Source organism: Aythya marila, assembly GCF_965140915.1.
Source record: "Aythya marila genome assembly, chromosome: 5".
NCBI classification, from domain to species: domain Eukaryota; kingdom Metazoa; phylum Chordata; class Aves; order Anseriformes; family Anatidae; genus Aythya; species Aythya marila.
In genome coordinates this window covers 3,983,286-4,096,360 of record NC_139046.1, presented here as the reverse complement: position 1 = coordinate 4,096,360, position 113,075 = coordinate 3,983,286, and the positions used below count along the sequence as shown (strand labels likewise).

General features: G+C 46.1%; 5 protein-coding genes across 11 annotated transcripts; 3 read left to right on the top strand and 2 right to left on the bottom strand.

Annotated features, from left to right (window-relative positions):
- Positions 1-8,333: 8,333 nt before the first annotated feature.
- Positions 8,334-18,073, top strand: TBPL2 (TATA-box binding protein like 2; the record flags this gene model as incomplete). The annotated part of the gene is made up of 7 exons (XM_082760498.1): positions 8,334-8,384; positions 11,384-11,796; positions 12,894-12,981; positions 13,632-13,723; positions 14,588-14,755; positions 15,842-15,936; positions 17,651-18,073. The coding sequence occupies 7 exons, from the start codon at positions 8,334-8,336 to the stop codon at positions 17,728-17,730; spliced, it is 987 nt and encodes a 328-aa protein (XP_082616624.1). The 3' UTR covers positions 17,731-18,073.
- A 2,109-nt stretch (positions 18,074-20,182) lies between these two features.
- Positions 20,183-38,307, top strand: ATG14 (autophagy related 14). Its single transcript, XM_082762716.1, has 10 exons — positions 20,183-20,541; positions 25,831-25,893; positions 26,020-26,062; positions 26,473-26,554; positions 30,942-31,179; positions 31,585-31,814; positions 32,159-32,276; positions 33,319-33,409; positions 33,523-33,608; positions 35,685-38,307. The coding sequence occupies exons 1-10, from the start codon at positions 20,252-20,254 to the stop codon at positions 35,989-35,991; spliced, it is 1,548 nt and encodes a 515-aa protein (XP_082618842.1). The 5' UTR covers positions 20,183-20,251; the 3' UTR covers positions 35,992-38,307.
- A 2,398-nt stretch (positions 38,308-40,705) lies between these two features.
- FBXO34 (F-box protein 34) lies at positions 40,706-76,921 on the bottom strand. 7 transcript variants are annotated; one of them, XM_082761058.1, is made up of 6 exons: positions 76,802-76,921; positions 64,229-64,307; positions 61,391-61,492; positions 53,735-53,829; positions 51,105-51,304; positions 40,707-43,905 (listed from the first exon to the last, which is right to left on the bottom strand). In XM_082761058.1, the coding sequence occupies exons 5-6, from the start codon at positions 51,179-51,181 to the stop codon at positions 41,805-41,807; spliced, it is 2,178 nt and encodes a 725-aa protein (XP_082617184.1). In that variant the 5' UTR covers positions 51,182-51,304; positions 53,735-53,829; positions 61,391-61,492; positions 64,229-64,307; positions 76,802-76,921; the 3' UTR covers positions 40,707-41,804. The 7 variants fall into 7 exon arrangements, with proteins under 7 accessions (XP_082617183.1, XP_082617184.1, XP_082617186.1 ...); XM_082761057.1 differs by lacking the exons at positions 53,735-53,829; positions 61,391-61,492 and having other exon boundaries at positions 40,706-41,697; positions 41,787-43,905; XM_082761060.1 differs by lacking the exon at positions 53,735-53,829.
- A 9,871-nt stretch (positions 76,922-86,792) lies between these two features.
- Positions 86,793-108,645, top strand: DLGAP5 (DLG associated protein 5). Its single transcript, XM_082760632.1, has 18 exons — positions 86,793-87,040; positions 87,700-87,908; positions 88,367-88,459; positions 90,145-90,232; positions 91,875-91,970; positions 93,079-93,152; positions 94,830-95,095; positions 95,527-95,657; positions 95,741-95,870; positions 96,238-96,323; positions 96,849-97,009; positions 99,061-99,153; positions 100,345-100,564; positions 101,653-101,884; positions 102,235-102,292; positions 104,557-104,728; positions 105,082-105,131; positions 106,196-108,645. Exons 1-18 carry the CDS (start codon positions 86,800-86,802, stop codon positions 106,316-106,318), a joined length of 2,523 nt encoding a protein of 840 aa, XP_082616758.1. The 5' UTR covers positions 86,793-86,799; the 3' UTR covers positions 106,319-108,645.
- A 12-nt stretch (positions 108,646-108,657) lies between these two features.
- LGALS3 (galectin 3) lies at positions 108,658-112,833 on the bottom strand. Its single transcript, XM_082760633.1, has 6 exons — positions 112,742-112,833; positions 110,950-110,971; positions 110,423-110,800; positions 110,091-110,179; positions 109,629-109,797; positions 108,658-108,939 (listed from the first exon to the last, which is right to left on the bottom strand). Exons 2-6 carry the CDS (start codon positions 110,965-110,967, stop codon positions 108,784-108,786), a joined length of 810 nt encoding a protein of 269 aa, XP_082616759.1. The 5' UTR covers positions 110,968-110,971; positions 112,742-112,833; the 3' UTR covers positions 108,658-108,783.
- Positions 112,834-113,075: the final 242 nt, after the last annotated feature.

Below are 113,075 nucleotides of genomic sequence, written 5' to 3'. Positions count from 1 at the left end.
AAACCTGTGGACTCAGGGCAGGCCCAGGAAGACAAGCTGTGTGCTCAGTGGGGCTGGAAGTCAGAGAGGCTGAGTATTGCTAATTTAGCATTTTATAGGAGAGCATGAGAGATCCTTATCGATGCCAGAAATGAGCACCCTGCAAGTCTCAACACCTCGCTGATTCAGCCTCTCTTTCCTGGCTAGGGAAAAACAATGATGACCAAATTTTTCTCTTTGCCTCTGCTAATTTGCATTATTTTCATTGCACTGTTTACAAGCGTGAATTCCCACACTTGGTGGGAAGTGAAAATTAATATATCATACGCACGTGCACCAAAAAGATTTCAACTTCTGCTTAAAGAAAGTCACAGAGCTTGCTACAACTTTGTTCTCAGAGTAGTAAATGAGAAATAACCCCACTGCAGAAATTCGAGCTATGCAGAAAAAGACATTTGATTCAATCCAGCTGTAAGGGAATAAAAACACATCTGTCCTAAGCAGCATTTGTCAGAAGAAACAACTCTGGGAACTCCTCTAATAAGCATAAAAACTCCTAATAAAAAAGAATAGACTCAAACATGGCATTGTACATGACCCAAAATCAATAAGGCTAATACAAATCCACATAATCCACATGTTATCTCAGTGTTTATATATATTTTTTTTTATTATTATTATTTTTTAATGGAGCTGAGATGGCCAAGGACACATTTTGTATTACAGAAAAGCCAGCTAATAAAGTGAATGGTTAGAAGCTGCCTCAGAGCTCACTTAAAAAAAAAAAAAAAAAAAAAAAAAAGGCTAAGACAATGCTGCTCAATTTTTTCACATTTGCAAAAGATAAAAAAGGAAGTCCCAATGGGAAATCCCTTTGGGAAACCCCTTTCCTCCCCTGCCACAGCTGCTGCTCCCATAGGAGACACCTGACCAGCATGCATGTTGGGTCCTGCAGCACAGATCCTACACCCAGTCTGGCAGCAGCAGTTAGTGCCTGCCACAGCCGCCACACCTCGTCCACCCTAAGCCACGCTGGAGCCCATTGGACTCTCCTCTGTGCTAACACGTGTGAGCAAAATAAAACAAGCACCCAAATCCTTGCAAGACCAGGGCCTGCAATCAGCCTTCACCGAATAATCCCCACTCATTTTCAAAAAGAAAAATTAAAAAAAGCAACAGCTTTCACTGGAAGAGCTCGCTGTAAAGGAAACCCTATTTTCTGTGACTCCATGGGTCATCGGGGCTGGGCCACAGAGGTGGAATTTAATTTCTAATCTGGAGTTTTCAAGCCCTCAGTATCAGATATAGCTAAAGGGATCACAGGGAGGCTGGGCAGAAAAGCAGCTTTCCAAGTAACGCAAGATTAACCTCTGAATTAACATCGGGAGTTCTGTTTCAAAGCAGTTTTAAAATATTCCTCTTCTTTCTGCCTCTTTCTTGGTAGCATTGTAGCAGAAGAGGATTTTTTAAGAGCTGGGCATCATTAAGCAAAGCAAATGAAGAAATGACACAGAAAGTACCTAAAGTACCTCTCCTGCTGTAAAACACTTCACTTGGTGTAACCCAGTAACAGTTTACATCCTTTACATCTTTTCTTCCATTCCAAATTCAGGTTTCCAGGTGCTGTTTACACTGTCCCACATTGAACTATAGCTATATATGAAATATATATATATATATCTGTGTGTGTGAACTAAGTTTTTAAATTAATACTCTTCATCAGTGCCTAAGGAATAAAGATATTTTTCTTTGAAAACAAAAATCAAAACAACAACAATAAAAATAAATAATTAAAGAAGAAGACGACCCATTATGGGGTTTGTTAATATTAAAACATCCTTTCTGGAGCTACCCAAGGGATGTGGTCATCTGCCTGGTGCCACGAGTGTCATGCTGCAGGGGGACTTTGCTCTCTGGTCCCCAAATTGCCTTCGCTGGTGGTAACAGGCACCTGCCTCCCAAGGCTGGCTGAATTGTTTGTAAATGCCTGGTCTGAGCAGACAGCCCATGAATGGCAGAAGGATCACCTGTGAGATCGAGCAACAATTCCTAGTGGTGCCAGAGCTCACTGTACTTCCTGCTGTGAAATGCTGTTTTATCTCCTCATGCTTAAAATGAGCGTGGATTCTTCTCTTCGCCTCTATAGCTGATCTTTTAGGTGGTGACAGGTTTCTCCCTAGTGAGCTCCGCATCCTCCCATGCTGTGTCTCGACTCAGACACCCAAATATCACACCGTTTGTAAGTCCTGGGGGAAAGGAAGGGTTAAGAAGCATCTCAGGTGCTCAGGGGAAGATAGAAAGGCACCAGAAAAGAGGCCAATTTTTTGTTTTCACCCAAGGGGCCGAAAGAAGGCCTAGAAGTTCCTTTATAAAAAGTCACAGAGAAAAGCATTACTGTCCTACAGGGAAAAACACAGCCATTAACAAATTGGGTGAGAGCTGGGAGAGGTGTAAAAGGTCTATGCCAGCTGCATTTAGGAATGTGTTTAAGCCATCTGTCTTCGTACACTCCATTTGTTTGGGGTCACAGCACTGCCCACGCCACTCCGAGGGTAAGGGGACTGTGAAAATACCTGGGGATAAATGTGAGCACTTTTTAATGATAATACACAAAGCCCAATGGTTCTGACATGATTTGTGTCTAGAAAGCAGCCAGCTTTGGACCCTCCCCAACACAAGCCCATCTGGGTTCCCAATTTTCCTGAAAACTTTGCTGAGAATACCTTAGCTCTACCTGAGCCCTGCTGAATGTGGTGAGTGCAAACAAATCTCAGCAGAGCTGCTCCTGTATTATTGACTTGGGCAAATACCCACTGAAGGGAGGCCAAAGCAATCAGAGCATTTAATTATTTCTGACAAGCCACAGATAAGTGGGCTGAAGGAAAAAAAAAAAAAGAGGAAAAAATAACACCTTCATCAGGCAGGGCGCTGCGACCAGTCAGCTGCTTCTACAGCATGCAGACACCAAAAACATGTAAAGATATTAAGGCTTTCCGTAATCATATATTGGATTGTAGGGGAAAAAATAACTTGCATTCCTCTTCTATACATTGAGCATAGAAGCTAAGGCGTAGGAAAGCGTGGAGTCAGTAGGCGAGTGCCACAACCCAATCAAACATGCTCTCGTTAACAGAAACTGCAGAAGCAGCAAGTGAGAACGAGGAAAACCCAAACAAAAAAGCCCAAAATGATTTAAGGTTGGGTTTCTGCAATGCTCTGCAGCAGCATGTGCCCGCCGAGCTGTGCCCGTACTGCTTCGTTACCGCTAACGATGTTCATTGGCAGGCTACAGCAGAAGGGGTAGAGAGACAGCAACATCACTGCCTTAACAGTTAATTACATGTTAATGCACAAAAAGGTCAAGGCAGGGGGATTGGAGCGTCTGCTGACATCTGGCAGCGTTTTGGGGAAGTTGGGTTTCTCCCGAGGTCCCTGTTGACTCAAGCACGCTGATTTGCTCGCCGTTAATCGGAGGAAGTGGTAATGAGAACTGACTAATCACTGAGCTGCGCGCCCCGAGGACTCATTCCAGTGTCAGTCATTGCACCGTGCTGAGCAGCCAGACAAAAGTAAGTTTTACTGGGATTTCAGCGACCCGTTAGCACCCTTCCTTGGCTCGTGGTGTTTGAACAATATTCATCCGTCCTCCCCTGCGTGATAAGCCAGGAAAAACTCTTGTGCTGGTATATTTCAGCTGACACAGCAGCGAAGGCATCGCAGGCTGTGCTCTAATTCCTGGAGAGCTTGGACCGGAGGTCCCAGAGCATCCTAGCACCATTGCTCATGTCTTCAGTGTTGCTGCGACCCCTGCAAACTAAATTAATAGAGGTCTGTTAACACCTGCCATCTGCACGCCTCTCTGCTTTTCTGTGCAAACACACTTGAGTGCCATTACTGTGTTGTTGCCCCAGATAAAGCTTAAAGGATCAGTATTTAATTGGAGCAGTAAGTTCAGGGTATGAGACATGGTGTTTGCATTAGGGCAATTTGTCACAAAACGCGGAGGGAAAACATCAGCAGTCAGATGATCCATTGCACACTCACCTCATTTAAATGCAATTCAATCTAGACAGGCCATTTGGCACAAAAATTAGAAAGATGACTTAACAAAAGCACTTCTGAAACCAAGTGTCAGATATATGTGTGTGTGACACTCAGGGGGGGAGCTGTCCAAGGAAGCCTGTAGCCATTAATTGCTAGGTAGCAATTAAGGTGTCAGCCAGTGTTTAAAGCTCTCCCCTGCCTTCCCTGGCCATTTTAAAGGCAACACAATGAAAAAAAAATAAATAAAAATAGAGCAAAGTGCTCTCCCCCACACCACAGACCAAGCGTGAACCCTTAAAAGCACGGCTGGGCCAGGAGTGGATTTCTATGCAAACCACACACCGAATGCCTCTGCTTAATCACTCAGTTGCTCTGGGCAAATAGGAAAATGAAGTGAAGATAACTGCACAGTTCTAAAGTCACCATTCAGCCCCTCAGCTGAGACAGATGGCTTTTACTGATGTTGCTTCCTCTGGCATTCAGAGGAGGTTTTGGCAATGCGTTCTGGGTCTGGTTCTCAGCAACCCTGACGTGGGGGCAGTCAGTGCCTTCATTGCACATTATGCTCCACGGAACTGCAGAAGCCAGGAAAAAAAAAAGCTCTTTTCCAGCCACTTTACCCCTTTTCCTTTTGGCAGAAGTGGCTTTCTTCACTGGTCCAGCAGTCGATGCACACCAAATGTTGGCCTCACCTTGTCTCTACCAGCAAGCATGGGAGATGCTCGCTTTAGCTGATGAACACTGAGAATAAACCGGTGTTTGCAAAGAGTGCCAAATCCCCCATCGCTGTCATTCGCAGGGATTAGGAGAGCCCCAGTTTGGCTGGGACAAAGACGAGGTGTCCTTACCACTGTGCGACCTGGGCGGCATCATCTGGTGCAGGGATGGAGAGAGAGCACAGGGTGATAAAGGAGAGGTTACAGCCCTTCTTCCCATCACCCTGTGAATCTGGAAAATTAAACTGGACTCTGGCCCAATTTCAAATCCTCCTGAGCACAGTCCTGTAAGGGGATCACTCCCAATCGACACAGGGCAAGCCAGGACCAAATGTCAAATCTAATGGGCCTGATTCTGTTCCTATTTACACCGGCATAGCCCAATGATGACACACTTAATTACTCACAATTAAATGTCAAATTGCTCACTATTACTCATTGAATAGTCACGGTGTTTTCTCTCCTTCCCTGGCAATAAGTCTAATATCTACTCTCACTGGCAGGTGTTGGCCAGGCCTAGGATGGAGTGTTATGGGACAGGTAGGTATGAGAACACGATGGTCATACTTGTCAGAGACTGATGTGCTCCCTCTGAGCTCCTTTTTGGGCTCCAGCTGCCTCTGGTGAGCCTTGCCAGCTCCTGCACAGCCCATGGACCTCACTGCAGCTCTCCTGCAGCCCTCCCTGACCCCCTTTGGGGTCCTGTGCAGCACCCCGCTGCACCTACATCCCTGGCACAGGGACCAAAACACAGCAAAATCAGACAGAAGGAATCTGCTCTGCAACCGGACTGATTCTGCCGTTGGCACAAAAGCCTAGAGCAATGGGGTAATTGGAAGATGCTGCATTTAGAGATAACTTGTACTTAATAAACGAGTCTTTTCTTGGAAGGTGATCCCGCTCTCAGCTGCTCTTTTATCTCCTCCAAAGGCATGGCTTTAATTCTGTAGGCAGCAAGGGCACCTGCAGATGCAAGCTATACAAGAGACACCACGCTCTTTGGGGACAATTACAGCTATAAAAGTTTAGCATAAAGCTCAGGTGAGCAATAGCAGAATGCTGCCAGCCACGGGCTTTTAATTCCCAAAGTGGCTCCTGAAAAAGATAAGATAGAGCCCAACCAGATTAAGAAACTTCAAAGCAAGCAGCAAAGCATTTACAGGGTGCTGGAATAGAAGGCGTCTGTCGGGAGCGTTAATGAATAAAACAGGTAGAGCTTCCTCACTGATCTGTTCCTTGGCCCTTCCAGGCTTTTGGAAGCCTCCCGTGATTAGTACTGTCTGCTAACCAGATTGTAGCATCCAGACAATGCAGGAATGTGCGCTACAGAAACAGCTAAGGGACTGATACAGGAAAGTTAGAGAAGCTCTGCGGAATAGCCTTCTCCAATCAGTTATCTGAGGAAGAACAATGCCGAACCGCTCTTCAAGAGGATGCGCAAAGCTCTTATTGTTGTTACAATCACCAACTTGCTCAGGAAAATTAAGCAATTTGCTAACTGAGAACTCGTGACGCCTCATCATTACAGTAACGCTGTGCTTCAGGTGACTCACCCAGCCCGAAGCTGGCTGCGCCGTTTGGGGCCGAGCAGCGGCTGCTCCTGAGTCACCTCGGCCCTGTCTCGGGGCGCCTGCTGCTTCCCAGAGGGGGCAAAAGTAAAATAAATGAGGCTTGAGACAGAAAGAATCTTGTCTATGTTGAGATGGGGAAAAAATAGCTGTGCTTTCTAACGTTGTTTGACCTGGATGATCAGAAACCCAGCAGATGAGTCTCACGAGTGCCAAGTGATGCATCTGAAATTAGCATCCGGCCAAGTCATGGCAGGGGCAGAGTCTCCCGCTGTAGAAGGCAGAGCACCATCTCACAGCAGGCTTTTCCCTTCTCCTCCGCCTACAGGAAGGGTAAATGATCCTCAACCCACTGAACAGAGGGGGCACGAAGCCCTGTGACTTACCCAAAATCGCAGGGGCTCTGCAGCAGGCGTCGCTTCCCGCTGGTGCCCTTGCCATCTACAGGATGCCCCTATCCCAGGCAAGAAGCAACAGCGACATTTAGAGACTCGTATTTGTGTTCACCTCTGACGTAGCCTCTCTCCGTCACTTAAATGCCATGGTTTGACGTCCCTATCTCCACTTCATGTCACGCAGACAGGTCAGACCCCAGTGCTGAAGGATGAACGTATCTCCAGGGGCTTCTGCAGTTGCCTATACACCTGATATTGTGTATAAATGCTGATATTGGCCGTGCATCGAAGGAATAAATAGACTGATTAGAGATTTAGTACTATGGCTGCAGTGCAACCAGGGAACACCACAGCCACCACAGTACTCTGGTTTCCTAATTTAAGCACAGCAATTGTGTTCACGCGCTGGGGGAGTGCCAAACACTGTCCTGCGGAGCTGTCTGCAACCACTTCAACCACCAGTCATCCCCAAAGGGGATGTTTTAGTTCTGACCATCGTGAGCTGGTCTGAGCCAGCTCCACCAGCCTCTGTAACACCCCATGCAGCCTCTTGGAGAGTCCTCTCCTCGCTTGGCTTCCTGGCCGCTGCAGGACGGGCTGCGTAACGTCAAGCAACCTGCCTGAGGCTGAATTGTTCTAGAGCCAGGGGGATTTGGCATCTGCAAAGCATCAGGGCAAGGCGAGTCCCAAAAGCACCATGAAACCAGCCCAGCAGGCTGTGCTGAGGAGGGAGGGATGCTCGTCAGCCACGTACGCTCTGCTTTGTGGATATAGGATCCAAACCCCATCCTCCACACCCCTGGGGTGGCGAGAAGAGCCTGGCAGCACCTCCTGAAGACCCTCTGCACATGCAGACCTTGGTATCTTCTTCTGAAAGGTTTCTTCAGCCCAGACAGATGTTTGCAAGCAAATCTCACACCGGTGAGCAGACCTGTAAGCAGAGCAGCAGTTGTCACCCCCTACACCAGCCCAGACAGGGAAAAGGACCTGTCCCCAGCCTTGCCTCTGCAGAAACCCATCCATCCATCAGCACACAGCAACGGGACGGGACAGGAGGAACAAGTTGGGCAGCAAACATCGTGTCGAGAAGCTCCCAAAAGAAGCTGTGTTGGCAGCCACATTGCACCTAGGCTCTTCCTGAGTTTTTGGGAAGCGTTGGCAGCCCTGGCCCAGCTGAGGATGGGCAACCTCACTGCAACGCCTCCAGACCCAGGTTTGTAATTTGGGGCTGCTCTCACAGTCAGAGGGGAGCCAGCTCTTGCTGCAACACCAGCTGTGGTTTATTGCACTTAATGAGGCAGGTGGGAGAAATTAAGGGCCTGTGGATCACGACAAGCTTTATCTTTACACAGTCTAAGCATTAGACCCCTGTTTTCCTGCAGCCCTGAAGGGGGGAAGCCCAGACTCCAGCTCTGCTCACAGGCTGATGGCAAACACAAAGCAGAGCCCCAATATCTCCAGCACCTCCCCAGGGTGAAGCACACCCCAAAAGGCTGCTTGTGTCCCCTCAGAGGGGATCACAACCCACAGGTTTGGGGCCAGGCCCTGCTCCCAATGAGCTGCACCTGGCCCCTCCTGCCACCCCCTGCCTTAAAGCTGGGGCCGGGAGCCTGTGGTAGGGGCTTGTGCCCATGGATGGCGTTTCGCCGCTGGAGAGGTACCTGGAGAACTGCAGCGGGCAGGTACCGGGCTGGGAGAAGGGGAAAAATAAATAAATAAAGGGATTTAAAACAAAAATAGAGTTGCGTTGGCCGGGAATCGAACCCGGGTCAACTGCTTGGAAGGCAGCTATGCTCACCACTATACCACCAACGCCGCGCTGAAGAAACTTTCCCGCCCATCTCTGAAGTAAAACGTCTCCTCTGGGCCCTCCCCTGTTTCTTTGTGGTACTACAGTGTTTTTTGCCTTTCTCTGAGTTTTTTTTTCATATCCTTAAGCCCCCAAGTGATTTGTTTATACAGATGTGGAGCTGTTGGAGCACATCCAGAGGGTGCTCAGAGGCTGGAGCTTCTCTGCTGTGGGGACAGGCTGAAGGAGCAGTGCTCAGAAGGGGTAGGAGGCTCAGATCTCTTCATGCTGGCTGGCAAATTGTTGCAAAAATCTTTTTTTATCTATTAAAAATGCCCTCTGGTGGAAGGGACTGCTGCAGGTGGTTGTAGAGATAACTGGGAGAGGGCTGGGCTCCTCAGCTGAGCCTTGTGTTTGCCCAAGGGACACAACTTCTTCAGCTGTGTATACTTCTCACTGGCTTGCTGCCTCCTATCTTAAACTCTTTTACAACCCAGAAAGTAAGTGCAATTCAAGCTGCTTAAATCCGGAGATCTACTGGTGGTAGTCAGCAAAGCCCTCTGAACTTGCCCCATGAGGTGTGTAACATGGTGAAGAATAACAGGGTGTTACAAATAGCATGCAGCTGAATTTGCTATTTCAGATTTGTCAGGGTAGCTGATAGTAGAAGATGAACAGGGTGCCATTAAAAAAGGCAAGAGCTGTCGCTAAAACAGCTGGATTTGATTTATATGTATCTGGGTCTCGTGGACTACTGCAGTGGAACCAAAACTGCTGTTTCCTCCCCAAACCTGGTGATCTCAGGCAGGATCTGTGCATAAAATCTCCTTTCTGGAGCTGCTGGGAAGTGTCTGAAGCAATGCAGCTGATGGGGCCTTCAGTGAAGTTAATTAACCTGGAGTCTACAGTAATAACCCTTGGCAGCCAGCCCAAGATAAACATGGTCTTGTGCCCCCCCCTTTGGAAGCCCCTGAGCATCTGTCTAACAAGAGGGCAATCTTCCCCAGCACTTAACCCTATAAGAGCTTTTTCTCACCAGCTTTCCATGCAATTGTTCTGAGAAAGGAAGACTTGCTTTCTGTTTCTATCTACTTTAAGCACTTTACCTGTTTTTTTAATTTTTTTTTTTCAGTGGTCTAAAGGTTCTTGTCTCTTATACCGTTCATCTATTAGCGTTTTTCTTTAAGCAATACCGTAAACTGCTTTGCTATTGTTTTTTGACCATTATTTATAAGATGTCTGATACCTCTTAGTATGATACATTAATAGTCTTGCAAGCTTGCAGTGACAGGGCTTTTTTGTACCATCTTCTGCACATCACGGTTGGCAGAAAACTTTCCTAGCTGAGTCCTGTGTGGATAGGTCTTGGTTTATTGGAGGTCTTAAAGAGACTGTGCTTTCCTTCTCCTAACAAAATAAATAAAACCTTGAATAACTGTCCCATAATATTTTCCTATTGTAAGTAACCATCTACTGTTTTAAAATAATTTGTGTCTGACTCAGGTGGCTTAAGATGTGGATTGGACTTGCCAATTCCTGGGTCCTGCTCTCCGAAGAGCTGAGGTTTCATTCAGTAGCGCTCTGCTCCAGATTTCATATGGGGCTCTGCATCTAGAAGCCAGCTTTACAAACAGTTTTGAACCCCCCAGGTATTCATACTTTACAGCTAGACCTGCTTGTATCCATATTTACATGAAGGGTTCTCTGCAATGATTTGTCACAAGAGTTTTCCAAGCTGCAAGTGCTTTCTCCAGGCAGACATACTGCAGAGTAACTAGGTGCAGAGACCTCCTCGTGTGCAGAGCACGCACGGCTGTGTTAACTGAGCTGATTAGCACAGAGCATAGAGCAGCACTAGCTCAGGGCTGCAGAGCATTGATCTGGAAACCCTGCTCCCTCCGGAGCTCAGGCAGTCGCTGCCAACTTGAGGGCCTCTGTCTTGTGTGCAGTTCTCTGTTCTGATTTGTGCTTCAGTTTAAGTCCTCGGTGCTAAAATGCCTAAATGCACACAAAACCTCTTGTACGGATCATCTACTCCAAGCTGTCACCTGCTGTGGGTAGCAGCAGCAATCTCTTTCTTGGAAGAAGCTTTCCACTAACTAGAGGCTTGTGCCCACATGAATAAGGGAGTAAATTCCTAAACTCTTGCCTTCTCGATACCACAATGCCTTTAAAACACTTTTAATTCCTTTTTAAGTGATGCTGATAAAGGAGGGCATTAGTATGCAAGAACTTGCTTGCAGATATGTTGAATGCCTTAATCGCTTGATCTGGGAAGGATGCTGGCTTTGCTGACTGCGTCTCGCTTGAATTAGTCTGGTAACCTCCTGCAGCTGAATGCTTAATTCGCTCGTGCGTCTGTGAACTGCTGCCCTCTATTGCACAAATCTAACACAACGCTGACACCGTCCCCTGGTAGCAGCGAGGGGAAACAGCAATATCAGTATAGTGGAGTGAAAGCCAGCCAGAAAATGCCAGCTGTCTTCCTTGGAAAAACTCACGAACAGTTATGTTGGTTATGTATGTAACTGAGGCACGCTGAAGGCTGTGAAGGGCAAAGAGCCAGCATTGTTCCTCCAATTACTGCTGGTAGATACCTGACTTCTCAATTTGTGGCATCAAATCTGATGTATTCTAGACTGCCTTTGAAGTGTGGTGGGAAAATGAGCGTATGCACTATAAAAATCATTTGGGGGGAAAAGTTATCTGTTTCTATATGCTGACAGACAAGCCAATGACATCCTTTCAAATCTTAAGACTATTCTTTGCTGTAATACTTATGGGGAAAAATGATTGAAACTTATTGTTTGAATAGAAAATGTACCTTAATGTAGTCTCCCAGCTGAAGTAAATGTTTTGATACAGGATCCTTAGTGACACACTTTTTCTTCATTCAAGGATGACCTCTCAGCTAGTCCTCAGCTGTTTACTGCCATGAGCCCTTATGATGTGGACCTTCCAATTCAAACCGAAGATGGATTGTTTGGTTCTCAATTTAATCAGCCCAAGGAGCTTCCTGCAGACTTCTCCTCAGTGGACCTCAGCTTTCTTCCAGATATTACTCAAGATAAAGAACAAAACCTATCTGAAGATGGCCATGGAATGCAAGAGAAGCTTGATGGGTCAGTATCAAGAGATGAGGACAGTGGTACCTTCGTGAATGAAAGCAGCTTGTCATGCCCAGATGCATCTCAGCCATCCCCTGAAGAGTCTGGTGTGTGTCCCCCTCTGACACCAATGACTCCTATGACCCCAGTGACACCTGCTTCTGCTTCAGAAAGCTCTGGCATAGTTCCTCAGTTACAGTAAGTTTATGCAGCATATATAAGTTACAGGAACAGTATGACCTTCACTGAAGGTCAATCTTGCTGAAAATTAGCTGTCTTTCTCTTGAAGAGTAACATATTGCTCTGACTTCTCACTTACTGGAGAATGTAGCAAGTGTGGTTTGGTCGTAAATAATCCCACCCATAAAACTAGGGAGGGGGGAAAAGGGTGGGCATGGTTATTTTTTTATTTTTTTTTTTTTTTGAGAGGTGGAGCAAATGAACAGACAATATTGGAAGGCAACTAGATACTGTGCTGAACAATGCAAAATAGAAATGGCATGGAACAAAACAGCTTAGCAAAACAGAGGAGAGTGGACTTGATAAACATGCTGGTTGAATAAGCATCTGAACATCTGAAATGCCTCTGGCTTCTGAAGGGGGAAGACTCTCCTGGGAGACGAGAGAAGTCTCTCCATAGGAGAAGCATTTGGTAGAAGGATTTACTATATAGTATGCATTGCTAGTTACTTCGGTCTGCAGGATAAGACAGAAAACACTTTAAAAGGTCTCAGTCCAGCAAGGAGAATGCTAAGGATGACAATAGACTCCAAGGGTTTAAAGATCTGTCTGCTCTCCTGAGAGAAGGAAGAGTCTGAACTGAGCAAGGGAAAGGGACATGAAAAGAAGTGAGAGATCCTGACCTTTAAAAAGATCTGATCCTGTCTGGGCTAGAGCAAATATAGAGAACTTACACCTCTAGAGACTAACATACCCTTACCTACCTTACCAGTGCAGTAATAACTCTGTAATTCTCAGTAATGGTGCAATTCAAAGCAGTTAAAAAAAAAAAAAAAAATCAGTGATGTAGTTATTGGAAGACACACAAATTTAGTATGCGGGGACTAATAATTTTGTACCTTGTTATATTTCCTCCCATGAAAAAATAATTTTGATATTGAATTACTTAAATTCTGCCAGAATCAGCTTAGTACTGGAGTGGGAAAGAGGAAGGCAGGAAACTAGCTGATGGCAACTATTAATTGGGCTGTGACTTTGTGTTAGCTAATAATGTTGGGGTTTTGCTCTGTAATGCCTTGCTTTTGTAATAAGAAAATTCCCTTCTCATTCCTTAGGAATATAGTGTCGACTGTGAACTTGGCTTGCAAACTGGATCTGAAGAACATAGCTCTGCATGCCAGAAATGCAGAGTATAACCCAAAGGTAAATCTTGAGGGCTGGGGTTTATTCCCAGCTCTCAATGCTGCTGGACTCTACCATACAGATTCACCCTGAGCTCTGTACCTTTTCTGTCTTTTCCCATAGGGGAAAGTCCTAACATTCTGCAACTTGGGTCTCTTAAAGAAATACAGGGGACCCCAAGGGGATTTATTATTTTTTTTTAATAAAGCCCTTGCAGTGAGATGTTACCAAACTGTTTAAGAAAGGAGGTGACTCTCAGCTTGAGCCAGCTGAGATGGCTCAAGCAGCCCTGACTGAGGGAGGAAAGATCTGCCCAAAAACTCTCCTCTATAGGAAAGAGCAACATTGGAGCTGGGCTGGTATTGCATGTCTCTAGCAAGTGACTTATACTGCAGAAATTTACTGGGAATAGGTGGGAGTTTCTGTAAATGACTTCAGACTGCTCCACAAAATGTAAGGCAACAAAGAGTGGTCCTGTGATGGCTGTCTCAAGCCCACAGGTTGTAGGGAAGTACTTACCACCCTGAAATATATATAAAACAACACTTCTGCAAAGTAAATCCATGTTGTGCTGAGCTTTGTGGAAGTGATAATTCTCGAGAGAATGAATCGATGTGTGGTACCAGCTGAATATCTCTGCTTGACTGTGAGCTTTTCCTTTGAATTTGTAGAGATTTGCTGCGGTGATCATGAGAATCAGGGACCCACGAACAACAGCCCTTATCTTCAGTTCAGGAAAAATGGTCTGCACAGGAGCAAAAAGGTGGGTCGGTGGGTTTTTGTTTTGCTTTGCTTTGCTTTGCTTTTCTCTCCTCTAAGGTCATACAGCTGACCAAAAGCCTTGTTTAAATTATCTAGCAAAAAGCTTGCTATTAACTACAGGAAAAAAATGAAGCACTAGTCTTGAAAAGTCTATTTTTTTCATGACAGGAGTTCAGTAATTACTGAACTACATGCTTCTGTCCCTGAATATAGATTGAGCTGAGCCAGACATTAGCAAAAAAGCTGCTAAAATGCCCAGGAGTTGTTAAGGGGTTATTTGCATTTCTCACTGACTTTAAAGTGAGTTGGGACATAGCTTGTGTCTGTCAAGTCTCTCTTTTGGTGTCTGGCTTCACTAGTCAACACATCTGCCTCCAGATAAAATGGGAGCTGGAGAAAATCAAAGATTTCTGTACTCTGAAGGTTTTGTCCTCAAGTTCAGCAGCTGCCTTGGTGTATTTATTTTCAATGCATCATCTCATTGATTGGGTCTTAACTTATAGCTTAGAAATCCTCTTCTCTGGCCCTCACCTAGCTAGAAGACTGCACTGATAACTGCAGTCTCCCTCCTGGATCAGCTTTAATCTGAGGGATGAGACACTGCTGTGCAATTCTTGGACAGGGGAAACTGTGTAACATAGCATGCTCCAGCGTGCTCAGTTAAACCACAGGAAAATGAACAACAAAGTGTCATTCCTTTTAGCTCACTGAAGTGGTTTTGGGGATAGAATCTCACTATTTGGAGTATTAGCGTATCTTTTTCTGGAGTACGGATTAGCATGGTGGTGGCTCTAACCTGGATTCCAGCTTCAGAGCAGAAGAAAGCACTCAGCACAGCTGCTTCCCCCTTCTGCTCTTCCCTCAGTGAAGAGCAGTCACGGCTCGCAGCGAGGAAGTATGCACGCGTGGTGCAGAAGCTGGGGTTCCCTGCCAAGTTCCTGGACTTCAAGATCCAGAACATGGTTGGGAGCTGTGATGTGAGGTTCCCCATCCGGCTGGAGGGGTTGGTTCTCACTCACCAGCAGTTCAGCAGGTACGTGGGAGGGACAGGTATGGCACCACGTAGCTTGGAGCATTGTCTTTGCAAGCTGTACAGAAACTCAAATTCTGAAATCGTACAAGCCTGGCAAAATGAATGTAATAATTAACTGGGTACTGAATATCAAGTACATCTTTTGCTCACCAAAACTGGTTCAGTGGACAAGAAGTGGCTGTAGGTAATATGTTAAAAATACAGATAGTAGGGCTTATTATATATTTTTTTTTTTTTTTTGCAATAACTCCTGTTCCGAGTGGGGCACAGGCCAAAATGACCCTCTGCTTAATTGCTACAGTGACGTACTGCAGCTGGCAGTAAAGCTTCCAGAGCCTGAAACTGGTGCAATGCAACAGGGATGGGCTCTGCGGAACTTCCCTCCCTGTGGTGCTCACTGCTTCCTCCTTGCAGGGATGCTGTTAGCAGCAGCTTTGGAAACCTCGTAACAGAGAGCATACCCCATGCGTTTGAGCACTTTGGGGTAAACGGGAGGTACACCAGAGCTGGTTAAGATGAAGGATTTGCAAATAGCAAGAAGCTAACTGCTGCTTTGGTTAACAAAGAATCTATTCTGTAAAAGCTTTCTTTGTCCATGAATATTGTTTGACAGTCCTGTGTTGCAGCATATCAACTACGTAGGGAGAAATGTACAGCAGGAACTTTTGTTTAATCTCAGTAGTACTGGGGATCAGAGTTCTACAGGTCTCCTATCATTGCCAAGCGCAATGTCAAAGCATAGGTAGTGTATTTCTTCACTGCAGACTGTGAATAGGAAAAAAAAAAAAAGATTAAACAATTCAGATTTAATTGAAGCAGCTCTGAAGCTACTTAGATCTATGGAAAATCAGACTCAGAAATGGCTTGTATGCATTTAAAAGTAGGCACAGAGAACTACCAGCTCTAGTTGGGTTTACTAGGTTTCTCTTCGAGACATTTAGACCCTGACCTGCCTTTCTCTGGCTAGCTAGCTAAAATCTGTAAGTTTAATTACTCAGCTGTCAGCATGGCTAAAGAGTACTTCATGCATACGACACTGAATCAGTATTTGCATTTTACTAATCTTACCTGCTTGTTTTGAAACAGCTATGAACCTGAACTATTTCCTGGCCTTATTTATAGGATGGTCAAACCAAGGATAGTGTTGCTTATCTTTGTGTCTGGAAAAGTTGTACTGACTGGTAAGTGGTCTCTTGCTCTATTATCTGTAACCAAGTGCTACCACATCTTCCAAGGAAGTGTTTAAATTGAGCATTACTAAACTGATATCTTGCTGCAGTAAAGCCACTTAGCAATCTTTGTCATGCCTACTGCTGCTTATCTGTGTTTTCTGAGGATAATAACACCGGTATTGTTGCACTAGAACCTTATATTGCTTCATATAGTGTCTCAGCTTTCCATGTCATTAAACTTGAGTATCTTTATTTTATTCAAAGCGTAATGCTTTGTGCCAGCGTACTGAATCCCAACAGGAGGCTGACATGCCAGTAACCACTCACAATTGCTTCAATATGAATATCACAATAAGCAATTTAAAATTGGACAGGAAGCAAACTTCTTAAAACACTTCACTGACAACATGTACTAAGGATTATTAGAGGAAAGGGTGGAGACATAAGAGTCTGTTCCAGACAGTTTGGCAAACTCATGAGAAAAAGCCTTATGAGTAAGTGTGCTCAGCAAATATCTGTACCTTGGATCCCATGGCAAAAAAAAAAAGCTGAAGTGAGTGCATGTTTCTAGCACATTCTGTTGTAAAGCTTATGAAAATGCCTTTACACAGCTGTACAGAAAGGTAAATGGGTACTTGTGGTTCCCAGAGGAACCTAACGTTACATGTATATTCATGACAGAGCTTTGAGGTATGTGAACAGCAAGAGAAGCCTTCGAGTTTCTCAAAATCATAGATCGTGAGCTAATTGAACTGTAGAGCAGTCCGGATGAAGTTTAAATGCTTCCCCCTCTAATGCCCCACCACCTTCCTTCTGGGCCCACTGAAATCATACTGGCTACCTCCAAACAGAACACGTCTGGGGATATACTAACACCCTAGAGTGCAAAGCATGCCCAGAAGGACTAAAGCTAGTCCTTGCCTGTGAACACTGGGCCCTAATTGTAATGACAAAACTAAATCTGTGAAGCTGAATTTCTTCCCTAATCCCAAAATGTTCTTGTGGTAACTCAGATGATTTAGCCATGTCTAACCATATCCTACGTTCATGGAAGGGGAAGAGTTTACACACCTGTTCTGAGTGCAACTTAGTCCAATTGTCAGTCCATCTAAATGCAGTTTGCCTGTCGTTAATGCCTATTACACTCGTGTGGTAGACAAGTATCACGGGCAAGGACTGTTCCTCCCTGCTGCAGTACAGTTGGCATGCAATACTGGTATTAAAGATTTGCTTGCAGTAATGTGGATAAGGATGGCTTAGAAATCACAGGTGACCTAACAAAGCTTAAAGCTTCTTGGAACTGGGAGAGAGGAATTATCAAATTGAATGAATGGGATAAATGCCCTTCATTTCATGTTTCCATCTTTCTACTTATCAAGAGAAAGAGCTGTTATGGTTAAGCAGATAAAAGTCTGATTCCTCTGACTGGCTTTATTTGACAGACAGTGTTTGGCATCTGTCAGGAGGCACTAACTGCTGTTTTGGTGCTACAACACTAAACTAGTCTTAAAGCAAAGCAAGCTATAAATTGTTCTTTGAGGTACGGAAGTAACATGACAAATTCTGCCTTAAACTAACATTTGACAAGAGTTCTTAAATTTGCTTTTAAACTCCTGCATTTCTTCATGGATTCTAATCTCATCATTAGATTCGAGGTGCATTCAGTTATTCTCAATGCTCTAATTCTTAATGTGTTGGTTTTATTTTTTGAATGTCTTTACAGGGGCAAAAGAGCGTTCTGAAATCTATGAGGCATTTGAGAACATCTATCCCATTCTAAAAGGTTTCAAGAAAGCATCGTAGCATGGCCCGTAAAGAAATTAGCAATAATTTACCAGTTTGTAATAAAAGGCATGGAACAGAAGCCAAGGGTATTCCTGGACCCACTTGTACAGTTGTGGATTATTAAGCAAATGACACGTGAATGCTGTAAGTGCTGATGCTTTGCTATAGTTTGTGAAAAGTTTTTTCATGAAGATTTGCTGTCTGTAATCCACTTGAGTTCTGACAACTTCTGTCAAGCTGAGAAATTTGCCAAACAAATGTACTTTTAATATAAAGCATATTAAGGTTGCACTTATTTTGTAACGGAGGCCTTGTGCCTCATCCCTGTTAAACAGATGAATCAACAATGTACTTCAAACTAGCTTCATCAAAATTCTCAGCTTTAAGTACTGAAGGTTAGCTCCTGTAATGAACCACTTTCATGTTCAAACTCAAAATATATTTTTGTCTACAACACAGCTTACAAAATCCAGTATGACTTGATTGCAATGTTTTGAAGACAGACAGTGAATGTAGAGGACATCTACTGACTCCCTCTAATCCCACAGGTTGGATAAACTATTATGTAATGGTGCTGATACTCTTTACAGAGAAGATATTCAAGGACCCTGGCAGTGTTGGAACATACGTGGAAAGGAGAACTGGGGTGGGGGAGAATGAAGCAAATTCTGTAATTTGTCTCACATGGGTTAACAAAGTGGTACCCACTTGCATTACTGAAATCCTCTCAGATGATGGGAGGCTCGCTTAGCCTGAAAAGCAAACCTGTTAATTAGGAACTACCTTTAAAGTGGACTTGAAGAAAATATAAAGTCTTGGATGTTCAAGGCTTAATTATCTAGGTTATTTAATCTGAGCTCAGGCAATGGCACTACATGAAAGCATTTGGTAATTTAATTTTGTCTCTCATCTACAAGGGAACTCAAGGCTTCCTTTGCTGAAGCTGTCATGCTCAGGTGGGTAACGTGACAAGGAAGAGTGTAAAGATGATCCCTTGACTGTTCTGGTACCTCCTATGATTCCCAAGAAGCAAAATTTTTATTCCAGAACAGGGCTGCTGGTGTTTGTGTTGTTTCCTCCCCTTGTTTTCTACCAAAGGTGGGATAGATCTGTCAGGAAGCTCCCTGAGCCACTAGAGGTTGCTATTTGATGACTTAAGCATAACCCATGCTAAAGGCTGCCTGCCCTTCCGATAAATACCCACAATACAGGCAACAGCTTAACACAGGACAGGGCGTCATGGGCTTAGTTTTGCTGTCGCCAGTTCACTTCTGATTTGGTGCGGATGTGACCCCAACTTGTCTGTGATGTCTCACATGCGCTTTCATAACTGTCCCTTTGCTCCCCTGGAAAGAAAGCTTGAAAAACTTCATGCACTTCCTTGTGATAAACCAGTCTTAACTATGTTATCAGCTTCTTTGTCACAATCAAACTGTGTATTTCCAAACTCAAATCTATTCTAAACAGAGGCTTACTTTTCTGTTTGTTTTCTAACCCTGTAGACTTTCCACAGCTATGGGCTGAACTTTTATTTGCACTGTAGCTGTAAAAGCTGATAAGCTTGAGTTACCAGAATCCTTGCAAGTGAAAAGCAGCAACCTGTTCTTATTGGGGTGTTGGGAGAAAGCTTATCTAAGATGAGCCTCCTTCAAGGAACAAATCTGCTTTTTCATTAAGAGCTAGCTGAATAATTTCACCAGAGAAGTCAATGCTCTTTAAAAGTGTGGATAAAGCTTTAAAGATAAGAAATGGTCTCTGTGCTTTTTCAGAGCTACTGATAACTTTGTTTGCTATGGTAACTTGTCTTAAAAACAAGTATCTGGGTTCTTTCCGTGGAGTGCTGCTCATGCTAGTATTTTGTAGTACTTAAATACAAAAAGAAGGGGAAAAAAAGGCTGGCTTTTTTTACTTTTTACAAAGAACTCATGTCCCAGGTTGTGAGAGTAGTGCTTTGAGTCCTCATTTGGGGTTTCTTTACTTTGAATTCCCACTTTTCTCCCTAGCCTCCTGCAGAGCACTGGCTCTCTGATTCTGGCCACCGGCTGATAACACCCATCTCAATCTTGACAAATCTTGACTTGTGGCTCCATACAGGGACTGGGGCAAGGAAATCTGCTAGCCTGTTGTTTTTAAGGATGTGTATTAATCGTTTCGACCCCTTTTACATAAAGGCTGATTCCTGATACTATAAGTACTACTCAAATAATTACCCAAACAATAAGTATTACCTAAATAATTTAATTTTGGGTAGCCATAGCTTCTCTTGGGGTACAGGGCTGTGAGGTACATCTGCCATGAGGGATCTGTGCTGGATGCTGCCCTACACCCTTTACTCCCCCTTTTTCCCTCCGCTTGCCCCATTTTCTTCCCTAACCCTCTGCACCAGCACTGCCTGTATAACCTGAGCCGAGAAAAACACGCACAAAACAGCCTTTAGACACATAATTTTATTTATTTATCGCTTCACACCGCTGAGGGGACCCCCCTCATACACACACACCCCCCTGAGGGGCCAGGCCCTCAGCGCCCTGTTCCCACAATGCCCGGCGCCACAACACGGCCCCACGTGACCGGGGCGCCCAAGATGGCGACTCCCAGCGGCTGCCGGCCGCAGCCCGGCGGGCAGGGGGGAACCGGGGCGGGACCGGGACCGGGACCCGGCCCCGGGGCAGGGCCGGCGGCCTTGAGGGGTCCCGAGGAGGACGCCGAGGGCTTGTACGTGGCGGTGGAGCGCTGCCCGCTCTGCAACACCACCCGCCGCCGCCTCACCTGCGCTAAGTGCGTCCGGGGCGGCGATTTCGTCTTCTTCGACGGCCGCGACTCGGAGAGGTACCGGGGGGGGGACGAGGAGGGGGCCTCGGGCCTGCCCCGCCGCTGGGTCCCGCGGGGGAGGCCGTGGGGATGCTCCTCACACGCCCCCATGGGGTGGGGGAGGCCCCTTGGGTTCGCTGGGGGGTCCCGGGGGTCGCCCCCCCCCCCGGTAATGGGGTCCTGGGGAGCTGCTGGGGTTTGTTTGGGGGGGTCCTCGGCCCCCTGAGCCCGGAGGTGGTGAGAGAGAGCGAGGGGAGGGGGCTGGGGGCAGCCCAGGGGGCTGTGCTGGCTTTGTGAGTGGTACTCGTCTGGTGAGGGGTAAAAATGTGTCAAATAATTATAATTGTGAAGGGTTTGGGTGGTGACACGGCCATATGGGTGCAACCAGCGAACCGGAGATAACTCCAGACAACTAAGGGCAAAAACAGTGGGACACTTGAAATGCGTCTCTGTTCTCAGAAGTATACCAAAACAGTAGTTAAAACAGTAATTTTCCAAAATGGTTTACCGAAATCAGAGAAGTACGCAAGCAAACAGCACCTCTTCTTTTCATTCCTGTTCATATAACTAGTCCTGATCGTGGGCCCTGATCATGGGCCCCCAGAAATATTGCACTTGAGTTGATCACGCCCCTTCCTGCCCCTTTGTGCAAGGAGCTGGCTCGGCAGGAGGGCTGCTGAAGTCGATCAAGAAGCAGGTAGCCCTGTTACATGCTTCAGATGCTCGTTTCCCCTCTGTAGCTCATTTTTGACTGCGAGACAAGCTGTCATTTCCAGCACCTCCATCCTGGATTCTTCAAAAGCCTGCCTAGCACTGTCTGAAGAATAGCCCTAATTTTTGGCTGTGTTTGTGGTCCTCAATTTGTAGCTTCGTTAACAGCTGCTGAGAGTGATTTCTCCAACTATTTCGGGAAGGCAGTGAGCGATGTGTTGTGTGGAAGGGTCCTCGCACCAAACACCCTTTGCCAAACATAAGAATAGGCAGGGAAACAGCGGTGTCTTTCTTCCTACCCTGGTTCTCTGCAACAGCTCCAGGCAGCTTTTGATGGCCGGATGGTGTTTTCCTGCCATAAACTCTTTCTGTGGGTGTTTGCACAACAGGATGCATGACTGGACAATGATGTGCTTGTCTTACATTTAAGCAAATTGACCTTCTCAAGCATAACCCAGATACAGAAAGCCAGCTCGCGCCCAGATCTCTATCTGGGTGAGCGGACCCTTCACCCCTGCCAAGTTTCATTAAAGTTGATGGGAGTGGGCACGAGGTGGCAGCCAGCATGAATCAGCCGGCAAAAATGAGGCCTGAGTCTGCCACTGTGATGGGTTTTCTTCTTTTGCCTCAGAGGCTGTGGTGTGGAACCACAAATTGGATTTTAGCCCGTCTAAAATAGATGAAAAACTCGTCTTTGTGTGAGACGGCTCAGGGTTATCTGCCGTTTCCATGAAAAAAAAAATTGGTTTGGGAATTTGGAATGTAAGCCAAGTATTTTCTCCTGCCCTTTCTGCAGCCTGAAGATTTTGGCTAACCATCAGGCTTCATTACAGAAATCCAACTGCAGCATCCCTTATAGTGGAGCCACTCTCATCCTGTATAACCAAGGCTCAAGAAGTTTCTCTACGCATTGGAAAAACGCAACCATGAAGAAGCAGTCCTAGCCAAAGCACCAGAGGCAACAGCTTGTTTAAAACAATCTCTTCCCTTCCTCATATCAGCGACTGCTGTCACTGCATCCTCACAAGGATGCGTTAAGTGTCCCATTCACCTTTGGACAGAAAACATTGTGATGATTAAGCTGCATTTCTTGACTGTAGGAAAGGTCTCTTTTGTTTTTCTCCTCCCTTTTTTCCCCTTGGTTGGGACCTTGGGCTCGCTGTCTGTGTAATCCTCTCTTCTGTTCTCCAGCCTCCGCCCAGGCAGCCCCCCTGGACGCTGCTTTTCCCTGAGCTTTGCATCTCCTGCTGCTCAAAACTCTCCTACAGCAGCTCCGTGTTCCTGGAGTCATGGACTAACAAAACGAGAACAGCGTCAGCATGATCGATGGCAGCAGGAAAAGTTCAGTGTAGGGACAAAGCTTCATAAAACTCAGGTTTCTGCTTCTTTCAAAGATAACAGAATTACTGACAGCCTGAAAGTGTGCTTGGAGTTTTTTATCTGCGTTGTGTAATTAATCCTTCGAGTGACTAATAGGAAAGTGAGAGAGAAACAGCCCGGCATCTCAGGTCAGTTTTTATTGTTTCCTCTCTGTCAGCAGCGAGGGGTTTCCGTGAATTTCTTGCGACGTGAGCGCGGCGAGGGAGGGAGCAACCTTTAAAATCATGGCGTGGTCGTGCAGGGACAGGTGCAGAGAGCTGGCTGGAGCTCAGGCTGTGTTTACTGTCAGCGGTATTTAGTTGGTTACTTTATGCCTTCTAGTAGCACCTGGGTTAATTTTAGATCGGGCCTGGAGGAGCCCGGCAGGGTCACGACAAGGGCTTTGCTGAGGGAGCGGTGTGAGAAATCCAGCCCTGGGATGCACAGGGCTCCCAGTTGTCTTTTGGAAGTGTTACAGGCTGGAGGAAAACGTTGGTACCTCTCACTTGTGAGAAGTCAAAGGGGGTTACCCGTTGTATCCAGTGATGTTCTACTCTTTTCTTGTTTTTATTTCCTCATAAAACAATAAATACTTTAACATTTCAACATCAAGAATTATTTCAGATTTTCACAGGACTATTTTATGTTCTAGTTGCTGTAAAAGCTACAGGAAGATTGTTCACATCTAACAAAAATCACAGCCTGTACCTGTGAGGGGCACCAACTGAGGAGCTGTCAGGATTAATTAGTGAAACACAGCTACAATTAAAGATGAGTAGTCCGGAAATCCTGCAGTAGAATGATCACCAACATTCTTCTTTTCATTAGTAACGTGTTGTGTGTTCAGAGCATCTTGTTGTTCATTTCAGGACACTCTTCTTCCTCCCAGGAGTTTACCCCAGCCTGTCACAGAGAGAAATTCTCAGTTCATACTCAGTGGCTTTTTGAGACACTGGAGTTTTCTCGTGGTGAACGGGCCCAGCAGTGGATGTTCCTGTTGCTATCCTCAGCTCCTGCAGTGTTAATCGATTCCTATAGATTAGGGAGTCCTTTTTTCTCTTTTTTTTCCTCTCTGATTATGTACACATGGGAATAAGCCAGGGAACCATAGGAAATCTCAGGTTAATCCAGACTGGAGGAAAAAGAAGCATCTGATGGATAATTTTAGATGCAGAGTCCTCCCCTTCTCTCAGTTTACATTTCATGGGAGTTGCTCTAAGAGTCCATTCAGAGCTTTGTTTCTTCACCAGGTTGAAGGGCTGTGGATACACAGAATAAAATGAGTTATGTGATGCAATGCAATTAAAAAAGGGGCTGGATAAGGAGATGGAAACATCTGCTTCAGGGAGAGCTGCTGAAGGAGTTGGTAGGAGCTGGCTGACACAGTTGCTGAAGCGTGTGGCGAGCTGTAATTCTTGCAGGCTCTCCCAAACATTCCTGCCTTCCCTCACCAGAGAGAACTTAATTTAGTCCCAGGCCCTTGACAGATCGACTTCCCACTAGTGTGCCGGACACGATTTGGGAAATCAGCCTCCGTGCCCGTTAATTAACCCAGCTTGGAAATGAAGAATCCCCAGATTTCCGCGGCGCTCCCCGTGTGGCTGCCCAGCCTGGCCGAGTTATTTTGGGATGTGCCCGAGGTCAGAGGTGCAGGAGGTGCGTGGTAGGGCGTCGTAAACAGCACGCTTGTGCAATTTCCACGATGACTGGTGGGTGAAGACACGCGGGACAGACGGACAGACAGACACCGAGCAGCCAGGCTCTGGTTGCACCGCATTCCTCAGGCGCACGCGTGGCCTCTGGCTTTTAGAGCAGCACCTGCGTTGGGGATTGAGCTGCTTTGGAAGGAAAAGAGAGAGTTTTGGTCGTCTGCGAAGGCAGCAGGCAGAAGTTTTGTTGTTGTTTTCACGCTGCTGTCATCTGGAAGGGCGATTACACACTTGGTAAAACCGAAGCCAGTCTCCGAGCTTTCAGATTCCAGCACTACAAGGGAAGAAATTAAGCGTTTTGGTTTTATGGGACATCAAATCCAGAGGGCTGAGCAGAGAGAGGCCCCAGCTGCCATCCTGTCAAGGCTTACTTACTCTGTGATTCTCTCTAAATAAAGCTTAGATAGCCCTGAAATGAAGAACTTGGTGGGTTCTGCATGAAACTGTTAGGATGAAATAGTGAATTCTACAGGTTCTGGAGCAAAATACACTGAATTATTTCTCCTTGCATGGATTTAACCCCAAGACACACGTTTGAGGTGTGGATCAGGATGGTGCTGTGGCATGGCAAGCACGAAGGAAAATTGGGAGGCCATGCACTGGCAGAACACAGCACACACTTGCTGTTTTTAGGTTGTCTACATCCCTTGGCTGTCTCTTTTGTCACTTTGTGCTTCACTGTAATCTCTCAATATACATTGTTCGGACACTGTTTGCTTTAAAAGTATTTCTCAGCGTGGTGAGGAGCATGCAGGTGAGCAGAACGTGGCTATTTGTACTCAGAGGATGGAAATGCAGGATGATGAACCTGAAAAAATTCCCTTCTGATCACTTTTTTTGGCAGTTCCCACACCTCACATCCACTGGGGCAGACCTCAAGCAGGCATTTGGGTCGGGCACTTGTGACACCTACACGTGCCTGGTAGAAACAAGTAGAAGAAAATGCAGCTTATGGCTGCTAATAATAATATAAGAAGGATTTGAATGTCATGTAAAAGCCTTGAGAGAGTACTGTCCTGTCTGGAACCATCGCTGAGTAAAATCTGAGACTCTTCCAGGTGAGAAGTGAGAAAAATGTGAAGTTCAGTGTGTAAAAACCTGCACTTCTTGGTAGCAGAGTGGGTAGTATCACTAATACCACCTAATGCCATCACAGGCTCCCTATGATACTGTTAATTTCTCCGGTGATTAAAAGCTTTTCAAGCAGTGTATGTTTTTCTTTCTACACAAAATATTGATGTTTCTAAGCTGCAAATCCTAGAGAAATAGAAGGTAATTAAGGGTAATGCTTACAAATTTGATAATACAATGTGTGGATGTTTCCTCAGCTTAGAGGGTCTGTTGCTGTTCCTGGGAGACAGGTGCTCTAGAATTCGGCAAGAATTTCATATATTGAGCCATTGCTCACAAAGATTAAGACAGATAGTTGAGGTTTAGAGACTCCCACAGGCTTCAGCCTTTTTATTGTTTCAGACAACTTAGAATACCTGTGTGCAAAATAGCAATAAAAGCGTTTAATCTCTTCCAGGTTCTCAGACAAGAAAGAAAGGCTGATGCATCTTAAAACCAAACAGAGAGAATTCCAAAAACAGTAAGTCGTAGTCATTAAATGAATAAAAATTCTGATTCTTAAAAAAAAATCTCTCTGACACGCTGTTGCTGGAGACAGATGTAGTCGAGATAAGTCAAATAACTTTCATTCATGTTTTTCCTCTAGTGTTTTGAAGGCCATGGAAGGCAAAGAGATAACTGATCAGCTGGTGAGTTATTCAAAGCATCCCATCGTTTTTGAACTCTCTGAATAGCCAGATCATATTGTTTGAAGTTATATTTTACCTTGAGGGCATTGCATTGCTTTCCTAAAAAACCTGTTGTAAGCAAAGGCAAAATGGGCTCTGCAAGCTGAGCACTCCAAACCCTCAATATTTTTGATTTCCTACTAGATATTTGTTCAATAACTTATTGTACCAATTGACTTTATACGAAATATTCTGTTTCTTTGTGGCATTCTTCTGTGCACAAACCGGTGTATGAAATATTTATTTATTGGTCTGATTCAGTTCAGAACATCCTGCTCCTTTTGCACGAAAGCTGCTGGCTTTGTTGTTAATCATTAGTCAGTGTGTTGGAAATGGTTTGTGCCCTACGCTTGCCGAATGTTCTTTTGCAGAGATGGAAAATAATGTCTTGCAAGATGAGGATCGAGCAGCTGAAACAGACCATTTGCAAAGAAAATGATGAAATGACAAGACGTGAGTAATGCCTGTGCCTTTGTAACGTGTCAAACTGTGCCTTAAAGAGGGAAAAGTCAATCGCAGGAGATGTGTTAGTTTTTGAAAATAGTGGATTTCCAAGGCAAATCACTGAATGGACTTTACCCCTTTTACGCTTGCGTTTTAATTAGAAAACAGTAGACATTATTCAGCCGCATGGAGATAATTTTGCAACAGCTTAAAAAGTAAATGCTTAGCAGCCTATGAATTTGGCTTTGTCCCTGGAGATGGCTTTATTCAGTGTAGCATCTCTGATCGCTTCCCCTTGATAAAAAGGAGCAAACAGCTCTGCAGCTGCTACGGATTTCATCTAAGTGCTGAATTTTAACCCACACCTGTCTAGAAATCCTAAAAATCCTGTTGGAGCAAGACCATCACCAAAATATGGCATAGGCTGCTGAGTTGCTAACGTTCAGCAGCTTCGGTTTTGAAACTCATTAAATATTTTACACGCAGGAGATGTGTAGAGTCATTTTTCAGAAAAGAATAAGCAGCACTCCTTACAACCTACGGAGATAGGAAGCATGTGCAGGATTGTGTTGACTGAATTTGAAGCATTTTAATGACTTGAGACTCAAGAGGAGCCATACAAAAAGTGGAAGCACAGGCGTGTAACTGAGAATAGTTATAAAGGAGTAGCACAGGCTTGCAGTGATAACATCAAAAACGCTGAGGTGCAAAATGATTTTCATTTAGTAGGGAGGATGGCTAGCACAGTATGAAATGTATAATAAAAAAAGATGAAGGAGAAGGCAAGCAGGCTAGTTAAGAGGAAAGAGGGGTGAGTAACTGCAGAGAAGTCTAAAATATTCAGTGCCTTCTTTGCTTCATCCTCTAACAAAGAAAATGCGATCAGGTGTTTAGCCAGATTAAATTTGAGATTGAGAGAGGACTTCAGGCCAAGGAAAGAAAGCAGCCAGTTTAATATTATTTTGATTGTGTCTGTAGGGCCTTATCAGATTCACCCCAGGGAGCTTAAGGAGCCGGCAGCGGAGCACCTGAGAACACATGAGGGAGAGAGGATGTCCCAGGGAACAGAGTGGAAGCAGCAGCTGTTTGCAGGAGTCTTACACCGATGACACAGCTTCTGACCACCTTGTAGGTACCTGAGGTACCTAGAAGATAATTAAAAACAGTCATCACTTTTTGTTAAGAGTAGGTCACGTCAGATCAACCCTTCTCTGTGGGTCGAGTGGAGGGAGAGGCAGAAGGTGCAAGATACCTTGCCTTTGGGCTCTATCTACCCCAAGATGTCTCACAAGCAAGCAAATAAATCAGTTTTGGGTGTAATCACTGCAAGGATGCCACAGACTGCTAGCAGGGCTACATTCAGAGAGCAGTGATACTTGCCCAACAGAGGAGGTGAGGCAGGTGGAGCCCAGTTCTGTTTGCTATTTTCCATAATAGCTCGCATGGTAGAACAGAAAGTGGAGTGGAGGAACCGAAGGTGGATGACGATACGAGCTCAGTGGAGAACAGGATCAAATTCAAAACTGTGCAGGTAAATTGTCTGCATCGTCTGAAACGAACAAAGTTCAGTGCACGTTGTTTAGGAAAGAGAACCACGTAAACCTCTGGTGGGGAATGCTGGCAAGATTTGACAGGATGGGACCTGGGGAATTGCAAATTAAATACCAAATAACAAGCTAGTGCTGCTCCAGAAAGGTTCAGACCTCAGTCAGGGTTATACTAACACGGGCGTTGTATTTAAGAAGGAAGCGATTATCCTGCTGTGCTCAGCAGTGGCGTTGCCTCAGTGGGAGTCTGGAGCCCATTTTGAGCAATTTAAGTAAGATACAAATCAACTGGAGAAAGTCCAGAAGGGAACATTAGGAATAAAACATAAGGAGTGGCCAAGAAAATTGCAGTTTGGCTTAGTTTAAAAAAGAAAAAAAAAGATGAAGAAGAAGAGCATTTTTTCAGTAGATAGAAGATTATTATAAAGGGAATAATAACTAATTGTTCTCTTTAGCCTGTAGAGAAAGGAGAAGAGGAAGTCAATGTGACTTTGCATGAGGAATTTAACCACCTTTTCTCAAAGTGCAGCTCTGAAGGTGGCAAAACGTTAGAACCAGCTGGGGCGTGGAGCTCCTCCACTTTCCTGTTATTCTGTGAAATGAATTAATACTTAAATAGTTCTAATCTGCAGCTTTACTACGTAGCCAGTACATCAGGAGCTCAGCCTGGCTCACTTTTAGGGAGGAGACCACGTTACAAAACGTAAATGGCTTCTCTCTCTTCTCTTGGATGTGGCGTAGGTGGGTTTACTGAAATAGGAAACATTTCTAGATCGCTGGGCTCCTGCTCTTTCAGCTGGCTCTCCTGGGTACTTCAAGAATTGGTGTTTCGTAAAATAAGGTTTTAAAACGTGTGTGTTTTGCCTTCTGCCTGCAGAGAGCAATTTGAGGAGGTGATCTTGTGAATGCCTGGCGTGGCTCGCTGCTGGGCAGGCAATGGGAATGTGTGGGGCTTGACGGTGTCCTGAAATACTTCTGGGGACAAATTTTAATTGCCTCGTAAACTGGGTCATAAAGCAGAATTGCTGCGCTGAAAAAAAGGACAGTTGTTTCTGCAGCAGGGCTGCTGAAGAGGAAACGTGTTCGCAGTGTTCTCAGATAATTGCTGTTGGCCCTGCAGATAAGGGAGCTCGCTCGGCGCAAAAAGTAGCCTTGCAAGTAGAACATGAATGAAAATGGAACAAATTAATGTTTTATTCCTTCTTTGTTTCGTATTCTCTGGGCAAAGGGAGGCTTTGGGAATACGAATGCAGGCATTAATTGATTTGCTGTTGATACTACAGGAGTGCTTAAAAGAAACTGAAGTGCAGGCTGGCACGTAGAAATTCTTGGTGCTGTTGAGAGAAAAATTCTCCTGCAGTTCCTCCTACAGGGGGTTCCTTATTTTATGGACCTGAGGATTATTAGTTCCTACCTGCCTGGGGAAGCCAGCCTCACCAGCTTTGATTTGGGTCTTTCCATCTCCCACGGATGAGATCATCCTTCCTACCAAACGCTGCTCAGATAAATGAGTAGAAATAACTTCTGCTAAGTTATTTCTAATGACTTATTAATGATAATAAGCTATTATAATAATACAATGGCTGTTTTAATATATAATTTCAATATATAATAGCTATTTCAGCAGTCCTGAGCTTGCAGTTCCAACTGCACGGGTGACAACCAGGAGGAGCAGGGATGTCCTGTGCTGACCGAGCACGGCTGGGCACGTACCAGGGGATGGGAACCAGTCATGGATCCCATTTTTTTTTATGTAACTTCAATTTTTGTGCTTCCCCTCTGGGAAAGCTGATGTTTTAATAGTCTGTAACGTGGCTTCGTGGAGTAGCAGATGCCACAGAACATTGCTATTGTAGCTCTGGTCTCATCTGCGCCTCGCAATCCAAATCCATCAGACAAATGATGTCAGGCTTACTGCCTGCCTTCTGTGCAAGGGGCAGTTAGCCCATTTCTTGATTACAGGAAAGCGAGTAGGCTGCTGTGCTCTAGGAGAGCATGACTAATGCTGTTCCTCCTCAGCCATAAAAACTGAAATGGAGCGACGAGTATATGGGGGCTCTTATTCAAACTAGGGTACATTACAATTTTTAAATGTGCATTCAGAGACGTTTTCCCGTGCTTTTGAAAGACCGAGGCAGTTAAGTCGCCCTCTGCAGCACCATATGTTTGCAGGAGCGTTCCTGCAGTGAATTATTTTATAGGAGAATCAGCAGATGCTCTTGAAGGATTTTTCTTCCGACTCTTAGCGTGCCTGATGCACGGAGGAAATTCAGGCAGATGCAGCTTTTCCGAAGCGTAACCACATGGGCCATTTTGTGACTGGAAAGGGAGCTTTCCCTCGTGGTAAGGAGAAGCCTGTGCCACTGGGATCCAAGTGCTTCAAGAGGACGTACGTTAGCAAAAGCCCGAATAACACAAGCTAATGGAAGCAGTGGTGCCAGAAATTGTGAATGGAGATGCTATCTGCACTAGATTTTGGCTGCAAGCAATGCGTGCCTTTTTGGCCAGCGTCGTGCGAGCATGTACAGTCAGGCTATTTCTGTCATGGTGATTACCCCAGAAGTTTAATTAAACTGTGAAATCTTGGCTTTTCTGCTCCAGATCCAAAAATAGCTGGGTGAAAGATAGGGAAAGATTAATTCCGATTTCAGTCCCTTTTGCGATGTTCAGAAAAGATTAAGAAATTGTACCACTTAGCAGCTGGAAAGCGTCAGTGGTGAGGCAGGGTTTTCTGTTTTAAGCTGCTGTAGATCTTGTTTTCTATAAATATTAATCAAGCCTTTCTCAGGCTCGCTACAAGTACCTCACAGCTCGTTTTCCAAGGCTAACATCTGCTGCTGCCTTCACAGATGCAGAGGGGCTTCTGAGAATCAAGGAGGAGAACCAGAAGCATTATCGCAGGGCTCAGCGGCATCAGGAGAAGAAGGAGAAGATCCAGAGGCACAACCGCAGGCTGGGAGACCTGGTCGAGAAAAAAACCTACGACTTGAAAACCCAGCACGAGCATCTGGCAAACCTTCGGCGGACGCATATCCTGGAGCTAACATCAGTCATATTTCCCATCGAAGAAGTAAAGACAAGCATGAGGTAGGGGAGGCTTATCCTTTTGGACTCGTTTTTCCAAGCTTTAGACACTCAGAGGTGAGTCATGTAAGTCTAAGCTAGACACTCTGGCTCCCTTGGCATCTGTGGGGAGAAGGAGGTGGTTTCCAAAGGCAAAGCATCTGACCTAGAGGTAGAAGTCCAGAGCAGAAGAATGTGGAGGTGCTAGCATCTCCCCACTGAGAGATCTGAGGTATGTGTCCACTGTTAACCTTAAAAAACATCATTAAAAATCCCAGAACAAAGTAGTTTGGGGAACGAGGAGTTTAGCAGGAGTGTTTCTACAAGCATTTTGCTCTGTGCAATCTGATTAAGTGCCTGCCAGGTACGTTGGTGATTATATTTTTGAACTTCTTTTAAAAACTCTCTGTTCTTCTCTGGCTGCCACAGAGATCCTGCAGATGTGTCTTCTGAGAGCGACAATGCCATGACCTCTAGCACTGTGAGCAAGCTTGCAGAAGCCAGGAGAACCACGTATCTCTCTGGGAGATGGGTGTGTGATGACCACAACGGGGACACCAGCATCAGTATCACAGGGCCTTGGATAACCCTTCCGAATAACGGAGACTACTCAGCTTATTACAACTGGGTGGAAGAGAAGAAGACTACACAAGGACCAGGTAAGGAGCCAGGTCAGAATTAAAGGAACACCACTACAGAGATTAGTCCACTGAAAGCCTCTTCTGCAGGAAATGCTCGTTGGGACCCAGTGCAGAGCAAAAGAGAGATAAAGTTAATTATTCACAGTTTTGACATGGTTCACATGCTGTCGATTTAACAGGAATTCCAAGAATTACTATTTTCTACTGGCTTCTGACAGATTTCACTGTAAATGATTGCTGGATTCAAGCAGTTCTCGGCACTGACAAATGACATTTTCCAGAGTAGACTTCAGTAACACATTAACACACCCACTGAGGCTTCATTTATAATGCGACTTTCACGATGTTTTTATTTCTTTCAGATATGGAACATAACAACCCTGCTTACACCATCAGTGCTGCATTGTGCTATGCAACCCAGCTTGTTAACACTTTGTCTCTCATACTTGATGTAAATCTTCCCAAGAAGCTCTGCAACAGGCAAGTAGACCCAAGCCTCTGAGAAGGTGGATCAGTGACCACTTCTGAATGATCTTAGCTCAGTTTGGTTTTCTGAACAAAGTCATTATTTGGAACAGCTTTTATGACAATAGTCGATGGCTCCCCCCCCTTTTTTTTGGTGCAATTTAATTTCACAGGGAAGTCTAGAATCTAGACCACAGTTAATCCTCCCTCCCATCCTCTCTTTCTGTGTCCTGAGAGCACAGCCCAGCCATCATAGTTCAGAATGACAACTTGCTAAGCAATTTATTCAGCGTCCTCACACTGGAGTGAAATATGACAGTGCATGAATAGCACTTTTCGTTTTATGAGACCCTACTGTGCTTTACAAACTCAGCAGCTCTTAGTCATCCTGAATAGCTCCAGTGCATTAAGAGATGTAGAATGAGGCCTTATAATACGGCATGACAGCAGTGTAATTTTCTCTGGGCTAAAACACTGATGGGGAATGTAGCCAGACGTTTGGGAGCATGTGCTTGTATAAACCCCAGTTGTGATGTACAGAAGTAATTCTGGGAAAGCCGTGGGTTTGGTTCAGCTTCCAGGGGTCTCAGCTATGCTGCTGAGATTCTTTTAAGTGTTTAAAATAGCAATGGCCAAAGTGAGGGCACAAATGTTGTGTAGGGTCTCTGCAGTTTTTTATGCTATTACTTGGTTGCTCAGTCATCGCAGGAAGAAAAGGTTGGGAACAGGAAATGAGGCAGGATTTAAAAGGAGAACCAAAATGGCTTGGCCACAGTGGATCTTTGAGTTTGTGTATGGTTCACACCACCTGTCCTGTTGAAACCAGTGAGACTCGGGCAAGCTGTGCTTGTTGATAAAATTCTAAAGGTCTCCCAAGGTGAAAAAGCAATCTCCTGAGCACTCTGAAGCTGGTTGTACAGCTTCAACAAGTGCTTACAGCGAAGATATTTACTCCAGGGTTTGTTAGGAAGCCAGGGTACAGAATTGTGATGCTCCAGTACGTGTATTGTCACAGCCTTTTGCTTTGTGCACACGTGTGTTTGTGGTCTTCCAACAGCGAGTTCTGCGGCGAGAATCTCAGCAAACACAGGTTCACGCGAGCAGTGAAGAAGCTGAATGCCAACATCCTTCACCTTTGCTTCTCTCAGGTAGGGGGAATGAACGTATGGATTCTTCAAACAGCTTGTAAAACAGCAACTGTGCCTGCAGGTTTCCTCCAGTAACTGATCGTGTCTTTTTTTTCTTACCTTCTCCATGGTAGCATGTAAATTTAGATCTGTTGCACCCACTGCATACGCTCAGGAACCTTATGTACCTGGTGAGCCCAGACACTGAGAACTTGGGCAGGTAAGAAAAGCAGTTTGTGAACACACCTGTAACTGAATCCCTTGTGGGGTTGTGTTTGTGTTGTTATTCGTGAGGGAAATATGTTTTTTCTGCTTTTATTCTGCTGTATCTGTGGATAAGTCCTCAGCACGTCAGGCTGGTTATAAGGATGAGGCAGGAAAAGGCAGAAAAAGAGGAGTCTGAGAAGGAAATTATGTTTCAGAAACATCTGTATGCTGTGGTTCTGCATGTAGCAGGCTCAGCTGGTGGCGTTATGATTGTGTGGGCTTGTTTCTCCTGGGCTGAACTGCAGGAACTCCTTCCCTCCAGAGGACAGCAGCACACATCCCAGGCTTTCCCGAAATATTTTCAGTCAATGAGCACCCTAGGCCAAAGTCCACACTCAAATTATACTAATTTCTGTGTACGTTAAGATTAAAGACAGCTTTCCTGTTAACTTAGCATGTGATGAACATCAGTTTCTGTAGGCTGCACACACCAGGCTCAATATTCTCCCTTTCTTTTTACAACTTCAGTGTAAGAAAGTCAACATTGATTTCCTCTTGGGGTAATCCAGTCACTTGTGCCCGAGACACTCTGCAAATATTTGTTTATTCTGCTGCTTTGTTCCCCCTCAAACACACGAGTGTTCCGACATCTACTTTTCCACTTTGTTCTGGTGTACAGGACTGGTTTTATTTAAAAATCTCACTAAGAGGAGCTGAATTCATGCCTCTACAGACTTACCTTATGTTCAAGTCCATCCCTACTTAGTCAGCCCAAAGCTGTGGGGAGCCAACTTAGCTCAGGTTGGAAAAAATGATGTGCTTGCTGCTGCTTGTCTGGAAACAAGGAGAGGGCAGGAAACACCCAGAGAGTGAAGAACCGTGTCCTGGAAAGCAGCTGCTGTAAAGAAGTGCCACAGTGAACAAAAACCTAAACCTGATGGCTCCTTAGGGTGGGAAGAGCAGAGAGATGGGTCTCACTTCGCATCAGTTGGGTCCACGTGGTAACAGGAGAGGTTAGAGGGAAGTGGGAACATCAATTCCCACTGCCAGAGGCCAGCGCTCTCCTTCCCTCCTGTGTGATGAAAGAGGAGCGTTTACCTTCAATTTCCCAGCTGCCTGCAAAGTTTGCAGCAATTGGCTGGTTTTATTTTCCTTCAGACTTCCAAGCCTACAGTTGCCTGATAGCCTCCTTTATAAACTACTATTTTCACATGCATATAATTTTATCAAGCTTTAATTGTTTGGATTAAAATTTTCCATGCTAAATTGCTGCCTCAGGCTTCTAGATAAGGTTGGAGAACCGCAGTGGAGAAACCCCATTATCCACATCAAATTCCTGCTCCTGTTACACTGAGAATCTGTAAGAGCTTTGTGCTCTGGGCTGAAATTTGTTTGACAGGGACCTGCTGGCCGTGGGGAATCAGCTTTTCACTGCCTCTGTGAGCCCCTCTGGCTGCCCACAGGCCTCTGAAAGTGTCTGGAGATGCTCAGTAAAGATATTTTGGATTTGGTCTCCCTGTTCCCTGGCGCAATGCTGAGCGCCTGGGCAGGATGCAGTTGCCTCTCCAACCAGGCAGTGGCAGCAGGGAACTCGGAGTCAGTGAGGAGGAGATGAGTTTGGGCAGGACCTCTGGAGATCTGGAGACCCCTGGAAAAAAAAAAAAAAGATCTCGAGATCTTGCTGGGGGCGAGGTGCTGCTGGGGGCAGCATGTTAGCGAGCTGTGCTGGCTGCGGGCTGCAACCTACACCCTGCCCTGGCTGGCAGAGCTGGCGTGAAAAATAAAAGCTGTTCCGCATCGAGCCGAGATTCCCACCAGTGGAGCTGTGAGTTATTACCCACAGCTTTTTCTTCTGCGTGTGTGCTTCACCATCCACTGCCCAGGTGAAGGAGCTCTCCCGTTTTCCCTGCTTCGTGGACTGGAAACCAGCTATAAGTCCCTCGTCGAGCTGCTGTCCTTTTATCATGGTCATAGCGTAGTTCTCCCCATAGCCACTGAGTTTTCTCTTAGCCAGCTGATAAAGACAGAGGTGTTTTAATTCTCCTGCACGGTACCCACAGGGCTGACAGCGTTCTGCCCCTGTTCACAGGTCTGGGCCTTTCGAAATCAGCGCTGATCTCGAAGACTCCATGGAGTTCGTGGACCCCAGCGCCGCCGGCGAGACAGACGAGAGTGGGGACGAGCACGTCAGCGACGAAGAGACGGACCTGGGGACAGACTGGGAGAACCTGCCGAGCCCCAGGTTCTGCGACATCCCCTCGCAGCAGGTGGAGATGCTGCAGAGCCAGAGCACGCAGGCGTCTCAGCCCATCGCCAGCAGCAGCGCTGGAGGCATGATCTCCTCCGCTGCTGCCTCGGTGACCTCGTGGTTCAAGGCGTACACTGGACACCGCTAGCGAGGATCCGTGGATCGCAGGATGCGAGGAAGGAATCCCTCCCCAACAATGCTGTAGTAAACCTTACGTATTCAGTTAAGTAGTGCCTGGAACAAAGAAAAGGTCGGACTTCACGTTTTGTAAACCCGAAGAACCTTTTTCTTTACCCGCGATGCCCGTGGGGTCCCCCTGTTTTGTAAATTGGCTCGCTCCATCCTCCCGACGGGTTCTGTCAGGGCACTTGGTGTCTCGGTTCTGTCTGCATTGTTGAGTGGCAAAGAAGAAGGACCCAGCAGGCTCCAGCTCTGCTTCCTAAAGAAGAAACAGATTTTGGAGTGTGTGGATCTGAACGAGCACAGAGGGAAGGCTGCTCGGTGTTCAGGCTGGACAGTGGTGCAGATGCAGTTCACGTTTTCTTAACTCCTTACAGGGTTTATGTTTGCGTGTTTTAAATCTGTCTTGCGTAGCGCAGAAATGCATATTTCTAAATTTTTTTCATTCAGGACATGAAAATTATGCATTTTTAACATGTTTTCTAATCTCCGTTGCCATATTTTTAATACAAAGAATCAGCATGGGCAGGAAGTCACACAACAAATCGCTCTTTTACTTTAGGTTTGGCTGTGGATCTTGGCCCAGTTTCGCCATGGCAAACTGGCTGGTTTCATGCTGGTTCCACTGGTAGGTAGTCGGAAAGTTTCGTGTCGTGCTGCCCGAAGCACACAGGCTCTTTACTCCTAGTATCATACACCAAAGAAACACTGGACATTCTCTTAGCTAGACCCACATTGACGCCGATACAGGATTGCAATAATACCCATCAGCTACACCACGTTGCCACTTTTTAATCGTAGGAAAAACCTCATTTCAGGCTCGTTTGACGAAGTCCCGCGTCCTCCACACTACATGCGTTGTGAACCCTGTCGCGTTTGACGTTTCTGGTGGGGTTCCTGAATTCCCTTGGTTCCTGGATGCCAAGAAGTTGATTTCATTTCACTGCAGAAGCGCTCCGGGCGCGGCTGGCCTGCTTGCAAAGCCACGGGAGGCGTGATGCTGACCAGAGCTCCTCGCGCCCTCTGCCCCGCGGTACGTACGACTTCAAGGTGGCTCTGCTCAGCGAGGCTTCCCATTTACGGTTTACATTTTACAGAGCTGGGACGTTTTGACTTCTCCGCGGGGCAGACTCGTGTAGAAGCATCCTCCCACCCCTCCGAGATGGAAGATTTCAGCCTGGCGTGCTGGCACATCCGAGGCAGCGTCCTCCTGCCTGGTGGAAACCCCAGCTGCAGGCTGCCTTACCTGGCCCTCCCGTTCTCTGTCAAGCATGTGGAGTTTTTTGGGACGTTTTGGGAAGGTTTTGGGACGCTGTGGGTCCTCCCCAGCCCAGCCAGCACTGCCACCTGGCTCCACCGAGTGGGTGGAAGAGCAGCACTAGTGCTAACACCCCGGTGAGCTCTGCACCAGGGACACCAGCTGAGTACTGTGCCTCCCAGCCCTTTCTCTTTGGCAGCGGGGATCCATTTTTGGTATTTTTTTTTGCTGGTGGTGGCTGTTTCTTGGGTTTTTTAAACCAAAGACCCTCAACTCCGCACCCACAGCGTGCGTGTGGCAAGGCGGGGGCCCCCTCGGTGCTGCCAGTTGGTTGTTCTGAGCCCAAGGTAGGTTCGTGTTGGGAAAGAGATGAGAAATCAGCCAAAATGCTGTTGGCTACCGTGGTCTGAGCAGGGACAGGGACAGGGACAGGGAGAGGAGGCTTCGGTCACTGCTCAGCTGCCAGCACTTTAGGAACCCATCGCAGCTCTGAGCAGCCAGCACGTAGCAGTACTGCATGGGGGGCTCTCAGCATTGCACAGCCCGTTTTGGATCCTCATTTATTTTGCACTGGACCCCACCATATCGATATCTTCCCTCCTTTTTTTTTTTTTCCCTTTTTTAAGACACATTTCAGTCGCTCTTTCATCGCTACCTTCGCGCTGCGTAGAACCCTAAAGGCCAGGCCGCGATTCAGCTTTGTGTGCTGTCCTTGACTTATTTAGGGGAAAACACAAACACCACCCCCAGAACCTTTTAAGCCATATCCCTCGTACCCATCATGTTCTCCAAATAATTTATTTACAACCATGTCATGCTCTGGAGGTGCACAGCGGCACTGTGAGGGCGTTCAGATGCATCGAGAGAGCTCCTTTCGAGAGAGGTTTTTTAACAGAACAGATTGTGGGCTTTGTTGTTTGTTTTTTTTTTAAAGTGTTTTGCACATGTGTAGCTAAGGAAGAATTAATTGTGTGTGTCCAAACCTTGAGTGCAATCGACAGGATTAGTTTTCCAGCTTGTTTTGGGGGGGGCGAGGGAGGGAGGGAGGGAGGGAGGCGGTATCTGTAATTAGAGATAGTTGGAGACGGCCAGCTGAGAGTTTACAAAACAATTTGCATGGCACGAGTGCAGGGATCTCATCCCAGGCCGTGGCCCACGCGAGCTGCCAAGGAGGAGCCGGATTTGGGAGCCCAGCCCCGGCCAAAATCGGGCACCTTCGGTGGGTTTGGGACGGGAGGTGCGGGGCTGGCAGAACTCGGGGCCTCTCTCTGCGACTTCCAAACTCGATGTAACTAAACACGATTTTTTTTTTTCTAAATTTTATTGTATTATTGCAATAAATCTTTAACAGGAATTTTTTTTTAAAGTTGTATGTTTGTAATCGTTACTCCTGTGCGGTTTGTTCGTAGACATGCTGGGGAAATACACAACAACTTCCAGCCTTCAAAGCCTCCTGGGCACCAGACCTGTTACAGGGCGATTGTAAAGCACTAAAATATTTGATATGAGTTAAAAAAATAATAATAATATTATGTAAAATAACTGCATCTCCATGGGGGCAGGCAGAGAGGTCCTGCAGAGCACACACCTCTGTACGTGTGAACTGAGACATCGCCACCTCCAGGGCTGGGTGCCAATTTTTAGTACGTTGCCAAATGCAGATGGGGGTCAATTTGATATTTCATTTACTTGTTATTTTGGTTATTTGTTATTTTAGTTACTTGTTATTTCAGGCATTAGGTTATTGGTGCACACGTTTTGGGGACAGTGACCCTCCAGGGAGGACGGATCCCTGGGAGCCCACAGATCACTCAGCTGAGCGGTGATGGGGAGCTGCGGGGTGCCAAAGAGCCCAGCTCCAGGGAACAGAAACACAGCAAGGAAAGGGGAAACGCTGCAGGAGGAGGCAGGATGGAGCGAGAAACCAGCAACAAACCTCAGCTGGGGGCACTTTGCTGGTGCTCAGAGCCCCCTGGAGCTTGACGACCACTTGGGAACGACAGAGGTGTGTTAGGGACGTTTCTTCACAGGCAGAGCTGGAAACCAGCCCCAGCTCCAAGCGCTGCGGGCAGGAGAGTCAAGATCTACTGAGTGAGTCCTCCAAAGCCAACACTGAACATTTTTTAGTATCACCTTTTTTGGTTTTGTTTTTGTTTTTTTGTTTTTGTTTTTGTTTTTTGGAAGTGCTCATCCCACATCAGGGGCTCCCTGAACGGCCTCTGAAGAACCAGAAACCTGCCCTTGACGTTGCTGCTTTTAAATTGTTATTTTTTTAAAGCAAAGCCACCTTCAGCACAGCCCACTGCTGGATGCAGAAGTTTGTTCTGCGGAGCGATTCGATCATGCTGCAACCAGCATCCCCAGCGATTATAACACAGCCCACGCTCCTCAACCAGCCCGGGGGCAGGGCGGGGAAGCCAGCAAAGTGTCCTCTGCCTTGAACTTTGAGGGACTAAAAGCTCCCCGTGCCACTGTTTTATTCTCTGGTTTCCCTTCTGGCAGCCGTGGTCAGCGAAGGTGACCAGAATCTCACAACCCCGGGCCAAAAAAAAAAAAAAAAAATGACCTCATTCGCCCCTTATCTAGTTACAAAATATTTTCCTCGGCTGCTTCTATTGCAGCCCGCCGGGGACTTTCCTCAGCGCCGCGCGGGTTAGCTCAAGTTTTCCAGAGTCTTGGGTGGGGGGCAGGAAAGCTGCCTCTTCCCCTTCTTCCTTCATCGAAACGAAGCTGAAGGGCTTTGGTCCTGCTGGTTTGGGCAATCTGGCTCCTTCCAGTTGTTTTTTTTTTTTTTGTTTTGGTTTGGTTTTTCTGCTCGTCCCGGTGCAGCCTGCGAGGAAACGAAGGCGAGCAGGGGATCTCGCTGTTCCCCTCCCGGCTGATGGCGAGGCGGCCGCGCCCTCCTTCCAGCTTTCTAATTTCATTCCTCCTGCTTCTCAGCACGTCTGCTGCATTGCAGGCAGGGCTGAGCAGCGCGGGGAGGGAGCCGGGCGCTGGGTACAGCAGGGAGGGCAGGCGAAGGAGCAGCCCCCGAGCACACTGCGCTCACCCCAACACCTTTCAGGCAGCAGGGGCTCGGTTTTCTTCCCTATACCCTGCTAACAGCAAGAATAAAAGCACGTTCCTTGAGAAACAAAACAACTCCAGGCCTTAAAACGAGCTGGTTCATCCTGCCAGCACAGGTGAAGCGGGGACACGGGCACCTCTCCAGCCAGCGCTCCTCACCCGTTGCTCCGCATGGGCTTGCACCCGAGGTCAGGGAACCACAGGCTGTGGCAGGAGTTGCTCCAGGCGTGGTGAGCGCTTCCACGAGTCCATCCTTGCTCGGACAGGGCAGAGAAATGGTGAGGGCAGCGCCTGCAGGGAGAGGAGGGACTCGAGGCAAAGGCACCAGCCTCTTCGCTCACCTCTGTAAAGCCTCTGGGAGCTGGGCACGAGGCGGCTGCTGCTGGCAGGAGGAAGGTTTTGGTGGAAATACTCCGAGGTGCCACGCTCGGCTTCCATCAGTCACCGTTCAGCAGCACTTCTGCCCCAAATCTTCCCCTGTCCCTGCTGAAAGCGCTGATGCTGGTACCAGAAGCCAGGGCAAAGCGCTGCAAGGATTCCTTGCACACAGGAAAAAGTCAACTTCCAACAAGCCCCAGGAGTTCACCTGCATCCCTCCTGCCCCAGGCTCCGTCCTCAAGCCGAGGGTGCTGCTGCTTCAGGTGGGTGAGAAATGGGACTGCAGAGGGAGAAACCAACAGGAGGGAGAGGAAAAAGCTGGAAGCTGAAGGTTACAGCAGGGAGATCTCGCCGTAAAGCAGCTGCTCGGTGGTGCAGGAGGAGGATTTTGCTCATGGGTTACAGGATTTTGAGTTTGGGGTAGAAGTTTCACAAGACAAAGGCAGGTAAGGCAGATCTGGAATGCACGTTTTATTTAAGTAAAAAAAAAAAAAAATCAAAAAAAAAAGAAAACAAATCAAAACAAAACAAACAAAAAAAAACAGACAACATGGGTAAGGTAGGCAAGAACTTTTTATATTCTGACTATACAATAATATTCATCTCTTTTTATTCACTGCCAAGGCTACTATAATGGATCTGCTCTAGGCTAATTTGTAAGGTCGTCCAGTTAAATTGTTTGAAGGGTCTTTAAACAAGGTGGCCTTTACCTATTTAGAGTTTCCCCTCGGGAACATTCATATATTATACAGGATATACAGATTTCGAAACGAGACACTTAAAAACACACACAACTATAGCCGCAACACTATCGGAGCTGCATTGTAGTGAGGACGTTGTTCAGCCAGCTGGAGACTCGGTATGTACAATTAGGGTTTTTTTTTATAGCGTTATTTACAGAGATGGACTAAAAGCTCTCTCTCACCTAACAGGTAAAGGCTCTTGTGTTTAAGGATGTGCAGTTTCATAGCCCTGTGAAAAAAAAAAAAATAACATGACAATTATGTACACTGTAAACAGCACAAGGCATGAGAATCTCCTCCTCCCCCAAACAATCTCACAGGAAAAGTGTTTGTGCACTAATATTCCTCTTCCCCTTCGCCTCCGGCCCCTCTGCTCTTCTTGTGGAGAGCCCGGTTAAAGCTGTGGCAGGCGGGAACCCAGTGATTGTCATGCAGACCCAGCTTACAGCCCGGGATGCCCTTCTGAGACCTGTGGCAGCACATCCAGTACCCGGGGCCGTAAGGTAAAGCCTGACAGTAGGGTTTGGGGTGCCAGCGGCACAGGGACACGTCCCCTTTGACGTATTTCTTCTTGCACTGCTTGCAGGGGTCCTCCCTGTAGCGGGGGTCGCGGACCCAGCGCGAGTCCGCCGGCCGAATGTTGTAGTACTCGATGAGGAATTTGAAGTAGTAGCACGTGCACTTCAGGGCCACCAGGCTGCGGGTGGGGAGCAAGCCGAAGATCTTGACGATGATGTGGTGCGGCAGGAAGGCCATGTACTGCTGGGGCTCCAGGAGCTGCTGGATCTTAAACCGGGTCTCCAAAAAGTCATGCGAGACCTGCCTCTTCAGGCAGGAGGCGTCGAGCGCTTGCAAAGCGCCTTCAGGCTGGGGAGCGGAGAGGGCAGGCGGCTCCGGGGAGAGGTGGTTTTTGATGTGTGCTCGGTCAGACCCCAAAGCATCCTCATCCTCGTTTCGGGCTGCTTCTCCTCCTGCCTTTTCTCGGGGGCTTTCCCGCAGCGGCTGCTGCTCGTGCGGGGCAGGCTGGCTGGGCTGGAGGAAGAACAACCTCCCCGGGAGCTGATCTTCACCGGAGCGAGAGAGCTTCTCCTTCCTGCAGCCCTTCTCGGTCTTGGTGACCGAGATGCTGATGCACAAGGGCTCCTTCCTGGCAGGGCGCGGGCTCTGTTTCGGGACAATCCCGGCCTCCTTCGATGCACACTCACCACTTTTGCTCTGCGAGGCATCCTCTGGCACCCTGGTGGTGGCCGGCAGGGGTTGGGGAAGCTCCCCTCGCCTGTCAGCATCGCTCCTGCTCGCCGTCAAAGCCAACACCGCCTGAGCAAGTCCCGAGCCCGCGCTCCCCACACGAGCCTCCAGCACAGCAGGGAACGGCTCCGTGGCCTCACACCCAGCCTCGGCCACCCCAGCACCTCCCAGCCCCTCGCCCTGCCCGAGGGCAGAAGAAGAGGAGGAAGAGGAGGAGGAGGAGGAGGAGGCTCTGCCTGCCTCGCCGCCGGGCTGCGTGCCGCTGGCCAGGAGCACCCTCCCCACGTTCCTGCGGAAGCTGTTGTTGCGGGACAGCCCGCCGGCCTCCCGCTCGCTCTGGCGCCGCAGGCACTCCGACTCCAGCCTGGCCACCATGTCCAGCACACGCACCGGCTCTCCTTGCTGCTGCTGCTCACCACAAACCCCCCTCTCGTGCACCTCGCACGCCCCGGCGGAGGGGAAAGCGTCCGAGCCGGGCAGCGCTCCCTTCGGCCTCGCGGAGGGCGCCGGGGCGCAGGTTTTCGCGCAGTCCACCAGCAGAGCGCTGGCTCGTTGCTCCAGGAAGGCGACCATCTCGATGACCGACAGCGAGCGGCCCGGGAAGGCTCCCTCACCGCCATCGTTGTGCACGGAGCAGTGCTCGATGCCGCAGGCGAAGGGCTCCGGCGGAGCGCAGCGGGCGCCGGCCTCCCGCACGCGCTCCAGCTGGATCTTGGCCTTTTTCAGATCCAAGGATTTTTTCCGGCGTTTGGCCGTCCTCCCGTCGATGTCCCACGTGCTCTTGATCTTCATGGAGCCCAGGCGGTTGCTGCCGCTGCACTGCTGGGCGGCGAAGAAGGCGATCTTCTCCTTGGTGTTGCCGGGCTTCACCACGGCCCAGACGTCCAGAGGCCCTTCCCCTTCTTCCCCCTGGTGGATGGTGGCGTTTTTCTTCTCCCTGGCGCTCGGGCCGTCCGCCGGACACTTCCCGCTCATATTGCACATGTTATTGGGATACAAAACCCCCAGGAGCTTTCGCGAGGGAGGCAGGAGGGAGGGTTTGGGGAAGGTGCGGTCGTTGCTGTATTTTTCTTCGGGTGCTGCTCTCTGGCGGCTCCCAGGTGGGCCTCTCAGGGAATCCTGGCTGATTTCTGGAGATCGCTCTTTCTTCTGTAACTTGAGATATGGCTTTAAGTGCATACCAGAAACCCTAGAAAGAGAAAAAAAAAAAAAAAAAGAACAGAAAGGGAAGAAATTATAGTTGCAAAATACGCCTGCCTGGAATTAGAGGAGAAGGCCCCGAGTAGGCACCAGCATGTCTCCAGCCCTACATCAAGCAGCCCACACCTCAAACGAAACCACATGAAACAGGAGCAGCAGCAGCTGGGCTGCGATGTTCACCCTCGGAGAGCTTCCACTCACGGCTCGCAAGGGGATTAAAATCTGAAGGGTGGCAGAGATCTCCCCGCTAGAGAAATTTGTTTCTCCAAGGAGAAATCCTAAAGCACAGTGAAAGCTGAAAAGGGAAGTCAGTAAGTGCAATTATATTGATTAACAGCGAGCCTGGTAGGTGTCCACATTCCTAAAACCACCTGAAACTAATTCCTTTAGCCCATCAGGAGGGGGGTGCTCGCCCATCAGGGTTCCTGTGTTATCCATACGATGCCTGCTCCAGAAAAGTGGCAGGAGCATCAGGTACGGATGGAGAACCCCTTCCAAGTGAGCTCCCTGATGGTCAGGACCCTACAAGCCGCTGGCACCACTCATGGACATCCCCGGGCTCTCCGTTCCTAATTTCTGCTACGCCCCCGTGCTCATCTCCAAGGCAAAGCTCACAAAAACACAGGAGCCCGGGGCCCTGCTGCCTCGAATCCCAGCACCAGGAGGCTTCAGGCTCTTCCCCCAGAGCCCCCACGTAAGCACGTTTCAGAACTAACTATAGGTTAGGTTTCCATGGCAATCTGGGAATCGTTACATGAACAAAGCCAGCTTCATCTCAGCCACGGGGACAAGAGAGCTCCCATCACCGCGGGTGCACCGACCTGGCCCCTGCCCCTCGCAGGAATTGGGGCACTTCCCGATTTAGGCTCCTCTGCGACATGCAACGGAGCTGTTCTGGTTTCGGTTGGATGCTAAAAACTGAAATCATGGCCTAAAATTGGAGCTTCAGGGTGCTGAAAGAGAGAAGGGGAACTCGAGGCTGCCATGAGTTTGCTGGAGCCTGGTTCTCCATAGGGGCTGCGCCATCTCTGCTGCACCTCAGGGCTGGTTGGGGTCAGGCCACCGATGGGTTTGGGTCTGAGCTCAGGAAGGGAAGGTCGGGTTCCAGTCCCGAGTTTTTGTGCCGAGTTTTTGTTGATGATGAGCCCGATTCTGGGTTAAAAAGGGCTGTCTCGGAGCCACTTTCAGGAATCCGGCCTTACCAATCAGCTCGGCACCCTTCGTTAAGAGGAGCTGCAGATGAAGGTGAGATTCAAGGTGCTCCCCGAACCAGAACAGGACTAACCTGGTTACCCCAACGTGCTCAGAGGACACGTTCAGCCTGCAGAGTTGGTTCAGCTGCTCAGAGCTATTTCTGCTCTGTGGAGAAAGACAAAGGGCAGAGAGCTACGCCTCACCTCCTGCGCATCGCTCCTTTAAGGCTCTGGTTCCTCCTGCCTTGCAGTTAGTCCCCGGCTAGGCCAACAATACCTTTTAAGGTTTAGAAGTTACGATTTACATCACATAATTCCGCCTTAGTCAGAAATTTTCCTGCCAGGGTAATTGCCTCATTTGAATTCAGCGCTCCTTGCAGCGCTTTAATGGATCCGGATTTAAAGAAAACCTACATGGAGCAGCCTCAGACAGCTACAGGAGGGCTGCTGACTCCCTCCAACCAGCCGAACACCAGTGCCACCTCCTCCAAATTTTACAAAATTTACAGTTTTACAAATTTTTCCCTTCCCTGCTGCCCGAAAAGGGATTTTGGTTACAAACCTTACCTGAAAGCATTGCTCCGAAAAAAAAAAAACGAAGCCTCGCCCCCACCACCACTCACGCTCTTGGCTGCAAACATTAAAAAGTTGGGACTTGGAAACACGCAGAACTCCTTCCCCGCGTGCCAGCAGCACGTTTCCTTTCTAGCTCCCAGGATTAGAGCACGGATCCCCAGCAGAAATTGCTCTGAAGAGCAATTCGAAGCAATCTGAAGGCAGAGCTCGGTGTGTTCCCCCCCCCCAGCCTACCTGATTTCTGCACCACTCCAGTGCTGGCAAGCAGATAGTTGTGGCAGCTGCAGGTGAAGTTTTTAAATATTTTAACACCACCAAAAATAGTTGTTAAAAGGTGAAGTCGCTGACAATTCCCTCTGATGCTTCAGTGTGATTCTGTTTGCTTTCCTCCACCCTTCAACTTACCGAGCTTGCTAATTTTATCTTTAGAGACAGCGACTCCTCAGCACTTCACCGAGGCAGCATGAAAGGTTTCCAATCCCAAGCCTGCCGTTTTGCATCGCTGATAAGAGATAATTCTGCCAGGAAGCATCAGCACCGAACCAACTGCCTTCTCCTCTGTTATTCCATCCCTAAGCCAGCGGAATAAGAAGGGACACGGCTTTTTTTTGTTTTAATTTCTAATCAGCAGCGCCTTAGGCACGCAGGAAAACAGGATACTTACAGCGCTGGAACGACACCGCTGTTTTTACAAGCTGTAACTCCAGCTCATTTTCACTACAGCTTGCTGGTTCCCACACTGGACTGATACATAAATATATATAAAATATATATTTATTTCTAAATACACCTTTATTCATGCACGCACACCTCTCCTCTCCCTGCCGAAGGGGAGATCCATCAGCTACTGCGCCAAGTTGAGCAGAATCCTTCTGCATCCTCCTGACTTTGTATTTATCTTCTAATTCACAGCAGCCTAAAAATAAAATCTTGCCTTCAGTAGAAGCTCCAATGGGGGAAAACTCAATTTTCCCAGCTGCCTGGGAGCACAGAGAGCCTACATGTCCTGTCCTGCACCTCGGGCTGGGCTCCCACAGTGCCCCATGAAGCCAAAAGGTTTCCTCTGGCCAGCAAGAAGAACAACAGAACCCACTCCAGCAGCACATTCACACTGGGTTTTCTGGGCAAAGCACCGGAAGGTTTTATTAAGGCGAAAATTTCCATCAAAACCCCAAAGTTTCCTGTGAATCTCTCTCCGTAAACACTAACTGCAGTAGGCAAGAGCTCCCAGGGCTGCTAACTGCGTGCGCCGTGCCAACTCCAGCTCCGAAAAAACCCTCAGGACATGCTAGCACGAGGCACGGGCCAAAAAAAAAGACGAGAAAGAAGAAGCCAACAACAATGAAAAGCCACACCAAGCATAACCTCTGGCAGGGCACGTCTCCTCCCTGGCATCTCTTTTTTTTTTCCCTGACATAAAGCTGAGCTCCTCAGCGCAGATTAGGGAGGACGGAGCACCGAGTTCAACCATGGTCAACCACTTGTTGTTTCTGGAAGGGCTCCGGGGGTCCTCTGGGCTCACTCTCCAGCACCGTTTCCATCCCCTTGGCGCTGCTGGGGCAGGCAGAGCAGACGGAGAGCTGCTTCAAAGGCATTCCAGGGATTCTGCCGGGCCGGGAAAGTCCCAGCAGCGTAGCAGCCAGGCTGGACGATGCTCTGCTACTCACTGCAGCTCGTTCTGGCGCGTGGCGAACGTCCAAGCTTGGGGAAAGTCGTGTTGGGAAGCTCGATGCTCCAAAACGGGGCTGGTTCAACCTCAGCAGCTGTGGAAGTATTTTATTTCTCGAAAACCCACTCCTTTGCCGCGCTAACTTCATGCTGAAGCAACTTCTCAGCATCCCCCCGTGCCTGTCTAACTGCCTCCTGCATCAGCCAGAGGATTGCTGCAGGCTTTGCAGGTAGACAAAAGGCTGAAGCGAGGAGCAGGAGCAAGGCATGCACGCACGATCAAGGTTGGCCCAAGACAGCAGAGGAGCTAAACGCCAAGTAAATGCCCAATTCTTAACCCTGGGTCCCCCACAGCGTGTTCAGCCGCTGCAGGAGATCAAATAACTCGTGGGGTGACGCCACTCCAATATTAGCTACACGCACGAGATAAGAGTCTTGCAAAAAATGTCTTCCTCAGCAAGAAGTTGCGGGTGACAGATTGCACGTCCCAGCCTGATGCGCAGGCAGCTCAGGTTTGAGGGCTCCCACCCATCGATAAGGTTTGAACAGACTTCCGAGTAAGCAGGTTCACACGAACCGTGGTGTACTCCACTGCTTCCAACATTATAGACAAGAAAAAAGTGACATTTCTTCGCCAGTTCTTCGTATAAAACCTCTTACCATCACTCGAGTGATGTAGAACCAATTTTTGCTGAGCCTCAAGAAGCTCAAGTGCACGTCCCCTACTTCCCAGCCATATCACAGATGACACAGGGATGACCAAGCAGAGGGAAACAAAGCCAAGTGAAAGATCTGGTGTTCAAAGTTACTCAAAGCGGGGCCAAAAACATTTAGCTCAAAGATGATGGGATAGCACGCGTGCCTGTGGTGCAACAGACAAGGACAGAGAAGGGATCACAGAGGTGGAGTCATTTGTAAGGAAAAAAAAGTGTTGGCTTTATCAGGCTTCTGCTGAAAGCTGCTCAGAGCAGCACAGACATTCCCCAATTCTCCAGAAATAGTCACGTTTCCTCCTGGAAACGTTACCTTTCTTGATATAAGCCTCGTTCTCTTATTTATTGCTGCTACAGGACCAAGATCCTTCTGGGTATGATGGCACAACAAAATTCTTCGAACACTTCAACACCAAGGGATGCTACTGAGTCTTCGGTTTTGTGCACACATAATGAGGACACGTGAAAGGTTGTAGGAATTAACCTTGGCTTGCGCCATCAGTGAGAAACTCAGAGCTCAGAGGACAGAATAAGCCGAAGGAGACCTGAAGGCAAGTCACCAGTTTGTTCTTTTGAAACTCAAGACCTAAAGGAGCTGGTTCACAAAGGGGGCCACGCTGCGGTAGGGAGCATTTCACTGCAGACAGAGCAGCCCAGGAGGCATTCTCCAGGAACCAAAAGGTGTTTTCATTATAAAGAACACATCCCAAATAAGAACTGAAGAAACTCCACTTGAATACATTCCCTCTTCCAGAAGGATATAAGAAACAACCACAAGTTTCAAATCGCCAGGTCAGGATCACCTGGAAAGTTAAAACTTGAGAAATTAAAACGTCTAGGAATAAGCTTAAGAACTGGTGCAGGGTTAGTCCCTGCAAACATATAGACAAAGAAATAGTAAACCTACTATAGATATAGATTTATATATATATAAAATTATGTATATATCTATAAAATCATGTATATTTTTTTATATATAAAATATATAATCATTATTATAAAGATAATGAAGTTTCTCCAGTTTGTGAGAAAGGGTAGGGAGAGAAACAGGGCTGCAAGCAAGGTCAGGGCAGAGGTCAAGAGGACTCCAGGTTCAGCACAAAGCACTAAATTTGAGTTTATATTCTTTTCAAGAGGGGTGCTGAGGATGATCACGAGGCCACAAGCCAGGGGGTCGATTTGAAGAAGAACACTGGGAGATGGCAGGGTGGGAAGATTAAGAAGCATCATGAAAATTGCAAGGAATGGCTCCTTTCAATTTTAGATTCCAAAACAGATTCATAAACTGCAGGGCCAGGAGCAAGATTTATAAAGCTCTTGAAAGGCAACATTCAGCGTTAATAAAACATGGTGCTGCAGGGGAGAAAGAGAAGGGAGAGAGATCACGGCACCTCCAGGCCTGCGAGGCTGACTTCAACACAAAAAGGTGTTCTGCAAGAAAAGAGGATCACAAAGCCACAGATAAACGGGGGGGAAGGAAGAGTTCAATATGCAAGACTAACCTGAAGGTTCTCCAAAGAAGATCTCTCTTGAACAATGCCACATATTGTGGTTTATTGATACGGGGTTCAGGGGGCACGAGGAGAGTTACTGGTTAAAACAGACTGAGAAAGAAAAGGTAAAACAAACCAAGAAGCTGGCTTAGCAGCAGACAGTCCCAGGTGATGCTGAATAATAAAATACCAAAGCCATGCCTCCGGAATCAGCCTGGGGAACGATTTGGGTTTGTTTGGATTTGCACTACGGCACCGAGGCTAACCTGTGATACATTCAAGGCATCACTTCAAAGCCCTCCTACAAGGGCTCCTCTGGAGTTCAGCACAGTTTCTGACTCAGAGGAGATTCACCCAGGCTGAGAAGAGCAGCAGTCACTGTTCAAGAAGCTCCTTGAAAACACTGGGGTCATTTCGTGCAGCAAAACCAGAGGTGAGGGAATACAACTGCATTTCCCTGACTGCAGCAAAGGAGATAAACCACTGAAAATAAGTGGTCCTTATGCAAAAAAGTAAAATAAAATAAAGACAACACAAGCTCTAACAAATCTATAAGCTGGCATGAATGTTCAGTCTGGGAATCCAAAGAAGGATCCCAGTTAGATCTGTCATCTTCAGTAACGGCTGATCTATGGGAGGAGAGAAGAGGTGTCATTGTTTTTAGGCTGGAATTCTGAGTTTACAGAAGGGATTATGAGATACTGCTTGGGAAAGCTAGGCGCTGAGCAACCCAGGCAGTCTTTTCCAGCACTAAATTACTACAAGGCTAACACAGCAAGTATATGTTGTCTGCATAACCACAAGGAACAAAGGTTAAAGTTTACTTTAAAACCACACAAATTTTGGAAACGAGAAAGCTGGCTCTACTCCTCCGGATTGAGGAAGTTGAAGAGTCTTGGTTTCAAAAAATACTTTTTTTTTTTTTTTTTTCCCTCTCTCCAAGTAGCCTGAACTCAACCAAACTAGCACGTCCTTGCATTTGCATAAGCACAAGTTGTTCTGCACGGTGTTCCTATAACGAGACACAGTGAGAGGCGTTCGCTTCATTGTCACATAAGCACAAGTGTTTGAAATCAATCGTGCACTTCTTCTGAATAAGAGACACAGGAGAGCCAGCGATACAAAAAATTAAGCTTAAACTAATCCAATTACTTACTCCGGAGTGAGGCAAACCACAAAAACAATCGCCAGCGTTTCCACTTGCTGTAAGCTGACTGCATGTACCAAAGCCTACCAGGACAAGCCATCCTCCAAGTGAGTTTTACTTCAAAGCCATATTCCCAAACTAATTTACAGCTGTTGCTAGAAAATATCGAGTACAAACCAAGCGCAGCACCAGCTGTAGTTAGCCTGTAGTTGTCATTATCAAATGAAAGTGTCAAAAACCACTTCTGCCCTTAGGCCATTATGAGGTTTCACTTAAAGAGCATCCAAAAGGAAGAATTGAGACCAACAAAGTGACACGCGAGACGACAAGAAAGTAAGCAGAAGGCCAAATTGGTACCAAGGATTTAATTATAGGCGGACCAGCTGGTCTCCTCGTACCGTTTGACTTGATGGAAGGTGGAAGAGGAGGAATTCAGCGGTTCCCTGTGGAGGCCAGCTCTGCAGGAACTCTTCATCGTAACCACCTCTCCAGCTAAGGCACGCCGTCACAGCCAGTCCATCCTGGTTCACATGCAAGGCTCCCTCATCAGCGCTCCTTGCCCCGCACAGAGCCTCACCGTGTCTCTCCCACCTAGGAACTGAAAAAAGAGGAGAGAAACAAGGAGAATGGGTTGGAGGACGGCAGCGATTTGAGGCACGGATGACCAGGACAAGGACCCCTTCCCAAATAAGTGGGGGGGAAGATATAAAACATAAATATCTACATGCATAGCACACATATAGATGTGCACACCCATTTATACATATATAAATATGCTCACATCCACGTATATAAATGTAAAACAACTTAAACATCTTATACTTAACATCATGCCATTAGTGCAGCTGGAGTTGAACGCCCCCAACACCACCTGCCTGCACCGTGCTTCCCCTTAAATGTGACCACAGCCCCCCCAGGACGTGCTGTCTTCCCAGCAAACTGGGCTCGTTAAGATCTCCCTGCTCATTAGCACGGCGCCAGGCTTTGGAGGGCAACTAGCGGCACGATTTGACACTGTCCAGGAGTTAGGTTAGCCTTCTCGTCCCAGCAGCGTGGCCGATTTCATCAAATTTAAAAAAAAAAACGTGCCACCACGCAGCCTCCCTCCAAAGCTCAGGGAGGCTGCCCTGCCTTTGCATCACAGGCAGATAAGAGAGAGGATTTGGGCAGAACACGGCTGTGCTGCAATATCTCTTGTTCACACTGGGCTGCCGCCTTCTACGCCTTGTCCTTGGCACAGCCAACTCTTACCGGCGCTGTGACGGCCCTTGACGGTGAAAGAACAACAAGCAACGCGTTGGAACACAAAAGGAACAAGTGACACAGCAAAAGAGCCCTGGAAAAACTCAGATATTCAAGCCTAAGTTGCTGGTAAATTGTTTTAAAGGTTGCTCGCTTCCTTCCCTCCGGAGGTCCAAGCGCAGCGATGCCAAAATAAAGGCGTGCTGCTTGAAGATGCTAACTGCAGAGCTCTGACCCCACAGCATTTGGGATTTAGGGCAGCAGGTGGTTCTCTTTGTCAGCAGCTTTTGCTCTTAGTGCTGCCCACTCCTGCAGCAGCATCTCTGCAACCTGGCATTGCAGGGGCACAGAGATGGAGCCTCTCACGTCTCCCCTCTTTTAGCAAGATCTGCCCGAGAAAAATCTGCCCTGCAGGGGAGCACCGACCTGTGCACAGCTCGGTTACTGCCTGGTCCAGGTGGTTTACAGCTCAGGGCTGCCACTAAGCTCTCCTGGCCTGGGAAACCCTCTCCAACTCGTTAGCCACACGTGCTGAGAAAGCGATTCCGGACGGCTTCCCCAGCAGGGCGGCAGGAATTGGTTTCGATCCAGCCGACCTTCCGCCTGCTGAAGCGGTTTCACAATTCCTCTAGCGATGGGGAACGAGAGGTTAATCATTTGCCCGCGTTTGAGCAGGCAGGAGCCTAAAATAATACCAAAAATATCGTATAAACACATTCCAGGCTGCGTGCAGAAGTCCCTGCTGAGCTCCGCACGACGCAAAGTGAGCCGAGCAGACCGAGGTGGTGCCCTGGCAGAGCTGGAGGACGGGAGCGTGCCCCCTGCTCCACGAATTCAGGAGGACAAGACGTTAGGCTGACACCAAAACTCAAGGCTTTGCGGTTAAACGCCCCCTTTGTTAGGCTGCCCAGAGCCTAAACCAAGAACCGACCCGCAAGAATGAAACCTAGGCACAAAAATCACCCATTGGGGACGTTTTGTAGGCTGACAAATGGATATTTACTAACAGAAATTCGGAGGAAGAAGCATGTGCTTTATGAAAACCCCAAAGTTAAACACAAAATCGTTACTTTCCCATCAACCACCAGCAAGAGGCATTGAGATTCTGACTTCTATCCAAGCTTTTGTCTGGCTTCTCCTTCTGGCTTTACTGACACTTGCATTTCAGACCCAGCAGGAACTGTATCACAGAAACATCCACACCCAAATAAATGCAGCCATACCACGCCGGGAATGCCAGGCACTTTCCAACTGGTTAAAACTCCCGATGTATTCCTGGCTAAGCACATCAGATGTTTTGCCTCAGTCCTATCCCTTTGCAGATCAGAATGAAAAAAAATAATAATAATAATGAGAAGCTGAAAAATAAGCGATAAAAAGCCAGAAAAAAGCAAACAAAGATCTCATTTGCAGCAGTTTGAGAAGCAAAACCACCAAACTCGTTCGGGTTTGGGCAGCCACGAGCTCAGTCCGAGCACAGGCATCACGCTGCAGGATGCCATGTGTTTAAGAAAGGAGCAGCACCTACTAGAGGAAAGCAAAAGCTGACAAAACAGGCACAGAAAGATTCGCCCGGGCACTGCAGCACCAGCACAGCTCCATACAAAGCAGGCTTTTTCCCCCCCTCCTCTAGCTGCTGGTCTGCAGAGCGGAGCTGAAACGGGCTATTAATGCCAGCCTGACAAATTCCTACTGTGTGAGCGGCAAAAAGCTGTGCCTGTGAATAAAAAATTAAAAGAATAAATAAAAAAAGCAACAGCTTCCAAGCTAGCCCAGAGATACTTACTGCCTTTTAACTACCACAGCATTTCTGAACCGAGGCTGATCCTTTGCAGGAGGTGCTTCAGTCGTTTGCTTTAGTTTTGCAGAGTTGGGCACAGCCTGAAAATCGAAACGCACAGAGGAACAGAGCAGACGAGGAAAATAAGAACCTAATCTCGCTGTTCTCCCTTTCCGAAGCCACCCCCAAACATATGCCTTAATGCCTGAGATGTGGGAAGGACGGGGATTTTGGCAGCGGGCAGCATCACGCTCCCGCAGCGATGGACGGCGATGCACGGAGCGGCTCCACCGAGCTCCCCGTTTTATCATCAGTTTGGAAGTGCTGCTGGGAGAAGAAATGCGCTCACCGAGATGGAATAAGGGATATTGGGCTGCAATTCGGAGCAGAAATCCCACTGCTGGTAGAAGCAGAGCGGCCTCTGCCCGCCTGAGGGGACAGGGACCAGCTTTGGGATGCCCTCCAGCGGTGTAGGACCGAGGGCTGAGCCCTCCACCACAGCCAGGATGCAGAAGAAAGCAAAGGAAAGAATTTTTAGGGGAAACTCAGATGAATTAATACTGAAATACAGTCACTGGAAGGGACTTCACCAGTGCTGAGGCCTTGTAACACACAGCTATGTCTGGCCAACACCAAACAGCCCGTGGCAGCCCCTGCACCCAAACCCTGTTGCTTTCTAGTCAAATGCAGCAAGGATTTGGGATTTCGCAGGGTGGATTCAATGCTGTGTTTTATTTGACGTCAAACCAAAGCGTTGCTGTTCCAGCAGGGGCAGGAAGAACCACTCTCCCAGCTTATTCAATCAGTTTGTTTCCCAGCCTGGTTCCCTGCAAGCTAAAAACGAAGCAAAAAGTGGAAGGGGGGAAAAACAAAAAAAAAAAACACCAAAACCCAGCCCCACAGCAGAAGTCTGAAAAGAAGGGGGCTTGGGGAAAACCATATTAAAACACAGCTAAAAAGAAAGGCACGGTAATACCGACCTATTGTAAGCACCTTAGAGAAGGACTTTTTAACACTGAGTTCATCAGCTGGGTTTTATTTAGTTAACAGAACAGTTTTAAGCAGAGAAAACAAGCGTGTTTTAGCTAAAAACGTCTTACAAGTTTTACAGTGACCTCACATTTGCGTTTCCAGGTGCAGCCTCCTGTCTATTTGCACACTAAAACCTGCTGTTACCACTGCTTCTCCTTACTAAAAGCCAGAGCAGCCCCAGTGGCAGGCTCTCAGTACCTCTGCCCTCGGGTCTGCTCCCCACAAAATTCACCCCAGCTCTCCTCCAAGCTCCTGCCCACATTCCTTTCCCCAGATCACACCAGAAAGAGTGTTTATTTAACCAAAATGACCAAAATTTAACCAAAATGTGAGGATTCCCACCTGTATTTGAATCAGGCAGGGTGTTGGGAAACACAGCACGGCCTCACAGCCATTTTACTCACCCTAATTCCTGCCATGCCAGGCTCTCGTCCTCCTCTTCCTCCCAACACTTGTATCAGGGCTGTCCCATTCCCACCTGAAGCAGCTCCAGGGGCTAAACGAGGAGGAAATTAACCCCAAGAGGCAGGCTCCCTGAGCCCAGCAGGCAGTAGCACAGCAGGATGAGGTCCTCAGCAGCTCAGGCTGGGTTCAACCCTATCAAATCCACACCTTGAATCACGTTGGGAGAAGCATCCGCCACAAAAAGGGTTTCTATATTTTTTCCAGTCAATGGAAATAAAGTTTTGAACGCAAAATAGAGAGCTTTGGAAGAGGGGAAGTGTCTGGGCTCCAAAGCAACATTCGACTGCTCACCACCACCAAACATCACTACCTGTCGGAGCAATAAGCACATGAAGTGCTCATCCTAACGAAGCTCTGCAGGGAGAGCCCGTCTTCCCCTCCAAGACCAGGTCAATAAATAATGAAAGGTTTCCGATTTGCAGCTCTCGTGTTCTCTCTCCTTTAGGTGTGGTGAGTGTTGGAACGATAATGTCATCCCCTTCCCCTCAAAAGGAAAATCTCAAAAGGGACGAAAAGGGAAAGATCAGCTCTGCTGCCCCTTGCTGCCCCTCTACTTTATTACTGGAGACAACAAGAAAATGTTTCCCTTGCTTCACTATTCCTGAAAGGCTTCAGCTGCCCTGCCCAATTCGCTTAAGGACATCATCTGTTGTTCAACCAGGGGGGGAAGCTGAGAGCTGGCTCATTCGATCCGTTCTGCTCGATCCAAGAGGAAAACAAAACCGGGGAACCCGTTAGGTGCCAGCGCTGCTGCGGTGGGGGTGACAAACAGGCAGAGATCCCACATTACTCCGCTTTCTCGAGAGCTGCCACCCCCTTTGGCACTTGCTGTCCCCGCAGAGCGTGTGGTGTGCCCCGAATGATAAGCAGGGGGTGGCTGAACGTCCCCCAGCGGGGCTGCCGCTGCTGGGCTCTTGGGTTATAGGGTCCGGGGAAAGGCTGCCGTGCCCCGCATTCGGGGGCCATGTGATGGGTGAGCCAGGTCTGAGTTCTTTAGCATGTAAAACTCGATTTGTTTTGCTATGCAGATGGGGAATTAATGAAAGCTCGGCTGAAAGGCTACTTTTCTTGGGGCGAGGGGAAGGAGAAAGCTTCCAGAAGCCTTCCTATTATAGAAGCAATAGAGCGGGTTCCAAAAATAGTAGGCGAGCACTCCCAGAGCTCTGGAGACGTCGTGCCCTGGTTTTATAAGGCTCAAGTCTCCCTGGATCTCTCGTGTACGTGCGGGGAACGCTAGAAATGACTGAAAGATGCAGAAGTGACGTTAAATGGGGAGTTTTTAGGACAAATACCAGGAAGAGAAACCCAAACAGACCCATTCAACTGGGGTACCAATGGAGAGCGACCTGTCCCGCTCCGGAGACGGATAAAACCAGGAAGCTGGCTCCCATCTTTCTCAAGAACTCAGCCTTAGTTTGCTCAAGAAGATCCCGATGATCAGAGCAATGACGTTGCAGATTAGGATTGTCAACAGCAATTTTGTCACCCTGTTTTGCTTTCGGCTGCCAGGGACCCTGGCCGGGGAGGTTCACCTGACTCAGCGTGGCACACGCCCACTGGATTCGGTAACTAGCGCACGGACCATCACACGGTGATCTGCCTGGCATTAATTACTCACTGGTTAGCCAGAACTAGTTCGTTAACGATCCAGCACTATAACACAACCCACTCTTGGAATTAAAGTCTCTTTTAACTGTTCCACGACAGCATTTACAAGCCAGTGAGAACAAAACCGGTGTGCAATACTCCTCTGACTACAAACTCGCCTTTGGATCTCTGTACCCCAGTATGGGACTGGCTGGTTTACTGGTATATACTGGCAAGGGTCAGGAGGAAACCAGAAATCTCATACTTGACACTATAAGGTAAGAAGTCCCCCTACACCATGGCATAGTAGTAACAGCTTCTGCACATCTTTTGGTGGGGTATGAAATGGCTTCTGAAGTAAAAGACAAAACCCACAGCTCACCTCAGATAGCCACTAAAAGCACAAATCCAGTTCCTTCCTTAGCACTTTGTTAATAAGGAAAACCCCACGGCAGGCCAGCTGGTATTTAACACCGAATTTATCAGCTTTGATGTTTGATTTGCTGATTAGGGCCCTAACTTGTTTGGCCCAGCTTTCAGGGTGTCAGTTCTGCTGTCGCATGCAGCCCGTCCCATGCACCGAGCACAGGTCCAGCAGCGTAAGCCGTACCTCGTTTCTGTTTATTTCTGCAGAATTTTTCCCTTTAACCAAACAGCTACGCTGTGGATTTCTCTGTCCTGGACTGCTGCAGTCAATTTCCAACAAATCCCAGTCATAAAAAAAGGACAAAAGGTGGATTCATCCAGCCAGCCCACTGCAGAATTGAGAAGTTACGATATTCACTACGCATCTCAAAAGCGTCCAGATTTTTCCTAGGGGTCTCCAAAACCATATTCAGCAACTGGAAGCCTTGCTACAGCACCAGAAACACGACATTAAATATAATGGTACTTTTGCAAAAGTGTTTTATAAGTAACTGTGCTGTTTCTGTACTTCAAAATGCCCAATTCTTTGCAATACACTCCTGCATCCACCCTGTTTTTACATACTAGCATCTTCCACAATTTTTACCCCAATGTGTTTCACAATTTGTCATAAAATCTTAAAATCCTTTCAAATTTCTGTTTAAACCGGGAAACTGCTGATGCCCAAACTTCATTTTTTCATAGAAAAAATATCTTTCATCTTGCCAGGACAATGTAAAAATGCTGAACTCATTTGAAATTTCTAAGCGAGCAGTTTACAAAACCTTTGTGCTTTATAAATTTAGGGAAACAGATTAAGTATACCCAACTTTGGGACAGATTACACGCGACAGGAAGCTCAAACTATATTGCTCATAACATTTTACAGCTCAGGACGTTTCTGTTAAGGACAGACAACTTCTAACAGAACAGATTTATTAGAAGCATTTCAAAACAAGCCACCCACAAAAAGCAGACCACCACCACCACCCTCTCAACAAGTGTTGGATTCACTGTCCCTTCCATTGGTATCTTACTTAATAAAAAAAAATGCCCACAAAGAACAGGCTACAATCTCAGACGAAAAAATAAAAAGAAAAACCACTCATTAGCATCAGGCTCTGACGTGGTCTACAGATGGATTAATGAAAAGAAAACGCTGTTCTGATGCAGAAATTTGGTTCAGACGTATAGCCAGCCATATGCTACAAAACATATACCTTAAAAATCTGAAAATTTGCACCAAAAACCAGCACCGACTCTACCAAAGAAGCCTGATCCTATGTATTTCCCAGCTAGCTAATTTGAGCAGCAACCTAGAACACCACATCCAACTTGGAGATGATTCATACATCCACATCCAAGTAGCAAGTCTGAAAGGGAAGACAGACAAAGTTTTGGACCCAGAGGTTTAGCTCTTTATTTATCAATTAATTCCAGCAAACTGCTTCCCCAAAACAGCCTTCACTTTGTGCTTCACTGAGGAACTCAAACTGCCTCAAAACTCCTGTCCCCAGTGACCAGCAACCTGAGAAACCACCAGTCTGTAGAGAAAGCAACTCCACACCATTATCATCATGTCCTTAACTACTTGTCTCGGTGCTGGTGGCAGGGTTTTGGTGGTGGGAGACACCAGGGGTGGCTTCTGTAAGAGGAGGACAGGAGTAGGCCTCTGTAGGAGAAGGCCGGGGGTAGGCCATGTTGGAGATTGCCAATTTTGCCTCTTTATTAGAAGAATAACATTGTGGTGCTGGAGATGTTGGCTCGCCACAGGCAGGATTAGGCCCCCCTTATTTCAATCCAGCAGCCTATTTTTCACCTAGCACTGTGTGGTGCTAGTAGTGTCTCTCCAACAGCCCCAGGCCTGCAACATGGAGTCACACATGTGCATGGCACGGAAAGGGGACAGCAGGGTGTCAGAGCCTGCAAAATAAAGGTGTAATCCAAACCAGAAAGAGAAGGAATAAAACAAGCAATGCAAATCATGCCACTGCTCAGAGCAGAGCCTGCCCAGGAGCACACACAGGGAGAAAGCAGAGCATCAGCGAGCAGAGCTGGTGCCACACAAATGCAGTGAAGGATCCGGGGAACACCGCCTGGATTCAGAGGATGTGCCTCACCTCTAAAACGCTCTGCAGCCTACAAAACACAAAACCTGGCTGAAGAGACCAAAAAGGCTATTGAGAACTCCAAACCACGGGCGTGTGACTGGCGACACATTCAGGCTGAAGCGCTGGAGATGAAGACAGCAGGCAGGCAATAGCATGTGCTAAAAATCTTTCCCAGCCAAAGTATCTGCTTGTTTTTATACAAATTCTTTAAAAAAGAACATACACAGAACGTCTTCTGCTGAATTAACTCAGCTACAGATAAGCTTGGTTTTTTGGCAGGTAAATGGCAGTAGAGACAGACCAGCATTAAGAACGGTATTTTTTGTATGATTGTTTCAAAAGGCCGTTGAAAAATCTAAGCTAATTTTGAAACCTACCAATTCCGTGGATCTTTAGATCTTTTTTTGGCTACATTTTAAAGACTTCTGCCATTAATAACTCAGAGTTACATGATGCAAAAAATAACTTTACATTTTTTCAAAGTCTTGTACTTGATATGCCTAGCAACTAACACAACTAAATTTTCAGAAATTCCAAGCATAGCACAAATTCTGCCATAATTCAGTTTTCAAAGAAAAAAGCCAAAAATTTAGCAACTAAACTTCTACACGTTCAAGCACTCTGATAACTGGGAGAACTGGTGCTGTATATCTCTCACTTTTCATCCTTATCTTCAAAATTCAGAAGTACACAACTACAGCAGGGCACCAAAAATTCTTGCTGCAATTCTTTTTGGGTAATTCTTTTGGGGTTTTGAAGTATGAACTTGGGTTTTGAAGTATGAACTTTCCTACAGGCTCACCTGAAAACATCAGGTCTGTTTCTGTTTCACACAACTTCTCAACTTTTTGGTGCAAAAACATCCTTATAAACAAGGCAAATGGGGAAAATATGCATACTCTATAGCTCAGTACTCTCTTCCCCAGTACAAACAAAATAGTCTTTTCTGGGTTTCCGCCTCTTGGATAAAACATTAAAAATACAAATGAAAATAAGGAAACAAATCAGCAGGAAACCGAGCAGAAAAGAAGAGTACCCCAAACTATTTTTCAAAAAAAGGGTGGTTTAAGTGAACCAGATTTTGAGCTGGGGTTTGTTACTTTGCTGTGAAAATACTCAGCACATTTTTAGGCTTCCCAACGGAGCAGCCGGTGTGAGCACATCATACAACAGAAGAACATAACCTTACAAATTAAACATGCCAGCTCCAGAGGTCCTACTCATCGCGCTGGCTTTCGTCAACAAATTGCTACCAAATCCCTTCCCTGAAAGCCAGCTGAAGCTTGCTAGCCTGAAAACTGAATTACTGAAGTAATAATCGAGCTGTATCAGCTTGATCTCTCTTCATTTAACATCTCGTACTAATTTTCTGTGAGCTTGCAGGAAATAGTTTCGAACAGCTCCCTCAAGAAAATAAGTTACAAGCCTTAGTTTTTTTCCATTCTGAGCCATCCCTGCACTATTTCATAGCTCTGATAATTGTACCACTGACTAACCTCCAACTGGGAATAACTGTTTTTATCATCAGTATTAAAAACAGTCCCTCACACTGTTAGGAATCTGGAAACTCATTGTAGCTGCATCCCACCCTTCAGCCTCTCAAAACACTACAGAGCAATGAAACTATGTGCTGAAACCAGAGGATCCCTGTGCTGAGCAACTCCTGTAATTTCAGGGTAATCACAAGTGCTTCCTCGGAGGAGGCAGCCATGGAAGTTTGATTATTGATTTTAGAGGAGCAAGTGACAGGAGATCATAGAAAGCCAGAGTGAACTTTGCATTTTCCACACAGGACTGGGAAATATAAATTATCCTTAGGAGCTCAGCAGCAAGGTGTGTGCCTCACACACTCACCTCGTCTCGTAGCACTTCGGTTGTTTTTCAAAGTACAAAGATTCATCTGCAGTTTTTATTTCCTGATACCCCGTTATCTTGGTTTGTGCAGATTAGCCAGGAGAGTGACCAACTGCTCTCGGAGAAGCAGCAAGATGCAAAAAAATAACAATAATAATAATAATAACAGTGCAAAGAACGGTGGATTTAAAAACCAGATTTTAATTACCTGGAGGTACAGTTGCCAAGTAGACGGCAAAGAGGCTGTGCATCACATACAGACAGGAAAATCCCCCTGGGTTTATTTCACAGCCAATTACAGTGGATTAACCTATTAGTAAGAGCAAAAAAAAATAATAAAAAAATTCACATGCAAGTTTCAACAACCTGAAAAAACCATTGCCACTCGTACTTTGATAGAGAGGATTAGCAAGCTGTTTTATCACGCTTCCAGTCATCGCCGTCCATAAACACACCCTACGAGGGACCTCTCCCTCTTTTTTAATGCATCTTCTGTCATTGTTTCCCTCTCAGGGGCTGACATCCCTCTTGGCTTCCTGCTTGGAGCCTCGTTTCATACACCCATTAGGATTGTTGTCGGCGTTGACGAGAGGCATCCAGCACCTCCAGAACTCCTTGCACAAACTCCCAGGTGCTTGTATTATTCACTCCTGCCTCTGCTAGATGTCACCACGCAACATCTGTCCGACAGCACAGCGCCGCTGCACCCGAGAGCAGCTTTCCAGGATCGCTGTGCTAAATACTGGGTGTGCCTACTTTTGTTTGGTATCGAGTTCGTGCTGCTGGCTCCACTGCAAGAGCGAGCGAGCTCCGTGGATAGCACAGCTCTCCCCCACCTCCACAAACATCTGGTGCTTTTCGAAGTTCTCCAGACTTCCTTCCCCTTTTACCGTATCACAAAGCCTCTCTTTTTAGCCAGGCTGCCTTCTTGATAGTCCATCACCATTATCTCCTTGTTCGCTGCCGAGCAGCGTGAACCACTAAATCTTGCAGAGCTTCCAGCCCTTTCAGCTCAAGGCCAGGCACCAAATCCAAGCATCCTGATTTAGAGGGATGGTTGCTAAATTCCTTCCCTGCCTCTTTTTTTTAAACACTCTTCAGCTTCCTGTCCTGGGAAGCAACCAAACTGCTGTAAGAAATGCCAGGTTCTGTTAAATATCCTCCATTCCCGTGACACCGAATATTCAAAACAATTAGGTTACTTCCAAATCTTGCCCTGTAGCAGCCTCTATTCCAGAAAGCGCGGAGATGAGTGAGAATTACTTCAGCACGAAGGACTTGGAGCTGGTCGTTTGCTGAATCCCACAGCGTTTCGAGTTAGCATTCAGCCTTGGCACAACCACCCATCCGCTCCGACACACAGAACAATATCACCCCTCAAAACCCCACTGTTCCACCCAAAGGCAGTTTTTTTCACCCCCTTTTTTTTTTTTTTTTTAAGGGTGCGTCAGCTGCTAGCTGAGAGTGGGAATGCTTCATTTAGCACATACACTTGTTAAACTGCTCACAGCATGCAAATAAAATACCGCATTGTGCAAAAGTCATTCACAGTCTCCCCGTCCGTAGATATGAGCAATGGAACCGCGTCCAAGGAAAGAGAAACTTGGAACAACGTGCAAATATTTCAGCCCCTTAGTCCCAAGTATTCCCGTCCTACACTGAAGCCCACAGCACTGCCATGCAGAGGGGTGACCACGCTGAGAATCTGCTGCATGTAATGGGTGGGAAAACTACCATGCTCCGTCCTTGCCCCAGTACTGCACCCTTTTATTTGTAGTTATTGCTGCAAACTGCCTTTTTTTTTTTTTCCAGACAATGGTTGTGTTATTATAGGTACCTTCATGCCGTGCCAAAGCACATACACACAGCAATTCAGAACAATCAGCCTTGTTTTCATGGGAGCAAAGGTTGCAGCCAAATGAAATGGGTGGAGATCACATTAAACAATCTTGGAATCTGCTAATAGGATATAGGAAAATGTGACCATAATGCAGATGCAGAGTTCCCCTTTCACCTTCCAATGTTATGGATAAAATAAAAGCTTTGGAAAACCAATTAAACTATTTGAACAACACTAAGCAAGAAGTGGTCTCGGTACGCTAACAAGAGGCTCTGCTACCGAGAAGTTCTTTAAAATCAAAACAAAACAAGTCGCCCTTTCAGAGGTCTGAGACCAACCAGCAAGTTTCCCAGCCCCAGAACACCACCTGCTTAAAAGATACAGGATACCTGCAAGACGCCTGCTTATCCACTGTAAACAGAAGCTCACCACGACGAAGTGTTCCTGTCTTAAAGACACGATCAGATCCTCCTCTGAGAGGGGAATTTTTATAGTGAAACACCTTGCTTGGTCCGCCGTAACCTGCACTCCCCTTGTTTGCTTTTGAGATGTGCATTAGTCAGCTTTCTCCTTCACGAATCTGATCGTGCCTCTGCATGATCGTACACTGAAGTCATGTCCTTGAGTCTGTGACATCAGTCTGTTGCCATGGAAATGCACGGGGCAGTCCAAAATTCAGTATTATGGCATCACTGCGGGATCAGGCAGCAGATCAAGCCAACGCCTGAGAGCTGCAGCACAAACAGCCACGACATCCCAACCCAAATGTTAACGTGTAACTGCGCTTTATCTTAATATTCATAACCAGGCCGGGAAGCCTCTTATCGAGAAAGATGACCCAGGCTGTCGTTAACATCATGACGAAGACACAAGCCATGATGCATCAGTAAAGAAGGGCAATATTTTTTTCCAGGGATGGCCACCAAGTACGAGGGAGGTTCAGCTCTCAGAATAGAAGCTGCCATCTGCTCCCAAGGCAACACCCGAGCTGCTGAGAGAGATCAGCCCGAGGAACAGGGGTGGCCCCCTTGGCACCCTCTTTCTGGAAATGAGAGCACGGTGTCACAGTGCTGTCACCCTTCTGGAGAAGGAGGCATTAAATAAGACAGGCTTCCTCAGTTCTGAGCTTTGGCTGTGAAGCAAAGGCCCGTTCATCATTAACCCAACCTATAACGAAGTCGTGTATTAGTTAAAAAAGGGTGGTACCTTCACAGGGTTGTTACTCCATGTAGTGTTAGGCATTACAGTTGTGTAGGTTCCTCGCACACTCACGAGAAAGGCATTTCTGAAGAGCAAAAGGGAAGGAAAAAGGAAATTAGTTACACGTTCATGGCGTTACGACGACTAACCAGCACCTGAAACCAAAAAGATCCACCACCCTAAGGCATAACAAACACCAGCCACTCACTGACCCCATGTAAAGGGCACCCGGGAATGATCAATACACTGCTGACACCCAGAACACCAATTGAAGGGAATCTTTGGGGTCAACTGAGCCAGCACACCCCAAAAAGAGCCCATTAATTACTGTTGAAGGCGGCTGCCACAAGGACAGGTCCCACCGCCAGGCTAGGAAAACGCTTCAGCATCGTGGGACCCAGGCTGCAGGGACAGCAAGAAGCAGGCAGCAGCCGTGCTACTCCCTTCCCTTTACCTGTTCCTCCTTTCTCATCGAGCAGCCTGGTTTAGGGGGCCGGCTGCTGCTCTCCAGAGCCTCCCCGACACCCAACCCCAAAGCCCTGCAGCCCGGGCTGTGTGTAAACGGGGCCACTCCCCGCGCACCCGGCCGGTTTCAGTTCGCCTCCTTCCGCTTTGCTCTCATTAACCCGCACGTCTTCGGCAGCTCACCCGAGGCTTCCTCCTACAGAGCCGACCTCCATCCTTCCTCTAACCTCAGACGCACCCACGGGTTTCTTCACAGGGCCATTAGCGAGCTGCAGGCAGCACTGAGAGCGCCGAAGGAGTGCTCCCAGCGCCCGTGTCGCCCAGCTCCCTGCTTGTAATTCCCCCACGCCGTGTTATCTAACACCAAACACCAGCCTCGGGGCTGGGAACCGCTGGTTATTTGCCTCCGCCGTGCCACACACCCCGGTGGCGTTGTATAAATCAATTCCACGACCTGTCGGAGCGTGAGCCCGAGCTGGATTCGGGGCCAAGCTGGATTCAGGGCCGAGCTGGAGCAGTTTCCAAAGGGCTGGTGCGAACACCTTCGCTCGGTCCCTGCTGCTTGAGCAATGCTGAATTATGCAAGCAGCCACCGCAGGCGGCTCCGGAGCCCAGCACCACGACAGCTGATTGCTGCTGTGGACCACGGCTGCGGAAAAAGCAGCCTGGAAAACCCTCTTTCACTTTTAAAAACAAACTAATTGCCAATCATAAAGGGGAAAAGTGGATGAGAGGCAAGCTGCTGTCAGCACGAGGACTTGTGAGCAGCAAGCTCCACGTGCCGGTGCCATTTCTCGGCCACCAAAGCAGCCAGACTTACCCAGCCTCAGCCCTTTCGCCCTGCTCCCAAAGCTGTAGGGCCGCCGGAGTTTCCAACCTGAAGCCAAGTGGATTTCGGAGCAAAAATAAAGCCAGCAGGCTTCATCTCCATGGAGCTCCCGCAACATAACATCGGCTCAACGAGCTTCTCAGGGCAGAGGTCCTTATTAACTACCCGGTAAATTCAGATTAAAGTCAGCCTTTCCCTGCCCTCGGCACAAGGAGCAGCTGCACGCTGGTGGAAGCGACCCTAAATCACCTCCCAGCTGCCCAGGGGAGCGGCGATTGCACCCTGAAGGAGAAGACAAGAGAGGAAGGAAAGGCTGAGGGCGCCTTCCAACCACAAACGGGGAAATAAGGGGCAGAGATCCAAGGGCAGACAGCTGCCCATGGAAGTGTGGTTAACAAAATTCAAGACAGAGCATGGGGAAGGCAACCTGCTACCTGCATTGCCTGAAGAAACCGTGGCCAAGAACGAGCTGGGCTGCTGTCCCCAACAGGCTGCTTCTAGAGAGCACCCCAGGCCTGAAACTCATTCTCACTTACCCAATGCAACCTGCCAGACTCCTGTCCCTGCAAGATCAGTGGCTAAAGGTGAATGCAGAGGCGCGATCAGCTCCAGAAATAAACGCCTCCTTAAAAAAGGTGATGCTGTCAGTCTCATTAAGAAACCCACCTTGTTCTTAGCAAAGCACGGATCCTCCCCAGTCCTGTCTTTCTCTCTGAAAGCCACTCGATAAATGCAAGGCCTCATGCTGTAACCCTTTGAAACTCACTTCCCCCAGGAACTTATTGCTGCACTCGGATCCGTGTGCAGTTTTCTACGAGATCAGCCCGGCTACAACCAGCACAACGCAGCCCAAACTTACAAAAACCATCGACATAAAAAAGCATGTTGCATTTTTCTTTCCCCAGATGTTTTAAACATCATCAGAGACCCGTCCCAGCGCGTTACCATCCTCCCATCACCCTGCCCCGAGTCCCCATGCTCACAGCAAGGAGCAGCCAAGAGCGCTCCGCCTCGAGCCCCAGCACAGCGTGTGAGCACAGACCCCTTTTGGGGCAGCGACAGTCGAGTTAAAAAACAAACCCCATTTCCATCCGAGTCAAGAAACCAGAGACCAAAAATCGTGCCCGGCTCAGGCTGCATGCAGCCAGCTGTCTCTTTAGGAACAGATCAGATTTAACAGCTCCACGGCAGGCCAAAAATAAAACGTTACCCAAAAAGAGTTTCAGCACTGCCCGCTCCTGCCCAAGGGGATGCAGGCACAGGCTGCCACTCACCTCTCAGGCTCCCACCCTAAAGCAGCAGGCTGTTGCTTTAGGACCTAGGATCCTCAGGACCTAATGCAGAGGGAGAAACTAATTAACAGGCACCTCTCTGGGAAGGAAATATAACCCAAACGCTTCATATCTCAGCCCTTTGGGACATCCAGCGTCAGTGCTGAACGCCTTCACCCCACAAAGCTCTGGGAGAAGGCTCAGTTGAAGCTGCCAGGTAAAGGAGAGCAGTGTTTTAGGGTATGTTTTAGGGTATTTGTGCTATGAAATGCTGCAGGCACGCCTCTGAAACGCGCAAAAAGCCCAGGGAAGCATCGTGACAGCTGCAAAAAAAAAAAGAAAAAAAAAAGAAAAAACTTTGCCCTGGCCAACATTCGCGTAACGAAATTACAGTTTCACTCCAGGGAAAAAGGAAAGAGCACTTAAGTTTTGTTTAGATTAAAGTGCTGCGAGCCACACCACTTATCTGCTATCAGAGCAGACTGCAGGGCTGCTCCGATGATAATTCAGTAATGAGGTAACTGCAATTGGAAGGTATGCAATTAGGGCCATCTCCTCCTCCTCCTCCTCCCTCCCCCTAGAAAGCAAGCAAGCAAGCAGACGTTATCGCATCTCCCTGCAGCTCTGCTACCCTCGCCACTTAAAATACCTACAAAGCAGAGCTGTCACAAGCTGCTAACAAGCCAGGCCCAGGGAAGCACGCTCAGCATCTCCCCAGAAGGAAGCTTTGCTTCCTGGGATGTGTTCTCAGCCCCCACACGAGGTTAACGTGCCTGCTGCTCCAGAAAAAGCAGTGGTCAAAGGAAAAAGGACTGCTGCTCCTGCTGAGGCTTCGCTGAGCCCAGCCTGGAAGTGCTGGCTCGTTTTACCCAAATAATTCGCACCCCATCTTACCTGAGGGAGCTGCAGGCGGTTCCTGCCACAGCTGAGGCTTATATATGGGACACGGCAGAGGTCCCGGACATCCCAAAGCCAAGCTGCAACTCCCAGGAACCCTCTGCTTCCACTCTGCAACTGATAAAATTCGTTCGTGCTCATCCCTCCTCCCCCCCCAGCCCAGTAACACCAATTAAACACCAAATTATTTCATTAAATATCCGACCCTCCCCAGCTGGCTGGGACTCCCCAGCAAAACTCTGGGACCACCAACTTCTACCCTATTGGTTTTTGGTTTGTTTGGTCTTTTTTTTTTCCCACAAAGCAACTCCTTTCTGGTGTGCTCTGTAACACAAGGAAAGGCTCAAGAGATGGGGAATTCCCCCTAAAAATTAAAATAATGATAATTAAAAAAAAAAAAAAAAAAAAAAAAAAAAAAACCTTATAACCAATATTAGCATAAGCAGCAACATCTGTGAACTTTCCCTGTCTGGCTCCTCTACAGATGCAACAATTTAGCAGTCAGATTAAGTTCCTAGATGTTTTTTTTTTATAACAAGTTCTACCAAATTTCTTAGAAATCCGCTCCCCAAAGACAAAAGCAGCATCCCAACAGGACACTGGTGGGTGCCTTCACTTCTTCAGCTTCATTCAGCCCGGGGATGAAGCTGTATTTTGGTTAACTTCATGCTCTTAATACACAAACCTTTCCTCTGTGGCCACATCTACTGATCCAAAAAAGAAAAATGTGGGGGAAAAACCCTTTTAGGGTAGGAACTATGCAAAATTCAGCAGGGATGTTTGTTACAGAGGTATGTAAGCTCCTCCTATTCATCTCCCAGCTCACCCCGAAGCCTACAAGCTGCCATCTCACCGGCCACCACTCGAACAGTGGTTGGGAGCTGTCGGGGCACGGCAAAGCCATCATTAGGAGAACTGGTTGAGTCTCCTGCCGGGGCCATCTCGTGCATCAGCAGTGAGGGAGCGTGTCTCACCGCTCGAACCACTCCGGGCTCCCCGTCACAGGCCTGCAGAGCTGTGTTAAAAGAGAACTCCCCGTGACCGACATCAAAGCCACATCCCCAGCTGCTTCTGCTGAGCCACCAATTTACAGCGAGTTATTATGCATTTTAATATGACTACATCTGCCCGGCTGCTGCTAAAAAAAAAAAAAAAAAGTGTAAGCACTCCATGAGAAATATGTTTACGTGTGTTTGGTTTTTTCCTTAATGCTGAAGCTGGATTCGGTGCCATCAGGGATCCTCCAAAAGCCAGAATTTCCAAAGGGCTGGCAGATTTACTTCGATTTCGGGCGCATAAGCAAGCACTCTTTGCTTTACTTCATTCACCTGTTTGTTCAGACAGTTACCTCATTAAAAAAAAAAAATAAATGACAGGAGAGTGCCACCCTCCTTTAGGAAGGAAATTAAATTTAAAAAAAGAAAAGTGAGAAAACACCCGTCTGTGCCACACCTCACAGTAAGCTCTGATGCCCCGATGGTTGAAGACAGGTCTAGAAACCCACTCACAGGGTAGAGACTTGCCTTAAAGGATTTTTAGGGTTCACTTACCAACTCCCTAACGTTCCCCTTGAGCTACCACTAGCTCACACACACTGGTCAGCAGAGGATTGCCTGGACCTGCAGCTCAAGGTGCTGCCCCAGGCAGGGGGCACGTGCTGGCAAAGACAAATACAGGAGAAAATCCCAGCTGTCAGAGGGAAAGCACACCAAAAGCTGAACAGGGCTGCTGCAGAGGGCAAGGAGCAGCTTCGCACACATGTTCACAGGGAGTTTCTCTCAGCCTCAGAGCCAGGAGGACAAGAGGTGGCTGTGTGGAGATGTAAACACGCGAGGACCGCAGTCGTGGAAAGAGTTTTCCAACAGAGCAGTTTTCCAACTTCACGATGGAAAGGATTTTTACACTCTGCGATTAAGGCTTAGTTTTAAGGCAAAGCTCAGAACAAAGACCTTAATTAAGAGCTTTTTAAGTCAAAAGAGAGCTGGGTTGCCTCTAGAAGGCCATACAGCACCAGCACCCAAGCTGGGGAGCACAAACCCTGGTTGAACACCAGGGACCATTGCTCGATCCATACCAAATCCTGGTTCAACCCAGTCTCCAGACTCCTTTTAAAATATAGCCTCGAGTAGGACACGTTGCAGAAAGCCAAACCACAGGCACAAGCTGTTCTTTGAAGCTTAGGTACAAGAGAAAATTGTTTCACCTACCCAGATGCAGAGGGATAGCTGCCTCCTTTTGCCTTTGATGCTACAAGAGCTTTTGGAAGTGGTGAGCTGCCTGAGAAGGCCTCCAAAATCGCTTGCTGGGCTGGACAGCAGCAACACCCCAGCCTACAATGCACACAAACGTAATTATGCTGGGTCTAAACTTGAAGGAAAAAAAAAAAAAAAAAAAAGAAAAAAGCCTTCTCAGTGATGTTAGCATGCAGAGAAAATAATAGCATGGACAAAGAAATCTCCAGAGTGACTTATGAACAAGATTTTACTCTGGCTTTCTGCCCGTTTGCAAAGGAATTAAAGAGCCCAGCAATACAACCCTGATCATCCCAGGGAAGAAACCGCATTCTTCAGTGATCGACAGAACGGGAGGGAGGAGGAAAGGGGGACAAAGACACGGCACTGAAACGTCACGTAGCGAAATGGGAAGTTTCCTGAGGTACTGGGACAGAAAGCAGGCTAAGGCCACAACGCAGGGAGGATAACTCAAATTTTTGAAGTGAATTCAGCCTCCAGGAGGACATCAGGCAGTCCCTAACAGCTGACCACTAAAGCTGACAGCATTTCGTAGTGTAAAACTCCGATCACTTCAATATTTTGCAGATTATGGGCCGCCCTGGATTAGCCCCTAGCAAAACCAACCAGAGGAAGTCACAAGAAGAAAAGCAAACCAAGTAGAAAAGGTGCCAAATGCCTTGAAAAGATGAAAAATGTGCCCAAAACCAGCCTTTTAGTAACAGAGGGCATTTAGTAACCAGCTGTAATGATGGCTTTATATCCAAATTCTTTGTACCTTAAGAATTTATGCCAGGAGACCAGCTTCTAGCAGAATTAGGACCAGAACTGAGGTGCCCTCATTTCCCCAAGGTTACGTTTTGACAACTTATCAACACCTACAACACATCAAGTGCTCTTCACACACTCCAGAAGAGTGACTGGAGCTTCCCTTTTAATTTTATTGTTTTAGCATTCATTTTAAAACAATTCAACTTCAGCATTTTATTTTATTTTTTTAACTCGAACAACAGCAGGAATCCTGTGTTAGATCCCAGGTTGAAAGTTACTGGGGATGGCAGTAGGCTGCTGTTACATGTGTAAGTCACCATAAGGAGGAAAAAAATATATGTTTATTGGAGCTCACTAAATCAAAGCTCGTAAAACACCAAAAAAAAAAGCACCACAAGACAAGCTAGAAGTAGCTCGGAGTTGCTAGGGATGTTTAAAGTTAATAAGATCCCGAGTTAAATGGCTGCCACTTCGGTTTGCCAACAAAATATGCAAATTTCCAAAGTTCATACATAGTAATTAGCACAGCAATAAGCAGGTCCCAACTAAGTGATGAAGTCAGCCTCGCTCTTATTTCTCCAGCAGATGGAATTAGCTGCGTGTGAAGTTATTTTTGCAATTGGAGATTAAAGACATTATCCTGAATATCAATGCTGCAAGCACTGCACCCGATAATGGTACCAGAAATCTGCAAAAAAAACAACATATTTCTTATCCATTGTCGTGGACAAGACACTAAAGAGGCCGGGGAGCACAGATTTAAGACGTCATTTTTCAAGCCAACTGTGTATCTACTAAAAACTTGGCTGATGTACTTTGCTGAGAGAACTTGTTTCAGTGTTAGCAGTCCAAACAGGTTCCTCCGAAGAAAAATGTCTGCCTTGACTAAAAATGCAGCCTCTTGATGTGCTAATCGGCAGAGCCCAAACGAAAAGGTATCCGAACTGCAAGCTCTAAGGACGTGCTCGAACAGAAAAGTCTCTGGTTTTTGCCCATTATTTTTCCTAAAAAGAGGTTCAGATGCATATCTGCCGTATATTGCCTATCACACAAAGTAATGCACAAATCCAGACCTTCTGTTCTTCCTGATTTGTCGCTTTATGCTTAAACACAACCTTCTCCTAAGCAGGCAACTCAGGAGCTCCCTGCAGCAGCACGCCGAAGGACGCTGAACGGCGTGTGCCCTTGACCAAAATACTCAACCTGCGCTCCACATTCCCAATTTAATTTCTCCACGCGCACAACCCCCGGCTGCCCCAGTACAGCAAAGTCCTCTCAAAGACACCCAAAGACCCAGCAACTTTTCTCAGAGCTGGGCTGAGCGAGCCCTGGTGTTTATGGGGGGCAGTCCCTGCCATGCTCGGGGGCACCCAGGACAAGTGGACACACCTCGAGGTCAACCCTAACCACAGTTACAAGAAGCGATGGGGAAGCCTCTTGTTTTGCATCAGAGGCACCAGCTCCCAAACAGAAAGGATGGTGCTAAAGGAAGCCACAAATCCTGATACGTTCGTGCTGCTTTGTAGCTCCAGAAAAGGTTTCCAGAACCTTTGGATGCTGCTAGAAAAACCCCAAAGCTCCAAATGTTTAAAGGGACATAGAGCGGAGAAGGGAAAGCCTAAATCCAAGTCGTTTACAAGGCAAACGTGTGACACACTGGGTATATATGCTATAAACCAAAATCATCCAACATTAAAAATCTGTTTTCTGAAAGCAATAGGCAACCCTGGCTGAAACCAAGGGAGAATTCTCCCACAGACATACTTCTGTGGCCAAATGAAATACTGCATGCAGGTAAGAAAGCAAGCGCTTACACCGTGGCTTTTTGGGTGTTCCCCCCCCACTTCTCAACTAGGGAGTCTCATTTATCTCAAAGCAATCAGAAGAAAACACTTCGACTTCTAAAGTGAGAAAAGCTGCAAGAACGAAAGCCCCACCTGGCAGGAACAAACAATATTTGAGAAATAAAGAGGAGATTCTCCACTTTAGGGGAAAGGATGAAAACACCTCTGAATAATTTACTTTGCATAGTCCAATGCCTGCCAACACAGCTCCATAAATCCCACGGTAGTTCAGATAATTCCCATTCTTAAAGCTGAAAAAGCTGGATTGAATATTAGCAACATTAATTGTGCGATATGCCCTGAATGATGCAAGAACGAGTAGTTAAGCGAACCACAGCATCTGCTGAATTTTTAATCGCTGGTTGTTTTGCTGCGAGGCAGAGGAAGGTTGTGTATCAGCTTCCAAGCGCTGTAAAGGATGGCACGTTGGGACACCAAGATTTCAACTGGCAGAAATTCAGCCTCCGTGCTACCAAAACGCCAGCACTCCGCTGCGAACTGCAGACGTAGCAGCCTCTGAAGGAGGTTTTTATAATCATGTGGAAGAGAACGCTATTTTCTGCACCCCAAGGTAAGAGTCAGCCGTTGCTGAATAATTACAAAAAATATGAAATTTTCTTAACAACCATTTACACGCCCCTCCGTAGTCTATTTTTACCCCAAGAACATTATTATTAGGCAGTCACGCAGCTGCCCAGCAGCAACGCTTTATGAAGGAGGCAGCAGAGCCTCGGATGTGTAGGAAGGTGATTTGTGTAAACATTCACCTCGCCCCTGTACTGCAACTGCAACAAGTCTCGGCATCCTTCAGCTATATTTAATGCATCTGCCTCTGATCCCCATCGCACTGACGCTGCAGAGACCCAGCTTGCAGCAGGTACTGGCTACCCAAGCACCACTGACGCAAGCTGCACCCTACAACAAGCCCACCCTACAAGAAAGCCAGTCCTGCTGTGCTTTCACTGCTTTTGATGCCCAAAGCAGCCAGAGGAAAGCTGAACACCACTCCCACCGTGGTGCTTCTCCCGTTATGCTACAGGCGTAAGGCTGCAACAGCAGGATTGGCAAGTGATACAGCAGATATTCTACAAGAAGGGAGAAAAATAATATCATGATGACCATTATTTGGGGAATAAACACATACTAATTCCTCAACTATATCCAGAAGCTACATGATGGGCAGTTATCCTGATTCATTTGGGTGGGAGGTTGGGGGGGATGACATTATTAAGAGAAAAACATTCATGTATCAAACACAAATTTTCAAGTCTGTCACACAGACTTGAATAGATTCGAACTTTACTAAGTTATTCGAGCCAAAATAGCTTAGGAAACAAGACCAGAAAAACGTGGTACAAATAAAAACAGAGCAGCCACATATACCAAAGCAACATTCCTGCGCCTCCTTCCCTGCAGAGCTTACAAAACCAGGCAGCAGATCCCTAACCAGCCACTTTCGCTGGACTAAAACCTCCTTCAAAGCTTCAACGTCCAGACAGGAACATCTAGTATTGAATCCAAATAATCCACAGGGGACAAAAAAGCAGTAGACTGGGTCAAGAGACACGCGTGCTTGCAAAGCCACGTTATCTTTAATGACAGCCTTAGTACCAGTGCTGCGTTTTCCTCGTAGGTTCAGCTACAAGGAGTGCAAGGAAAATTGCTCCTCTCACTACAAGCAGGTATCAGACCTGCACTGCCCTGATGGGCAAAGGGAACAGATGAAAAGACACCACTGGAATGATGAAACACGCAATATCTGAGGGTACTGAAGCAACTGATGCTTGAGGATTCCACTGAATCCCTTGTTTTGTTAAGCTACAGGGCGTCACAAAACAAAATAACACATTATGATGAAGACATTGATTCCTGGAACCTCAAGAGACTCAAGAGCAGGTAGTATCTTGGGCCTACTACACTTTTTGGGGCACCCCTGTACCCCAAAAGCACAGCCTAGCATGGGAATTACAGGCAAGTCCCTGCACGCACAGGCTGTGGCTGCGAGCTGGTACTCGAGCAGGCTGGAGCTCACGGTCCAGCACCACGGTACGCACCTGCAGCACGCTGTGGGACGAGCTTCCAGCTTTAAGGGGCATGCAAAGGGTGTTTTACACGCCTGTAAGAAAATCAGTGGCAGCTCGGCGCTTGGCAAGTCACTCACGCCCGTTCTCGATCCTTATCTAAATGGAGTGAAGATTTTAAAGAGCATTTAAGAGCAAGGGAAACACATAAAGCTTCCTCCTCAGCCTCTGCTTGTTCTCCAATTAAATATGAAAGAGACAACTTAGTCATACAGAGCGTGCAAGATGATTTTAAGACACTGGTATTAAATCAAATCCCACAACTTTTCACACCTATTAAAACGGGACTTTGTCATTTAAAGGGGAGATTTTGATCAGCGCGATGCAATTAACAGACACTGCCTTTGTTACCAGCCTGCTCCTGATGAAGCACAGACTCCCTGACATTCCATCTCTTCCCCTCAAAGGCGCTGCGCTACAGCAAAATTTATGGTTTTACCACGTAAGAGGAGAATTTGGGCATATTACCTTCAAAACCAGTCAATAAGGCTCTTTCACTCAGGCGCAGGGAAGGCGGGCGGCTGCTGGAAAGCAATACAGGGCACTCCCTTTCCCCTCCCCTCAGGACCAAAAACGCTGCATTCAAAACACTCCCATCCCCTGCAGCAAGGGATTAGCCATTTATTAAAAAGGAATCAAAACACTGTTAAAAAAAAAAAAAAAAAAGCTTCCAGTTAAGATTTCAAGTGCAAAAAAGCAACTCTGGTGCAGCTGGAGTCGCATGAGGAATTCCACTGCTCACCAAAGAACAAGTTGCTCAGATGTGTGCAGGATGTCATTTGTCCGACTGTGCTGTTCACATCGCTCAAAAGGAGCACAGAAATAGATTTATTTCATTATTTTTTTCTCCAAGTGAGTCATTTTGCTGCCACCGCATTCGGCACTAACAACATTAACAACCTCCAGGCATTCACGGTTTCGACTTTGGACCTCCAAAACAGCTGCCTACCTCCACTTTTTTTTTTTTTTTTTTTTTTTTCCCCTTTTTCCTCCTTTTTTGGCTCTTCTCTAGGGGTGACAGACAATCCTAAAAGGCCAATTATGTAAAACCCTTCAGCCGAGAAAACGCGAAGCCCTACGCAAACACTCATTAAGGGCTCGCGGCTCTTCCAGCCTACCCCGCCAGCTCGCCAGTTCAAAGCCGCCTCGGCTATCTCCAGAGCCACCAAAACTGGATCCCGAGAGCAGCCTAACCCCGATAGCATGCGGCACGGCAGGGTGAACAGCTCGGCTATTTACCCAGCTTCACGGGCAGGTTTTACAGCCCAAGCTCCCGTGGCCGTGTTGGTTGTTTCCAAGCGGCGATGCCTACGGCCGCTGACACCTCGCAGGTCAAGGCGCTATCCCCACGTTTTGCGCTGATGTAAGGTGAATTTTTAGGTTTTTATTCCCACTGGAAGCCAGTCATCCACCTGGGTTTAGTGAAGGAATTACACGCCAGGCTCGCTGCTTCAAGCGAGGCCTCGGAGGAAGTAATTTGGGGAAGAAATCGCTTCCCCAGCGACTGGACTTTTCACCTTTCCTTCGCCCCTTGCACCACCCCCACGTGCAGGCGCTGTTGGAGGCACCACCCGCGGCACCCAGCGCTGCTAAAAACCGTATTTTTGGGTCACTTTGGGATTTACAGCGACCGCCACAACCCCTTCTCCGCAGGGCCAGCAGGCGCAGCGCAGCACCGGGGGCGGCAGCAGCGCTCTGCCCACGGGCTGAGGAGGCAGGGACCGGTCTCGGCCACCCGTGGGGAAGCCACCCGGGGTCGGAGCAGCCACCCAGGCCGGGACAACCCCGTGAAAACGACCGGGGAACGGCACTGATCCATCGGAGCCCACGGGCGGCCCTACCGCGGGGCTGCCGCCCTGTCAAAGCGGGCGGGAAGGCCACGGGGAGCGCTGCCAGGGGAAGGGGGCAGCGCAGCCAGCACCCCCTCCCCTAGCGCGGAGCGAGGCTCCCGAGGGAGAAAATCACCCCGAGGGAGCAAAAATAAAACCCAAGGAGACCGAGAGGGCGGCTCGAACCGAGGGGAACCGGCCTTGGAGCCGCCTTTCCCCGCCGCGCAGCCCCGGCCCGGCGGGCAGCCAGCGGCCCCTCGGCGGCCCCCGCAGCCGCCATGGCCGGCAGGGAGCGGGGCGGTGCGTGTGGGGCCTCCCTGCCGGCCTCCAACCCACTCCCCCCCCGGCCCCAGAAGCCTACCCGCAGCGGGGCTGCCGAGCTCCGGCGGGGACGAGGAGGGGGCGTCCCGGCGGCGAGCTGCTGGGAGCCGCCGAGCCCGGGCTCGGCTCGGCGCGGCCGGATCCCCCCCCCCCCCCCTCCTCCTCCTCCTCCTCCTCCTCCTCCTCCTCCTCCTCCTCCTCCCCAACCTCCTTGCACCGAGCAGCCGCGGCGGGAGGAGCCGGGCCGGCCCAGCTCCAATCCCTGCCCGGGGCGGAGCGGGGAGGACCGCGGACTGGGAGCGGGGACGGGCTTCGCTTCGCCGGGGAGGGACGGGGAAGCGCCGCCCGCCCCCAGCGCCGTGCCAGGCACCGGCCGCCCCGCCGCCCTGCCGCGCCAGGCAGCGCCGGGAAGGGGCCGGGGACCCTCCTCAGAGCACCCCGAGCTCTCCTCAAAGCCCCCAGAGCCTTCCTCAGATCCCCCAGAGCCCTCATCAGAGCCTCGGAGCTTCGCCTTGGAGCCCCCCGAGCCCTCCTCAGAGCCCCCGAGCCCTCCTCAGAGCCTTGCTTCAGAGCCCCCCGAGCCCTCCGCAGAGCCTCGGAGCCTCGCCTCGAAGCCCCCCGAGCCCTCCTCAGAGTCCCCCGAACCTTCCTCAGAGCCCCCCAAGCCCTTCTCAGATCCCCTCAAGCCCTTCTCAGAGCCTCAGAGCTTCGCCTCAGAGCCCCCCGAGCCCTCCTCAGATCCCCCCGAACCCTCCTCAGAGCCCCCTGAGCCCGCCTCAGAGCCCCGGAGCTTCCCCTCAGAGCCCCCCGAGCCCTCCTCAGAGTAGTGCCCGGGGTCTCAGAAGCCTGGCTGGCTTCTCCCCACCACCGTGCCCCGAAGTTTGAGGCCCCTGGGGTGTTTCGAGGGGTGTTTGCCCCAGGGTGTTGAGGTTTGGGGTTGAACGCCGCTGTGGTGGGTGCTGTGAGGTGTCCACTGACACGTCAGCTGCTTGGTGGCACTGACATTCATCGCTCTACTGCAGTGATAACTGACTAAAAAAAAAAACACACAGGCCTCCCCTGGCGACCAAAGGATCTTGTTTGGCTTTAAAATCTACTTAAGTCCCAGCTGACGGGCAAAAGGAGTTACTGGGATGTTACTGGGTGTGCTGGAAGTGTTTGTAAAGGGTTCATCCTTCAGGTGTTCTGTGACCCATACAGTAACACCCGCCTCCCCAGCACAGCGCCAGCCTCGTCAGCTGGCTTGTTCCACTGGTGTTTCCTCCCCAGCACAACAACTAAATGCACTTTGTCATCGTTTGCGTGGTTGCTCCCCTTGGCAGAGAAAAACAAGCTCGTTTTCCTGGTGTGGCTGTGTCCAGGAGGCACTGTGGCATGGACCCTGGACACTGATTCGTCATGCAGCCGTCATCCTAGCTGTTTGCTGTGCTGTCCTGCCCAGGGAAACCCTCAGCCTGCAGGGAGAAAGAGATAGACACCGGAGAAATCCTCACAACCAAGGGCACTGAGAACCACAGTGACATGCAAAGGGAAGGCATTGGGAAAAGGGGAATTAAGTTGTATCACCAGATGGTAGCCTGAGCCAAAGGGTTTCCTATAAGAAGCCTCCCCCCTCCTCAAAAGAAGATTTCAGCAGTTCATGTCTGCTTAGAGAGGAAGAGGGAGCAATGCAGGTCCCTGCGGGGGGACCACAGATGATTCAGGGTGAGAGCAGGACCAGGGCTCCCTATAGCCAACCACAAGGGCCTGGTTCTTGCAGCCTGCAGGAGGGCAGCGATGGAGAAACGGCTTATCCTGTGTAATGCAATACTACAAGATCCTCAAGACCAGCCTCACGCTAAAAAGCAGTGTAACTGTGTCAGCACAGCACTGTGCCCCAATAGTCCTGCTGAAGGGCAGAGCCAAGGCACAGGATCGCATGAACACGGCACCTCGGATGGCTGAGGTCCCAAAATCTCTGGGGTCCCTGTTGACCACAGCCACTATACACACAGATGAAGAGATCACAGGAAGGGAGATACAGGTAAAATGATTCGCTCAAGGTCAAATACCAGATCAGTGAGAGGACTGAAAACAGAACGTGCAGTTCCTCATCTCTCCAGCACTTTCTCCTCAGGACCATAACAAAACCCCAGAATAACGGGATTTAGCTGCTGGTGACACAGTAGCTTCACATGTTCCAGGGGAAAATCATGTGTTTTGGTATAGGCCCACAGTGATTTTTTTGCACACATGGAAAAGAGCCTTTTTACTAGCACAGCACCACAGTTCAGTGACGCACACACGGACAAGATATCTCCAGATGACTTAAATGGGAATGAAATATGTGCCCTGTCATATTAGAAAAAGGCCCCACGACTGTACAGACCCAATCTTTTGTTGTAAGTTGATAAAGACAGATGAATGCCATTTGCTGCTAAGTGACTTCTAATGGTTAAATAACCTTACCCCCACCCCTTGCCCCCCCCCGGGCATTTAGTGATAATATAAGAAAGATTTTGCACATTGTTTAGCTTACATGGCCATCTGGCACTTTTGCATTTCAGTAGCCTTGAACATCGAAAAAAACAATAGATAAAGAAAACTTGTCCTATCTTATCAGAGACCTGGAGAAGTTTAACTCTGTCAGAGTACATAGGATTAACCAAGTCCCTACAGCTCTTCCAGAGTTTCCATCTTAATTAGTGGTCATATTCCACAAAGCTTTTCATTGTCGTACACTCTAAATCAGGCTGTTCCTTATCTCCTTTGTGTTTGTTTTAGCCGTGAGACTCTTAACTCTAGCAGTCACTTCCAGCTTCCACATGAGATGCTTCTGGGTGATGGAGACACATGCTGAGAAAAAAACACATATGGGTTTTAACCCAAGCTAAAAACTTACTGGAGTCTTGTCTAAGCTTGGGAAAGGGATGCACTTCTGAAATCAAAACACAATGGCCTAACTCAATTAGAAACGTACTTAATGCTGCTGAAACATCATCTACCACTGCACTAAGCGGTTTCTTCATCTGCTTTTGCTAAAGGGGATAACTGCACAATTCACCCACGGTAACCCACTCCACACATGTCCCTGGAAACACCACAAAATTTGGTTTCAACTCAGCAGTGGCTTAAGGTTGATTTCCTAGGTTAATTCCCGCTCCCCTCTTTCATGGAAGAAAACCAAGGTCTGAGCCTGTTTGGAAACAAATGTGATTTCATTAAAAATGTGGCTTTGGGGCCACAAAGCTTGGAGCTTGAAACCAGCTGTGGGATGCTTTCACCTGTAGTGCTAGAGTGGGTAGGGTTTTTGACTGAAATCTGTAACAGCAGGAAACATTCGGTGTAAACACAATGTAAATAACAGAAGATGTGAAGATATGCAGAGATAAAAACTACCCAGCCTTTGTTTCCAACCATTTGTGTTTTATACTTCACATTACAAGATCGCTAGTTTGCATTTTAGACTTGATCCTGCGGAAGATTGGAGCTTATAAATGTGCCACGACGTCTGACTGTTAGGCTATCAGGCTGCCAGAGTGCAACAAAATACCTCGAGTCGGGTACCTCGCCTCTCTATTTATAGCCGGGGGAGCGTCAGACACCTCTCAAGGGCGAGTGGAAACTCCCACCTCCTGAGACCTGCTTGCAGGAGACATCAAAAAGAGGGACGTATTCGGCTCGCTCTGCATAGCCAGCGTGTTCCTGCCAGATTGGGGTGGAGGGTGCACACAGCTGGGGTTTACGAGTCTACAAGCCCTCTTTGAAAGAACAGAGCAAGGCTACCATTTTATTTTTAACACCGTGGGCTGTAGGGGTTGCATCTGATGTGGTTTGTTGCATGTACTAATCTAGATGGTAGAGCAAATACCCAGGGAAGGGAAGGTGCTCTCCAAGCTCTCCTTATCCTGGTGAGACTCCAAACATGTATCTTCTGCCTGGTCCAAGCTGGATTTCTACGTGGTCCAAGCAGGTGGGATAGCTTACTCACTCCCCAGACATTAAGGCGTTGCTGGATCACTATTTCACACTCCTGTTAAAAATGTTCTACTGCATAAAACAAAATTCAAAAACAGATCAAGAAAATGCAGTGGAAGACGTAACTGTTTCCCAGTTGTTAGAAGGCGGAATTCATCTTCTATTTTCTGCTGCTGCAATTTGTTCCAGTTTTTAAACTAGCAACTGCTTTATGTTTCAGAAATGAGAACAACAGCCAGTGCAATGTGATGGCTTTGCTGCACAGCTCTTGACCAAGAGACTAACAAATAATTTGGCTGGAGGACTACCCTGTGCCCTCCCAACGTGCCATGGTCCATGCAAAGGAGTTCACCTGCTATGGCCTTTTTCTTTTTGATACCAGGTGAACGGCAAGCATGTGATGTTTTGGACTATAGCTTTATATCTGCATTTGCCTGACCTTTCACCAAAAAATATATTCAGAAATTTTAAGTATTTCTGGTCTAAATTTGGAGATAGGTTTTCCTATATGCTCCATATTACTCTTCAATAAGGGGCATTTATGCAAGGGTAGAAAGAGTTACCCTCACAAAGCACCATATCCCATATGAAAGAGTGACAGGAAGAGTAGAAAGAACAAGTTAGCAGATTTCCACGTAATGATCTTGGTACAAAATGTATCTGATAATGATAGTTATATTGTCAAGAAACAGAGAAATCCAAATTGGTTCTTTAAGCTTCAATGGGTAAAATGTAGGCATATTACCACAAAATCATCAGGACTCTGTAAGAATGACACGTTTAATCTTTCAGGCATGTATAATATCTGTACAGGATAATGAGTTTATATATTCATATTGCTTGTTTATCTCTATTAAATGGTAATGTGTTTATTCCCTTAACACAATAAAATCAGTAGCAATCAGGAATTTGGATGGAAAAAAAAAAAGGATTACCATGTTTTACCTTAAAGTGTGACTGCGATACTTTAAAATCATGGCATTACTCATATAAACAGACAATTACGGTGACCTAGATATTGTTAGTGGAAGGTGTAACTGCAGCATGAGAAGGAAACCCATTCTGGCTGTAACCTAGCCAGCTCAGGTAACAACCAGCAAAGGTGCAAGGCAGAGTCTGGGCTTGCCAAGGACCTGAGTTAGGTACTTGGGTTACCAGTCTGCACTGAGGTGTGCACTGCCGCGTTATCATTGATGTTGTTATCTGAGCTAGTGAGATTAAAGTCCAGGCTGTAGTGCAGTCAGACTTCCCAAATTCAGTATCAGCCCCCACATGAGTAGAAATTAACTCAACAAATGCTCCAGCCTAGGTGTTCCATTGTTTCAACACATATTCTTCAGGTTCTGGTATGCTGTACGAAAGAATGATTTTTGGTTGGAAGGGCGACACTCCCAAACCATTTTTTTTTCCCAAAACCAGTGGTTCAAGATGTCTACGGTGATGATATCATAAGGTAGAACTGTGGAATGCCCTCAAATTCCAATGATTCAGGAAAAAAAAAGGGGAGTAACAAAATGCACTGAACACTCTGGACTGCATTGGACTGAACTCTGTGGGCAGAGTCTACAGATACAAAGTCCTGTAGCTCTGTTGTTTTATCAGATCTTTTTTATACCAGTGGGGAATCTGGCAGCAGACAATAAACTCCAGACTGATCTTTTATCCAATACCTAACGGGGTAGTGGTATAGGAACAATAATAAAGTAAATCCATTACCTCCTATAGAAAGGGGTAATGGCTTTCAACTAAAAGAGGGTAGATTTAGGTTAGATATAAGGAAGAAATTCTTCACTATGAGGGTGATGAGGCCCTGGCGCAGGCTGCCCCGAGGAGCTGTGGCTGCCCCATCCCTGGCAGTGCCCAAGGCCAGGCTGGATGGAGCTGAGGGCAGATGGAGTTAGATAGGCTGTAAGGTCCCTTCCAGCCTAAAACAGCCTGTGAGTCTGTGATTACTTTATAGCAAATTAGTAATTTTAGAGTTCTTCTTGATGTTTAAAGTTTCTGGACCTCTGCTCTACCCCCTGTTAGTTCATACAGGGAGCTGTGTGGTGGCACTTCTCTGACAGCCGCACCTCGTGAGGCACAGAGCCAGCCTGGAGTGATGCAGGACGGAGCGCTGCTGCGGGAAGCAGCTCTGCCTCCTGACCGAACGGTCTTTAATCCACTCATCGCTGTCTTCTCTCACTGTAATCGTGTTTAAATAAAAGTGTACCGCCTGTTTACTGTAACACAGCCCGGAGACGCCGCATTTTTACGCTGTTTGCAAGGTATGGGCCGTCATCCAGCACTGACCATACCCAGCACTCAGCAGTTTCCTGTCTGGCACTCATCTTTCCTCATCTGCCAACCTACATTTTGGCGGCGCCACCAAGCGGCTGCTTTCCTCATTAACACTTTTTGCGTTTTAATTTCGCAGGTTTTTGTAAACAAGCGCACCGCGAGCTGCCGGACACCTGAGGAGGACCTCGAACAGGAGCCACCCCAGCAAACCTGGGGTCGCTGTGACACGAAGAAAACGGGAGATTAGGGCTGGTGTGCACTAGGTTAGAATAAAAGTGGAGGATGTGTGATGGGCTAGGGATACATTTTTTAAGTGTCTTGGTTAGGTGAGCCTTGAAACATCTGAAAATTCCTGCAGTGCTCGGGAGTCTCACACAGATCTTTATTCTTGCCCTGACAAAACTCAGCAGGATCCAAGATTTGGCCTCATTTTTTTATGGCTGACACCCAGCGGCCCGCCCCTCACGCAGCGAGGCGTTCCTGCACCGCGGGACCCGCTGCGCCCCACCACCCCTCGGCCCCCTCAGGCCGCCGCCATCTTAGAGCGGAGCGCGGCAACCCCTCACCACCTCCCCTCCCAGCCAAGCCCCGCCCCCGCGCCTCCACACAACCAATGAGCACCAAGCAGAGCTCGGGCGGCCACCAATAAACACCCGGCACCGCGAGTTGGGTTCCGCCCATCGGCTGACCGTTGGGGGCTGACCAATGAGAGCGCGCGGATGGGCCGGGGCTGGCCAATGAGCGTCGGGAGGTGAGATTTGAAAGTGAGCGGGGAGGACGCGGGGAGAGGGGCGCTGAGGCCGGGCAGGTACGGGCGGGACGGGGTTTGGGGGGGGGAAGCTCTGAGGTGGCTTTGGGGGCTCTGAGGGGGCTTGGGGGGCTCTGAGAGGATTTTTGGGGCTCTGAGGGACTTTGTGGGGCTCTCCCAGGAGGTTTCCCTCCCTGTCTCCTCCACAAGTCATCCTTGTGCTTCTTCAGCTGTAATTTAACTCGCGTGCATTAACTATTTCCGAGTCTTTCCCTTTATAAAAAGCTTTCCCTTTATATAAAGCTCCGTACCCTCCTGCTACTAGTTTCGCCTCGCCTTTATGACGATTTAAATCTTAATTATCCTTCAAGTCCTGCTTGGGCAAGGCGCTACTCCAAACATAAATAAATAAATAAAAATCTGGGGGTGGTACTTTTGTATTACAAATAAGGGGAAGTTCTTTTCTCTATCTCTGCTTCCATAATGCTTCAAGTTTCAGGTGAGTTCCTCCATAGGGCTACTTACCTGAAAGTAGTTTACTTGTTCTTGGTGCTTATTCATGGCAGAAAGGCTTAGGTGGATGTGTGCTACAAGAGCTAGAAAAATGCTGTTTAAAATAGAAGGTAAAGTGTTAAAATGCTTATTAAAGTCTAAAACAAATGCAGCTTGTTGTAAGATTGCCTGATGCATAACATCACCTCTTCTGTAGTTATAGGCATATTAACTTTTACCAAGGCACTGAATTAAACATTATGCGTGCAATCTGTTGTTGTATATAGAGCACATAAAGGATCCCCAGGCACAGGGAACTTGTCCCACAAGTTGTTGGAGATCTGGGGACTCCAAGGTTTAGAACAGGTCAGGCAGAAGCTTTGTCAGCTGATCATTGAACATTTGGACAACAGCTCCTCCTCTGCTCCCCTTTCTTTGCCCAGTGATTGCAGAGACCTGACCTGTAAACTACTTTCAAAAACTAAAGGAAGAGGTGAGGAAAAACAATCATTTTGATTTTAATAAAGCCCATCCCTGGGAGAGATGAACTCCCTAAGATAAGAAGCCTGCTAGCTGTCACAATTCTGAGAAGGAATCCAACAGTCAATAGGGTGACAGTGGAGAGACGGCTCTTGGGGCTTATAAGGGTGGCACACCTAATGTTATCTTAGCTCAGAAGTGGGGAGTTGGAAACAATCGCAGACTTTCACGTGGAAGAAATACTCTTTTAGTCAGATAAACTTCTTAGCCAGACCTCTCAATTTCTTATATATTAATTTTAACACCACAGAGGATGAGTGTAGAGACTTGATGTTAGCTGCTGCTTTTAGGAACGATTTTCTTTAAGGAAGCGTGAGAGATCTGCTTCTTCTAGGAGGCAGATAGTAGCAATATACCACCACTAACTTTTAATGGTTTTCCATAATACCACAGGAACAACTAACAAGATCAGTCCCAAGATGATTATTGGAGAAGCTCAGGGTTTAACCTTCCTTAAACACTTACCTGTAAAGCAGGATAAATGTGACCCATGAGCGACAGTAGTTAGTCTGATCATTTGCAATCATTATTAATTATCTGGCATCTTTAATGAATCTCTGAAGGTTGGAACATAAAATGAAAAATGAGAGGTAAGATGCTTGATGTTAATCAGGTGGCACTGATGTGTACCAGCTCTTCCAAGATTGTGTGGAAGAGATTCAGCTTCTGATCCGAGTACTTTAAGCTGAGTTCTGCTTTTATTCCCATTTGCTCATTTATTCTTCCTCTCGCCATTTTGCTCTCCTGCTCCGCTAAGCTTATTGGGAGAAAAACCTAAAATATACCCATTTACATTTCTGACTCATACATAGCCTCCAGTATCTATTCCAAGCCCTTCCAGATGGCTGTGGAAGTGCTGTTGGTGCTGTGCAAGTTACTCAGTACGTGAGTACTGCCATGAAGTTGGGCACAAGGGGCTGCCACTGCCAGCTCCAGAATGCAGACTTTGTTTTCCTTCTTAGGGTAGTTCAGATTCTCTCCATGCTTTTTCACGAGGTATATATAATTTAAGAGCACACTGTTTGTTTCTGCTTATTTTGGTATTCTGTTTTTTCTGACATCAAGGTTTTCAGTTAGGTCTCTGGTGTTCATTTTTGGCTTGAGATACTGGTAGCAAATAGTATTTTTTGACTAAGAAATCCTGAATAGCCATGGTCAAGGCTGGTCTTTTCTGTCCAGCTCACTAACTATTCCTTTTGTTTGGCCAAAGCTCTTTGTCTTGAAGTTGAGAACCTCTGTACTGACCTTTGTTAGTTATTTAGCTTAGCTGTATCACCCTTCTTACCCTAAAATTGTTTTCTTTAAGATGAGGTTTCTAAAGCACCCTGGTTGAAGGGGCAGGCAGAGTAAGAGCAATTACAAGAACTGAGCCTGACCTCTCCAGGAAGCATGAAAACCCTCAGCAAAAAGGTTTTGGGTGGGAGGCAGGCTTTGGAGCTTTTTGTGTCCCTGCTAGCACAGCATGTACAGACCAGCTGATGTTTTCATCAGGTCTTCCTCAGGTTAAAAAAGTAGGGAGAAATCCTGCTTGAAATAAACGCTATTGTGTTACAGTTGCATCCTGGAAACTCTGTGAGGAAGCAGAGCCAAGTGCTCCGATGCATGACAAAAATGCCTCGCCATCAGATAGGGTATAATCTAAACGCTCAGTGGCAGTGTTGCTTCCAAGTATTGTCCTGCAGCCTTGTCGTTTACTTGATGGTCTCCTTAACATGAAAAACATCTGTGTTGGGAACAGACTAGCCGGCCAGTCCCTGGCAGTGACAAAGCCTTCCCTGCTAATTTTGTCAGATTTGCTGACAGCTTGGTAAACAAACGAGCCCCTCGAATACATAAAGCAAATAATGAGGAGTCATGCTGAAATCACTATTTGTGTTGTCTCTGGTACACAACAGAAATGAAGAACCCAGGGCTTTCTATGTTCATAACATGTAAACCCTAATAAAAAGGGCAAAACAAACCATTCCAGTGGTTTTTTTTTCCTAATCATTATGATATTCTTTTTGTCCAGGGTAACCAAGATGGCTGCTACGTCCCAGTTCGCCGGTCGATACAAAAAGGATTTGAGTACAGAAACCATCAGAACAAAAGTTGCTCGCAGAAAATCCATGCTTCAGAAGGAGAACAGACACAAGTTGTTTGAAAAGGGCAGGCAGTTTGGATTGGCAGATGTCAATGTGCAGTTATCGAAAGACAGAGGAGTCTCTCAACGGAATGAGACAAGTGAGATGCGCTCTAAAGAGAACAGCAGTGTGAAACAGAGTACGTAAAGCCTAGTTTTAAAGCTTTTCAAAAATTGTTAAAAATGTCTTTAAGTGAATTTCGTGATGTTATCCCAGGAACCAAACTGAGGTTCACATCTTAATGTGAAGGAATGGTTTAAGATTTCAAAACAAATGACTGCCAATTCTTCTAACTCAAGCAAATGGTCTTAATACAGCTTTGCCTTCCTTTATGGCTCCAGTGGTATGAATTAGCTTTTACTGTGATTTGTCTGCAGCAGACAAAGAAGAAATGCATTTGTCTATTAATATTCAATGAGAAGTCTCTTAATGATTGCTCTGTTCAAGAAGTGAATAAACCTGATCTATAATCTCATCTACATATTACCAGTATCTGTCATGTGCTTAAAGCATGCTTAGCAATGGGTAATGCATATTCTAATTTTATTTTTCAAGCTGCTAGTTTCTTTGTGGGAATGGCTAAAACAATACAGGTAATTTAAGTTTTTAGTAAGGTGGTAAGTCTTCAACTGAAAATTGTAGGCATGTGCTTCAGAGTCTTCTACTTGCTGGCCTAGTATGTTCCTCTTGTAACTTGGAAAAAAGAAATTTGCAGTTTCCCAACATATTTTCTGATTTTTCTTGGCTGAAAAATTTCTGTGATACTGTGTAATATTCCTGTCTTCATCTTTGCTTCAGAACAACCTACAGATGCAGCCTCCAAGAGGATCGATGAGCGCAAGGTAATGCTTCAGCGCTATAAAGAAGAAAAGGAACTTCGAAAACTAAAAGAGCAAAGAGAGAAAGCAAAAAAGGGTGTGTTTAAAGTTGGGTTGTATAGACCTACTGCACCTGGATTTCTTTCTCTGGTACCTGAAGATCCTGTGACAGTGAAGCCAAGTGAGAAGGTAATAAGAGTAATATTAAATATATACTTTATAATATATACTTTATAAGCTTATATACTATACAATGTTACTATTTGTATACAAACTTTATGGAAGTTATGTGAATTAAACCTTTTATAATAGGAATACTTGATATTTTATAATAAGGAACAATAAGGGAGCAATTTCCTTTTCGTAAACAAAGCAGGAAATAATATAAATGTGTTGATTTTTGATTTTGTCTGTGTTCTCAGTTCACAAATTACAGCAGTTCATCTGCAAATGAAATGCCAGTTACCAGTTCTAAAGTAACTTGGCTGTTTAGTCCATCTAAGTTTCTCTCAAATCAGACTTGATCCACTTTGACTCAAGTGCACAGACATGTTGCTTCTTATCCTTAAGCTTCTTGCTCACTCTAGCAGTGATGGCAGAGGGAGGAAGGAGTTGTTAACTCTTTGTTTCCTTGGGAATGTTTCCAGGCAGCTCCTGCTTTCTCTGGGAGGATTACTCGGTCAAAGGCCAAGAACCAAGCAGAAAACGCTGTGATACCAGCAACATCTAAGCCTTCTACGGTTTGTCTCTCATATAAATTTAAGTTAATCTTGCAGAAAACGATGTAATTATCCTTTAGGCCGTAACTCAGAATTGTATTCTGACACAGAGTGCTGTCTCCAAGCAGGTTTTTCCCAGGGAGAATGACAAATTAGGTCAGAAAAGCTTTCAGTAAGCTGGTAGAATTTTTTTTTTGAGCATTGTGTTGAACCGAACTACAGAATTTGATTAGGTTGGTACAAACCAAAGGGAAGTGTACTGATCTTCCAGATCTCTTTTTCCATATGAAATATTGACTAGTGTTTGGACCATCTGACTGTTTTTCAAATCACAAACTTGATCCATTTTGACTCTTGAGTGCGCAGGCACTTAAATAGTCAGCAAGGAATGCAAATAAGGGTGGAGACAGTAATGAGTTAAATACTTCTTGGCTTGGGGAACCAGTGAATCTCTCATGAATACAGAAAATGTGCAATGAATGCAGATTATAAAAAGTCAATTATTTTCCTACATCACATTCTAGCTTTAAAAAGTTGAAGGTAACCCAGCAAATCAACTACATTGTTAGAACTTGTCACAAGTTTTGTATATTTTTCTTCTCCGAGTGAGAAAGAACGTTTGTTTTTAAAATTCAACCTAAAAATATTCTTGCCTGTTATGCCACCTTTTTTTATCTACTTGTTAGAGATGAGAGATTGAGTTACCAATCAGATCTATTAGTCTGACATCATGGAGTCTACACAGTGACAGATCTGGTGCACAAAGCTGTTGAAATCTTAGTTAGTTTTGCTAATTTGGCATCTTAATTTCATAAAGACGAAATTATATTCAAGTTCTTAAATCTGTAGAATACTTCATCTCATGTTAGTAAATTCAGCAGTAGTGGTCTTGCATACATTATTTTCAGCAAGCTGGACATGGAGCTGTTTGTTTCATTAAGGGGAAGAATTTTATATGTGTAAGGGTTTTTGCCTTATGTTTTCCATACTATGGTCAGTAATACAAATGACTAAAACCAGTGGCTAAAATTGAAAGACAATGTATAGCAGTTGTGCAGATTTCCATTTAATTTCCATTTAACTTTAAGGCCTAAAACCCTTATAAATGGAGGTATGTGTTGTTGAGATGCAATTACTGCAGGCATCAGTCATGATTAATCTTTACTGCTCAAAGTTGGAATCACTTCAGTGTTGGCACGCTTTACTGTGAATCTTGGCAGTCTCTTTTGATATTACTTGTACAAAAAAGTAGTTTGAGGAATTTCACCTGCAGTAATCTGTAAAAAGCTATAATTTGAATCTAGCAATCTTGTCTTATGCAACTTGAATGCATTTGGAAGATTTCCAGTCATAACTGTGTGAAGGGAGAACGGAGTTAATACTGAATCTTTCAGAAAAGCGGCTTTGAAATCACATAAATCACATAATACAAACTAACTTGGGGCAGTAATTAGCACCTACTTTCAAAGTAAACTAAACAGTTTCTTAAATTTTCTTCATTCTTTTTCTGAATTCCTAATTAGATGGGTAACATGTTAACACATGTCTAAAATGAGCTATTTTAGTTATCTTTAACTTCTTTACTCTTTAAAGCTGTTTGTACCAATTGCTTGGCCATTTGTTTTACTGGAGGCTAGGATAGAAAGATGAGGAAAAGGTGGGCTACTTCATTTCTGGAAATCCAAATTTGCAATCTTCTTTTGCAGGTCCGTGCCAACGGGCATAGCGTGCGCCCTACACAAGCAGCAGGATGCAAACAGAAGAGTACAGACAAAATGGCTGAAAAAGGGAAAGGTAGGAAAGTAAAAACACTTCCTACATCTGAATCTGCAAGGGCACTGCTATTTTATTCTTCTGAGTCTATTGTCATGTTATGGGAGTGAGGTGAGGAGCATCTTTGGGAGAGATCCACAGTTCATTTTTGGATACAGGGAACAAGGAAATTTTTAGGTGACCATTCCTACCAACTACAACAAGGGCAGCTGCTGACAGACTATTGAGCATGTGGCTCTAGGCATTGCATGTACTTGTTGCCTCTGTAGGCTGGGGAAATGAAGTGCAGGATACTTAATGCAGTTCTGGTTACTGATTATTCAGCCTAGCGAAGGGAAAAGAAAAAGAGCAGTAAGTAGAATTGTATGACTGCTCCCTGCCTCTGCAGCTGGACATGTGCAGAGCTTCCTGTTTGTCTAGTTATAAGTACAGTCTTATGTTGTCATATTTTACAACAGTCCCTTCTGTATCTCTCTAGTTGTTGGACTTCCTATGTGATTATTCTGTACTTCTACGGAGAAAACAGTGTAAAAGAGAAAAATGCCACGTTTGTTTAAGCAAATAGAATACCTTTGATTATGAATTCTTTCTGGTTGCGCAGTGATGTCAGTGCCTTAAGTTGATAATGCTAAGTCATGTAGAATACTTATGTTAACACACGATATTCCATAATTCAGGGTGAAATGAATTTCGTATCGCTAAAGTAATTAAATCAGCAAGCAGCAGATGTCTGCTTAAATAAATGTCATACCTTCAGTGAATATTGAGAAAATCTATTATTAATGTTTGGTGTAACAATTGAAACATTTAATTTTTGAAAAATTATCATCTACTAGACTCAATAATGCTTTTTCTTGAAGCAAGAATATGCATTACATGTATTTAAACAGTATGAAAATGTTAAGGAAGTGAACATTTGGATAAATCAGATGTTATAGTTATTTATCTAGTAATTTTTTTTCCAGCTTGTCAAGCAGTAATTATGTGGCAAGTAAAATGACATTTAAAAATAAAAGAAATATCATTAACAGCAACCAAGTGGGGCTAGATTTCAGACAGCTATAGAAAGGCAGATAACGAAACAGAGCTTGTGGTTTTTTTTTGTGCAAGAGAATATAATTTTTGAAGGAAATAAGGAAATTAGAAACAGTACTAAAACACAAAGATGACAATTACGAAGATGTGTAATACAGTATGTGAATCAGAGTCCTATTTAATAAAAATAATTCGGGCATGACTCAAATTAAAGAATACTTTATTAAATTCACACTTTAGAATACTTTCATGTAATGACCAGAGCATCATAATGGAAATGTTGAATTTGTCTATGATAGCAGTGAACATTGAGAAGGGATTCTTAAGCTTAGTATGTAGCTTTTAGCACACTGGTACTTTGATGTTATCAGGATTCTGGAAGTACTATTGTGCAACAAAACCTTCTTGTGTCAACATCCTTGATGCCAAGGCTAAGCTGGGCTCTCCATGTTTAGCTCTGTTTGCATGGAACTGACAAAAAAAAAAACACCCCTCCTGATGATTCTGGCAAACTAATGCAACTGAGAATTGCTGGTACAACTTTGATTTTTACAAAACTGAAGCTTTGACTTACATTGCTTGAATACAACTCCTTAGAAAGCTTATCTCTGGAATTAATATTTCTCAGTGTTGCAGACTGCAGTCCAGACAGCCCCAAATGTAAGAATCACCAGAGCAGCCTCCTCTGCAGCTAGGCAGGTGCTGAAAACTACTGCTACTGCTGGTAAGTGAGGTGCTAAATATAGTCTTGCTTGTCTAGCTGATATGTAAGTATTTGACAGAGTGAGTGTGCTGTAAAGAGATGTCCTGCCCAGTACTGTGTAAGTGAACACTGGAAACAACGCTTATGTTTATGTGCTGCTGCTAAACATATTGTCAAATGATATACTGGAAACAGTTTTGTCTTTAGGATCTTGCTTATCTAGGACACTCTTTGCTGTAGAGATGCATATCAGCTTGTTCTGAACTGTCTTTGCTCACTATCCTGGTCTGTAGCTGTCTCTTTGGAAAAGATAGACTAAATCATGCCAAATTGTCATGTAAGAAAAGGATTAAATACACTATCACTTCAAATCTCATCTGGAACTCTATTGCAATATTGAAATCAAGATGTTGAAACTAACATTGGATGGTTTCCTGTAAAATCCATCAGTGTGGAGCATCAATATGCATATGGTAATTACAGACAGAGAACGAAAACAGAACTGGGAAAGATTTGCCAGTTTGGTGCATCACTGTTTAAGGACTTGTGATTAATAAGATCAGGAACAGATGCCTCTGGAAGAGCTGAGAGCCTGTGTTCTTCAAGTCAGGCATCTTTCTTCATCCATGTTTGTTTACTAAACTAGAGGAAACTTTTAGCAATGTTATCTTGTCCTCAGGGTATTCTCCAAAATGTTTCTCAGCCTTCCATATATATGACAGAAGGCTGAAAGTACAGCTGCAATAGTGTTGGTTTCAATCTTCCTGTGGAAGTTGTAAACGAAAAATGAATTCAAAATCTGAACTCAAACTGACTTAAGTGTTTCTTCAGCCTTTAAGGAAATGAACTCTTTTAGTATACGAAAACATCTGAAAACTAATGGCTTAATGAATCCTTTTTCCTCTCCTGGTGATACATCTCTTAACAGGCTGTTCAATCCTAGTTCAGGTTTTCTTTTGAATGAACTCTTGCAATTAGACATCTGCCCTCTAGCCACTTACTCGAGAAGCAAAACAATCTCTCTCTGTCTTTAACCACCAGACTTTTATGTCAATCTTCTGAAAAGATCAGTGAACAGTTGCCTTAATCAGATGCCTTTTGACCTTGTAGAGTTTCTCTCTCTCTCTAGATAACCAGTCACAGAGAAAGCCAGCAAGTGTAGCAAAGCAGAAGAAGGTGGCAGTCAAACCTGTTGTCATAGAGGTAGGTCATTTAATATTTGAAATGGAAAAGCAGTAAAACTGATGTAAGAGTAACAAATGGTAGTGAAACTGTTGCTTAAATGTGGTTGTACTCAGGCATATAGCTAATAGGAAGTTCACTAATAAACTAGATTTTGGGAAGAAGCTGTGAGTATTTATATTGTCTTATTTTTAAAACTTCGGACCAAATTTGATTTGCTTGTTTGGATGGCCTGTTTACTAATCCTCAAGTTTTGGACCATGAATTTAAATTAGAGGTCTTACACAATATCTTAGATGTGATATTTCAACTACTTAAATAATAATTAAAAAAAAAAGCCTGCTTAGTTTGCTGGTTTTATCTAGTGTCTGTAATTTTGTGCAAATTCATTGCTTTTTGTAACATACTCTGAATGTATCCTTTTGATGCTCAAGTAATAATACAAGACTTTAGAAGCTGAGAATTAAATACATTTTCAGGCTTTGAACCACTAAGAACGTATATGGAAATATTTTTCTGTGCAAGATTTATTGTAATTAAAGGTAGTCGCGTTTGTTATAGCACTGACAAAGGGAACTGAACTTTTTTGCCCCAGCACAGAGAACACTCTGAATTTGTCATATCCCTATTTAGGTTGCTAAACAATTTGCTTATGCATTCATGCCCCGACAGTCCTGTGCAAGAATCATCTGTGTTTTCTCCTTCCTTCCACTGTAATTCCCCTCTCACTCAGTGTCTCCCCCATACCTCCCATCCCCAGTCCTATTTCAGCAACTGCAGCTGTGCTCTAGGATTGTCTTAAAGCTGCTGCAGTCATGCACAAATACTGACAGGAGGTAAAAGGCACTTGCATCCTGGTTCAAGTAAGTACTTCTCTGCAAACAGGAGTTACTTTGTGCTGCCAGTTTGTAAACCCATGCTGTAACCTCAGTCATCTTTTCACAAATCTGTTAAAATCTTAATTCAAAGCTTACATTCCAAGCAAGGGTATTTGAAGTATAACAAGATTTCCAACAGATTGAAGATGTATATTTTCTTGAAAAATAGTCTGAAGTCTTATGGCTGGTTTGAGCTAACAATATCTCAGTGTAGGTATTTCAGAAATGTGTTCTGTGTGATTGTCTAGTCACTCATCTCAGAGGAATGTGGACTCAACTTATTGATTAACTTTTTGTCCTCTTTGAACAACATTCTGTAGTCCTAACTGCACTTGTATTCTCTTTGTTTTGGACTGCATTCCTCAGCTATCAGCTTTTCTTTAGCTTGTTCTTCAGTCTTTGAATAATTACAGTTTATACACGTATCCAACAGACCTAGTCGCATTTGGAGCCAGTAACTCAGCTCTTGAGGAGCTTATCACATTAAAGCATTTTTTTTTAGCAGTGGGAGCAAGCATTTGTTAATTTTAATTACTACTCTGGTAGGCCAGGTGTTCTGCTACTCTAGCCCCTTCAGTGGATTGTTGCATTCCTCATGGTCAAGTGCTACCCTGCTGCAAAAATCATTTGTAGGTGTTAAAAGCCAGTTAGGCCTATGGTAAGTCAGGACTTGTGTACATGCATGCTGCGGTAGAAAGCAGATTACCTGAAATTGTTCCTTTCCTGATGGCTTTCAAACAGTCATGTTATAATTCAGCCCATTCCTATACTCATGCTCATTGATTTGATAATATAGTGTTCGCTTCGTTTATTTGTGCAGGTAATTCCTTCTGAATATAAAGAGAAGGAAAATGCTCAGCTGGATCCAGTGACGTGTTCAGCATCAGAACTTAAACAGGAACCGACCTCTGAAGAAAAGAACAATTCTGCTCCAGGGAGACCCAGAACGCGCTCCTTTGCACCTCAAAACTTTGTGTTTCAGCCATTAGATGGATTAACAACCTACAAAGTTACACCCATGACTCCTTCTAGAGCAAATGCCTTTTTGACACCTACTGCCTTCTGGGATTTTTCAAAATCTCCAGTGTAAGATCCTTATTTATAATGTCCTAAAATATAAATGGCCTTATAAATATAAGTGAAACTTCATGGTGCTACAGGAAATACAATCTTTCTGTTGGGAGATTCCACATGTAACAAAGTGTTCTGATGCTGAAACACCTGATCATGGTTGCTACTGTTGCTTAATCAAAAGTGGACATAATAAAACAGGAAAGCAAGCTATGTAATGCATAATCCTGCCTGTGCTTTAGAAGTAGAGCAGCTCCATGTCTGAGGGACTGTGCCATGGATATCTATGCACAGATGTCTCTTTTAATACTAACAGCTCGTGTTGTCTGTCATTGAATGGAAGGTAGTCTTCCAAATTTTTCAGTCTTATGTGTTTGGCCATGTTGGAGGTCGGTTTCTCAACGTGTCTTAAGTCTGAGCATGCCTCTTTCTGTTTTTGTTTCCAGTAATATAGCTGAAAAATCCAGTAAAACTAAATTTTCCTGGGAACAAGAGCCTGATTCAAAAAGTCAAATTTCACCTTTTTTAAAAGACCCTCAAGAGCAGCAAACCACTACAAGTCTGAAAGGAGAACAAGGTACAAAGTTCACATTTAGTTTATCATTTTAATGGTTCTTAGTTTTCACCAAATTCTGAATAAGTGCCTTTTACATTTTTCAGCAAGAGACTCAGATGAGAAGACTTCCATTCAGAGATCAAATGAAACAATTCCTGTCTCTACAGACATGAGAGCACTTGAAACAAAGTCAGATGATATAACAGAGCAAGAGCATGACGTGCCCTACTTCAGGTTTGTGTCTTTTTGTTTTTCTTCACTGTTGTCCCTTCTGAGGTCCTTAACATGAGTAATACAACATCTTGTAAAGAGTTTACAGTGGTTGGTGTCTGTCACCAGTAACCTCAGAAATTCCCTCCTATCTTTCCTCTTGTATTAGTGTAAGTAAAGAATATAAAATCCTGGAGGCTAGTGCCTCCTAAGGAACACAAACTTGAAAGCAGTAAAACATAAATTGAATCTCAGCTAGTCAGCAAATTAAAACAATCTAATGGGTTCTGCTCAAAGATTGCCTAGCTTCACTGAAAGTGAAAGGATAATAATAGTAAACAGTTATTCTCCAAATGTTCTCCAAAAAATATTTTTCGCTATTTATTTTTAGAAACATTCTTCAGTCTGAGACAGAGAGGCTGATGTCTCAGTGCCTCCAGTGGGATGGAAAACTTGAGCTGGGCATATCAGAGGATGGTAAGACTGAACTGTAGTAGGCACTGAGAGGGGTGTTATGGTAACCACAGTGACAGAAGAAACTTTGTGTACCTGAGTATATTTGCAAAGTAGCCTGCAGCCCATAGTGAGAGTTGTATTAGAGTTGTATCCATCTCAAGACAAAAAGCCATGCTTCATCTCCTAATACTAAAACTTAAGTATTTGATGTGGTAATAGTTGACATTGAAGTGCCTATCACAACAGTTTTTCTGTAAGTTCTAAGTATATTTAAATGCATCAACTTTCAAACTTAGTTTTATTTAAGAAAATGGTTAACTTGTCAGGTTTTTTTTTGCCTTAAAGGCTTTGAGTTGGTAAAGTTTATTTGAAAGAAGCGAGCTTAGAGAAGTTCAGTGGATAGGTATGCTCCAGACTGTATTGCAGGTCTGAACAGTTCAAAATAGTTGAAATAATAGATTCCAAGCTCTTCAAGTACTTATTTATCTCCACTGAAATGATGGGTTATTCCAAGTTATACTTGCTTTTGTTTCCTGTCACCATCAGCTAAAGACCTCATTCGCACAACCGTTGGTCAGACAAGACTGCTGATAGCAGAAAGGTTTAAACAGTTTGAAGGACTGGTGGATAACTGTGAATTTAAACGGGGTGAAAAAGAAACAACATGTACAGACTTGGATGGATTTTGGGATATGATTTATTTTCAGGTATGTACTTGCATGTTAATCTACTAGAATAAATAAGATGGGGGTAATTAACAAGCAATGGATTGGAAGTATTCATTTGAAAATCCAAAATCTGTTTTCTTTCAGTATATTCAAAAAAAAAAAAAAAAGCAGGTTTTTGTTTAACACTTTTAAATAGTGAATAGTACCTGATGTTATGCTATGGTTTATAGACCTGTTTACCTGTTATCTTGTGGCTGTGGACCTTTTTGTCTGGAATGAAGGCATGTAGCCAGATCTCATTCTGGTTTGGAGTGAGGAGTTGGTCACAATGTCCACCAGGATCACAAGCTGGGAGCTATTCCTGGAACTCACCTGGAAGTAGTGGTTCTATTCTTCAGTATGCCAATAACGCAGAAACTACAACATTTTAGAGGAGAGCTGGGTGGCAGAAAACCATCTCTCTAATGTTTCTGCTGGTTTCAGAAGGAAGTATAACATTCTAAATGTTCAAAATGTCTCAGCAGTTTTTTGTGTAGCAGCATTCACCAAAGGAACTTGTAATAAATCCATCTTTGCATTTAATTTAATGTTAGGGTCCTTGTCATAGGTCTTGAATTCCCTCACGGAAGCATATGGGTTTGTTCTGCTTCTTGAACATCCGAGATACTGAGGACAAAGTTTGTAGAACCAGTAATTTGAAAAAGGGTTTTCCTGTGCTTTTACAGTCTCTGGGGGCAGTTTGTTTCCCCTGTGCATCCCCCCTTTTCCCATAGATAAACATGGAGTGACAGAGCTGCTAACTCTGCCCTACCTTGCATTCATTTTTTGCATCCTCTGCATTTTTGGGGATGATGTAAAGGACTTGTTTCTCCAGTGACAGACCTGCTATAGACAAGCCTTGTATTGGCCTTCCTAGCAAATAAGGCAAAGTGTCTCCATTACAGAGCTGAAGGAAAACAAGGCTGTTGGATTGAGCACCAGTAAGGGAGAAGGTAATGCTGCAGAACTAGTTTGTCTGTAGCCACTGGATGTCACAAGTGCAGACTGCATCAGGAAGCTGTTCAAGACCAGCTTAAAAGGACAAACAAGCTTGCATGAGGCATTTCCTAAACAATGGAAGACTCGAGCTGGTTTAGTGTAACAACCTGTGCAATGTGCTCTTTCGCATTCCTTAAATGTGAGCACTGTCTCAGGTTGTAAACCAGCTCCTTGATTATCCCCCAGAATCACAGAACGGTTGGGGTTGGGAGGGACCCCTGGAGGCCATCTGGTCCACCCTCCCTGCTTAAGCAGGGACACCCAGAGCAGGCTGCCCAGGATCCCATGTCCAGATGGCTTTTGAAGATCTCCAAGGAGGGAGACTTCACAACTTCTCTGGGTGACCTGTGCCAGTGCTCGGTCACCCTCACTGTGAAAAAGTTTTTCCTGATGTCCAGAGGGAACCTTGTTTGTTCCACACTGTGCCCATTGCATCTTGTCCTGGCACTGGGCACTGCTGAAAAGAGCCTGGCTTCATCCTCTTTGCACCCTCCTTTCAAGTATTTAAAGACTGAGATTCCCCTGAGCCTTCTCTTTTCGAGGCTGGACAGTCCCAGCTCTCTTCTCCTCACACTCCACATCTCTGTGGCCCTTACCTGGACTCTCTCCAGTATGCCCATGTCTCTTGCACTGGGAAACCCTAAACTGGATGCGGTTCTCCAGGTGCAGCCTCCCCAGTGCACAGCAGAGGGGAAGGATTGCCTCCCCCTGCCTGCTGGCAATTCCTTCCCTAATGCAGCCCCACGATACACCCCAGGATTACCACTATATGTATTGGATCTTGCTAAATCATTTTATACCTCTGCTGCTGACTTTAAACTAAAGAAATGAGACCTGGATCTCATGTATGTTAGCATAACCATTCTGTCAGCTGCATGAGAACATTCCATACTTAGTGTTGGTTGGAGGTTTAGTTTGCTTCTGTATTTAAAGCAAAATACCTAAATGCACGATGCTTAAGTTGTTATTGTTATCTAACTTCACTAAACGTTTTTTTTGTAAATCTGGTAAGTCTTGTGAATTAACCTTGGACGTCTGGGAATTTCCAATAGATTGAAGACGTGAATAAAAAGTTTGATAATCTGAAGATGCTTCAAGACAATGAGTGGCAACCACTTGATGTCCCGAGCGAAGAAATTGTCAAGGTATGAATAGAGCCTAAAGTGTGTCTCCTAAAGCATCAGGATGCAAGTGTGTTGAGGTCTTTAAAATAATTTGAAAGCTACTGCAATAATGAGTACTCTTCTTAAATGCAAGTTCCTTCTAAAGCCTTATTCATCTGTCGTCTTTATTTGAACATTATCATCAACATCTATTCAGTAAAATTCCTCTCGAGGTTCACCCTTTTTTCCTTGTCTCCCGTATGCACTTACAGTTGGTGTTTGATATTAGTTGCCTCTTTTGGATGGTAAGCTTAAAACTAAGAATTAATGACTTGAAGTCACTGGACTCTTTGCTAATAAGTCTTACTAGGAAGACTTTGGAACAGAAATTACCTTTCAGATATAAAACTTCCTCTGAGCCACTGGTGTTGGCACTGACTTAACTGATAAAGCTGCTACAGAGGAATTTGGCAGTGCCTCACAGTTTTAAACACTGAGCGCTGAATTTTATCTGTGTCTTTAAAACAAGATCATGGGTAGTGTTAAACTACTAATTCTCTAAACAGAAATGGATCTGACGCTATCCAAATTACGTTATTGATTATTGCAAAATAAGCTTTGATTTAAGCTATTTTATTGACTTCAGTTCAAAATCTCTACCTGTTTCTAATTGAAGATCAAGAATCATATTCACATTGTGTGAACTCCATACAGTTCCTTGAGACTGCTCAACTAATCAAAAAAAAAAAAAAAAGGTGGTCGATAAGAAACTCCAGATGCATGAAATCGGAGGAAATGTGGTCTGTGTGTACTGACTATAAATGTCAGAACCATATAGATGATGCAAGAAAAACTTGAAAAATTGAGTGCCAGGAGAGAATTCTCTTGTTGACAAGTATCTGCCTTGCAGTTACTTTATCTCCCTGCCACTAGGAGTCCCTGTATCCCACTGTTCTCAAAAACATTAACTAGAAAGGCTAAAAAAAAGTTGTAAGAAAGTTACAAGACATATTTCTGAACTGCAGGCCTGGCATGAAAAATAGTTTAAATTGTCATCAAAACCTGACTTTAACCCCCGAATGGCACTCAGTGATATTCTGGAGATAAACAGAGATCTTGTGTCCTGTAATGCTGTTGTCTGCTGCTGTCTGTGTGGCTGGCAGCTATGTAGGTGTTCACATGCAGTTACCTCTGTCTTAACCTTCCAAATGAGACCTTGACTTTCAATTTCAGAAAAAGACTGTTCCAAATGGGGTGTCCAAACCAAAGCTGGGAGCAGCTGGAAGAACTGCTGCCAGAAACAGACTTGCTGCTGTAAAAGCAGCTATGAGGGACAAAATGAGGAATGAGGGAGCTGCTGATTGTACACATCAGAATAAGCCACCAGAGGTAGAAAAAGTGGTTTTTGAAGCAGGATTTTTCAGAATTGAAAGCCCTGTGAAAAACTTTCCAGGTAAGTGGAACATCATTGTGATTTCTGTGACCTGAAAAAAATGAAGAGATTTGAACCAAGCTCACTAGGAAGGAATTATGCTACTTATGCTGGATACAGTTCCTGTGCTGGGCACAATGGTTAGTTACATCAGGAAACCAAAGTAAACTGTTCTATATGATTGTACTGTTTTAAGCAATTATGGCAGTATGGAATCCCTGCTTAGACTCAGAGGTAAAAGCAGGTGGTTCATGTTTTTTTTTGGTTGTTTAGCAATGGAGTCTTAATCTGAGCTTCAGACTTAGCTGACAACCCATTCATCAAAGTCAGTGCAGGCTGATGTCCTTTATTTGAAAGATGTGAATTGGAATTTTTGTGTAGTAAATCTTTCACTACTGTCTTCAGAGCTGAAATACAATATATCTGTGATCAGTGTTCATGTTCAACAAAGTTGTAATATATTCCCGTCTGCTATAAAAGCAGTCTAACACCTTTCTTGAGCAGACAATCCAAATACAACCTTATTTTCAGCATCTATCTTACTTAAATCTGTGAAGCTAGTATTTTCAGTAAGCCTTGATTCTTTCAGAGCTGTTCTGCTTCTCCCATATTTATGGTTCATAAGACAACTGGATTTCCCAGTTTAGGTAGATTTTCTCTTCACAAGACTAGTGAGCTTTTAGTATGTTTCCTATTACTGGAGGAGACCTGAAAAGCTTTGAGCAACTCTGAACTATTGCAGAATTATATAAAAATCAACTATGAATCTGTCTTTTTAATTCTATCAGAAATACCTAATGTGGAATGTTGAAATTAATGACAAAGTCTTTCACCATATGTACTTCTTAATAAGAACAGCAAATCTTGTTATTCCAGGTTTTGTGAAGGGATAGTAATTACCAAATTGCTTAGTTGGAGTGAAGGTAGCTTTAACTTACAGACCTGCTCTTGTCACCATTTTCAACTTCTGCTTGCAGCATATATAAGATCATAATATAACATTTTAGAACAACAATTAAGCATAAAAACTAGTGTGTTCCTAGCTAGAATCTTAACAGTTCCATCTTTTGGAAACTGCAGGGGTAATGAAACACAATGCTGTTTTTCAGAGTTGCTTTCAAAGAAACCTCATAGATCTTCCCAGCATACTTCTGAAAATCTGGCAACTCCAAGATCATCCAGCAGAACTTTGCAGAGCAATTCTTCTCTTCTTTGTAACCCTGAGGATACAACTGCAGAACAAACAACACCAGCACTTGAAGGCTTCCACCCAGCACAAAATTTGAATATGCACCAATTTACCACTGGAAAAACTCTCCCTAGTGGTTGTCTTGAACAAAGGTAGACATGTTAAGGCTGCTTTAACAACTTTGTATAAGTAATTTTCTAGTTTTAATTGGAAAAATGAATACTAAATGCCTGTTAAGTGTTACCTTCCAATTTGGTAGGGATGAAGGTGTTGTGAAGTCCTTGTGTCTTTTCCTTCCCTCAAGAAAATGTGAAGAGCTTTTGTCCAAATGTAATTTCATTGCTGGGGCAGAAGTTTTATTTTGTGTCTAGAAAGTTTTATATAGCTGGCTAGTGCCAAACCAGTGAGCATAATTGCAGAACTAATTTTAAGATCAGCTGGGAAAGTAAAAAATCTTTGAAAATGATTGAGAAGAATGAAAACATTCTTGTTTTTCTTTCAGCGTTTCCCTAGATGCAGAAGAACCCATTCCTGTTGCTGGCACGGTGGAGGAATCTAAGGTAAGTCATGCATTGTTCATGTCCGTGCTTTAAATAGTTCTCCACTATTAGCCAAAAAAAATAATAATACTCATGTGTAAAGTGGTGCACATCTTAGAGTTTGATTATTAATGATCCACGTGTGTGAGGAGCTGCATGTTGCAATCAGTACTGCAAATTACTGCCTCCTGTCAGCAGCGGAGGCATAACGTGATGCTTCAAAGCTGTCTGCTGTGCCAGCTCGAGTTACCTGAGAAGACTGACTGAGAGGAAACCCCCCTGGAGCTTCTCTGAGGACAGTTGGCTTCTGTGTTCAAAGCTTGTGCGTTAGTTTCTCTGTTGTCCTGAGCTGAACTCCTGTCAGAAAATATCCTTCCCCTCAGGATAAGGGTGGCTTGCTGGTTTAATAGCTCTTTTTAGTAGCTTTGGACACTTGGATGTCTGATCAAATATTCATCAAGATGTCTTTTGCATTCTTCAGGCTGGTGCTTTTTCCTTCTCAGTGTAGACATCAGCAGGGTCTGCTGCTGCTTTTGTATCTGGGTTCCCAGACTAGAAGTAACAGTATTAGTTAGCTCTCTGTCTTCATGTTGCCATAACAATTAGGCTGTTCCACTGTTTAAAGGTATAGCAAGAGCATTGTTAGCAGTACAATTATCAGCGCAGAAGTGGATGACCTGAGATGCCTGCAGACTCCTTTTTTGAGTGTAAAAAAAATAAAAAAATAAAAAAATTCTTAAACTGGAATGGGGCCTTCATAATTTAGGCAGTACTGGGCTACTCAGTGCAGGCCAGTGCTTTGGAGTTGGTCATTCTTCAGTACCACTCATTGGAAATGTAGGATCTTAATTTTTATTTGATCTGTTGTTATAAATTGCTCAGTCCCAAAATAGGATTATAATCAAAGTTTACAATTTATTAAAAGAATAGAGGTAAGCAAACAGCGCTGGGTGCGTCGGGAGTCTCTGCTCCACCTAGACGCACACCAGTTACATCAAGTAGCTGATTTTTATGCTCCTAGGCTAATACATATTCATTACTACTTCTAAAAAAAAAAAAAAATGGGTTATTATAATTGGCTTCCGGGATCCAAACCCTCCTACTGGAGCATGCGCATCAGTCTCCAGTGGTCCCCCTGGGAGTCTCTGGGGGTCTTTCATGCTGAAGGCTCGTAGTCTTCCTCTCAGTTTTTTTTTTTTCTTGTCCTTCCCCTTTGTACTCCTTGGCAGCATGTCAAAAGCTTACACAGCGTCCCCTGCAAGTTTTGTCTCCTAGCCGTCCTTCAGCTTTTTTCTTCTCCTTAATCTCCTGGCCACCTGGCCAGATATCTGGGGCTTGTATAGTGTCCCATTCAGAAGCCGTAACAGTTACTAGTTGTTAGCAGTTGTTCTGAAACCCCCAGACATCAGAGACTTCAAAGAAGGAACATACAAATACAAATAGCTCTCTATTGACACTTCACCTGTTGTTAAAACATTCCTCATGGGCCATTCACAGGGACACTCCAGTCACATGCGGCCCTAGCACTGTTCCATACTGACACGAATCAATGAACATATCTCACATGTGCATGGCTACAGCAGGCTTTATTCACACATATGTATGTACATATGTATCTGCATTTTTTTTAAATCTTGGTTATTAATTTGCTCCTACCCCTTTTACTTCATCTTTTCCATGTCACCTGAGAAATTGCTTGTTAGTGATGCCACTGTGTAGGGAAACGATCTTTCACAATCAGTATTTCTGATAGGGTTTTCCTTCAGGTAAAGTCTCATTAGGGAACATCCTCAGAATGCTTTTGGCACTTTAAGTTCAAAATCTTTTTCTCATGGGGAAGAACTTCCTTCATGCCCTCTTTCAGATGATATCAAGTTTATGAGGGTGTTTGGGAACTAGTCCACGTGAAATATATCAGTGTTAAGCTGTCACCTTTGTTCTGCCTTTCTTTTGTACAGTGACTGGAATTCACACCCCACTCTCTCTCCTGATTTGTCTATAAAATCTATAGGTTAGAAGCATGGATTGGACTTAACACAGATGTGCTGTAAGCTCACATCCCTTAAATATCCTGGCTACTTTTTACCTTTATGATTTCTGCACCAAAAGCTGACAAACTGCCTTTTACAGCAGACAAAACAGAAAATAAAGCTTCCCAGTGTCATTAGAACTGCCTTATGTCCTACTAATTTCACTAAGGCTTTCTTTTTGGCTCCCTGGGAAGCAAATATAGCTGACATCTTAGACTCTCAGAGGATTAGGAACAATTAATTCATGTTTTTCAGGTGCTGGAAAATTCTAACAGTGACTTAAAAGTAATGGATGGCATGGAAGAGATGGAACTGTCAGCTCCAGAGCAACAGGGACAAGATATCGTCATGGGCAGCCCAGAGAAGGAGGATACCTGCACAGAGACTAACTTAGCTCAGCATGGAGAACCAAAAATGCATCAGACAGGTGTGTATCTTAGTGCTGCTTAGTGTAGTCAATGTGGTCATGTTTAATCTCAAGTTTTGATTGTCTAAATATTATTCTTTGCAAGCACTGTCCTTGTAGCTTGGTTAATCTAGGCATGCTCATAGCAAAACCTACATTGGCTAGTAGGACTTATTCATGCTTTGCATGTGAGCAAACAGTTCCCCTGGTTTTTATTTGTAGTTTCCCTGTGATAAGTGAAGCAGAAAGCTGATGTAAAAGGCTTGCAGTAAAAGCAAGTGCAGACCACTTAGTTTTTCCTTCGGTAAACACAGAAAAACAAACTTTTTTCAGCTTTAGCAGTATCAGACTAACCTTAAGAATATTTTTTTCAGATGTTTTGTGTAGTGATTTGATACCTGTCGACAGAAGCCCCTTTGATACGGTAAGCTGACCCTTAAAGTTATTTGACTACAACAATCTGCCTGTTGCAATACTGTTAACCTTTGCTACAGAGTCAGTTACTACATGGAATAAATTAAACCCTGGAAAATGATGTTATCGAGTCAGATCATGCAACTTATTCTAATAAATTCAGGCCACAGTTCCTGAATCGCTGTACTGGCTCACACTCATTCCTTATTGCATGTGTTGAGTGTAGGATGAATTGAGACATTTGTCACAGAAAGAATGCCTGATCTCATTAGATTGATCATTTGAATTTTGTGTGGATTTCCTTGTAAATATTTACTAATATAATGAACTGCCTGGCCTTTTCCTTCCAATTCCTTGCTGGAGTTCTCAAGACTTATTCTATACCTTTTCTACAGCTTTATCTTACATGGTCAGAAGTAATATTCAAGGGGAAAAGCGTTTGTACAAAACCTTCCAAACTGTTAAAAAGAACTTGGCTGTACAGCTTCCTTGGTTTTGCATGGAAAAAAATCTCTCTAAAACATAGCTTACTGCTTTAAGTAATGAGTATCTTCAAAATGTGGACCACCTATTCATTTCTTATGTCTGGAAATAAATTCAGAATTCCTTACTCATACTGATACTCGCAGTGGTAAATTACTTTTTCAAAGCAAGAGCCGCAGTTCAAAATACCACATAAAAGTAAGCACATGGCAGTATTTTTACATCTACTAAATTGCTGTAGTTTTCAGGAAGGGTTTCAGATCTTCCTGGCAGATCTGTGCTTCACGTTTTCTGAACCTGTGATGTGTCTGCAGTATTGACTGAGATGCAAGAGAACCGTGTGCTGCTTCTGCCTTATCAAAAGCAATTTCTGCTCGTTTTTGTACTTTGATTGTGTGGCCTTCCAAGCAGGCAGGCACCTGACAGAAGTAAGCAGTTGCCTGTCAGTAATTACTGTTGGTCTGCTGCTCTCACAGATGCCATTAGGGAGAAGAATTTGCTGTTAGCTTACCTTGTGTGTTCTTGCAGTGCTGGTTTGTAAAGCAGGTAACTGTGGCTTGGATGCTTACTTCACACTGATTTCTCTCGCAGCCGATGCTGGATGGTGAGCTGCTCTTCACGCCAGTCAAGAACAAAGCCCAGAAGCTTGCAGCAGCTGAAACGTTCAGTGACCTGATTGTATTTTCTCCTCTTCCTCCCTCTGGGGAAAAATGAGTGACTTGAGATGCAAAATGTGTAAGTTGCATAGAAGAAAAATCAGAGGATGTTTAGAATAGGCTGCAACCCATGAACTGTGTTTTGTTATATCAGTAGTATTTTATAATGGAACTTCTTAAAATATTTTGTAACTGTGTTATGGTGCAGTCGTTGCACTATAAATATTGCTGTATAATACTAGAGGTGTTTGCTGGTTATTCCTGCTGTATCCAGTGACTGCATATTCTGACTCTTACCTGAAATACTTTTATTTTTGTATAATTTCATGTATTTCCCGTCTACTTCACGTTGTCAAACTGTTCATCTCTAACCTTTTGTCTTGACCTTTGTTACCTCATGAGTTCTTTCTACAGGAGATGGGATAAGGTTTGTGTAACAGATGCTTACGAGAGCAGCTGCCCCTCTGCCCTGTTTGTGATGTGAGGGCACCTCTGAGGGAGAGACTCAACCTGTTACCCACCCCAAAGCACTGTTTTGTATTCAGTCAGTGTTATGAGGGTACTATTGCACCCTTGGGCTCCAGTATTCTGCGCATCAACTGTGCTTAATCAGCAGCTGGGACAAGATTTGATTTGTATTATTCTTTCCTGTGGGATTCTTCCTGGTGTTTAACAATCACTTGCTTTGTGACAGTAGAAATTAGAACAAGCATTTCAGGGTCAGATAGCATCTTTTCCTTGCAGTGTGTCAAGTAGGCATTGATTTTTTAGATACTCAGCAGAGAGCTGCGTCCTTAAGTACCTTCAAGCTAAACCCCATTCTCTCATCCCTTTTTCATGTAGAAAGTCTCTTAACCTTTCTTTGAACATCTGGCCTGTTAACATCAGCCTCCCACATCCTGTTCCTTTTGCATTCTCTTACCTGAACTGATGTATTTGTGCACAAGGAGTGTGCCAGTTACTGCTATGCAAATATAAAGTGTGTATATATATGAGTACCTCATGTTCTTGTATTTTTAAGTACCTGACTGGGCTTCTTCTTGCAATGATGACCTCAGCGTAGTACACACATTCTTCCACTGACCTCTATTTTAAACTAAGCAAATGTAATACAAATTCCTCAGTACAAAGCATTGCCTTTACAGCTGGGGCTTCTCCTTGGACTGAAGTTTTAACCTGGAAGATGTGTGCTGACTGCACTGAAATAAATAGAGGAAGCCAACTTGATGTGGTGTTACGGTGCTAGAATGAACTTCCTTCAATACTAACTTCTGTTTTTATAGACGACTACAAAAAGATGGCTCTTCCTGACTTGCCTGCTCTGTTCAGCGCTCAACACTGTGCAATGAGTAGTGGTAACGAGGGATTTTTGGCATCTGACATATATGCTTAAGCCAATGTTAGTGTGCTGGCCTAAGCGCTTGCATCTGCTGGAAGTCTGAACGCTGTTGTAGCTTGGTACCTCCAAGGGTAAACAAAGAGACTGTTATAAAAGGGTATGAGGCATCGAAGAGATCCTTGAAGACTTCAGTAGTGGCTCTTGCATTGTTCTTGTTTTGCAGAAAGACTAGAGAATGACTCACAGAGAAGGGAGAAGGGAACACACTTTATTACCAGCCTGACTCATGGTGTGAACTTGCCAATAAAATTCCTCCCCACCCTGAAACCAGTCTTGACTGAGAAGTGAGGAGTTGAGAGAAGCAGAAGTCTCATGACCAGTGTGATGCAGTACAGAACGCAAGTACTGCGTGCGTCTCCCTTGAGACAGAAATGTGACCAGGATGTGCTGATTTGGGCCCCCCTCAGCAGCAGCTAGTTGTGATGGCTTCCTTTTTGATGCCAGTGAGAAGAAGATGAAGAGAAGGAAGAGGGATGACTGTTCTAGCCACAGTTTAGGGGAGAGATTTTGCTCCCTTCAGGCTTATCTCTGGACCTCCTGAAATACCTTGTTCTGGGCAGATCAGAGGCTCTTGAGTTTTCTGTGTTTTCCAGTGGTGCCTGGCAGGCAGCCTGACTGGAGTGACACTGCTGTGACTCATGCACAGCCCCCTCACAGCTTGATCTTGCAATCCTTGCCCTTGTGGTTCCCCTGGGGAAAGAGCTGAAGTCCTTTGCTATGCTACTTTAATTCCTTTAGTGAGGAAGGAATAACTGCTCCACCTGGCAGAGGAATGGAGGTGAAGATAAGATGGGGTTGATGATTGCTGCCCTAATTCATAGGACTGCTGCCTGTATGTTACAGACAGCTTCCCCACATACTTCTCTCCTTACAAATCACAAATGGCTCACAGTCATTATCCTCTGGCAAAGAGATTCAATCACTGCAGCAGAAATTCAGCTCCTTCCACCTTTGAGCTCGGTGGAGGATATTGTCTTTTAGCTTCTTAGCCAGCTTCTTAGCCAAAAACTAATTTTACTTGTGAAAGTATTTTATTGCCTCAAAATATTTGTGTACAACACCAACCTTCCGCCCTGTTATAACCTTATAATGAGTGCTAAGTTTGTGATAAAGCTACACCTTCATTATATCATGGTAGGCAGCACGCTGCTGAGAGTGATGTCCCCGTTGATGCACAGCTGGGTGATCTCATTCAGCCGCTTCTCACGGAAGTCGTACTGCATCAAGTGAGCGTCGTTGACTGCTATCTTGAAATGATCTGCCTCGCAGAGAATCTGGAGCTGAAATACAGAAGGCCAAATCAGCAACAAAAATCATCATTGGATTTGTCCTAGAAGGAAGTTCTAAGCCCTAATTTTAGCAGGTTCGCAGCGGCTGAGGGCTGCTACCAGCTGAGCCCAGTCTGGTGACACTCAGCTTGCCAAAACACCACTGCCCTTTGCCTTCCTAAAGCCCTGCCCTACTCTTCCTCCTTGGTGTTTTAGCTCACGGTGTCTGTCTCATGACTATGACAGTGTTCTCAAGCAGCAGTATCCTACATTTCGTGCAGTGAGAGCTGAGTTCACTCGTTTTGCAGGAGAAACAGCTTGTGAAGAGAGTTTGGCTGCTATAAAGAATGCCTTACAGAAACCTGCCCAGTGATTGCTGCAGAATGCCAACATAAACAGGGAGGATGTCACAAGAAATAGGAATGAGTTACACCACGGGCACCTGGACCAGCAGGAAGGGGTAAGAAATGTAGGAAAGGTGCCATGAGATCTGCTGCCCTGTGCAGCTGGAGAAGCACACTGGTCATACCCCTGCTCACACCAGTTTACTCATAAGCAGCAGCAGCCTCTGGGACCTGATTTCTTGTGCAGAAGCATCAAGGCCCCTGCAGGGAGTCTCGTTACACAGTCCTGATAAAGGTCTCCCAGCACAATGTGGGTGCTGTTGCACATTAAGACTGAATTATTATTTTTTTTGTTACCTTGAAGGGCATTCCAGGCTCAAAGGGAAATCTAGGAGCTGATCTATCCTCCTTTCCCCAGTTATTAAGGAACTTTGAATTGCAGACGATGACTCTTCTGTTATCTTCCTTGAAACGGGGATTGAAGTGGAAGGCAACGTCTTCCCCCCTCTTGAAATCTAGTGAAAATCTGCAAAGACAATAACGGATTAGCTGCTTTTCTACAAAAGCCCGGAGCTCTGTTACAGGGCTTGCCAAAAGCAGCAGCAAGTGAGCATAAAAAAAAAAAAAAAAAAACAACCAACAGACCCCATGAGGCAACAAGAGGGCGTTTCTTTAACACAATTATTGTGTGTAATGTTTGATTTTACACAATGCAGGTGTTATTCAGGAACAGAAAGTGAATTCCAGCCCCCCGCTTCATCCTGCAGCACCCTAACCCTGTAGAAACCCCGCACCCAGGGTGCTGGATGCCCCCAGTACCTGTCGGGGTTTGGCTTCACCGTCCCCGTGATGGTTATGAGCAGCCGAGGCATGAGTCCTGCAGGCAGGGGCAGCTCGAAGGGGATTTTCTGGGAGAGAACAGGGACTCGGTGTGAGCAGAACAGCACATCAATGAGTACCAAAATGCTTGTGCTCAGGCAGGGGCTGGGTTTTGGCGCGACAACACACCAGGACAGCCCAGTGGCACCGTGACTGCGTGTGCAGCCTCCCAGAGCCACCCTCCTGGGGACGCACAGCCCCACATCCCTCCTGTGGCCAAGCAACATCAGGCAGAGGACAGAGAAACCCTTGAGACATGATGGAGCTGTTACCATTGGAGGAGCCATCCCTGGTACCGCCGGTGTTCCTATGGCATGTGGCCCCGGTGCTCCAGGATAGTGCCCTGGTGGTCCAGGATGCGGCCCTGGTGGTCCAGGATGCGGCCCCGGTGCTCCAGGATAGTGCCCCGGTGCTCCGGGATATGGCCCTGGAGCCCCAGCGTATGGCCCTGGTGCTCCAGGATACGGCCCTGGAGCCCCAGAATATGGCCCTGGTGCTCCAGGATATGGCCCTGGAGCCCCAGGATATGGCCCTGGAGCCCCAGGATATGGCCCGGGTGCCGGTTGGTTCCCCCAGGCAGGGGAGGGCCAGCCGTGGGGCATGGGGGCGTTGGGGTTGGGGTTGTTGCCGGTGGACAAGGCGTCAGCGAGCTGCAGACGGAGGGGAGAGGAAGAGGAGGGTGAGGTGGGGCAGGCAGAGTCAGGTGGAGCCCCCCCAGGTCCCAATCCCACCAAAAGTCCCCCCTTTAGTGCAATGGAACAACACCGTGCCCACAGTTTTTAAAGACATCGATACTTACAGAGAAGCCGTCTGCCATAGCCCTAAAATGAAAAAAACAAAGGACTTTTAGGTCTTTTTTTCTTTTCTTTTTTTTTTTTTTTTTTGACATACACAGCCTGAAAAACAGAGGTCTGGGAGGAGAGTTCCAGCTCACAGTACTGGGAAGCGCGTCCTCCTACCGACCTGCCAGGCTGAGCAGAAACCTCAGCACAAAACCTGGTCTAGGACATGCAGGAGAAATGAGGACCACCGCCAAACCAAAAACAGCTCAAACCAACCCAAACCCAGCCCTAACACCCTCCGGCCACCAGCAGCAGCACCACCATCGACCCTACAACACTGCTGGCATCAGCTGGAGGTAGGGTCCTGCTGCAGCTTGGCCCCGGGGGGGTCTCGGCTCCTTGCAGCCTCCCCCCGATTTCGCTCTCTGCCCACGGGGAAGCGCCGTGCTCGTGGCAAACCACAGCAGCACCACACCCTCCGAGCACCACACGCAAACGAGGGCAGAGCTCTGCATGTGACCGACCAGAACGTGCCAGATCTGCTGCATTCGCAGGGCTGGAAGATTTATTCCAACCTCAAAAACACTTCATAAAAAATAAATCAAGCACGGGGAGCTGCTTTCTGCCTCCAGCACAACCCCTCTGCGGCCAGCCCTTCACTGCCCCTGGCTTTTCCCTGCACCCACAGCCCTTTTTGGGATGACAGAGGCAGAGGCATTACTCACTTCCCCGTCCCCGTGGCGTGATGCTGGAGGGGATTTCAACACAGGGAAAACTCCAAGACAAGTCTCTGGGGGAGCAAAGCGGGGAACGGCAGCCACAGAAGCAGCAGGAGCCCAGCCTGCAGCCGGCCTGGGATGCAGGGAGGAGGGCAGGGGGGTCGCCTTCCCCCCGAGCACCCCGCTGTCCCCATGTCACCCAGGGGGGTGACAGTGCTGGTGGCAACGCCAGGCCAGCGGGTAAAAGCCCCTTTACAAGTTGTTTTTTGAGTTTCGTGTTCACAGCCGCAGCGGCTCGGAGCCGAGCTCCTCCTTGTCAAAGAGCGCATTCATAAACAGGGAAAAAAAAAATAAAAAAGGAAGGAAAAAAAAAAAAAGGAAAATTCCAAATTGAAAGCAGAGGAGCGACGCTCCCTTTGGAAGAAACATCCAGCTGCACAAGGGGCAGCGCAGACCTGGCTTTAGGATCAGCCGCAGAGCACGAGCTCTGAGGGGCACCAGCGAACCCAAAGTGCCCCAAACCTGCATGATTCGGGGCCAACCCCACAGCCAGCACCCAGCAGCAGATGTTTGCGCTGCCCGTACCTTGCGGCTTTTATTTGCCATCTCTTTTTTTTTAATTTTTTTCCAGCCTTTTTCGCTTCCTGCTTTGCGGGGTGAAGGCTCTGCCATCGGCTCTGCCCAGCGCAGGAGGAAAACCCTCACAGGTGTCCCTTCCCTGCCTCTCCAGCCTCAATATTCACCCACCTCCAAGCCTGTGGGGCTGGAGCAGGGCCACACCAGCCCCTCTTACAGCCCCGTAAGATCCGTCCCTATAAAACCTCTCCTGGCAGCGGGGGATTTCGTCTGCTCCTGGCCGCTGCCTCCTTTCGAGGCTCAGCCTTCGGCCACACATTACCTTGGGCCTCGGCATTGGGAAGCCATTTGGGAACGGGCTTCATTTTTTTATTATTATTATTTTTAGGGGATTTTAAAGGGGATGAAGGGGAAGCAACAATCAGTGAGGGACGAAGCCACAGCCCCCCCCCACACCCCTTACCCTGCTGGGACGCGAGGCCTCAGCGCCCCGCAGCCCCCGCAGCCCCCTTACCTGTCAGCAGCGGGACCTGCCGCTGTCTGTCCGTCTGTCTGTCCGTCTGTCAGCCGCTCTATTTGTCGGTCTGTCTGTCCGCCCTGCCTGCCCTACACCCTGCCCGGCCCAGCCCCAGTCCCAGCCCCGCTTGGGGCGGGGCGGCTGCGGCGAGCCCGGCCCCGGGGCGGCCTCGTCCCGTTGAGAAAACGCAGGGGAGCCTCCAAAAACCCTCCCTGCTGGGCTTGTGGGTTTGGGGTCAGCCTCCAGCCCCCGTGTTTCCACCAGTTTTTAACCCCTTTTTTAAGTTTTTAACCCCCTGGTTCCCTCAAAAGGCCGCCTCAGCGGGGTGGCG

Excerpts from the sequence above, each read along its gene's own strand:
- FBXO34 (XM_082761057.1), bottom strand. The coding sequence starts at position 51,181 with ATGAAGAGTTCCTGCAGAGCTGGCCTCCACAGGGAACCGCTGAATTCC. Across the intron at positions 43,906-51,104 it reads ACCTTCCATCAAGTCAAACG|GGTTTCTGGTATGCACTTAA; the intron begins GTACGAGGAGAC and ends TTCTCTTTCTAG.
- ATG14 (XM_082762716.1), top strand. The coding sequence starts at position 20,252 with ATGCCCGGCGCCACAACACGGCCCCACGTGACCGGGGCGCCCAAGATG. Across the intron at positions 26,063-26,472 it reads AAGAGATAACTGATCAGCTG|AGATGGAAAATAATGTCTTG; the intron begins GTGAGTTATTCA and ends GTTCTTTTGCAG. Across the intron at positions 33,609-35,684 it reads GACACTGAGAACTTGGGCAG|GTCTGGGCCTTTCGAAATCA; the intron begins GTAAGAAAAGCA and ends CCCTGTTCACAG.
- LGALS3 (XM_082760633.1), bottom strand. Across the intron at positions 110,180-110,422 it reads CAGGGATGGCTCCTCCAATG|AAAATCCCCTTCGAGCTGCC; the intron begins GTAACAGCTCCA and ends GTTCTCTCCCAG. Across the intron at positions 109,798-110,090 it reads GTGAAGCCAAACCCCGACAG|ATTTTCACTAGATTTCAAGA; the intron begins GTACTGGGGGCA and ends TTGTCTTTGCAG.
- DLGAP5 (XM_082760632.1), top strand. The coding sequence starts at position 86,800 with ATGGCTGCTACGTCCCAGTTCGCCGGTCGATACAAAAAGGATTTGAGT. Across the intron at positions 91,971-93,078 it reads GAAAACTACTGCTACTGCTG|ATAACCAGTCACAGAGAAAG; the intron begins GTAAGTGAGGTG and ends CTCTCTCTCTAG. Across the intron at positions 95,871-96,237 it reads CATGACGTGCCCTACTTCAG|AAACATTCTTCAGTCTGAGA; the intron begins GTTTGTGTCTTT and ends ATTTATTTTTAG.